Here is a 144179-nt window from a genome sequence, read left to right as displayed (position 1 = left end):
ATAAGTGGCTCCCACCACCAGCATGACGATTTACATCAACATAGGAAAAGAGTGAAATTAATATACCAAAGCATATGTTTTTATCTGATTTTTGTGTCCCATTTTATTCTTTCTCAATTGCTGTTCTTTCACATTCTGTTTCTTTTAAAAATATATGTATGAAACTAAAATACACACAAAAAATTACACAGTACCAAATAAAAAGTTAAAGTGTCCCACCCAATCCCACAAACCCCAATCTCTTTCACTGGAGAAAATAATTTTTACTAATTCTGCTTTTAATTGTCTGGTAGTTATTGCCACAATTCTAAATGATAAGCTTAATCCGTGGCTTGGAGAACTGTCTTCATGTTGATTACTCCAAATTTTTTAACTCTAATCATGACTTCTTGACTGAGGTATGGTCTCATAAAGCCAGCTTCCAGCTTGCATGTGTAAAAAGCATTACGAACTTAACACCTCTAAAATAGAATTCTAGATTCCACTCTATTTCCTACCCTAAACTAAGTCATAAAAAATTCAACACCCATTTATGATAAAAACCCTCCAGAAAGTAGGCATACAGGGAAATTACCTCAACATAATAAAGGCCATATATGACAAACCCACAGCCAACATCCTCCTCAATCGTGAAAAACTGAAACCATTTCCACTAAGATCAGGAACAAGACAAGGTTGCCCACTCTCACCACTATTAGTCAACATAGTTTTGGAAATTTTAGCCACAGCAATCAGAGAAGAAAAAGAAATAAAAGGAATCCAAATCGGGAAAGAAGAAGTAAAGCTGTCACTGTTTTCAGATGACATGATATTATACATAGAGAATCCTAAAGATGCTACCAGAAAACTACTAGAACTAATCAAAGAATTTGGTAAAGTAGCAAGGTACTAAATTAATGCAGAGAAATCTCTTGCATTCCTATACATTAATGATGAAAAATCTAAAAGAGAAATTAAGGAAACACTCCCATTTACCACTGCAAAAAAAAGAAGAAAATATCTAGGAATAAACCTACATAAGGAGACAAAAGACCTGTAGGCAGAAAACTATAAGACACTGATGAAAGAGATTAAAAACAATACAAACAGATGGAGAGATATACCATGTTCTTGGATTGGAAGAATCAACATTGTGAAAATGACTATACTACACAAAGCAATCTACAGATTCAATGCAATCCCTATCAAACTACCAATGGCATTTTTTACAGCACTAGAACGAAAAATTTCACAATTTGTATGGAAACACAAAAGAACCCAAATAGCCAAAGCAATCTTGAGAAAGTAAAACAGAGCTGGAGGAATCATGCTCCTGGACTTCAGACTATACTACAAAGCTACAATAATCAGACAGTATGGTACTGGCACAAAAACAGAAATATACATCAATGGAACAGGATAGAAAGTCCAGAGATAAACCCACACACATATGGTCACCTTATTTTTGATAAAGGAGGCAAGAATATACAATGGAGAAAAGACAGCCTCTTCAATAAGTGGTGCTGGGAAAACAGGACAGCTACATGTAATGGATGAAATTAGAACACTCCTAACACCATACACAAAAATAAACTCAAAATGGGTTAAAGACCTAAATGTAAGGCCAGACACTATAAAACTCTTAGAGGAAAACAAAGGCAGAACACTCTATGACATAAAGCACAGCAAGATCCTTTTTGACCCAGCTCCTAGAGAAATGGAAATAAAAACAAAAATAAACAAATGGGACCTAATGAAACTTCAAAGCTTTTGCACAGCAAAGGAAACCATAAACAAGACAAAAAGACAACCCCTAAAATGGGAGAAAATATTTGCTAATGAAGCAACAGACAAAGGGTTAATCTCCAAAATTTACAAGCAGCTCATGCAGCTCAATAACAAAAAAACAAACAACCCAATCCAAAAATGGGCAGAAGACCTGAATAGACATTTCTCCAAAGAAAATCCACAGATTGCCAACAAACACATGAAAGAAGGCTCAACATCACTAATCATTAGAGAAATGCAAATCAAAATGACAATGAGGTATCACTTCACACCAGTCAGAATGGCCATCATCAAAAAATCTACAAACAATAAATGCTAGAGAGCGTGTGGAGAAAAGGGAACCCTCTTGCACTGTCGGTGGGAATGTAAATTGATACAGCCACTATGGAGAACAGTATGGAAGTTCCTTCAAAAACTAAAAATAGAACTACCATACGACCTGGCAATCCCACTAGTGGGCATATACCCTGAGAAAACCATAATTCAAAAAGAGTCATGTACCACAATGTTCACTGCAGCTCTATTTACAATAGCCAAGACATGGAAGCAACCTAAGTGTCCATCAATAGATAAATGGATAAAGAAGATGTGGCACATATATACAATGGAATATTACTCAGCCATAAAAAGAAACAAAATTGAGTTTTTTGTAGTGAGGTGTAAGGACCTAGATTCTGTCCTACAGAGTGAAGTAAGTCAGAAAAACAAATACTGTATGCTAACACATATATGTGGAAACTAAAAAAAAAAAGGTTATGAAGAACCTAGGGGCAGGACAGGAATAAAGACGCAGATGTAGAGAATGGACTTGAGGACACGGGGAGAGGGAAGGGTAAGCTGGGACAAAGTGAGAGAGTGTCATGGACTTATATATACTATCAAATGTAAAATAGATAGCTAGTGGGAAGCAGCCACATAGCACAGGGAAATCAGCTCAATGCTTTGTGACCACCTAGAGGGGTGGGAGGGAGACGCAAGAGGGAGGAGATATGGGGATATATGTATATGTATAGCTGATTCACTTTGTTATAAAGCAGAAGCTAACACCATTGTAAAGCAATTATACTCCGATAAATATGTTTAAATAAATAAATAAATAAATATATAAATAAATAAAAATAAACTACGTCATACCACTTAGTCTCCCCAACTTCTGTAAATGGCACTGTGATCTACTTGGGTGCTCATATTAAAAACCATTCCTAATTCTTCCTTTTTCTTCTTCCTTTCTATTCTGTTCATTGGTGTTGGTGAGGTGTTAATATCCCCCACTATTATTGTGCTACTGTCGATTTCCTTTTTTTCCCTCTTTTATACCTGTTAGCAGTTGCCTTATGTATTGAGGTGCTCCTATGTTGGGTGCATAAATATTTATAATTGTTATATCTTCTTCTTGGATTGATCCCTCGATTATTATGTAGTGTCCTTCCTTGTCTCTTGTAATATTCTTTATTTTAAAGTTTATTTTATCTGATATGAGTATTGCTACTCCAGTTTTCTTTTGATTTTCATTTGCATGGAATATCTTTTTCCATCCCCTCACTTTCAGTCTGTATGTGTCCCTAGGTCTGAAGTGGGTCTCTTGTAGACAGCATATATATGGGTCTTGTTTCTGTATCCATTCAGCCAGTCTACGTCTTTTGGTTGGAGCATTTAATCCATTTACATTTAAGGTAATTATCGATACGTATGTTCCTATTACCATTTTCTTAATTGTTTTGGGTTTGTTTTTGTAGATCTTTTCCTTCTCTTGCATTTCCTGCTGAGAGAAGTTCCTTTAGCATTTGTTGTAAAGCTGGTTTGGTGGTGCTGAATTCTCTTAGCCTTTGCTTGTCTGTAAAGGTTTTAATTTCTCCGTCAAATCTGAATGAGATCCTTGCTGGGTAGAGTAATCTTGGTTGTAGTTTTTTCCCTTTCATCACTTTAAATATATCACGCCACTCCCTTCTGGCTTGTAGAGTTTGTGCTGAGAAATTATCTGTTAACCTTACGGGAGTTCTCTTGTTTATTATTTGCCATTTTTCCCTTGTTGCTTTCAATAATTTTTCTTTGTCTTTAATTTTTGTCAGTTTGATTACTATGTGTCTTGGCCTCTTTCTCCTTGGGTTTATCCTGCCTGGGACTCTCTGTGCTTCCTGGACTTGGGTGGCTATTTCCTTTCCCATGTTAGGGAATTTTCTACTATAATCTTTTCAAATATTTTCTCGGGTCCTTTCTCTCTGTCTCTTCTCCTTCTGGGACCCATATAATGCGAATGTTGTTGCATTTAATGTTGTCCCAGAAGTCTCTTAGGCTGTCTTCATTTCTTTTCATTTCGTTTTCTTTATTCTGTTCTGTGGCAGTGAATTCCACCATTCTGTCTTCCAGGTCACTTATCCATTCTTCTGCCTCAGTTATTCTGCTATTGATTCCTTCTAGTGTATTTTTCATTTCAGATATTGTATTGTTCATCTCTGTTTGTTTGTTCTTTAATTCTTCTAGGTGTTTGTTCTTTAATTCTTCTAGGTCTTTGTTAAACATTTCTTGCATCTTCTTGATCTTTGTCTCCATTCTTTTTCTGAGGTCCTGGATCATCTTCACATCATCATTCTGAATTCTTTTTCTGGAAGGTTGCCTATCTCCACTTCATTTATTTGTTTTTCTGGGATTTTATCTTGTTCCTTCATCTGGTACATCGTCCTCTGTCTTTTCATTTTGTTTATCTTTCTGTGAGTGTGGTTTTCCTTCCACAGGCTGCAGAACTGTAGTCCTTCTTGCTTCCGCTGTCTGCCCTTTGGTGGATGAGGCTATCTAAGACGTTTGTGCAAGCTTCCTGATGGGAGGGACTGGTGGTGGGGGTACAGCTGGGTGTTGCTCTGGTGGGCAGAGATCAGTAAAACTTTAATCCGCTTGTCTGCTGATGGGTGGGGCTGGGTTCTCTCCCTGTTGGTTGTTTGGCCTGAGGCAGTGGAGCCTACCCGGCTCTTTGGTGGGGCTAATGGCTGACGCTGGCAGGGCTCACACCAAGGAGTACTTCCCAGAACTTCTGCTGCCAGTGTCCTTGTCCCCACGGTGAGCCACATCCACCCCTCACCTCTGCAGGAGACCCTCCAGCACTAGCAGGTAGGTCTGGTTCAGTTTCCCATAGGGTCACTGCTCCTTCCCCTGGGTCCTGATGTGCACACTACTTTGTGTGTGCCCTCCAAGAGTGGAGTCTCTGTTTCCCCCAGTCCTGTCAAAGTCCTGCAGTCAAATCCTGCTAGACTTCAAAGTCTGATTCTCTAGGAATTCCTCCTCCCATTGCCAGACCCCCAGGTTGGGAAGCCTGATGTGGGGCTCAGAACCTTCACTCCAGTGGGTGGACTTCTGTGGTATGAGTGTTCTCCAGTTTGTGAGTCACCCACCCAGCAGTTATGGGATATGATTTCATTGTGATTGCGTCCCTCCTACTGTCTCATTGCAGCTTCTCCTTTGTCTTTGGATGTGGAGTATCTTTTTTGGTGAGTTCCAGTGTCTTCCTGTCGATGCTTGTTCAGCAGTTAGTTGTGATTCCAGTGCTCTTGCAAGAGGGAGTGAACGCACGTCCTTCTACTCCACCATCTTGAACCAATCTCCTCTACATACTTAATCATTTTTTAACTATAATACATGCTTTTTGAAAATGCAAAGAACATAGAAATCTATAGAAAATAGTGAAAATGTGCATACTCTTTTTATAGAGTTTTAATTATTTACTAGAAATAGTACTTCATTATATATATTGTTCCATGGCATTTTTCTTCTTGAGGTGTTATGGCCATCTTTCCATCTCTCTGTATATATATGTATTTTATTTTCTTTAACTGATGATTAGCATTCCATTTGTGTTTGAAACAACATTTATTTAACCCGATTGAAAGATCATTGCGATTGTTTCCTATCATTTGCCATAACATTAGTAAAATAAATACCCAGTATGTTATATTTGTAAAGGTACATAAGTTTTTCTGTAGGATAAAAATTCTCTAGTCAAAATATAAATGCATTATACATGTTAAAAGATATAGTAGAAACTCTCCCAGCTAAAATTCTGTTTCTTGCTATCCAAAAAAATATAATGAAATCTAAATATATAATTTTAAAATCTCTAGTAGCCACATCAAAATATTAAAAGAAACAGATAAAAGGGACTTCCCTGGTGGTCCAGTGGTTAAGAATCTGCCTTCCAATGCAGAGGACACAGGTTCAATCCCTGGTCGGGGAGCTAAGATCCCACAGGCCACAGGGCAACTAAGCCCACATGCCACAACTAGAGAGAAGCCTGCATGCTACAGCTAGAGAGCCCACATGCCACAGCTACTGAGCCCTCATGCTCTAGAGCCTGCATGCCACAACTAGAGAGAAGCCCACACACCGCAATGAAGAGCCCGCACACTGCAACGAAAGATACCACATGTCCCAACGAAGATCCCACATGCCACAACTAAGACCCAATGCAGCCAAATAAATAAATTAATAAAAAAAAGAAACACATAAAATTAATTTTCAGCATCTGTTTTATTGAACCCATTGTGCCCCAAATATTATTTCAGCATGTAACCAACATAAAAATTATTAATGAGGTATTTTTATATTTATCCTTTTATCATACTAAGTCTTCAAATTTTATTATGTATTTTACATTTATAGTACATCTTAGTTCAGATGCTGATTTTTTTTATACAATTTTTAAAGGTTACACTCCATTTACAGTTATTACAAAATATTGGCTTGGGCTTCCCTGGTGGCGCAGTGGTTGAGAGTCTGCCTGCCAATGCAGGGGACATGGGTTCGAGCCCTGGTCTGGGAGGATCCCACATGCCGCGGAGCAACTGGGCCCGTGAGCTACAATTACTGAGCCTGCGCGTCTGGAGCCTGTGCTCCGCAACGGGAGAGGCCGCGACAGTGAGAGGCCCGCGCACCGCGATGAAGAGTGGCCCCCACTCGCCGCAACTAGAGAAAGCCCTCGCACAGAAACGAAGACCCAACACAGCCAAAAATAAATAAATAAATTAATTAATTAAAAAAAAAAAATATTGGCTATACCATGTTGTACAACACATCCTTATAGCCTATCTTACATCCAATAGTTTGTACCTCCCACTCCTCCACCTCTATATTGCCCCTCCTTCCCCTCTCCTTACTGGTAACCACTAGTTTGTTCTCTATAACTGTGAGTCTGCTTCTTTTTTGTTATATTCACTAGTTTGTTGTACTTTTTAGATTCCACATATAGGTGATCTCTGTCTGATTTATTTCACTTAGCATAATACCCTCCAAGTCCATTCATCTTGCTGCAAATGGCAAATTTCCATTCTTTTTTATGGCTAAGTACTATTCCATTGTCTATATATATAACATATCTTCTTTATCCATTCATCTGTTGATGGACACTTAGGTTGCTTCCATATCTTGGCAATTGCAAATAATGCTGCTATGAACATTGGGGTGTGTGTATCTTTTTTAATGAGTGTTTTGGGGTTTTCTTGGATATCTACCCAGGAGCAGAATTGCTGGGTCAAATGGTAGTTCTGTTTTTATTTTTTTGAGAAGCCTCTATACTGTTTTCCACAGTGGCTGCACCAATTTACATTCACATCAACAGTGTATGAGGGTTCTCTTTTCTCCTCATCCTTGCTGCCATTTATTATTTGTGTTCTTTTTGATGATAGCCATTCTGACAGTTGTGAGGTGGTATCTCATTGTGTTTTTGACTTGCATTTCCCTAATGATTAGCAGGGTTGAGCATCTTTCCTTATGCCTGTTGGCCATCTGCATTTCCTCTTTGTAAAAATGTCTATTCAGTTTTTCTGCCCATTTTTTAATTGGGTTGTTTGTTTTTTTGATGTTGAGTTGTATGAGCTGTTTATATATGTTGGATATTAATCCCTTATTGGTCCTATCATTTGCAAATGACAATCCAAAACCTACAGGATGCAGCAAAAGCATTTCTAAGAGGGAGGTTTATAGCAATACAAGCTTACCTCAGGAAAGGAAAATCTCAAATAAACAATCTAACGTTATACCTAAAGGAACTAGAGAAAGAAGAACAAACAAAACTGAAAGTTAGTAGAAGGAAAGAAATAATAAAAGATCAGAGTAGAAATAAATAAAATAGAGACTAAAAAAAAAAAATAGAAAAGATCAATGAAACTAAAAGCTGGTTCTTTGAGAAGATAAGCAAGATTAATATACCTTTAGCCAGACTCATCAAAAAATGGGAGAGGGCCCAAATCAATAAAATCAGAAATGAAAAGGGAGAAGTTACAACTGATGCCACAGAAATACAAAGGATTATAAGATACTACTACAAACAAGTATAAGCCAATAAAATGGACAACCTAGAAGAAATGGACAAATTCTTAGAAAGAAACAATCTCCCAAGACTGAACCAGGAAGAAATAGAAAATATGAACAGACCAATTACCAGGAATGAATTTGAATCAGTACTTTAAAAACTCCCAACAAACAAAAGTCTGGGACCAGATCACTTCAAAGGTTAATTCTACCAAACATTTAGAGAAGAGTTAACACCTATTCTTCTGAAACTATTCCAGAAAACTGCAGAGAAAGGAACACTTCTGAACTCATTTGTAAGGCCAACATCACCCAGATATCAAAACCAGACAAGGATACCACACACACAAAAGAAAAATTACAGGCAATATCACTGATGAACACAGATACAAAAATCCTCAACAAAACATTAGCAAATCTGACAATACATTAAAAGGATCATATACCATGATCAAGTGGGGATCACGGGATGCAAGGATTTTTCAATATCCACAAATCAATCAAAGTGATAAACCACATTAAAAAATTGAAGAATAATATCTCAATAGATGCAGAAAAAGCTTTTGATAAAATTCAACATCCATTTATGATAAAAAATACTCTCCAGAAAGTGGGAATAGAGGGAACATTCTTCAACATAATAAAGGCCATATATGATAAACCCACAGCTAACATCATACTCAATGGTGACAAGCTGAATGCATTTTCTCTTAGATCAGGAAGAAGACAAGGATGCCCACTCTTCCCACTTTTATTCAACGTAGTTTTGGAAGTCCTAGCCACAGCAATCAGAGAAGAAAAACAAATAAAAAGAACTCAAATTGGAAAGGAAGAAGTAAAACTGTCACTGTTGGCAGATAACAAGATACTACAGATAGAAAATCCTAAAGATGCTGCTAGAAAACTACTAGAGCTCATCAGTGAATTTGGTAGATTGCAGGATACAAAATCAACATACAGAAATCTGTTGCATTTCTATACACTAACAACAAAGTATCAGAAAGAGAAATTAAGAAATCAATCCCATTTACCACCATATCAAAAAGAATAAAATACCTAGGAATAAACTTACCTAAGGAGGCAAAAGACCTGTACGCCAAAAAACTATAAGACATGGATGAAAGAAATGGAAGATGACACAAACAGATAGAAAGATAAACCATATTCCTGGATTGGAAGAATCAATATTGTCAAAATGACTATACTACCCAAGGCAATCTACAGATTCAATGCAATCCCTATCAAAATACCAATGGCATTTTTTACAGAACTAGAACAAATCATTTTAAAATTTGTATGGAAACTCAAAAGACCCTGAATAGACATTAAATTTTTGTTGAAAATACTTGATCTATATTTAAAGTTCATATATTTGTAGTTGTAAAAGTAGATTCAAATACCCAACTTGTTCCAAATATACTTAAAAGTTTTTCAGTGATTGAATCGGGTATTACTTTTTGAATATAACTTTAAATTTATTTATATTAAATTACATACGAAATTCAGTTCCTTTCTTACACTAACCTCATTTCAAATGCTCTATAGCCACATGTGGCTAATGGCTATGGTTTTGGACAGCATAGATATAAATTAATGTGATTAACCAAAGCTTTCTATTTTCTCTATTCACCATACTGACTGACAAGAAGTTGAATATAGCTAAAAATCTACCTTTTGGTAGCAGTAGCAGCATTTTCCCCACCAGTTGAGTCTTATATTTACAAAGATGAAGTTGTATTGTTACAAAATCTGTTTGATCTCTTTGTTTTTATTATTGTAATTGTGCAATTCAATCAACATTACAAAATAACGATGAAAAATAAACATGAAAATGTTCATTGTTTTGGAAAATTTTATAAAGCAAAACCACTTTAAAAAACCTATTGATTTACAGGTGGGCAAGATGACTGTAAATGTTTGGAAAAATACTATAAAATTATAGAAGAATTCTGTACTCCTTTGCCTGGTAAATTTCCTTAAATTCTTGCTACACTTTAAAACAACAGAAAATGTAAGTAATAGACATCTATTTTTGGCATCTATTAAGATAATCATATAATTTTCCCCTGTTTAACTGTTAACCTAGTTAATTGCATTGAGAATTTTACTAATATTTTACTTTTATTCCTTTATGTTATTCATTAATGGACTTCTGAGTTTAATTCACTAATATTTTACCAGTATTTTTGCACTTATTTATATTTTTATTTTTTTGTGTCACACATGCTTGGTTTTCAGCATCTGATGCCTGTCCTGACACCATTTGCAGACTTTTAAGAATTGCATGGCCTGAGGCCCCATGCTAGGTGGAAGTATGATGACAGACTGTGTTCTAGGGTGGTTGCTTCCATTTCCCTCAGGCATATATGGCACAGCTATTTTCAGTCTCTAGTGGACATAAATAAATTAGAATCAACTAGTTCACCCTTTTTTTTTTGGTGAACAGGAAGATCCTAAATTGCTTTCTTCATGTCTCCCAGCATGAACTAGAGATAAAAGACACATTTCCAGGGACTTCCCTGGTGGCACAATGGTTAAGAATCTGCCTGCCAATGCAGGGGACACGGGTTTGATCCCTGGTCCGGGAAGATCCCACATGCCACGGAGCAACGAAGCCCATGTGCCACAACTACTGAAGCCCACATGCCTAGAGACCATGCTCCACAACAAGAGAAGTCACTGTAATAAGAAGCCCATGCACTGCAACAATGAGTAGCCCCTGCTCGCCGCAACTAGAGAAAGCCCGTGAGCAAAAATGAAGACCCAACGCAGCCAAAAATAAACTAATTAATTAATTAATTTTAACAAAAAAGACACCTTTCCTTCTGGTCTTTCTATTGTTTGGAGTGTAGAGCAAAAGAATAGTATCATTTCAAACACTGTCTAAACATTGCTTCTTAATAAATTTCCTGCTTTGATTTCTTATTGGTCTTTTTAGCAGTTAGAATAATTTTGGCTGCAAGTAACACATTATCTGACTAACATTCCTGAAATATAAAGACCTTTATTTCAGTGAAGAAGGTTGAATAAAAAAAAAAGGTTTGAGTGTCAGTATTTAGTAACCAGAGCCAACTGTACAGCTCTTCTATTGTTATCCTTTTCAAATATAACAGCCATTACAACAAAATATTAAAATAATATGACTTTACAATCTGACCATTAAATTTTTGTATCATAAAATGTTTAAAAAAGAATTTCAAAAAAAGTTGCATGTTCAACTTTTATTTCTTAAAATGTTTTGTGTTAATAACATTTTAACATATTAGTGAAAATGTTTCTGTATCACTAATAAACAAAATAAAAGTATTGTTTATATAAAAATATAAAAAGAAGTCCCTAGGTAGGTGACTACAAGGTTGGTTTGTGGTTTGATTATGCCAAGAAGGATCCAGGACTTTTTAGTTTTCTACTCTTCTACCCTTGATGCTTCAACTATGTCTCTTCTTATGGATGCAAGATGGCTATTGATGTTCTAAGCATCATGCAAACCTGTAACAGCATACCAGTGAGAAAAGATAAAGATGGGGGTAAATAGAGCTTTCCTCCTAGACCTCTCTCCTTTCAGCAGTGAGGATTATCTTTTGCAGAACCCCCAACATATTTCTCTTTTTATCCCATTACTCAGAACTGGGTTATATGCCACCTTTGGCTGCAAGAAAGGTGAAGAAAGTATCTCTTTTTCGGCCTCTATAGCTGGAGGTGGGCAATGGAAAAGGGGATTGGGAATGGCTAATAGATTGTAAACTAACACTTCCCTGGCTCACTGCTCTATTTTTATTTTAATTGATTAATGTATTTGCTTTTTTCCATCTTTCCTTTGTGCTCCCCAAGATGATATCAGTTCTTCCTTAATAGGACTTAATATTTCTATCCAAACACACTTTTAATGTTTTTCCTGATTCACTGAGTGCATCCTAGCCATTCTCTTTTAACTTGCTTGGCTTTGTTTTGTGCCATCACTTTGAGGACAAGTCAGTCTCTGTTTCTAATATAAATACTAGGTGGTCACCACATTCCAAATGGTTTATCACACTTGAGATGTTTTCAGTCACTTGTTTCAAAACAGACTCTCATGAGATCAGACTCTCCATTCTCCTATTATTTCCAAAAACACACTTCAGTCCTATGTTTCCATGGCATACTTTTCCCTTTGGCAATATCAGTTTAGTCATATTCCTTCTGACCATTAGCCTGCCAGAGTAGAAAGAGTCAAGAACTGAATCTTCTTCCCAGGCTCTGCCTGTAGTAGAATTGACATTTGGAGAGTGTCATATTAGCACACTTGTGCTTAGATAAGAGATTCAGATAAATATGAGTGTATCTAATAAATTGGGAGCATCGTCAACCTGAAGGTATGGGTTGATTTGAGTATGAAGAAGGCAAAGGCTACTTCATTACAAAATCACTCTCAAAATGAACAATCGTAACATCATCTGTATGTCTCAAGGACCAGCTCTTCTCTGAATTAAGTTCAATGTAGAATACAATTTTTTTAAGGAAAAGTAATAAGACATGCCAGTTTGAAGTCTATACACACAAAATTAATCTCAACAGTATTTTCAACAATTGTTTAGAACTCAGACCAACAAAAGATTTTTTTCAGAGAAGAATATTTATTGATAATGGTACCACATTGTTTACTGTTGCTATGTATAGTGATGATAATAAAAATAAGACTTATAGTTGGTTTTATTCCCATTTCTAAATCCTCTACAGATAATACTCCCCCACCCCTTATTGTCTGTACCTGGAGCACATCGCTGCCCCATCCTTGGTATGCCACTGGGGAAAACTAAGATTTTTGTATGTTCACATTGTGCCAAGAATTATCTCAGTGTTTTTTATGTGACATATCAGAGGAGATATTTTTATTCCTGATTTATTGATGAAAAAACTAAGGCTGAGAAAAGTTAAAGTTAGTGAGGTGATCAGAAAAATCTAGAATTAAACTCAGATCCTTCAGGTTCCCAACCCATGCTCTCTGATGAATACCAACTAGCTTGTAGGGAGTCATAAGGTGGATTCTAGTCCCAAACCTCATTTTCCTCATCTGAAAAAAGGCAGGCTTAGGTGAACTGATAACTAAGATCCATTTTAACTAAAACATTGAACTTTCTTTTTGGGGGGCTCTTTATGTGCCAGGCATTGAGCTAAAGCATTTTACATATGTTATTTGTTTAACAACAACAAAACCTGATGAAGTAGGGGAGAAAACAGATGCAGAGAGGTTAAATAACATGCTGAAGGAACTCTAGAGTTCCAGCAAAATTGTGGAGCTGGGATTTTAATTCAGACCTATTTGAACCTAAAATGCCTATGTGCTTTAAAGAAATTGTTCTCAGTTAGAGATATATGTCAGAATATGCAGAATGAAAGGATGGGAATTTTTAAAAGCATATTCAACAATATAAAATTATTTTATATTCACATTTCACAAATATACTTTTTTTATAGGACAAGTTACTGAAAATGATTCTCAAATATTATACCCACAGATAAGGAGAATGTCAGTATATGTAGGGTCAGAAGCTGCAGGAAATAATAAGTGTAGTTCTCTCCAGAATGTTAAAAATCACAATGAACAAATCAAAAGTCCTAGACCCAAGCATGGAGAAGTGAGGGTACAGAAGCAGGGTGAGGGTGACATGGGGAAGTCTCCTCATTACATCTCCTTAACGAAGAAACCACACTTGCCTCAGCCAAGTAAGTCAAATCTCTGTCTTTCTAAAGACACTGGCAGTCTTGATATTTTTGTCTTCCTTGTAATTCCATCTAGTTATCCTATAATATGATTAGGCTACAGTGGTTAAAAAAAAAAAAGCTATATAGTCTTTCTTCATGGAGCATATGGTCTTGGAGGGAAGCTTATAGACAAATCTTAGATTCTTGCCTTATTTCTGCAGTTGAGTAGGAAGTCATTAGCTAGCATTGAATTCATGGAGAATTTCCTTGCTGATGTGCAGTACTGGCCAGAAGCCACCTCAGCTTTCTTCACCTCTGGGGAAAGGCTGGCAAAGAGTGAGGTGTCAAAGCCAAACCTTACCTACTTCACATTTTGCCAGGGTACAGCCCTGTTTGCTCCCAACTCAGCACAAGCTTATAAAACCTATTTCTGTCCTGTGGCACTTGAGCATATGCAGCTTAATGGGAATTTTTCTGGACTAGTTGGACAAATAAAGGTGAGAATGGAGAGGAAAGGACAGATTCAAGGATCATTATGAAGGAAAATTTGAGAGTGTATGGGGACTGACTGGGTGGATACCAAGGAAGAAAAAGGACTTAACGCCAAGATCCAAATCTTTTAGCCTGAGTGGTTTGGGAATGGTTATCATTACTTGATGTAAATATCAGCCAACAAGACAATTTGAGGAGAAGTACTTTAGAAGAACTGATAAAGACACCTATATGGAAATATGAAAACATATGTTCAACTTCACCAAATTAGGGTAAAAAGTGGCATTCATCCTCCTTTTAATATTTGAATCAAATAACTACAGAGTCTTCTCTCCCCTCACAATCTTGAATCCATAATAAACCATTCAGTCTCAGGTGTGACTCTAGATACTTATGGAGAAAAAGTGGAAAATTTAGTCAATTCCCTATAGAGTTTCTGTTCTTTGCTTCTCCTACCTAACATTACTGAGCACTGCTTTATTATAGGTACCACTGTGAGTCTTTCACGTGCATTAATGTATCTAATCTTCACAACAAACCTATGAGAAGGAGTTATCATCATACCCATTTTGCTTATGAAGACACCAAAGTCGAGAGTCATAAATTACACACAAGTCACCTAGATTTAGAGACCTTTTCCTTCTTTGTCTCTGGCACCCTGATGCCTCTGTCCTTATGGACAGCTCTGGCATCTGGTGATGCTGCTGGGAACAAGCAGTGAAGCAACCCACTGCAACCCTTGTTCTCTGCTGGAAGTCCAGTGGTGACATAAGGCGTGCCTGACCCCCGACACAACACAGTCCTGGTTTGCTTTCCAAACTCATAATTCATTGCCACCAAAATCTAGGGGCTCAGATCATAGAGGAGTCCCAACTCACTGAACATAGTGCCTAATAAAAGATTCCCCTCTCCACTCTCACTGGAAAAACACAAATTTCTCAGAGTATGTCTCTGCATCAAGCCTGGGCATCCAATGTTACAGCTCTTTAGTAACATGGATCTTTCAGACACACAGACACATGTACACACACACACACACACACACACACACACACACACACACACGCACACACTCTCAGACATTTTACTCAAGAAGCATTTGTAGAGCCAGGGTTTCCAGCTTTCTCCCAGAACAAACGAGTCCCTGGAGTTATGCCCAGACCACCTGTTAAAGACAGAGCCATGAATTCCTTTTGAAGACCCTGGTGTCTAATTCTTGACAGTTTCTCTAAGTTAGAGTTCCTGAACCCATCAGAGTTTCTAATTATGTTGAACTTCAAGGAAAAAGCAATCCAATGTCTCTACACCTTTCCTCTTGAGGCCTATTTGACTCCTATGTAAATTTACTAACTTTTCTGAATTTCTCCCCAACTTATTCTGAGCTTAGCATATTAAGTCATTTGAGAAAAATGACATTTGTTGCTTCCTGAAAGTGCTTAACTGTTTCACATCCACATATGTAAAAGAAAGAATTTAAGTGATCCTTCCCAAAACAAAGAATGTATACCCATAGGTGAAAGAAGCCATTGGCAAATTTGACATGGTCATATCTTTAATTAACAAATCTTAAAATTTTCCCCTATTGTACATATCCTACCTAGGAATGGGACTTAAATTAGAGGTGAGAATATGTCAGAAAGTTTATTAGGACATCCTTCCTTAGAGTTAACCCAGGACATCCTTCCTTAGAGTTAACCTAAATCCATGAATAATATAGTTTCTTATTATAATGAATATCAGCTATAATCATCTAATAATAATTTGATAAATAATTATTTAATACCTATATGAGTCAGGCACATGAGCCAAATGGTGGGAGTATGAAGATGAAGACATTATTCCAGCCATCAAAAATCATTTTATCACACCCCTTAAAATGGCTATTATTTTAAAAAGAAGAAGAAAACAAGTGCTGCAAGGATGTGAGAAAATTGAATTCTTGTACATTGCTGGTAGAAATGTGTAATGGTGTAACCACTGGTGGAAAATGGTATGGCAGTTCCTCAAAAAATTAAAAATGACTTACCAGCAATTTCACTCCTGGGTATATACCCAAACAAATTGAAACAGAGACTTAAACAGATACTTACATACCTATGTTCATAGCAGCATTATTTACAATAGCCAAAGGTGGAAGGAACGCAAGTGTTCATCAAGAGATGAACGAATAAACAAAGTGTGGTTTATACATACAATGGAATATTATTCTACCTTAAAAAGCAAGGAAATTGACATGTGACAACATGGATGAAACTTAAAGACATTATGCTAAGTGAAATAAGTCAGTCACAAAAGGACAAATATTGTATGATCTCACCTATAAAAAATGACTAAGACTAGTCAAATTTATAGAGATAAAAAGTAGAATGATGGTAGTCAGGGGCTGCTGCGAGGGAGGAATGAGGAGTTACGGTTCAATTGGTATGGAGTTTCAGTTTAGGAAGATGAAAGAGTTCTGGAGATAGATGGTAGTGATGGTAGCACAATAATGTGAATCTACTTAATGCCACTGAAATGCAACTTAAAAATGGTTAAAATGGTGAATTTTCTGTTATGTATATTTTACCACAACTTTAAAAATTTTAGCTTTAAAGAAAGAAACATTTAGTCTGTTGTGGGAGGAAGAATGACAAGCAAACAATTAAATATAGTAGTCTCTTTATTTAAAGTCAGAAAATAAAGAAGAAGGTGTTACCATTTTGAAATGTTAACTGTTGAGCACCATTCAGCCTGCTATGATGCAATCACTTGTACCCCTAGCCCTTGCAGTTCGGAATCAGAGAAGAAAGGTAACAAATTCTTGGCTTTCAATTTCCACAGTCAAAGTACAAAAGGGGGGCAGAAAATAGTTAAAAGATTCAAGTTTCCTCTCCAACACACACAGATTCTCAAACCAGGTAAAGATTCCACGGGTGGAGGATAGAGAGACGGGAAGTGATGGGAGTACAGGAGTTGAAGTGTAGACATTGAACTATTGGCCTGGGCAATGCTTTGCAGGGAATCGATTGTCACATGGACTGGCAGAACAGGAAGCAGCTAGAAGCAGAGTCAGTGGCCAGATCAGGCGTTAAGTGCTTGAAAACAATATAGTCTGCATGTTCTCAGAACGGCACAACACCTGCCCTGAAGCACTGCTTTAGTTGCTCTTCTGATTGATGGTAGAGAGCAGGTTACCCACTGGAAATCCAGCAAGAATGATACCTATATACTTTCAAAACTTGCTCAATCCCCATCCAACCCATAATCTATATTCTATAATAGATTATTCTGTAGAGACTATTCTATATAGAATAATCTCCCTTTCAGCAGCTCAGGATCTTTGTATCTCCCTAGAAAAAAGGGCAGAGCTCTGCACAACTGATAGTAATATGGGAAGGAAAGAAAGCCCCTGTCTGACGTAGGACATTATAGGTGGAGCTAGCTCAGGATCTCCCATCAATCTGAGACAGTGTAGGAACAGAGATCAGCTTAGTTCTATAGTTACTACTACATATTTAGAAACTTGGAGTGCTAAAAGCAAAAATGCTGAGTATCACACATTAGAAATTCTAGCAGAAATTCTGTGGTAATTTTTTTTAGAAAAAATATAACAATACTAATGTTGAATAATAAAATCCATGCTAGGAATCCAAGGCTCTTATGGACAGTAGGACAAAAAGAGACCCCCCCCCCAACAAAGTAATATCACCAGGACAATGCTCATGGTTCCTATGAGACTCTCACTTAGTTAGATATGTCTATAGACACAAAGTACAAAGTCCCAGGGCACAGAGTATTAGGGGTCACAGTCAGTATCATGAAGGGGATGGAAGAAATCAGGACAAATAACTGGGGCCCAGAGGTCTGGAAAGGGATCCAGCCCTGAACACACTGCATTATCAAAACAAATTCTCTGAAAAGATTTTCAATTAGTCTGCCCAAATTTACTTCTAGTAGCTCTAGTTACAGACTTGCCTATTCTGGGATGAGGAGGGAAAACAAAAAGAAATCAAGCTGGTATGTCTAGTCCTAAGAACTCTAAAAAAGGATCAGTCATGCATCCTTGATTAGGCCTATGTCAATACTTAGCTCTTCATTAAAAGAGGTCAGCTGAATGTAAAATAATGGAACGCCCATGACCTATTGACTTTGTTGCATCATTAACTGAAATTATCCCTGAGCCAATATATGACCAATTTCTTTCTTATTATTCACACATTACCCAGTAGACTCCAGCTTCTTGGAATTCTAAATCTCTTAGCAATAATTTAGCAGTAACACCACAATGTCTCATTGTTTTCTAGTTAAAGTCATCTTCATGTGATTCTTCTCAAATCCATTATTCATTATTTTCCTTTCCTTCTGGCTGTTCTTCCCCTTCTCAATGGCTACTCCAAATTGTTAAGTTTCTTATGGTACCAAATACAGGCAAATGACTAGAAACAGGAAACTGGCTTGAGTAGATCTTGTTTCATGTGTGAATACTAACCAGAGAGCAGCCCTTATCACCACCCAATTCTCGAAATATTTGAGATTAGTTTACTTTGCTTTTTAATTTAATTTAATTTTTTTTAATTTTTAAATTTTTTGTACAGTTTTTAAATGTTACACTCCATTTACAGTTATTACAAAATATTGGCTCTATTCCCCGTGTTGTACAATACATCCTTGAGCCTATCTTACACCCAATAATTTGTATCTCCCACTCTTCCACCCCTATATTGTCCCTCCCCCACCACCACCACCACTGGTAATGGCTAGTTTGTTCTTCATATCTGAGTCTGCTTCTTTTTTGTTTTATTCACTAGTTTGTTGTATTTTTTAGATTTCACATATAAGTGATACCATACAGTATTTGTCTTTCTCTGTCTGACTTATTTCACTTAGCATAATGCCCTCCAAGTCCATCCACCTTGCTGCAAATGGCAAATTTCACTCTTTTTTATGGCTGAGTAGTATTCCATTGCATATATTTATACCACATCTTCTTTATCCAGTCATCTGTTGATGGACACTTAGCTTGCTTCCATATCTTGGCAACTATAAATAATGCTGCTATGAACATTGGGGTGCATGTGTCTTTTTAAATTAGTGTTTTTGGTTTTTTCAGATATATACCCAGGAGTAGAATTGCTGGGTCATAATGTAGCTCTATTTTTAGTCTCTTGTGAAACCTCCATACTGTTTTCCACAGTGGCTGCATCAATTTAAATTCCCATCAGCAGTGTATGAGGGCTCTCTTTTCTCCACATCCTTGCCAACATTTGTTATTTGTATTCTTCTGATGATAGCCATTCTCACAGGTATGAGATGATCTCTCATTGTGGTTTGGACTTGCATTTCCCTGATGATTAGCGATGTTGAGCATCTTTTCTTGTGCCTGTTGGCCATCTGCATTTCCTCTTTGGAAAAAATGTCTATTCAGTTCTTCTGCCCATTTAATTGGGTTGTTTTTTTTTTTGATGTTGAGTTGTATGAACTGTTTATATATGTTGGATATTAATCCCTTATCAGTCATATCATTTGCAAATATTTTCTCCCATTCAGTATGTTGTCTTTTCATTTTATCAATGGTTTCCTTTTCTGTGCAAAAGCTTTTAAGTGTAACTGGGTCCTGTTTGTTTATTTTTGCTTCTATTTCCTTTACTTTAAAAAATGGATCCAAAAAAGTACTGCTGTGATTTATGTCAAAGAGTGTTCTGCCTATGATTTCTTCTAGGATTTTTATAGCATCTAGTCTTACATTTAGGTCTTTAATCCATTTTGAGTTTATTTTTGTATATAGTATTAGAGAGTGTTCTAATTTCAACAAATCCAAAACAATTGACAAAATGGCAATAAGAACATACATATTGATAATTACCTTAATATAAATGGATTAAATACTCCAACCAAAAACACAGAGTGACTGAATGGATACAGAAATGAGACTCATATATATGCTGCCTATAAGAGACTCACTTCAGATCAGGAGATATATACAGACTGAAAGTGAGGGGATGGAAAAAGATATTCCATGCAAATGTAAATCAAAAGAAAGCTGGAGGGGCTTCCCTGGTGGCACAGTGGTTAAGAATCCACCTGCCAGTGCAGGGAACACAGGTTTGAGCCCTGGTCCAGGAAGATCCCACATGCCGCAGAGCAACTAAGCCTGTGCACCACAACTACTGAGCCTGCGCTCTAGCCACAACTATTGAGCCCATGTGCCACAACTACTGAAGCTCGTGCGCCTAGAGCCCATGCTCTGCAACAAGAGTAGCCACCACAATGAGAAGTCTGCGTGCCGTAACGAAGAGTAGCCCCCACTCACTGCAACTAGAGAAAGCCCGCACACAGCAACGAAGACCCAACAAAGCCAAAAATAAAAATAAATAAAATAAATTAAAAAAAAAAGAAAGCTGGAGTAGCAATACTTACATCAGACAAAGTAGACTTTAAAATAAAGACTGTTACAAGAGACAAAAAAGGACACTACATAATGATCAAGGGATCAATCCAAGAAGATACAACAATTGTAAATATATATGTACCCAACTAAATATATAAGGCAGATATTAACAGCCATAAAAGGACAAATCAACAGTGACACAATAATAGTAGGGGAGTTTAACACCACCACTCATATCAATGCACAGATCATCCAGAAACAAAATCAAAAAGGAAACACAGGCCTTAAGTAACACATTAGATCAAATGGACTTAATTGATATATATAGAGCATTCTAGCCAAAAGAAGCAGAATACACATTCTTTTTAAGTGCACATGGAACATTCTCCAGGATAGATCACATGCTAGGTTACATAACACGCCTCAGTAAATTCAAGAAAATTGGAATCATATTGAGCATCTTTTCCGAGCACAAAGCTATGAGGCTAGAAATCAACTACAAGAAAAAAACTGCAAAAAACACAAACATGTGGAGGCTAAACAATACGCTACTAAACAACCAAAGGATCACTGAATAAATTAAAGAGGAAATTAAAAAGTACATACAGACAAATGAAAACAAAAACATGATGATCCAAAACCTACCAGACACAGCAAAAGCAGTTCTAAGAGAGAAGTTTATAACAACACACACTTAACTCAGGAAATAAGAAAAAATCTTAAACAAACAACCTAACCTTGCACCTAAAGGAACTGGAGAAAGAAGAACATAGAAAACCCAAAATAAGTAGAAGGAAAGAAATCATAAAGATCAGAGCAGAAATAAATGAAATAGAGACTAAAAAAAAAAAAAAAAAGAAAAGATCAATGAAACTAAAAGCTGGTTCTTTGAAAAGACAAACAAAATTGAAAAACCTTTAGCCAGACCCATCAAGAAGAAAAGAAAGAGGGCTCAAGTCAATAAAGTCAGAAATGAAAAAGAAGTTACAACCAACACCACAGAAACACAAAGGGTCATAAGAGACTACTATGAACAAGTATATGCCAATAAATGGACCACCTAGAAGAAAGTCTACTATGTATTGATTCCACTCAACCAGTGGAATGGATTTGCTATTTAAGTTTGAAAAGATACAATATTATATAATTTCACAATAACATTTAAGTATTGGGCTCGCCAAAAAGTTCATTCAGGTTTTTCTGTAAGATGTTATGGAAAAACCCGAACAAACTTTTTGGCCAATCCAATATATTATAAGTAAGACTATTAATGCCTAATGAGTTAGACTACCTAAGAATCATGTTCATTAGCTCTAGGTGAAAATGAATGTTGCATTAAAACTATTTGTATTGCCCACCTGTGAAAGATAAGTAGATAAAGAAAGTGATTGGGGATTCAATCTAGGCATATTTACAATATAAAAATTTCCTCTCAGATGTAACACTTATCCATGGATTATATTCAGTTAGTAAATAGTTACTGAATGTTTCATATGATGAATAGAAAGAATAATATAGATTTCCACTCCTGAGGAGTTTGCAAATTTATAATCTTAGGGAGTGGATAATAGTTTTAAAATAATTTTAACATAAGTCAGTTGCGGCTCTTTACAACTCACATGATGCTTAGAATTTAAAGTCAATTCCTAGATTGTGAAAATAAAAATGTAGTCAAAATATATCTTGAAAAGCTCTTAAATTATCCAAAAGGTACAGCATACACAGTTTAATTGCAGTGTTTTTAAATGCACAATGTAACATTAATATATGAAATGTAATAAAGAGCAAACAAGCAAAAGATCCTTTTACAGTGATCTTCTGTTGAATTTTTACTGTGAAACTGTTGCTAAACTATGCCCATTAATTTGTGTAAAGTAAATGACTTGTGTAAAGTGTAATGCAACACTACTCTAGGAAATTCGTATCATAAAATAGGTACAAGCTATAAAAATTCAGAGGAAGAAGGACTTACCCCTCAAACCATCTCTCTAATAAACATTTTCCTGATAGAATACCTGCTTTTTTTTTTTTTTTTTAGTGACTAAACGTATTAGTAAAGGTTCTCCAGAGAAACAAAACCAATAGGATATGTGTGTGTGTGTGTGTGTGTGTGTGTGTGTACATATATATCAAGAGAAAGAAAGATTTATGTTAAGGAATTGGCTCACATGACTGTGTAGGTTGGCAAGTCCAAAATCTTCAGGGTAGGCTAGCGGGCCAGAGACCCAAGGGAGAGTTAGAGTTCAAGTCTGAAGGCAGCCTGCTGACAGAATTTCTCTTCTTGGGGAGGGGTGGGTGAGGCTCAGTATTTTTTTTGTTTCAGGCCTTCAGCTGATTGGATGAGGCCCAATCACAGTATGGAGAACAATCTGCTTCACTAAAAGTCTACTGATTTAAAAGCTAATCTCATCTAAAAAATATCTTCACAGAAACAGCTAGAATGATGTCTGACCAAATATCAGGGTACCAAGGCCTAGTCAAGTTGACACATAAAATTTACCACCAAACTTCACAGATGGTTTTTATAGGAAACATAGTCAAACTATAGCCCACAGGCAAAATTCAGCCTGCCATCTGTTTTTGTATAACTCACAAGTTAAAAATTGATTATTTTTATATTTTTAAATGAATAGGGGAAAAATCATAAGAACGCATGAAAATTGTATGAAATTCAACTTTCAGAGTCCATAAACAAAGTTTTATTGGAACACAGCCAGGCTCATTGATTTATGTATTATCTATGGTTGCTTTCATGCTACAGTGGCAGAACTGAGTAGTTGCAATGGAGACCTTATGGCCACAGAGCCTAAAATATTATTATCTTACCCTTTAGGGAAAAAGTTTACCAATCTCTATTCCAGAAAATATTTGTATTTTCTATTCATTCATATTTACATCCTCAAAACTCCAAATGACATTTTTAACAAAAGGATGTGCAGGAAAAAAATCTCAAGTTACATTCAAATACAATAACTAGGGCCTCAGAATCACATCTACATATAATGCCTGAGAGACACAACAGTGTCATATTTGATATGACAAGATGATAAGAAGTTTTTTGTTTTAAACTAGCTTTCAGTCTCTTAGGGCACTGTACTGGTTTGCTAGGGCTGCTGTAAAAATGTAACACAAACTAGGTGGCTTAAGCAACAGAAACTTACTGTCTTACATTTATGGAGGCTAGAAGTCCAAAATTAAGATTGGCAGGGTTTTTTCCTTCTAGGGACTGTGAGGGAGGGGCCTCTCTCCTTGGTTTGTAGATGGCCATCTTTCCCCTGTGTCTCACCACATCATTTTGCCTTTATGCATATCTCTTTATGCATGTCCAAATTCCTCCTTTTTATAAGGACACCAGTCGTATTGGATTAGGACCCACCCAAATGGCCTCATTTTAACTTGATTACCTCTGTAAAGACCTATCTCCAAATGTCACACTCTGAGGTACTGAGGGTTTAGATTTCAACATATGAATTGCAAGGGAAACAATTCAACCCATAACAAGCTACAAACAAAATAAACAAACAAACAAACAAATAGAAAAAAAACTTTATCAACATGAACTTTAGGAGTGTAAGCAAAGCTCCATTTTGCAAATGTTTAACCTTAAAGCCTTGACCAACCTCTTATGAAGATTTACCAAAGCATTGCTTTGTGTTTCTTCAGCAAAACCAATATAAGTGGGATTCAGTTAATTTCTCTGACATTGATGGCTTGTCTGAAATTTCTCCATCACTACCCAATTTGTCAGCACTATCACTTTGTACAACCGGTGCTGAACAATGGCTATTACAATCCTTCTTCTTTGCTTCCTTCTCAACTTTCTTTAAATGCTATATTTATATATCACTTGGTAAATATCAACTCACACAGGAAGTTGACTGGTTTTCTGTGTAATTTTTGTCTGTGCTTTTATAACAAATTTATTTATTGCTGTGTGTTATTTGCCCCTCCATATTGTAAAGGTGTTTGGATCACAGTATATTACACATGTTATTTCATATAAAGTAACTACTATTTAGTTTAAGTGTTTCAAATATTAATATAGTTTCTTGCTTATACATAGGCATTTATATTATAGCAACATTTTAGAAAATTGATTGGGGGATTTGGGTGTGATATAAAACACATTACAATTTTTCTCCTTTAACATAATGGGAAATAAACTCTGGATTAGCATTTTCATGCAGAGCTTCTGACTTAGAAATTGTTTATGACATTAAGTACAGATGCCAGTACTTCTCAGTGGAGAGATGATAGAAAAGTACCAGTTGAACTGTGATTTCATGACTCAATTTCATGAAAACTCAGGGCAGTGCTTCAGGCCAAGGTAAAAGACACTGAAGTGCAGAAATACAAAAAGTGCCAAACATTTGGAACACTCGTTACATGACAGCACTTGATAAGCATGGAAGAGTAGAGAAGCAGGGCTTCACCAGGAAATGTTAGATCACAGAGGGTCCTCAGTTCCAAGCTAAGGGGTTGAGAATTTACTGATAGGAAACAGAGGGTCATATTTATATATATATATATATTTTATATGTTGATTTTTTTTGAATGAGGAATCCAAAGGGGTTAAAACTAGATACAACTTGGCCAATGACTTTTTGGAACAGAAATGGATTAAAAGGTTTGGTTCAAATCCTCAGGTGTCCCCTATTGGTGAGGAAGAGATGACAGCACAGAAAGAATATTTGATCAATTTCTCTGCAGCTGGAATGACTGTGGAGGAAATACTCTTCCTTAAGATGCAATAATAAAAATATCCTAAAGCAAAATTCTCCAACAGTTGAGAGAACTATTCTCTGAAAAGTAGCCAGTACTCAATAAAAAGTTCAGATGGAGGGCTGAGAACAAGAGGAGAGATTTCTTCTCCAGTGGTTAGAGAACATTAGCTCAGTGATTCAGTAACTTGTGGAGAAAAGAAAAGTATAAATCTTCATTTCAAACAGTTTCAAAAATCTGAAAATGTTTTGGAAATATATTTATAGTTTTTCACTCCAATAGGCTTCCAAGATAAGCCAAGATAAGGAAGCATTATATGAGAATACAGCTCAAAGTATCTCCTAAGAGCTATTTATCAAGCACCATCAGAAAGTATACTTATGAGGCAAATAAAGCTTACAGTTTGAATCTTGACCAAGGGGCACAAGGTAAGACTATTCTAATTCCTTGGAAAGAGCTTCATTGTTTTATCACATCAGGGGATGAGCCCTTTCCAGCATCCCTCACATTCTCCTGCTGTGTCTTTTCTCCTTAGGTTGCCCTCCTCCTCCTTTTTACATGATCCCTTTTCTCTACAAGTGGTGAGACATAAATGGTTGAACGTTTGGGGCAGAAGAGGTGAGAGAGAAGCATTTTATTCTTCCCCTTTGTATCAAGTTTTCATCAATTGTTTTTGGCAATTTGCTAGCCAGTTTTAAAAATAACCAGCTACATACTCACTTAGATAAGTCAATTAATGCCTCTGTGCCTCAGTTTCCACATTTGTAAGATGAAGAGGATAAAACACATGGTCTTTAACATCCTTTCCAACTGTAAATTCAAAAGCACTACTTAGAATTGCAGAGTTCCAGGAGAGCCGACTCTACACAACCCCATCCATTCAAAGCCCAGAAAACTTCTGTGGTTTTGCCAAGAGGGAGAAATTGAACTGGAATCAAGATTTTTGGCTGCTTATGGTTATTTCTGCTCTATTCTAATTTCTTCTTATTTGAAGTAGTAAAAAGCCAGCCTACATTTCAGAGATTCAGATGGAGCTTTGAATCTATATGTGACCAATTTTCTAAAACTAAATAATTTTTTCCAGTCCTAATGATTTTTTAAAAATTTTATTGAAGTATAGTTGATTTACAATGTTTTGTTAATTTCTGTTGTACAGCAAAGTGATTCAGTTATATGTTCTTTTTCATATTCTTTTCCATTATGTTTTATCACAGGATATTGTATATAATTCCCTATGCTATACAGTAGGACCTCGTTGTTTATCCATCCTATATATAATAGATTGCATCTGTTAATCCCAAACTTCCAATCTTTCCCTCCACCATACCCCCTTCTGCTTAGCAACCACAAGTCTGCTCTCTATGTCTATGAGTCTCTTTCTGTTTCGTAGATATGTTCATTTGTGTCATATTTTAGACTCCACATATAAGTAATATCATATGGTATTTGTCTTTCTGTCTGACTTTACTTAGTATAATAATCTCTAGGTCCATCCATGTTGCTGTAAATGGCATTATTTCTTTTTTTAAATATTTATTTATTTATTTGTATAAGCTGTGCTGGGTCTTAGTTGCAGCATGCAGGATCTTTGCTGGCGCATGCGGGCTCTTTAGTTGCGGCATGTGAACTGTTAATTGCGACATGCATGTGGGATATAGTTCCCTGACCAGGGATCAAACCCTGGTCCCCTGTATTGGGAGTACGCAGTCTTAGCCACTGGACCTCCAGGGAAGTGCTGGCATTATTTCTTTTTAATGGCTGAGTAATATTCCATTGTGTACATATACCACATCTTTATCCATGCATCTGTCAATGGACATTTAGCTTGTTTCCATGTCTTGGATATTGTAACAGTGCTGCTATGAACATATGGATGCATGTATCTTTTCAAATTACAGTTTTGTCTGGGTATATGCCCAAAAGTGAGATTGCTGGATCATATAGCAACTCTATTTTTATTTTTTTGAGGAACCTCCATACTGTCTTCCATAGCAGCTGCACCATCTTACATTCCCACCAACAGTGTAAGAGGGTTCCCTTTTCTCCACACACTCTCCAGCATTTATTATTATAAAGTCTATCTTTTTTAAAATAATTAATTAATTAATTTATTTATTTATTTATTTATATATTACTGCATTGGGTCTTCATTGCTGTGCACGGGCTTTCTCTAGTTGTGGTGAGCAGGGGCTATTCATTGTGGTGCGTGGGCTTCTCATTGTCATGGCTTCTCCTGTTGCGGAGCACTGGCTCTAGGCACACAGGCTTCAGCAGTTGTGTTTCACGGCCTCTAGAGCACAGGCTCAGTAGTTGTGGAGCATGGGCTTAGTTGCTCCGTGGCATGTGGGACCTTCCCAAACCAGGGCTCGAACCTGTGTCCCCTGCATTGGCAGGTGGATTCTTAACCACTGAGCCACCAGCGAAGTCCAAAAAGTCTACCTTTTTAATAACGGCCATTCTGACTGATGTGAAGTGATACCTCACTGTAGTTTTGATTTGCATTTCTCTAATAATTAGCAAGGATGAGCATCTTTTTATGTGCCTATTGGCCATCTGTATGTCTTCTTTGAAGAAATGTCTATTTAGGTCTTCTGCCCATTTTTTGATTGGGTTGTTTTTTTGTTACTGAATAGTATGAGCTGTTTGTATATTTTGGAAATTAAGCCCTTGTCAGTTGCATCATTTGCAAATATTTTCTCCCAGTCCATAGGTTGTCTTTTCGTTTTGTTTATGGTTTCCTTTGTTGTGCAAAAGCTTATAAGTTTGATTAGGTCCCACTTGTTTATTTTTGCTTTTATTTCTATTGCCTTGGGAAACTGACCTAAGAAAACATTGGTACGATTTATGTCAGAGAATATTTTGCTTATGCTCTCTTCTAGGAGTTTTATGGTATCTTGCCTTATATTTAAGTCCTTAAGCCATTTTGAGTTTATTTCTGTGCATGGTGTGAGGGAGTGTTCTAACTTCATTGATTTACATGCAGCTGTCCAGCTTCCCCAACACCACTTGCTGAAGAGACTGTCTTTTCCCCATTGTGTATTCTTGTCTCCTTTGTCAAAGATTAATTATGTGTGGGTTTATTTCTGGGCTCTCTATTCTGTTCCATTGATCAGTATGTCTGTTTTTGTGCCAATACCATGCTCGTTGGATTACTGTAGCTTTTAATATTGTCTGAAATCTGGGAGGGTTTTGCTTCCTGCTTTGTTCTTTTTCCTCAGGATTGCTTTGGCAATTCTGGGTCTTTTATGGTTCCATATAATTTTAGGATTATTTGTTCCAGTTCTGTGAAAAGTGTCATGGGTAATTTGATAGGGATCACATTAAATTTGTAGATTGCTTTGGGTAATATGGCCATTTTAACAATATTAATTCTTCCAATCCAAGAGCATGGGATATCTTTCCATTTCTTTGAATCATCTTCAATTTCCTTTATTAATGTTTTGTAGTTCTCAGGATATGTCTTTCACCTCCTTGGTGAGGTTTATTCCTAAGTTCTTTTTTTTTTTTTTTGATGTGGTTTTAAAAGGGATTGTTTGTTTACAGTCCCTTTCTGATATTTCATTGTTAGTGTAAAGAAATGCAACCAATTTCTGTCTGTTAATCTTGTATCCTGCTACCTTGCTGAATTCATTTATCAGTTCTACTAGTTTTTGTGTGGAGTCTTTAGGGTTTTCTCTATATAGTGTCATATCATCTGCATATAATGACAATTTTACCTCTTTCCTACCAATTTGAATACATTTTATTTCTTTTTTCTTGTCTGATTGCTGTGGCTATCACTTCCAAAACTGTGTTGAAGAGAAATGGAGAGAGTGGGCATACTTGTCTTGTACCAGATTTTAGTGGGAAGGCTTTTGACTTTTCACTGTTGACTATTATATTGGCTGTGGGTTTGTCATAAATAGCTTTTATTATGTTGAGATATATTCCCTCTATACCCACTTTCATAAGGGTTTTTATCATGAATGTATGTTGAATTTTATTGAATGCTTTTTCTGCATCTATTGAGATGATCATGTGGTTTTTGTCTTTCCTTTTGTGGATGTGGTGTATCACATTGATTGATTTGCATATGTTGAACCATCCTTGTGACCCTAGGATGAATCCAACTTGGTCATGGTGTATGACCTTTTTTATGTGTTATTATTTGCTAATATTTTGTTAAGAATTTTTGCATCTATATTCATCAAAGATATTGGCCTATAATTTTCTTTTCTGGTAGTGTCTATCTGGTTTTGGTATAAGGGTGATGGTGGCTTCATAGAATGTCTTTGGGAGTTTCCTTCTTCTCCAATCTTTTGGAAGAGTTTGAGAAGGATCAGTATAAGTTCTTCTTTGTATGTTTGGTAGAATTCACCTGTGAAGCCATCTGGTCATGGACTTTTGTTTATAGGGATTTTTTTAAATTACAGGTTCTGTTTCACTTCTAGTGATCAGTCCGTTAAAGTTATGTATTTCTTCTTGATTCAGTTTTGGTGAGCTGTATGTTTCTAGAAAGTTGTCCATTTCTTCTAGGTTGTCAAATTTGTTGGCATATAAATGTTCATAGCATTCTTTTATGGTTTTTTGTATTTCTGCAGTATCAGTTGTGATTTCTCCTCTTTCATTTCTTATTTTGTTTATTTGGGTCTTCTCTCTTTTCTTCTAGGTGAGCCTGGCCAAAGGTTTGTCAGTTTTGTTTACCCTTTCGAAGAACCAGCTCTTGGTTTTATTGATTTTTTCTATGATTTTTAATCTCTATTTTATTTATTTCCTCTCTGATCTTTATTACCTCCTTTTTTCTGCTGACTTTGCGTTTTGTTTATTTTTCTTTTTTAAATTCTTTTAGGTGGTGGGTTAGGTTGTTTATTTCAGATTTTTCTTGTTTCTTAAAGAAGGCCTGTATCACTATGAACTTCCCTCTAAGAACTGCTTTTGCTGTATCCCATAGATTTTTATATGGTTGTGTTTTCATTGGCATTTGCGTCAGGGTATTTTTTAATTTCATTGTTGACCCACTGGTTTTTTTAGTAGCATATTGTTTAGTCTCCATGTAATTATTTTTTTTCTCATTTCTTTTTCTGTGGTTGATTTCTAGTTTCATGCTGTTGTGGTCAGAAAAGATGCTTGAGATAATTTCTATACTCTTAAATTTGTTGAGGTTTGTTTTGTGCTGTAGTATGTGGTCAATTCTAGAGAATGTTCCATGTACACTTGAAAAGAATGTGTATTCTGTTTTTTTTTGGATGTGATGTCCTGAAAATATAAATTAAGTGTAACTGTTCTATTGTATCATTTAGGATCTCTGTTTCACTATTGATTCTCTGTCTAGAAGATCTGTCCACTGATGTGAGTGGGGTGATAAAGTCTCCTACTATTATTGAATTCCTGTAAATTTCTCCCATTATGTCTGTTAGTATTTGTTTTATGTATTTGGGTGCTCCTACATTAGAGGCATATATGTTGATAAGTGTAAAATCCTCTTCTTGTATTGATACTTTTATCATTATATAGTGTCCTTCTTTATCTTTCTTTATGGCCTTTGTTTTAAAGTCTATTTTGTCTGATATGAGTGTTGCTACCCCTGCTTTCTTGTCATTTCCATTGCATTAAATATCTCTTTCAATCTATGTGTGTCCTTTACCCTAAAGTGGGTCTCCTGTAGGCAGCATATTGTAGGCTCTTGTTTTTTTTTTTTTAACGTCTTTATTGGAGTATAATTGCTTTAAGATGGTGTGTTAGTTTCTGCTTTATAACAAAGTGAATCAGTTATACATATACATATGTTCCCATATCTCTTCCCTCTTGCATCTCCCTCCCTCCCACCCTCCCTATCACACCCCTCTAGGTGATCACAAAGCACCGAGCTGATCTCCCTGTGCTATGCGGCTGCTTCCCACTAGCTATCTATTTTACATTTGGTAGTGTATATATGTCCATGCCACTCTCTCACCCTGTCAAATCTTACCCCTCCCCCTCCCCATATCCTCAAGTCCATTCTCTAGTAGGTCTGTGTCTTATTCCCGTCTTGCCACTAGGTGCTTCATGACATTTTTTTTTCCCTTAGATTCCATATATATTTGTTAGCATACTGTATTTGTTTTTCTCTTTCTGACTTACTTCACTCTGTATGACAGACTCTAACTCCGTCCACCTCACTACATATACCTCCATTTCATTTCTTTTTATGGCTGAGTAATATTCCATTGTATATATGTGCCACATCTTCTTTATCCATTCATCCAATGATGGACACTTAGGTTGCTTCCATATCCTGGCTATTGTAAATAGAGCTGCAATGAACATTTTGGAACATGACCCTTTTTGAATTATGGTTTTCTCAGGGTATATGCCCAGTAGTGGGATTGCTGGGTCATATGGTAGTTCTATTTTTAGTTTTTTAAGGAACCTCCATACTGTTCTCCATAGTGGCTGTATCAATTTACATTCCCACCAACAGTGCAAGAGGGTTCCCTTTTCTCCACACCCTCTCCAGCATTTACTGTTTCTAGATTTTTTCATGACGGCCATTCTGACCGGTGTGAGATGATATCTCTTGTAGTTTTGATTTGCATTTCTCTAATGATTAGTGATGTTGAGCATCCTTTCATGTGTCTGTTGGCAATCTGTATATCTTCTTTGGAGAAATGTCTATTCAGGTCTTCTGTCCATTTTTGGATTGGGTTGTTTCTTTTTTTGTTATTGAGCTGCATGAGCTGCTTGTAAATCTTGGAGATTAATCCTTTGTCAGTTGCTTCATTTGCAAATATTTTCTCCCATTCTGAGGGTTGTCTTTTGGTCTTGTTTATGGTTTCCTTTGCTGTGCAAAAGCATTTAAGTTTCATTAGGTCCCATTTGTTTATTTGTGTTTTTATTTCCATTTCTCTAGGAGCTGGGTCAAAAAGGATCTTGCTGTGATTGATATCATAGAGTGTTCTGTCTATGTTTTCCTCTAAGAGTTTGATAGTGTCTGGCCTTACATTTAGGTCTTTAATCCATTTTGAGTTTATTTTTGTGTATGGTGTTAGGGAGTGTTCTAATTTCATACTTTTACAGGTACCTGTCCAGTTTTCCCAGCACCACTTATTGAAGAGGCTGTCTTTTCTCCACTGTATATGCTTGCCTCCTTTATCAAAGATAAGGTGACCATATGTGCATGGGTTTATCTCTGGGCTTTCTACCCTGTTCCATTGATCTATGTTTCTGTTTTTGTGCCAGTACCAAACTGTCTTGATTATTGTAGCTTTCTAATATAGTCTGAAGACAGGTAGCCTGATTCCTACAGCTCCATTTTTTGTTCTCAAGATTGCTTTGGCTATTCGGGGTCTTTTGTGTTTCCATACAAATTGTGAACGTTTTTGTTCTAGTTCTGTGAAAAATGCCCGTGGTAGTTTGATAGGGATTGCATTGAATCTGTAGATTGCTTTGGGTAGTATAGTCATTTTCACAATGTTGATTCTTCCAATCCAAGAACATTGTACATCTCTCCATCTGTTTGTATCAGCCTTAATTTCTTTCATCAGTGTCTTATAATTTTCTGCCTACAGGTCTTTTGTCTCCTTATGTAGGTTTATTCCTAGGTATTTTTTTCTTTTTGTTGCAATGGTAAACGGAAGTGTTTTCTTAATTTCACTTTCAGATTTTTCATCATTAGTGTATGGGAATGCAAGAGATTTCTGTGCATTAATTTTGTATCCTGCTACTTTACCAAATTCATTGATTAGCTATAGTAGTTTTCTGGTAGCATCTTTAGGATTCTCTATGTATAGTATCATGTCATCTGCAAACAGTGACAGCTTTACTTCTTCTTTTCCAAATTGGATTCCTTTTATTTCTTTTTCTTCTCCGATTGCTGGGGCTAACAATTCCAAAACTATGTTGAATAATAGTGGTGAGATTGGGCAACTTTGTCTTGTTCCTGATCTTAGTGGAAATGGTTTCAGTTTTTCACCATTGAGGACAATGTTGGCTGTGGGTTTGTCATATATGGCCTTTATTATGTTGAGGAAAGTTCCCTCTATGCCTACTTTCTGCAGGGCTTTTATCATAAATGGGTGTTGAATTTTTTCAAAAGCTTTCTCTGCATCTATTGAGATGATCATATGGTTTTTCTCCTTCAATTTGTTAATATGATGTATCACGTTGATTGATTTGTATATACTGAAGAATCCTTGCATTCCTGGAATAAACCCCACTTGATCATGGTGTATGATCCTTTTAATGTGCTGTTGGATTCTGTTTGCTAGTATTTTGTTGAGGATTTTTGCATCTATGTTCATCAGTGATATTGGCCTGTAGTTTTCTTTCTTTGTGACATCTTTGTCTGATTTTGGTGTCAGAGTGATGGTGGACTCAGAATGATTTGGGGAGTGTTACTCCCTCTGCTATATTTTGGAAGAGTTTGAAAAGGATAGGTGTTAGCTCTTCTCTAAATGTTTGGTAGAATTCGCCTGTGAAGCCATCTGGTCCTGAGCTTTTGTTTGTTGGAAGATTTTTAATCACAGTTTCAATTTCAGTGCTTGTGATTGGTCTGGTCATATTTTCTATTTCTTCCTGGTTCAGTCTCGGCAGGTTGTGCATTTCTAAGAATTTGTCCATTTCTTCCAGGTTGTCCATTTTTTTGGCATAGAGTTGCTTGTAGTAATCTCTCATGATCTTTTGTATTTCTGCAGTGTCAGTGGTTCCTTCTCCTTTTTCATTTCTAATTCTATTGATTTGAATCTTCTCCCTTTTTCTCTTGATGAGTCTGGCTAATAGTTTATCAATTTTGTTTATCTTCTCAAAGAACCAGCTTTTAGTTTTATTGATCTTTGCTATTGTCTCCTTCATCTCTTTTTCATTTATTTCTGATCTGATCTTTATGATTTCTTTCCTTCTGCTAGCTTTGGGGTTTTTTGTTCTTCTTTCTCTAACTGCTTTAGGTGCAAGGTTAGGTTGTTTATTCGAGATGTTTCCTGTTTCTTGATGTAGGCTTGTATTGCTATAAACTTCCCTCTTAGAACTGCTTTTGCTTCATCCCATAGGTTTTGGGTCGTCGTGTCTCCATTGTCATTTGTTTCTAGGTATTTTTTGATTTCCCCTTTGATTTCTTCAGTGATCACTTCGTTATTAAGTAGTGTATTGTGTAGCCTCCATGCGTTTGTATTTTTTACAGATCTTTTCCTGTAATTGATATCTAGTCTCATAGCGTTGTGGTCGGAAAAGATACTTGATACGATTTCAATTTTCTTAAATTTACCAAGGCTTGATTTGTGACCCAAGATATGATCTATCCTGGAGAATGTTCCATGAGCACTTGAGAAAAATGAGTATTCTGTTGTTTTTTGGTGGAATGTCCTATAAATATCAATTAAGTCCATCTTGTTTAATGTATCATTTAAAGCTTGTGTTTCCTTATTTATTTTCATTTTGGATGATCTGTCCATTGGTGAAAGTGGGGTGTTAAAGTCCCCTACTATGATTGTGTTACTGTCAATTTCCCCTTTTATAGCTGTTAGTATTTGCCTTATGTATTGAGGTGCTCCTATGTTGGGTGCATAAATATTTACAATTGTTATACCTTCTTCTTGGACTGATCCCTTGATTATTATATAGTGTCCTTCTTTGTCTCTTGTAATAGTCTTTATTTTAAAATCTATTTTGTCTGATATGAGAATTGCTACTCCAGCTTTCTTTTGATTTCCATTTGCATGGAATATCTTTTTCCATCCCCTCACTTTCAGTCTGTATATGTCCCTAGGTCTGAAGTGGGTCTCTTGTAGACAGCATATATATGGGTCTTGTTTTCGTATCCATTCAGCCAGTCTGTGTCTTTTAGTGGGAGCATTTAGGCTCTTGTTTTTTATCCAATGTTACTCTGTGTCTTTTGATGGGAGCATTTGGTCCATTGACATTTAAGGTAATTATTGATAGATATGTATTTATTGCCATTTTAAACCTTGTTTTCCTCTGGATTTTATATTTCTTCTTTGTCCCTTTCTTTTTTGTTTTTCCTTTTGTGGTTTGATGATTTTCTTTTGTATTATGCTTATATTCTCATCTTTTTGGTTTCTGTGAATCTAATGTATGTTTTTGATTTGTGGTTGCCCTGTTTTTCAAGTATGTTAAACCCTTTCAATACCTACTTGCTTTAGACTGGTAGTCATATAGGCTCAAACACATTCTAGAAAAAAAAATTTACATTTTCTTACTCTTCTTCCCCACATTTTATGATTTTGATGCCCTCGTTTATACCTTCATGTTCATCCTTTTGCTGTTCATTGTGGTTATCATTGCTGTCACACACACACAAAATTTGTTTTTAATCTGCACACTGGCTTATTTAAGTGATCTACTTTTCAATTGTGATTTTCTCTGTCCTATAGAGTTTTACTTCTTTTCTATTTAGAGAAAACTTTTCAATATTTCCTTTTTTATAGGTTTAGTATTGCTGTATTCTTTTTGTTTTTGCTTGTCTGAAAATTCTTTATCTCTCCTTCTTTTCTAAATGTTAATCTTGCTGAGTAGAGTATCCTAGGTTGCAGATTTTTCCCTTTCAGGACTTTGTATCAATATATACCTTGTCACTCCCTTCTGGCCTGCAACGTTCTGTAGAGAAATCAGCTGATAGCCTTATGGGGGTTCCCTTGTAACTAACGCTTTATTTTTCTCTTGCTGCCTTTAGAATCCTCTATTTATCTTTAACGTTTGCCATTTACATTATAATATGTCTTGGTGTAGGTCTGTTTGTATTTATCTTATTTGGGACCCTCTATGCTTCCTGTAAATGGATATCTGTTTCCTTCTTTAGGTTTGGGAAGTTTTCAGTCATAATATCTTAGAATATATTTTCAATCTCCTTTCCCTTCTGGGAACACTATTATGCATAGATTGGCATGCTTTATATTACCTCATTGGTCTCTTATATTGTTTTCTTTTTCTTTTTTTTTTCATTTGGGTTTCTGTCTGCTGTTCTAATTGGGTGATTTCCATTATTCTATCTTCCTGATCACTTATTTGTTCTTCTGAATTATTCATTCTGCTATTCATTGCTTTTAGTTCAGCTTTCATCTCTGTAAATGAATTTTCTACTTTTTCTTTGTTCTTCCTTATAGCTTCTAGTTTCTTTTTACAGTAATCTGCACTTCTGTTGATAGCCTTTCATAATTCCTTCTGTATTTTCATTGTCTCCTTTTTGAACTCAGTGTCTATTATACTGAAGAAGTCTGTTTCATTGTTTGTTTTTTCAGGGGAATTCTCTTGATCTTTTCATTGGAAGTGGTTCCTCTGTTTCTTCATTTTACCTTTATTTCTCTCACTCTATGAGTTTAGGAGAAACAATTATCTACTGTGGTCTTGGAGGGTTACTTTTATGTCGGAGCATCTGTCCCTGTGTAGCCTGCATGGGTTTAGTATTTTTGGTGCAAGGGCTGTTTTTAGTATGGATGCCTGCTGTCTCTTTCCTCAGTATATGCTCGCCATTATCCCCTTGATAGGGGGTGTGACTGGTGTTGTGGTGACCACAGCCTGCACTGGATATCGAGCAGGGCCTCCCCTTTTTTTTTTTTAAATACAACTTTTTTTTTTTAATTAATTAATTAATTTATTTATATTTTTGGCTGTGTTGGGTCTTTGTTTCTGTGCGAGGGCTTTCTCCAGTTGCGGTAAACGGGGGTCACTCTTCATCACGGTGCGCGGGCCTCTCACTATCGCGGCCTCTCTTGTTGCAGAGCACAGGCTCCAGACACGCAGGCTCAGTAGTTGTGGCTCACGGGCCCAGTTGCTCCATGGCATGTGGGATCTTCCCAGACCAGGGCTTGAACCCGTGTCCCCTGCATTGGCAGGCAGATTCTCAACCACTGCACCACCAGGGAAGCCCAGGGCATCCTCTTTGCTCTGTGGTTGTCACTGCCCTGTTAGGGGCAGAGTCTGCTCCCTAGTTGTTGGAGTAGAAGCCCCCAGATCCATTTCTTAGCTGCAATGTGAAGTAGGTGGAAATGGAACAGTCCCACTGGGAGAAGAGCCACTAAATATTCCTCTGCCAGAGCCATTCACTGGTGAGTGTGCTCTGTTGTATGACCTTTCACCCTTTGTGCTGGCTCACAAAGTACACTGCTGTTGGCACTGCCCTCGGCCCCACCTCAATTGTGGGAATGCCAACAATTAGCCCTGGTGTCCCTCAGGCATTGTTTTCACAAGGCCACCAGTGCAGATCCACTGAAGTCAGGTCCCAGGACCACAGTGGTCATGCACCTGGACCTGCTGTGAGAGCTATGGAGGCAGCTCAGATCCTGGCCTGGCCCCCACATGCACACACCCACAAAACCCCCAGCTGCTAAGACCAATCTGTCTCAGCTGCAGGAGCATCCGTTGGCTGTTCGTGCGGGTGCTGTATTTACAAAGTTGGCAGTGGAGGTATAAATCTGTGGCTCATGCAGGTGTGGGGAGAGATTTCAGCCCTGCTTCCTAAGTCACTCGACCCCTGGGGCTCAGCTGTGGTTTCATCCCTGCCTCTGCAAGTGGGCAACTTGTGGGCATTTGCTCCTGGGGCCCACCAAGGCAGCGGTTGGCACAGGAGCGTGCAGAGACAGCAGCTGGGTTGCAAGAGCCAGTCAAGCTGGCGGTTGCGGCACACAAGCACACCCAGGTGGGAGCCCGCCCAGGCAGCCAGTCCTAATGATTTTTAAACATATATGTGAGTTTTATGATCTTATGTAGTGAAGTATTTCTGCTATTTTTGTTGCTCATTCAATCCAGTATAACACGTACTATTTGAGAATTTTTTAGCTCTCTTAAACAGACTTGGGATTCTCTTTACGTCTCAAAGATCCCAGCCATTGTACTTCTACTCTATTCACCATTTTAAAAAATTACCCACTTGCTCTCACACGTTATTTTGTTTGTTTGTTAATTGAAAAACAACAAATTTACTGGTTGCAAAATTTAAATTTGCTGAAGATATTAAAATAAATTTTTTAAGTTAAAAACGTCTTCATATTTTAGATTCCACATATAACTGATATCATATGGTATTTGTCTTTCTCTTTCTGGCTTACTTCACTTAGTATAATAATCTCTAGTTCCATCAATATCCATGTTGCTGCAAATGGCATTATTTCATTCTTAAAACATTGTAAATCAACTATACTTCATTTTTTTAAAAAAAGGTTTCAGCAAGCATGACTGCTCCAAATCTATGAGAATGTTTTACATAGTCAGGATATGGTCCATCAGGGACATTAGAGGAAAGGAATGGGTGATAAAACAACTTGGAACTGACCTTTCACTAACAAGCATTTATAGAATATAGAAAGCTAAATCACAGGCAACTGTGGTAAAAAGCTGGATAGATGTCACAACATTCAGCTATTGTTTTTGCCAACCCAGCCTCCAATCCCTCTTCTGAAAACAGAACCACATTTTCAATTGAAGAATTCTCCCTCCTTCTCTCTTAGTCTATGTAGTTCAGAAGTTCCACAGAGAGCCTAAGTGCCAGGTCTGGACAATTAAAACATTATCTCCTTTAGGCCACGGAGGTTGGTACCAGAATGGGTATATAAACCAAGTCAAAGTGAAGCATTAAGTCTCCATTCTTGTCTTAACTCCACAACTTGTCTAATTCTTTTATTAAGTTCCTTAAAGTTGTGCAGTAATTTTTTTCTCCTTTGAAAAGAAAGTCTGTGTTACCTGTCCAATCTAGCTCATAAAATTTTTCTGAGGATGAAATGAGTTAATACACAACTTGTGGAAATGTTTCTAAGCAAGATGCATTACAAAAGCATATTCAATTATAATATGTATAATTGGAATCACAAAATACATATTTACGTGTATTATGCTATTGTCAAAATAAGATATAAATGTGCTTTGGAAAGAAAAATGCAATATATAAACACAAGGTGATGGTGATAACATCACAGCTAGTTTGCTGCTAAGCACCAGGGCATGACCTCAGTGAAACTGAAGGTAATTTCATATTATATGAACCCATTCATCCACTTAGTTTTTCAAGGATTTATTGAACACTACTGTGTGCCAGGCACATTCATTTGGGTACACACAAAGTCTACACTGGAGATTTTATACATATAATATGTATTATGTATCAAAAAGGAAAATATGGTTATTTAACACATACAAACATTCTCCCATCACACATACACAAAAGTAAACAACTAAAGGACTATAGCTGTTTCTTCCTTCTATAGGAAACATTGGATCAGAGAAAGATATCCTTGAATAAAAATCTGAGTAAACATAAAAGAAAATCTGAGCGAACATAAGAGGAAACATGAAAGGAAAAGGAAATCAGAGCAAACATAAAAGGAAATGTTTTCATTTCAAATTGTCTATCCATGTTTTCTACTACAAAATGATGGAGTCCTCAAGGGAGAGCTCTTTATTTACCAGAACACCTTAATGAGTTTGAGGATACGACAAGTAGGGCCACAGTTTAGATTAAGATCATCATAGTAAGAGCTGCTCTTAAATGATACCCATTATTTGGCAGGCAGTGCTCTAAGGACTGTACTATATTAACTCATTTAATGCACACCACATCCCTATGGAAGAGTTACTCCTATCATCCTCACTACAGAGAGAGTAACCAGAACATCATCATTACACAGTTTTAAGTGACAAAGCTAGGGTTTGAACCCAGGCTCCAACACCCTTGCTTTTAACCAGTACATTGGATTGCCTTCTCAGGGGCTAAAGGAAGCAGAATCCTTTTGTTTTATCAAGTCAGAGGGTCTGATTTTTTGAAAGACAGCAAAAGGGAAGGCTAAGAATGGAAACCCATTATTATGACCAGATAGTTGAGCTCCACATGAAAAGATGTCCAGCTAAAATTCTTCAGTGGCAGGTATACTGATGGGCTTTTTTTAAAAAAACAGCTTTATTGAGAATTAATTAATATACCACTCAGTTCTCCATTTAAAGGGTACAACTCAGTGATTTTTATTATATTCACAGAGCTGCACAATGATCACCACAATCAATTTTAAAACATTTATTAAAAACTCCATTTCAATGTAGAGTGACATATATTTGCAAACCAAGGATCCAATCTCCATCATACTCAGGTCATGCAAAATTACAGTAAATCAGCTTCCATAAGGACAGTAATATCTTATAATTTGTATCATACTCTAAAGTATGCATTCACATCAATGAGTTCATTAGGTAATCCCAATACAACCCTATGCTATAATAAGGAGAAAACTGTCCATATTTTATAAATGAGAAAACTAAAACTCAGAAATATTAAATGATGGCATTAATTCACTGCAGAGAGGAACCTAAAATTCAGGTCTCGCGATTCTAAATCCTATAAATCCTGTGCCATTTTTATTATAGAATGTTTTATCGATTGTAGATATGTCAAATATATCTGCAATCCAGTGATTCAAAAAATCTCCCATGGCTCAAAAAGTAGTCAAAATTGCATATTTTTATCTGAATATCTACATGATTTCCTTTTCTATCACTGCTAATGATACTATACAAATGAAAAGCTTTTTCAGCCCTTTCGTCAGTTATTAAGTGTCATTTTAAAAGACTGGTGTTTGTGAGATTATGATTGTTACCATGGTAATGAACTGTAATATCAAACTCTATTCATAAATCATTCCTAGGTAAAGAAACAAAAGAATGAGACTAAACACTGTGAGTTTCTTTCATTTAAAGCAGAACCAATATTTAATAATAAGAATGCAGGTTAAATTCAACACTTACTGAATGCCTATTGTATACCAGGCCTTGTGCCAGTTTCTAGTGATACAGAAACAAATACTATCAGTTTAAAGCCATTGACACAAATTACTTTTTTAGCAGTTTGCTCTTTCAACTAAGGTTATGGTTGGGTTTGCTACTATCTTGTGGAGATGTGTAACTAAAAATACAGGAGATATATAGGATATATAGGATGTAAACAGTCCTTCATCTGACAGGTAGTCAAGAAAGAAAGAGTGCTTGCTTTAATTAAGAAAGAAATAGAAAAATAATTTTAAGTGATAACAACCAGCGGTAAGAGTTTGGGAAGACCTAGCTCTTCTACACAGAAATTGGCAATTAATAATTGCCATCAATTAATAATTTCATTTTGAAGAACGTAGCTTGATGACACAATCATGACCTGCATAAAGCTATAACAAAAGGATGTTCAATTAAACATGATTTATAATTTATAATAACAAAAAAGAAGAATCTAATAGACCAAAAAAGTGATGATTAAGACAGTTATAATACATCTGTATAAAGAAATACCATGTGAGCTTCACGAAGATGAGAAGTTTTATTCTCCCGTTCACTGCCTTATCCTCATCACCTGACACACAGTAGATATTCAAAAAATATTTTTGAATAAATTTATGAAGCAAAAGTATTAATGTGGCCATTAAAAATAATGCTGTTAAATAAAACTTAAATCTATTAAAAAGTTTTCACAATATGTATTTACATTTGAAAAAGTAAGTTAGGGAGATCTTCAAGATGGTGGAGCAGTAAGACATGGAGATCACCTTCCTGTCCACAAATACATCAAAAATACATCTACACGTGGAACAACTCCTACAGAACACCTTCTGAATGCTGGCAGAAGAACTCAGACTTCCCAAAAGGCAAGAAATTCCCCACATACCTGGGTAGGGCAGAAGAGAAAAGAAAAAAAAAGACAAAAGAATAGGGATGGGACCTGGACCTCTGGGAGGGAGCTGTCAAGGAGGAAAAGTTTCCACACACTAGGAAGCCCCTTCACTGGCGGAGACGGGGGGTGGGCAGAGGGGAAGCTTTAGAGCCACGGAGGAGAGCGCAGCAACAGGGTTGCAGAGAGCAAAGCAGAGAGATTCCCACACAGATGATCGGTGCTGACCAGCACTCACCAGCCTGAGAGGCTTGTCTGCTCACCTGCCACGGCGGGTGGGGGCTGGGACCTGAGACTCGGGATTCAGAGGTCAGATCCCAGGGAGAAGACTGGGGTTGGCTGCGTGAACACAGCCTAAAGGGGGCTAGTGCACCACAGCTATCCAGGAGGGAGTCTGGGAAAAACTCTGGACCTGCGTAAGAGGCAAGAGACCATTGTTTTGGTGTGCACGAGAAGAGGAGATTCAGAAAACTGCCTAAACGAACTTCAGAGACAGGTGCAAGCTGCGGCTATCAGCGCAGACATCAGAGACAGGCATGAAACACTAAGGCTGCTACTGCAGCCACCAAGAAGCCTGTGTGCAAGCACAGGTCACTATCCACACCTCCCCTCCTGGGAGCCTGTGCAGCCCGCCACAGCCAGGGTCCCGTGAACCAGGGACAACTTCCCCGGGAGAACACATGACATGCCTCAGGCTGTTGCAGCATCATGCCAGCCTCTGCCACTGCAGGCTTGCCCTGCATTCCGTACCCCGCCCTCCCCTTGGCCTGAGTGAGCCAGAGCCCCCTAATCAGCCACTCCTTTAACCCCCTCCTGTCTGGGTGCAGAACAGATGTCCTCAGGCGACCTGCACGCAGAGGTGGGGCCAAATCCAAAGCTGAACCCTGGGAGCTGTGCGAACAAAGAAGAGAAAGGGAAATTTCTCTGTGCAGCCTCAGGAGCAGTGGATTAAATCTCTACAATCATCTTGATGTACCCTGTGTCTGTGGAATACCTGAATAGACAACATATCATCACAAAATTGAGGCGGTGGACTTTGGGAGGAACTGTAGACTTGGGGTTTGCTGTATGTGACTGACTAGTTACTGACTTTTATGTTTATTTTAGTATAGTTTTTAGTGCTTGTTATCAATGGTGGATTTGTTTATTGGTTTGATTGCTCTCTTCTTTTTTTAATTACTTTTTTAATTTCTTTATTTTAATAATATTTCTTTTTATTTTAATTATTTTATTTTATTTTATTTTTTCTTTCTTTTTTATTCTCCCTTTTCTTCTGAAACATGTGGCTGACAGGATCATGATGCTCCTGCTGGGTGGGAGGCCTGAGCTTCTGAGGTGGGAGAGCCGAGTTCAGGACATTGGACCACTAGAGACCTCCCAGGCCCACATAATATCAATCAGTGAGAGCTCTCCTGGAGATCTCCATCTCAACGCTAAGGCCCTGCTCCTCTCAACGACCGGCAATGTCCAGTGCTGGACATCCCATGCCAAACAATGAGCAAGGCAGGAACACAACCCCATCCGTTAGCACAGAGGCTGCCTAAAATCATAATAAACTCACAGACACTGCAAGTCACACCACTGGACACAGTCCTGCACACAAGAAACATAAGATCCAGCCTCATCCACCAGAACAGAGGCAACAGTCCCCTCCACCAGGAAACCTACACAACCCACTGAACCAAACTTACCCACTGGGGGCAGACACCAAAAACAACAGGAACTATGAACCTGCAGCCTGCGAAAAGGAGATCCCAAACAGAGTAAGTAAAACAAAATGAGAAGACAGAGAAATACACAGAAGATGAAGGAGCAAAGTAAAAACCCACCACACCAAACAAATGAAGAGGAAATAGGCAGTTTACTTGAAAAAGAATTCAGAATAATGATAGTAAAGATGATCCAAAATCTTGGAAATAAAATGGAGAAAATACAAGAAACATTTAACAAGGACATAGAAGAACTAAAGAGCAAACAAACAGTAATGAACAACACAATAAATGAAATTAAAAATTCTCTAGAAGGAATCAATAGCAGAATAACGGAGGAAGAAGAACGGATAAGTGACCTGGAAGATAAAATAGTGGAAATAAATACCACAGAGCAGAATAAAGAAAAAAGAATGAAAAGAATTGAGGACAGTTTCAGAGACCTCTGGGACAACATTAAACACACCAACATTCAAATCATAGGGGTCTCAGAAGAAGAAGAGAAAAAGAAAGGGACTGAGAAAACATTTGAAAAGATTATAGTTGAAAATTTCGCTAATATGGGAAAGGAAATAGTCAATGAAGTCCAGGAAGCACAGAGAGTCCTATACAGGATAAATCCAAGGAGAAATACGCCAAGACACATATTAATCAAACTATCAAAAATTAAATACAAAGAAAAAATATTAAAAGCAGCAAGGGAAAAGTAACAAATAACATACAAGGGAATCTCAATAAGGTTAACAGCTGATTTTTGAGCAGAAACTCTGTAAGCCAGAAGGGAGTGGAAGGAAACATTTAAAGTGATGAAAGGGAAATACCTACAACCAAGGTTACACTATCCAGCAAGGATCTCATGCAGATTGAATGCAGAAATTAAAACATTTACAGACAAACAAGAGCTAAGAGAATTCAACATCACCACAGCAGCTATACAACAAATGCTAAAGGAACTTCTCTAGGCAGGAAACACAAGAGAAGGAAAAGACCTACAATAAGAAACCCAAAACAATTAAGAAAATGGTGATAGGAACATACATATTAAGAATTACCTTAAGTGTAAGTGGATTAAACACTCCAACCAAAAGACATAGACTGGCTGAATGGATACAAAAACAAGACCTGTATATATGCTGTCTACAAGAGACCCAGTTCAGACCTAGGGACACATACAGACTGAAAGTGAGGGAATGGAAAAAGATATTCCATGCAAAGGGAAATCAAAAGAAAGCTGGAGTAGCAATTCTCATATCAGAAAAAATAGACTTTAAAATAAAGACTATTACAAGAGACAAAGAAGGACACTACATAATGATCAAGGGATCAATCCAAAAAGAAGATAGAACAATTATAATATTTACGCACCCAACATAGGGGCACTTCAATACATAAGGCAAATGCTAACAGCCAATGCTAACAGCCATAAAAGGCGAAATTGACAGTAACATAATCATAGTAGGGGACTTTAACACCACACTTTCACCAATGGACAGATCAACAAAAATGAAAATAAATAAGGAAACACAAGTTTTAAATGACACATTAAACAAGATGGACTTAATTGATATTTATAGGACACTGCATCCAAAAACAACAGAATACACTTTCTCCTCCAGTGCTCATGGAACATTCTCCAGGATAGATCATATCTTGCATCACAAATCAAGCCATGGTAAATTTACAAAAATTGAAATCGTATCAAGTATCTTTTCCGACCACAACGCTATGAGACTATATATCAATTACAGGAAAAAAACTGTAAAAAATAGAAACATATGGAGGCTAAACAATACACTACTAAATAACCAAGAGATCACTGAAGAAATCAAAGAGGAAATCAAAAAATACATAGAAATAAATGACAATGAAAACACGACAACACAAAACCTATAGGATGGAGCAAAAGCAGTTCTAAGAGGGAAGTTTATAGCAGTACAATCCTACCTCAAGAAGCAAGAAACATCTCAAATAAACAACCTAACCTTACACCTAAAGCAATTAGAGAAAGAAGGACAAAAAAATCCCAAAGTTAGCAGAAGGAAAGAAATCATCCATATCATATCAGAAATAAATGAAAAAGAAATGAAGGAAACGATCACAAAGATCAATAAAACTAAAAGCTGGTACTTTGAGAAAATAAACAAAATTGATAAACAATTAGCCAGACTCATCAAGAAAAAAAGGGAGAAGACTCAAACTAATAGAAGTAGAAATTAAAAAGGAGAAGTAACAACTGACACTGCAGAAATACAAAAGACCATGAGAGATTACTACAAGCAACTATATGCCAATATAATGGACAACCGGGAAGAAATGGACAAATTCTTAGAAAATCACAACCTTCCAAGACTGAACCAGGAAGAAATAGAAAATATAAACAAACCTATCACAAGCACTGAAATTGAAATTGTGATTGAAAACTTCCAACAGAGAAGCTTCAAGATGGCAGAAGAGTAAGATGCAGAGATCACCTTCCTCCCCACAAACACATCAGAAATACATCTACATGTGGAACAATTCCTACAGAACACCTACTGAATGCTGGCAGAAGACCACAGACCTCCCAAAAGGCAAGAAACTCCCCACGTACCTGGGTAGGGCAAAAAAAAGTAAAGAAAAAAAAGAAACAAAAGAATAGGGACAGGACCTGCACCAGTGGGAGGGAGCTGTGAAGGAGGAAAGGTTTCTACACACTAGGAAGCCCCTTCGAGGGCGGAGACTGTGGGTGGCAGAGGGGGGAAGCTTCGGAGCCATGGAGGAGAGCACAGCAACAGGGGTGCAGAGGGCAAAGCAGAGAGAATCCCGAAAAGAGAACCAGTGCCGACCAGCACTCACCAGCCCGAGAGGTTTGTCTGCTCACCGGCTGGGGCGCGTGGGGGCTGGGAGCTGAGGCATGGACTTCGGTCAGATCCCAGGGAGAGGACTGGAGTTGGCTGTGTGAACACAGCCTGAAGGGGGCTAGTGCACCACAGCTAGCTGGGAGGGAGTCCAGGAAAAAGTCTGGAGCTGCCGAAGAGACAAGAGACTTTTTCTTGCCTCTTTGTTTCCTGGTGCGCGAGGAGAGGGGATTCAGAGAGCCGCTTAAATGAGCTCCAGAGACGGGCGCGAGCCATGGCTATCAGCGCGGACCCCAGAGACAGGCATGAGATGCTAAGGCTGCTGCTGCAGCCACCAAGAAGCCTGTGTGCGAGCACAGGTCACTATCCACACCTCCCCTCCCGGGAGCCTGTGCAGCCCACCACTGCCAGGGTCCCATGATCCAGGGACAACTTCCCTGGGAGGACGCACGGCACTCCTCAGGCTGGTGCAACGTCACACCGGCCTCTGCCGCTGCAGGCTGGCCCCGCATCCATACCCCTCCCTCCACCCACCCCCGCCTGAGTGAGCCAGAGCTCCCCAATCAGCTGCTCCTTTAACCCCATCCTGTCTGAGGGAAGAACAGATGCCCTCAGGTGACCTGCACGCAGAGGTGGGGCCAAATCCAAAGCTTAACCCCGGGGGCTGTGCGAACAAAGAAGAGAAAGGGAAATGTCTCCCAGCAGCCTCAGGAGCAGCGGATTAAATCTCCAAAATCAACTTGATGTACCCTGCATCTGTGGAATACCTGAATAGACAATGAATCATCCCAAATTGAGGAGGTGGACTTTGGGAGGAACGATATATACATTTTCTTCCCTTTTTCTCTTTTTGTGCGGGTGTATGTGTATGCTTCTGTGTGTGATTTTGCCTGTATAGGTTTGCTTTTACCATTTGTCCTAGGGTTCTGTCTGTCCGTTTTTGGGGTTTTTTTTAATACTTAAAAATATTTTTTTCTTAATAATGATTTTTTATTTTAATACCTTTATTTTATTTTATCTTCTCCTTTCTTTCTTTCTTTTTTCTCTCCCTTTTATTCTGAGCCATGTGGAGGACAGGCTCTTGGTCGACCAGCCAGGCGTCAGGGCTGTGCCACTGAGGTAGGAGAGCCAAGTTCAGGACACTGGTCCACAAGAGACCTCCCAGCTCCACATAACATCAAATGTCGAATGTTCTCCCAGAGATCTCCATCTCAACGCCAAGACCCAGCTCCACTCAACGACCAGCAAGCTACAGTGCAGGACACCCTATGCCAAACAACTAGCAAGACAGGAACACAGCCCCATCCATTAGCACAGAGGCTGCCTAAAATCATAATAAGGCCACAGATACCCCAAAACACACCACCAGACGTGGACCTGCCTACCAGAAAGACAAGATCCAGCTTCATCCACCAGAACACAGGCACTAGTCCCCTCCAGCAGAAAGCCTACAAAACCCACTAAACCAACCTTAGCCACTGGGGACAGAAACCAAAAAAAACAGAAACTATGGCCCTGCAGCCTGCAAAAAGGAGACCCCAAACACAGTAAGTTAAGCAACATGAGAAGACAGAGAAATACACAGCAGATGAAGGGGCAAGGCAAAAACCCACCAGACCTAACAAATGAAGAGGAAATAGGCAGTCTACCTGAAAAAGAATTCAGAATAATGATAGTAAAGATGATCCAAAATCTTGGAAATAGAATGGAGAAAATACAAGAAACATTTAACAAGGACCTAGAAGAATTAAGAGCAAACAAGCAGTGATGAAAAACACAATAAATGAAATTTAAAATTCTCTAGAAGGGATCAATAGCAGAATAACTTAGGCAGAAGAACGGATAAGTGACCTGGAAGATAAAATAGTGGAAATAACTACTGCAGAGCAGAATAAAGAAAAAAGAATGAAAAGAAATGAGGACAGTCTCAGAGGCCTCTGGGACAACATTAAACGTACCAACATTCGAATTATAGGGATCCCAGAAGAAGAAGAGAAAAAGAAAGGGACTGAGAAAATCTTTGAAGAGATTATAGTTGAAAACTTCCCTAATATGGGAAAGGAAATAGTTAATCAAGTCCAGGAAGGACAGAGAGTCCCATACAGGATAAATCCAAGGAGAAACACACCGAGACACATATTAATCAAACTATCAAAAATTAAATACAAGAACAAATATTAAAAGCATCAAGGGAAAAACAACAAATAACACATAAGGGAATCCCCATGAGGATAACAGCTGATCTTTCAGCAGAAACTCTGCAGGCCAGAAGGGAGTGGAATGACATATTTAAAGTGATGAAGGAAAAAACCTACAACCAAGCTTACTCTACCCAGCAAGGATATCATTCAGGTATGACAGAGAAATTAAAAGCTTTACAGACAAGAAAAAGCTAAGAGAATTCAGCACCAGCAAACCAGCCTTACAACAAATGCTAAAGGAACTTCTCTAGGCAGGAAACACAAGAGAAGGAAAAGACCTACAAAAATAAACACAAAACAATTAAGAAAATGGTAATAGGAACATATATATCAATAATTACCTTAAATGTAAATGGATTAAATGCTCCAACCAAAAGACATAGACTGGCTGAATGGAAACAAGACCCGTATATATGCTGTCTATGAGAGACCCACTTCAGACCTAGGGACATATACAGACTGAAAGTGAGGGGATGGAAAAAGATATTCCATGCAAAGGGAAATCAAAAGAAAGCTGGAGTAGCAATTCTCATATCAGACAAAATAGATTTTAAAATAAAGACTATTACAAGAGACAAAGAAGGACACTACATAATGATCAATGGATCAATCCAAGAAGAAGATATAACAATTGTAAATATTTATGCACCCAACATAGCAGCACTTCAATACATAAGGCAAATACTAACAGCCATAAAAGGGAAAATCGACAGTAACACAATTATAGTAGGGGACTTGAACACCCCACTTTCACCAATGGACAGATCATCCAAAATGAAAATAAATAAGGAAACACAAGCTTTAAATGATACATTAAACAAGATGGACTTAATTGATATTTATAGGACATTGCATCCAAAAACAACAGAATACACATTCTTCTCAAGTGCTCATGGAACATTCTCCAGGATAGATCATATCTTGGGTCACATATCAAGCCTTGGTAAATTTAAGAAAATTGAAAACGTATCAAGTATCTTTTCCGACCACAATGCTATGAGAGTAGATATCAATTACAGGAAAAAATCTGTAAGAAATATAAACACATGGAGGTAGACAACACACTACTTAAAAACCAACAGATCAGTGAAGAAATCAAAGAGGAAATCAAAAAATACCTAGAAACAAATGACAGTGAATACACAACAATGCAAAACCTATAGGACGCAGCAAAAGCAGTTCTAAGAGGGAAGTTTATAGCAATACAATCCTACCTTAAGCAACAAGAAACATCTCAAATAAACAACCTAACCTTACATCAAAAGCAATTAGAGAGGGCTTCCCTGGTGGCACAGTGGTTGAGAATCTGCCTGCCAGTGCAGGGCACATGGGTTCGAGCCCTGTTCTGGGAAGATCCCACATGCCGCGAAGCAACTAGGCCAGTGAGCCACAATTGCTGAGCCTGTGCGTCTGGAGCCTGTGCTCCGCAATGAGAAGCCGCGATAGTGAGAGGCCCGCGCACCGCGATGAAGAGTGGCCCCCACTTGCCGCAACTAGAGAAAGCCCTCGTGCAGAAACGAAGACCCAACACAGCCATAAAAAAAAAAAAAAAGCAATTAGAGAAAGAAGAACAAAAAAACCCCAGTTAGCAGAAGGAAAGAAATCAAAAAGATCAGATCAGAAGTAAATGAAAAAGAAATGAAGGAAATGATCACAAAGATCAATAAAACTAAAAGCTGGTTCTTTGAGAAGATAAACAAAATTGATAAACCATTAGCCAGACACAGGAAGAAAAAAAGGGAGAAGACTCAAATCAATAGAAGTAGAAATAAAAAGGAGAAGTAACAACTGACACTGCAGAAATACAAAGGATCATGAGAGATTACTATAAGCAACTATATGCCAATAAAATGGAGAACCTGGAAGAAATGGACAAATTCTTAGAAATGCACAACCTTCCAAGATTGAACCAGGAAGAAATAGAAAATATAAACAGACCAATCACAAGCACTGAAATTGAAACTGTGATTAAAAATCTTCCAACAAACAAAAGCTCAGGACCAGATGGCTTCACAGGCGAATTCTACCAAACACTTAGAGAAGAGCTAACACCTATCCTTTTCAAACTCTTCCAAAATATAGCAGAGGGAGGAACACTCCGAAACTCATTCTATGAGTCCACCATCACTCTGACACCAAAACCAGACAAAGATGTCACAAAGAAAGAAAACTACAGGCCAATATCACTAATGAACATAGATGCAAAAATCCTCAACAAAATACTAGCAAATAGAATCCAACAGCACATTAAAAGGATCATACACTATGATCAAGTGGGGTTTATCCCAGGAATGCAAGGATTCTTCAATATATGCAAATCAATCAAAGTGATACACCATATTAACAAATTGAAGGAGAAAAACCATATGATCATCTCAATAGATGCAGAGAAAGCTTTTGACAAAATTCAACACCATTTATGATAAAAACCCTCCAGAAAGTAGGCATAGAGGGAACTTTCCTCAACATAATAAAGGCCATATATGACAAACCCACAGCCAACATCATCCTCAATGTTGAAAAGCTGAAACCATTTCCACTAAGATAAGGAACAAGACAAGGTTGCCCACTATCACCACTATTATTCAACATAGTTTTGGAAGTTTTAGCCACAACAATTAGAGAAGAAAAGAAATAAAAGGAATCCAAATCGGAAAAGAAGTAAAGCTGTCACTGTTTGCAGATGACATGATACTATACATAGAGAATCCTAAAGATCCTATCAGAAAACTACTAGAGCTAATCAATGAATTTGGTAAAGTAGCAGGATACAAAATTAATGCACAGGAATCTCTTGCATTCCTATACATTAATGATGAAAAATCTGAAAGAGAAATTAAGGAAACCCTCCCATTTACCATTGCAACAAAAAGAATAAAATACCTAGGAATAAACCTACCTAAGGAAACAAAAGACCTGTATGTAGAAAACTAGAAGACACTGATGAAAGAAATTAAAGATGATACAAATAGATGGAGAGATATACCATGTTCTTGGATTGGAGGAATCAACATTGTGAAAATGACTATACTACCCAAAGCAATCTACAGATTCAATGCAATCCCTATCAAACTACCAATGACATTTTTCACAGAACTAGAACAAGAAATTTCACAATTTGTATGGAAACACAAAAGACCCCGAATAGCCAAAGCAATCTTGAGGAAAAAAAACGGAACTGGAGGAATCAGGCTCCCGGACTTCAGACTATACTACAAAGCTACAGTAATCAAGACAGCATGGTACTGGCACAAAAAATAGAAATATAGCTCAATGGAACAGGATAGAAAGCCCGGAGATAAACCTACGCACATATGGTCACCCTATCTTTGAGAAAGGAAGCAAGAATATACAGTGGAGAAAAGACAGCCTCTTCAATAAGTGGTGCCAGGAAAACTGGAGAGCTACATGTAAAAGAATGAAATTAGAACACTCCCTAACACCGTACACAAAAATAAACTCAAAATGGACTAAAGACCTAAATGTAAGGCCAGACACTATCAAACTCTTAGAGGAAAACATAGGCAGAACACTCTGTGACATAAATCACAGCAAGATCCTTTTTGACCCAGCTCCTAGAGAAATGGAAATAAAAACACAAATAAACAAATGGGACCTAATGAAACTTAAAAGCTTTTGCACAGCAATGGAAACCATAAACAAGACAAAAAGGCAACACTTAGAATGGGAGAAAATATTTGTAACTGAAGCAACTGACAAAGGATTAATCTCCAAAATATACAATCAGCTCACGCAGCTCAATATCAATAAAACAAACAACCCAATCCAAAAATGGGCAGAAAACCTGAGTAGACATTTCTCCAAAGAAGATATACAGATTGCCAACAAACACATGAAAGGATGCTCAACATCTCTAATCATTAGAGAAATGCAAATCAAAACTACAATGAGGTATCACCTCACACCCGTCAGAATGGCCATCATCAAAAAAAATCTACATGAAGAGGAAATAGGTAGTCTACCTGAAAAAGAATTCAGAATAATGATAGTAAGGATGATCCAAAATCTTGGAAATAGAATAGACAAAATGCAAGAAACATTTAACAAGGATGTAGAAGAACTAAAGAGGAACCAAGCAATGATGAAGAACACAATAAATGAAATTAAAAATACTCTAGATGGGATCAATAGTAGAATAACTGAGGCAGAAGAAAGGATAAGTGACCTGGAAGATAAAATGGTGGAAATAACTACTACAGAGCAGGATAAAGCAAAAAGAATGAAAAGAACTGAGGACAGTCTCAGGGACCTCTGGGACAACATTAAACGCTCCAACATTCGAATTATAGGGGTACCAGAAGAAGAAGAGAAAAAGAAAGGGACTGAGAAAATTTTTGAAGAGATTATAGTTGAGAACTTCCCTAATATGGGAAAGGAAATAGTTAATCAAGTCCTAGAAGCACAGAGAGTCCCATACAGGATAAACCCAAGGAGGAACACGCCAAGACACATATTAATCAAACTGTCAAAAATTAAATATAAGGAAAACATATTAAAGGCAGCAAGGGAAAAAAAACAAATAACACACAAGGGAATCCCCATAAGGTTAACATCTGATCTATCAGCAGAAACTCTGCAAGCCAGAAGGGAGTGGCAGGATATACTTAAAGTGATGAAGGAGAAAAACCTACAACCAAGATTACTCTACCCAGCAAGGATCTCATTCAGATTTGATGGAGAAATTAAAACCTTTACAGACAAGCAAAAGCTGAGAGAGTTCAGCACCACCAAACCAGCTTTACAACAAATGCTAAAGGAACTTCTCTAGGCAAGAAACACAAGAGAAGGAAAACACCTACAATAACAAACCCAATACATTTAAGAAAATGGGAATAGGAACATACATATCGATAATTACCTTGAATGTAAATGGATTAAATGCTCCCACCAAAAGACACAGGCTGGCTGAATGGATACAAAAACAAGACCCATATATATGCTGTCTACAAGAGACCCACTTCAGACCTAGAGACACATACAGATTGAAAGTGAGGGGATGGAAAAAGATATTCCATGCAAATGGAAATCTAAAGAAAGCTGGAGTAGCAATTCTCATATCAGACAAAATAGACTTTAAAATAAAGACTATTACAAGAGACAAAGAAGGACACTATATAATGATCAAGGGATCGATCCAAGAGGAAGGTATAACAATTGTAAATATTTATGCACCCAACATAGGAGCACCTCAATACATAAGGCAAATACTAACAGCCATAAAAGGGGAAATTGACAGCAACACAATCATAGTAGGGGACTTTAACACCCCACTTTCACCAATGGACAGATCATCCAAAATGAAAATAAATAAGGAAACACAAGCTTTAAATGATACATTAAACAAGATGGACTTAATTGATATTTATAGGACATTCCACCCAAAAACAACAGAATACTCATTTTTCTCAAGTGCTCATGGAACATTCTCCAGGATAGATCATATCTTGGGTCACAAATCAAGCCTTGGTAAATTTAAGAAAATTGAAATCGTATCAAGTATCTTTTCCGACCACAACGCTATGAGACTAGATATCAATTACAGGACAAGACCTGTAAAAAATACAAACACATGGAGGCTACACAATACATTACTTAATAACGAAGTGATTACTGAAGAAATCAAAGGGAAAATCAAAAAATACCTAGAAACAAATGACAACGGAGACACGACGACCCAAAACCTATGGGACGCAGCAAAAGCAGTGCTAAGAGGGAAGTTTATAGCAATACAAGCCTACCTCAAGAAACAGGAAACATCTCGAATAAACAACCTAACCTTGCACCTAAAGCAATTAGAGAAAGAAGAACAAAAAAACCCCAAAGCCAGCAGAAGGAAAGAAATTATAAAGATCAGGTCAGAAATAAATGAAAAAGAAATGAAGGAAACAATAGCAAAAATCAATGAAACTAAAAGCTGGTTCTTTGAAAAGATAAACAAAATTGATAAACCATTAGCCAGACTCATCAAGAAAAAAAGGGAGAAGACCCAGATCAATAGAATTAGAAATGAAAAAGGAGAAGTAACCACTGACACTGCAGAAATACAAAAGATCATGAGAGATTACTACAAGCAACTCTATGCCAATAAAATGGACAACCTGGAAGAAATGGACAGATTCTTAGAAATGCACAAACTGCCAAGACTGAACCAGTAAGAAATAGAAAATATGAACAGACCAATCACAAGCACTGAAATTGAAACTGTGATTAAAAACCTTCCAACAAACAAAAGCCCAGGACCAGATGGCTTCACAGGTGAATTCTATCAAACATTTAGAGAAGAGCTAACACCTATCCTTCTCAAACTCTTCCAAAATATTGCAGAGGGAGGAACACTCCCAAACTCATTCTACGAGGCCACCATCACCCTGATACCAAAACCAGACAAAGATGTCACAAAGAAAGAAAACTACAGGCCAATATCACTGATGAACATAGATGCAAAAATCCTCAACAAAATACTAGCAAACAGAATCCAACAGCACATTAAAAAGATCATACACCATGATCAAGTGGGGTTTATTCCAGGAATGCAAGGATTCTTCAATATATGCAAATCAATCAATGTGATACACCATATTAACAAATGAAGGAGAAAAACCATATGATCATCTCAATAGATGCAGAGAAAGCTTTCGACAAAATTCAACACCCATTTATGATAAAAGCCCTGCAGAAAGTAGGCATAGAGGGAACTTTCCTCAACATAATAAAGGCCATATATGACAAACCCACAGCCAACATTGTCCTCAATGGTGAAAAACTGAAACCATTTCCACTAAGATCAGGAACAAGACAAGGTTGCCCACTCTCACCACTATTATTCAACATAGTTCTGGAAGTCCTAGCCACAGCAATCAGAGAAGACAAAGAAATAAAAGGAATACAAATCGGAAAAGAAGAAGTAAAGCTGTCACTATTTGCAGATGACATGATACTATACATAGAGAATCCTAAAGATGCTACCAGAAAACTCCTAGAGCTAATCAATGAATTTGGTAAAGTAGCAGGATACAAAATTAATGCACAGAAATCTCTTGCATTTCTATACACTAATGACGAAAAATCTGAAAGTGAAATTAAGAAAACACTCCCATTTACCATTGCAACAAAAAGAATAAAATATCTAGGAATAAACCTACCTAAGGAGACAAAAGACCTGTATGCAGAAAATTATAAGACACTGATGAAAGAAATTAAAGATGATACAAATAGATGGAGAGATATACCATGTTCCTGGATTGGAAGAATCAACATTGTGAAAATGACTCTACTACCCAAAGCAATCTACAGATTCAATGCAATCCCTATCAAACTACCACTGGCATTTTTCACAGAACTAGAACAAAAAATTTCACAATTTGTATGGAAACACAAAAGACCCCGAATAGCCAAAGCCATCTTGAGAACGAAAAATGGAGCTGGGGGAATCAGGCTCCCTGACTTCAGACTATATTACAAAGCTTCAGTAATCAAGACAGTTTGGTACTGGCACAAAAACAGAAATATAGATCAATGGAACAGGATAGAAAGCCCAGAGATAAACCCACACACACATATGGTCAACTTATCTTTGATAAAGGAGGCAAGCATATACAGTGGAGAAAAGACAGCCTCTTCAATAAGTGGTGCTGGGAAAATTGGACAGGAACATGTAAAAGTATGAAATTAGAACACTCCCTGACACCATGCTCAAAAATAAACTCAAAATGGATTAAAGACCTAAGTGTAAGGGCAGACACTATCAAACTCTTAGAGGAAAACATAGGCAGAACACTCTATGACATACATCACAGCAAGATTCTTTTTGACCCAGCTCCCAGAGAAATGGAAATAAGAACACAAATAAACAAATGGGACCTAATGAAACTTAAAAGCTTTTGCACAGCAAAGGAAACCATAAACAAGACGAAAAGACAACCCTCAGAATGGGAGAAAATATTTGTAAATGAAGCAACTGACAAAGGATTAATCTCCAAGATTTACAAGCAGCTCATGCAGCTCAATAACAAAAAAACGAACAACCCAATCCAAAAATGGGCAGAAGATCTAAATAGACATTTCTCCAAAGAAGATATACAGATGGCCTACAGACACATGAAAGAATGCTCAACATCATTAATCATTAGAGAAATGCAAATCAAAACTACAATGAGATATCATCTCACACCGGTCAGAATGGCCATCATCAAAAAATCTAGAAACAATAAATGCTGGAGAGGGTGTGGAGGAAAGGGAACACTCTTGCACTGTTGGTGGGAATGTAAATTGATACAGCCACTATGGAGAACAGTATGGAGGTTCCTTAAAAAACTACAAATAGAACTACCATATGACCCAGCAATCCCACTACTGGGCATATACCCTGAGAAAACCATAGGTCAAAAAGAGTCATGTACCAAAATGTTCATTGCAGCTCTATTTACAATAGCCAGGACATGGAAGCAACCTAAATGTCCATCAACAGATGAATGGATGAAGAAGATGTGGCACATATATACAATGGAATATTACTCAGCCATAAAAAGAAATGAAATGGAGGTATTTGTAATGAGGTGGATGGAGTTAGAGTCTGTCATACAGAGTGAAGTAAGTCAGAAAGAAAAACAAATACAGTATGCTAACACATATATACGGAATCTAAGGGAAAAAAAAAAAAAAAGGCCATGAAGAACCTAGTGGCAAGACGGGAATAAAGACACAGACCTACTAGAGAATGGACTTGAGGATATGGGGAGGGGGTGGGGTGAGATGTGACAGGGTAAGAGAGTGTCATGGACATATATACACTACCAAATGTAAAATAGATAACTAGTGGGAAGCAGCCGCACAGCACAGGGAGATCAGCTCGGTGCTTTGTGACCACCTAGAGGGGTGGGATGGGGAGGGTGGGAGGGAGGGAGATGCAAGAGGGAAGAGAAATGGGAACATATTGTATATGTATAACTGATTCACTTTGTTATAAAGCAGAAGCTAACACACTATTGTAAGGCAATTATACTTCAATAAAGATGTTTAAAAAAAAATCTACAAACAATAAATGCTGGAGATGGTGTGGAGAAAAGGGAACACTCTTGCACTGTTGGTGGGGATATAAATTGATGCAGCCACTATGGAGAACAGTATGGAGATTCCTTAAAAACTAAAAATAGAACTACCATATGACCCAGCAATCCCACGACTGGTCATATACCCTGAGAAAACCACAATTCAAAAAGAGTCATGTACCGCAATGTTCATTGCAGCACTATTTACAATAGCCAAGACATGGAAGCAACCTAAGTGCCCATCATCGGATGAATGGATAAAGAAAATGTGGCACATATATACAATGAAATATTACTCAGCCATAAAAAGAAACGAAATTGAGTTATTTGTAGTGAGGTGTATGGACCTAGAGACTGTCATACAGAGTGAAGTAAGTCAGAAAGAGAAAAACAAATACGGTATGCTAACGCATATATTTTGAATCTAAAAAATATATATATAGTTCTGAAGAACCCAGGTGCACGACAGGAATAAAGATGCAGACAAAGAGAATGCACTTGAGGACATGGGGACAGATAATGGTAAGCTGGGACGAAGTGAGAGAGTGGCATCGACATATATACACTACCAAATGTAAAACAGATAGCTAGTGGGAAGCAGCCGCGTAGCACAGGGAGATCAGCACAGCGCTTTGTGACTACCTAGAGGGGTGGGATAGGGAGGGTGGGAGGGAGACGCAAGAGGGAGGGGATATGGGGATATATGTATACCTCTAGCTTATTTACTTTGTTATACAGCAGAAACTAACACAAGATTGTACAGCAATTATACTCCAATAAAGATGTTAAAAATAAAAAAATTAAAAATCAAGTTACGAAGTAGTGTTTATAGTGTGACACAATTTTCTTCTCTCAATTTTCTTGTTTTCTTCACTTAAAAGGACACAATTCACAGCTGAAGAATGCATTTGTTTTTTTAAAATAAGCATAGTAAAAATTTAGTAGCTAGTAGAATTATATAACTGGAAGTCTTCAAATCTTGCAGTAGAAAGAGTGGGGCACCTTACTTCTTGAAAAGACTTTATCTTGAGCAGTTTTCCATTCCAGAAACCACTTATTTTATGAAGGCTCTTCAAAAGTTCCACTAAATTAAAAACAAACAGAAAAGAAAGAAGAAACAACTCCAGAACACTTTCAGTTCAAATCTGAAAACATTCCCCCAATTAATCAACCTGCCATTGTAATGAATTTCTTCATGTAAACTTTTTATTTTGTTTTGTTATAGAAAAATCTTTATTTTTACTTTTGGAAAGGGACAGATGGTATTAACAACATATTGTAATTTTTGTTCTAAGAAAGTACAATATCACTTTTTATAGCAACTTTAACACGAACCTTGTCTTTAAAATAACGAGATCTTTGATGATTTCCAAAACCATTAGCTGGTTCTATTAATCAATTATGGTGCCACCTCTCTGATAGCTTGACCTACAAAATAGTTGTTGGGTTCATGTCAATGATAATATCAGCCTTGGTCATCATTAACATGGATTCATGTAAACTTTTGATTGGCTATCCTATCAAGAGTTTTCACAGAGACCGAGGCTGGCTCCTAACAGCTCCACCAATGCCTCCTTTTCATAATAATAGAGCTGAGAAATGTTTGCTCCAGGATCACAGTATTGAGTAGGAGACCCCACTCTGCCTCTTCTGCCCTCCTCAAGTTTCCTCTTCAATGGTGGAAGGTAAGGGCAAAAGACAGTATAGTTTCATCAGGAATCCAAAAGAGCCACAGCAGAACCTTGACTTTAGCTCCTAAGTTCTCAGACCCACTAAAAGTTTGTAAATCATCATTACTCATGTGCCCCAAATAAACAAAGAGTATACTTTCATTTCACAGGTAGTGATTGAATTGACTGCTAAACCTAATATTAGTTTAAATAAAACAACTCTTTACTAAGTTCCAACAATACATAAAGAGCTAAAGAAAAATCTAAATAGAACAGTGTGTGTATTTATTATATAAGAGGAGGGAGGGACTTTCCTGGTGGCACAGTGGTTGGCAGCCTGCCTGCCAATGCAGGGGACACGGGTTCGATCCCTGGTCCAGGAAGATCCCACATGCCACGGAGCAACTAAGCCCGTGCGCCACAACTACTGAGCCTGCGCTCTGGAGCCCGGGAGCCACAACTACTGAAGCCTGCGCGCCTAGAGCCCATGCTCCGCAGCAAGAGAAGCCACCACAGTGAGAAGCCCGTGCACCACAACAAAGAGCAGCCCCTGTGCACCCCAGTGAAGAATGGCCTCCACTCGCCACAACTAGAGAAAGCCCGCACACAGTGACAGAGACCCAACGTGGCCAAAAATAAATAAATAATAAATAAATAAATTTATAAAAAAAAAAAGAGAAGGGATATTTCTTTTTAAAAGGAAATGGAAAATGAAGGTATGTAGTATATTTTTTTAATTGAGAAAGATAAAACAATGTATATTCTTAAATACGCTACGAATTAGGAGACAGTTACCTGCTGAGAGTGAGAAGGCAGGGCTGAAGTTGAGGTTAAGGATTTCAGGAGAGAGCAAAAAGGTTTAGAATAACTAGAGGTCTAGAATAACTAGAAATATACCAGAGTCCAAAGGGAATTAATATAGGAACTGTCAAGTAGCAATGAAGATCCATTTGAGTTTGAATAGCAGAAATCTGAAGAGACCAATCAGCATGGTTTACTACTTTTTCAACCAGTGTTCAGGAACCCAGAAGAGCAAACAATTACATATTTGGGGTAAGTGAATAAGGTCTAAGCTTTTGCAAGGAGCTCTCAAAATACTGTCAAGCAGGGAAAAGACTAGGAAGTTCTGGAGGGATAACATCAACCTAATCCTAGGCTAGGAGTAGACTAAAGTAATTAGTAATTAGGAGAACATAAAGGGATAGTAACTAAACTGCCACTTCTGTAGGAGTAAGGGAGTTCGTGGACACTAAGTAGGTTGTGGTCAAAGTTACAAAGTTTATAGTTTAAGACACTGCAAGAGAGTTTCAGTGATGTTGTTAAGTTCCAGGGTGTCATCTTGGGAGGCTTATGTAGAACCGAACGTCAGGGGTTTAACAGGGGCAGAGAAACTCTAAAGGTCAGATATCAGAAGGGACATTAACATGAATGTTGACTCATCCAGGATGGTGATGAGGCAGAGAGCTACACTCTGAGAAACCTATTTAATTCATCTAAAATTGGGGTTTTGTGCTGGAGATGTGGTAGGATAGAGTTCATGACAACGGAAATGAGAAAAGACAATATAAATGTAGACTTCAAAAGGGAAGAATATCCAGTGGGGGCAGAAAATATGTGCTCCTTGGTGGCTGATCCCTACTCCTTCCATAAAAGGTTAAAGAAATTTGCCTGGCCTGATATTAAAACTAATGGGTCCAAAAGCCAGGAGAATGAAGAGTATCCATTCATACGTTTTCTTTATTTTCCCCCTGTGCTTCTCTTTCCATGGTTCAATAAAAATACTATTAAAATAATGTTATTTCTCAACTAAGAATAATCATAGAAAGAGAAAACATTGTAAAATGCATGTTCAAAATAATGATAACTAAAACTGCAACCATCAGAGTATTAAGTAATTGGTACTATTCCTGGAGAATTAGTCAGATATTGAGGGGGTTCCCTGGTTAGCGCCTACTTTTCAGATCTAGCTCAAACATTATTTTCTCAGAGTAGGCTTTTCTGAACCTCCCACGACCAAGACTTCTTCATAATAGTCATCATATTGCTCTTTCACATTTGTTTGAACTTTGATGAATGTCCCCACCCCTGCACTGCACTGTAAGTGCCATAAAGCAGTGGATTTGAAATCTCTATTCTATATATTCCCTATGTCTGTCAGATTGCCTATCACACTGAAAACTTCTTTGAGTGAATTAATGAATGGTATGTGTCAAAATTCCCTTAGGACAGTATTCCAGGTTTTAACATTCCAAACCAGGTGTTAACCTTCAAAACCAGGCAGCATGCCAAAGGGATAGATTTGGTACCTCGGACATACAGAATCTGAAAAATGCAATCACAGAAGGAGTGGGAAGGTCAAGGGAGGATCACTGAAATTAGCCACTTAACTGTATAATATTTAAAATTATTTAGTAATATCTTAAAATTTTAAGTACACTTTTATGATGATGGTACTGCTGCACCAAGTAAAGGAAGGAATCACAATGCTAGCCCAGATCTAAATCCCACTTCAGACATAACTACTGTAACCTAGTAGGTCCCTTTGGAGCAGGTGTGCACCTGCCAGTCAAACACATTCTGTCCCTACCATATTTCCTCTCCCCTAGTGTTGAAGAAATTGATGCTAAAGCCTAGATTGCCAAGACTGAGGAGTCACAAAGCTAATAAATAAGCTTCCTGGGTATGTGCATTTTCATAGTAATTTTTAGTCTGAATCAAAGGTGGAATGTTTAAGCTAGGATGAATGAAGAGCAGGTGCTGACAAAGGAGGTAATGGGAAGGTATTTTGGAGAGATGCTTCTAGAATTAGTAAATCATCACCGAGTAGATATCTCTGACTTGAGCAATTCAAGAAATACAATAAAGAAATAACACAGGGCACACAAAGCACCTGACTCCTGCTGTTATTTTAATTGGTTGTGATCTTCAAATTGTTTAATTGGGTCAGGTTACAATAAGCCCCCAAGGTAAATATAGTTTTATGTATGCAAAGAGCGCTTTAAAGAAAATTATCTAAATTATAGTAATCACCTAGCAACCTAATGTCCTCCCATTTGTCTCTACAGCAGCTTACTAAGTAAGGTCTTAAGGGAATTTAGAATGCTGGGTTCTGAGCTAAATTTTGAATTAATAGTTATTTTGGCTTTAAAATACCACTCCAAATTTAATTACACTAATCATATCTAACATGTTTATTTACACAAAAATCAGTCAGCCTCTTAAGCTATTTCTTCACTGCTGACATTTGAATCTACTTTTTCATAAGCACTTCTTATTAAGGATAGCCAATGATAATATCTATCTAAGTCACAAGCCCTGATAATGCAAACTGAAAATTCTTTGGCATGAAGGAGATTCAACAGGTTCACTAGTATTGTGCTCAATGCTGGCATCGTAGTGGCTTCATTGTTTACTTTCTTAAATCATTTAACTTAATTCCACTGTGGTCAGGGAATACAATGAAAGATTTAAATGCTTTGAAATTTGTTCAACTTACTTTATGATGCATCACATGGTCTATTTTGTTAAACATTCATGTACATTAGATGGAAGATAAATTCTGTCATTGGTGGCTCAGTGTTCTACATAGCTCTGTTAAGTAGTTAAGATCTGTTCAGATCTCCTGTATCTTTTTTTTTTGTCTGTTGGAAAAATATGTTTTAAAACTAGAACCAATTGATTTCTAAGAAATCAGTAGTGGGGGTGAGATAAAGAGAGTACTCAAGGTTGTTTCCAAGATTTTTGGCGTGAGCAATAGGACAAGTGGTAATTAAATGAGGAGGAGAAAGGAAAAAAAGTTATCGCACATGACTTACATCCTCCCACACATCAGTTGTCACTGTCTCTTCCTCAATCCCCACCCCTCCTCCCCACACCCTGAAGGACTTGATGCCAAATGAACATGCAGAGACAGTAATATAGCTATGTTATATGATAAGCTAACACACAAGAAGTTCCCTAATTTCCCTTTTGCCCCTCTCACAGTGCTTTCCCGTGATGTGGCCTATCAAAGAAGCTAATTTTCTATCAGACCCAGGAGAAGTGAGAGGGAGTTGCACGATGACTCATGAAAATCTTCTGACAGAAACATGGTTCATTTTTTTATATGGAGATGGTAAAGTTGCACATAAGCAAATATTTCATTAGTTTATCTGAATGTTGCATGTACCATACTTTTCAATCCACAGATGCTGCAAAAGACATTATGATGAAATGTCACTCAGGCTTGTATAAATGTCAAAAAGGTTCAAGGTCATTTCTCCACAAAAATAGCCCTTACAAGGAACTTATTCACACACATGTATAGTTTTTCATTTCTATAGTGTTTCAGTGCCTAAACTGGACTCAGAAATATGAGGACCCTCCAACAACAAGAAAAATGAATATACGTAAGCATACATAGACAGATATTTGGTAAAATCCTTTGAAAAAGTTACTCGACACCCCAGGTCAGGAGAGGTCAGGATATCATTGGTAATTCAAGGAATCTGTGACGTGCCGCAAACAAAGTGAGGCTGGGAGAAGTAATGGTTGCTTTGTTTTGAGATGGAGCTGATATTTATGATTTCCATTTTATTTCTAAAAAAGCTTTCTAAACTAACATGATGTACTAATCTCTAATAAAAAACAGCCTAATTGCTTCCCTTTTAGATTGCAGTCAAAAAGGTCTGGTTTTTCTATAAAAACACTGCTCATTCTTAGATTACAGTGTATTCATAAACAGACTCCTGTGTGTTGTTTCATTTATTTTTAGTTAGAGAGAATATAGCATTTACTTGCATGAAACTAAACTCAGGAATTAAAGCTAAATGGATTTAAACTGGGAGACTTTTTCCCCTATAAACAGCAGGAAGACTGTAGCTTCTCCATATTAAGGCAAAGAGCAATGAAAAAAATAAATCAAAACAATTTACATAAATATTAGAATTTTATTATTTTGTCCACCCAAAAGCTATATTATTTTCTTGCTTGAGAAAATCAATAACAGAAGTACTTAAGAACTCAAAAACCTCCACCTTGTATTTAGAACATTTGCATTTTTGTGGTGTTATGCCTTCTGAGAGTTAATAATAACATCGAGTCTGGGTACTATCTTGCCTAGGGTTACTTGAGTAAAAGAGTAGAGTTCAAAAAGTTCACACAAACATCCCAAACAAACACAGTTCTGAGAAAGGGATCATTCCATTGTAGAACCCTATGAATTTAATACATCATTACAAGTGGTAGCATCACATTTTGTTCCCTGGACCTAAGCTCATCAAAGTTCAATTTTATTACAGAATGATGGAAGAAAATGAATAGTAGGCTACATTTGTGCTTAAAATAACTCAAGTAAACTCCCTGAAAATGACTGTCCTTCCTTCTTTTTATATCTTCCTTTTTCTCTCCCCCACTCCACACACACATCCCCCTAAATGAAAGCAATCTTACAGCCAACAGCTTTTTTTTTTTTAACATCTTTATTGGAGTATAATTGCTTTACAATGTCGTGTTGGTTTCTGCCAATAGCTTTTTTATGCTCTTAGTCAAAAAGGGTAAACCTTGCTTTGGGTGGTTATGCTAAACAATGGAGCCAAGAGGTAAAAGAAATTGATGCTAGGACAAGAAAATCATTTCAAGTTAAATTAGGGCTTTTATATCACAGCTTAACCTGAACATGTTCTAAAATTTTCTCTAAATTTTCTCAGGATTGGGGACTGCTCTCATACAACCTTGGGCAATGCTTTCTAAATTTAACCCAAAAAAGTTATAATTTCAAGGATTATTACTACCATAACTGAATGCTGAGTTGGAAATATATGTTATGAATCAAATGTGTAGCCTTTTACTCTTAAAGAAAGAGTCAGAAATTTTAAATAGAACATTTGAAATAATTGAGTAGGGGATGGAGGAAACGAAAAGTTCCACTAAGAATCAGGTGGCAACATATTTATTTTTCCTATTCGTTTTTTTAATAGTTGGAGCTTTCCTGTAAACTACAGAGCAGCCGATGGTTTATGTCATCTAACTCTCTTATACCTAGTTAGCAAAAGGCTCTATTTTCTCTTTTTAGATAAATATGGTTAACAATAATAATAACAATGATAGCTAAGTTTCATTAAAAGCTTACTTTGTCGAGCTCTTTACTTAAATCAACTAAGTTCTCTCAACAAGCTTATAAGGAATACACTACTATTATCCATTTGGCCAAAGAAACCAAATTACAAAGAAGTCAGGTAATTCTCCCAAGTTCGTAAGTAGAAAAGCCAAAATTATAATGCAGGCTGACTTTCTCAAGAGCACTCCAAACCTCTCTCCTGTATAGCTCATAACATTACGCCTATTTCCTTCCTTTGCAATACCCATTAAGCCTAGAATTTTTCTCTTGTCATCCTTTAAACTTTACTTTAAATATGTATCATCCTTTAGTAACTGTAGAAACTCCAGTAAATAAATTGAAGGATAGTTTTTGATGTTGCTGCTTTTTTATTACTAGCTTTGCTTGCCTTTGCCTCCCAGGATTATTTCTTTCAATGTTGCACCCATCATCATCATTGGCAACATCCGCAAAGATTTATTCCTACTATATGAAAACTTTCATGTATCAAATATAATCTTGTAAGCTCTGTTGAATAAATTAATAAATAAATACAGAGATGTGTTAGTACTAGATTGTGAAGGAAATTACATGTCTTGCCAAACTATCTTTTTGCAGGCAATGGGAGGCATTTGGAATATTTAGTAGGGTAATGACATACTGATTTGATGATAAAAAAATCACAAAGTGGAAGTTTGGGAAAGAGTTTAGGAAAGAGTGAGACTGGATGCATGGAAATCAGTTAGGAGAATTTTGTTGTTCAATCCAGGCAGGAAATTATGAAGATTGGTCTATAATCATGGTAGGAGGAATTGAGAAGAAGGGTGGATAGAGAATCTATTGAAGAGAACACAACTTGGAGAAAACTAGACTGAAGTCACACATTGATAGTGAAGAGGAAAGATGCAAAATACCTCTTTAGGACAGAAGTTTTTCCATACAGCTTAGGAACATTTCCCACTTGGGGTTTTCATGCCCAGAAGAAAGCTGGACAAGAAAGAGGAAGTGAGTGCAATCATCCAGAGCTAATTTTTCCTACCATGAACCAAAATTTAGCAGATTAGAAGATAAAAGATAAAATGTTTGGATTTTGAAATTATAGAAAAGGGAACTCTATTGATGGAATACTTGAAACATCATTGCATTATGAAGCTTTACATTATGAAGCATCCAATATGATTCAGCAAATGGAAATTATAGAGTCAAAATATTTTATAGGATAGGAAAAGGCTCTCATATATTCTTGGTGGAAATGTTAGTATTTGAAACTGTATATATAGTATAATTCCAATTTTTTAAAATATGTGCATAAAAATATGTAGATGAAATTCTGTGAATATTGACAGGTTCTCTCTGAGTGTTGGGTTTATGGTTGATTTTTCTGTTTTATTTATAAGTATTATCTACATTTTCCAATTTTTAAAATAATGAGTTTGTATTCCTTTTATCTTAGAAAAAACACATGATTTAAAAGAAACCACACAAAAAAACCCGTGGATGTAGCTATAGTGTAACAAAATGGTTCTCATATATTTAAAGTGTTATTATTAGGATAAATCTAAGTAAATACTCTTTAATTCATAGAAAAAGAAACACATACATTTGGGGGGAAATCTGAATTTCTCGGCTATAAAGGTGATTAATAGCAATTGCAGTTCACTAAGTAATGTTTTGGAATCACTATCCCAAAGGAAATTTAAATGATTTACAACTCCTGCCTATATGCTTTTATTTATCATAAAGATGTGTTTTATATTCCAATTTCCTCCTTTAGAAGAATGTTGATTTATTGGTGATGGTGTGTTATGCAGAAATTAAAGAAAAGGGAGTTGAGAAATTAGATTCAAGATTCTTTCAACCCTTTTTTTACTATTTTCATCCTGGAATGTGGAGAAACGATAACACAAGAAAGTATTAACCTATGTGTTTGTGCAGTAAAATTCACAATTATTCAAAATGTTTTCCTGAATATATACTGTAGTCTCTTTATGACACTTCCCAGTCTCCTAGCATTGAGTTTCAGTCAAAAGTGTTGAGCTTCTGTAATTTTTCTATTCAACATATACCCACCTCCTCCCCCAAAATCTTTATTTTAACATTATCATGAGTGGCTCAGATTCTGCCTTCTATAAAGACATTGGAATTGAAATACTCTTAAGACTGTCTCATAGCAGACTCTCCCAGGAGGTTCAAAATGTTCAACATTTGTTCCATTTCCCCAATTCTATTGTAAATAAGATCTCATCTTGTTAGGCCATAGTCACCACTTGACTTCCACTGGGAGAGTCAGTAGCTGGTTATGAGTGAGCACCAAGGCAGCTATTTTTAGGTCTTCAAAACACGGACCTTCGGGCTAACCTATATCAATCCAATGATTCACAATCTTTTGGTAAGAAAACATGCAAACCTGCTCTCTAACCCTCCCAGATCCTTTCCCCAAATTAAGTCTGCTGTAAGCCCCAACACTAGGGCAGCCAGCTCCTGAGTAGCTGGCACAAACAGAATGGCCTGATGCATCTCCTTGTTTTGTCTTGTCTTTAGATTGATTTCAGACATAGTTAATACAAATAGGTATATGGGAGCCACTGGTGAGTATTTTTGAAGGTAGAAAGAAATTCTATGAAGGGGATATGATCATATTTAATGAACCTGAACTCTTTAGTAATACGAGAAGATAAACTTACAAGAGGATGAAATGTAGTTACAGACTCCTTGGATATTGGAATTTAAACTTGTAGGTCTGAGAATTTAAAGTTTTAGGCCCTAGAAATATAAATAGTAACCAAGAACCAAGGACATGTCTTAGCAACACCAGGGGACCTTATGGGCTCAGAAGTGTGTACTGGAGCCAGCTTGCACTGGCTCAGTGCAAAAATTGTCTCATTTCTTCCTAATTCCACATTCAGTGATGTCACAATAATAGCTAGAAATAGGCCATGGTTGGAGAGGTTAAGTCACAGAGATTATCAAACACTACAGATTAGGACTTTTTTTTTCCTGATAGGCAGTTGTTGAGCATTTGCTAGACATAAACAAAGGAGTATAGATTTCAGAATTTTTAATAATGTAATTAGTTGTAAGCATGATCATACACTCTTTCAAAGTCAGTGCTGTATAATGAAATAAACAAAATCTACACATGAAGAAGAATATTATATAAGGCAGACTGATTAACTGAAGATATACATCATACACCCTAGGGCAACTACTAAAAAAATTTTTAAGAAGTATCAATAATAAGTTAATAGTGAAGATAAAATAGAATCATAAGAAAAATGTTCAGTTAACCAAAAAGAAGGCAGAAAAAGAGGATGAAAGAAATGAAGAACAGATGGAACAATAGAAAGCAAGATTGTAGAATTTAATTCAACCATATCAACATTGACAAAATGTGAATGATCTAAATGTGCCAATTAAAAACAGAGATTGTCAGACTGGAGTTTTAAAAAGTATATGTTATTTATAAGAAATCTCCTTAATATAAAAGCATAGATAGGTTAAAAGTAAAATGATGAAAAAAGATATACCATGCAAACACCAAGAAAAGAAAACTTGGGTGGCTTTAATAATATCACACAAAGTTACTTCAGAACAAGGAATATTATCAATGTTTAAAAGAAAAATTAGATAATAATAAATGGGTCAATTCTCCAAGAAGACCTAAGAATTCTAAATGTGTACATCCCTAATAACAAAACCTCAAAATACACAAAACAAAAACTGATAGTCCTAAAAAGAGAAATAGATAAATCCACAATTACAGTTTGACACTTCAACATTCCTCTCTCAGTAATTGCTAGACCAAAGACAGGAAATCAGTAAAGATACAGGAGACATAAGCAACATTATCAACCAATATGTCACTATAATATCATATTATTTACATTTATGGAACACTCCATACAACATGTGAGTAAGCATTTCTTTCAAGTGCATGTGGAACATTCAACAAGATAGACAGTATTCTTGGCCATAAAACAAACTTTGCCAAATTTTAAAGAATAGAAATTATTAAAAGTATGTCTTTAGATCATAATAGAATTAAACTAGAAATCAATTTTTTTAAAATATATCTGGAAAATTCCCAAATATTTGGAAGCTAAAGCTGCAACGAATATTCTCATATATTCATCATTGCAACTGAGTTCTATTATTTTCTTAAATACATAATCTTTAAAATATGATTACCCCTTATGATGCAGATGAATTACTATTGTCATATGCAAGGTTTTTTTGTTGTTATTTTATAGGACTAAATATACCACTTCTCAAAATGACCCTTGGCAGAATTACAAACCTCAATCTGAAACTGAAATTCAAGACTTTTCTAACACTATCCCCCATATACCTATATCCACATGACAACCTCCTAGTCATCCTTTTAGACATAGCTCAAACATCCCGGAGAAGCCTTCTTTGACAGTTGTCTATGCATGCCCACTCCTAATCGTCCCCCCAAATTAGACTTTCCTTCTTGCATGTTCCCATAGCTCTCTTCACATACCCCTGGTGACACATCTGGTGTCCTCTGCCTGGTTACCTCTACTTGTCCTTCAAACTTCAGCTTCAGGCTCCATAAAAGCATTCCATATCCTTCTCCCCTACTTACCTTCACTGGTTAGACAATTCTCTTACATAAGCCAAAAACACTCAATAATTAGTGTAGGGTTTCTCAAGAGCAGCACTATTGACGTTTTTGACCTAATAACTCTGTTGTGCAGGGCTGTCCTGTGCATTGTAGGATGATTAGTAGTATCCTTGGCCTCTACCTACCAGGTGCCAGTAGCACACACACCCCAGACATGACAATCAAAGATGTCTTCAGACATTGCCAAGTGTCCTCTGCGGGGCAAAATACTCCCTTATTTGAGAACCACTGATTAAGTGCTACTAATCATACTGATTGTGATCAGTCTGTTTATCTGTTTATTAGTCTATCTTAGACTATTGGCAATTCAAAGGAAGAAACTGTATATTTTCTTTCTGAAGCCCAGTTTCTAGCACAGAACCTGGAACCTAATAAATACTTATATTTTGCTGAAGAAAATAAGTGAAATTCTATTGCTTTGGAAATTATTTTGTTTATAGATCTATATAGCACCTTTTTTCTTCTTCTCCCTTCTGGATTGGGTTCTCCTTGCGGACAAAAAACCTTATTTATTCACTTTTATGAATAAAAAGTGAATAATGCACTAAAGTTGTCTGATCATTGTTTTATGATTATATCAATCAACAAAAGAATTTCTCATGTAGATAAGAATGTACTAAAACTGACAGATTATAATCCAGGCTTTCAGGAGTAAGTGGGAGAAAGAAGAGGTGCATTTTTTAAAACATATATATGTAAAATGAAGTAAATGGGAGCATAAAACTCTATTCATAATTATAGACAGCTATCTGCAAACTCTTCATAAGTTATTTTAATCAATTTATTTCTGCTTTAATAAACTAAATATAATATAACAGGGATGAAAATGATGGAACCAAAACTATAAATTGCTAGAAGGATAGAGAAAGACATGTTCTACCTATTTTAAAATCATTAAAATGCACATAATCAAGAGGGAAGACACTAGATGACTTATGAGCCTATAGAGTGGTCTTTTTAATAATAATCAAGGTAATCATTATTTCCAAGAAGATTATCTAGCATGTAAGATGCTAGTCATGCACGGAATTATTATTAGACAGAAAATACTTATCTTTTATGTCTTAATTTTTACCAGGAAATACACTCCATTAAAATTAATCAGTTAAAAAAAACTGATCTATTACATTGAGTAACTTTTTATTATCTAGCTTGTGTTTTTCAAAAATTATTATTACATGTGTAGTGATGGATGGTAACTGGACTTATTGGGGTGATTATTTCATAATGTATAAAAATATTGAATCACTATGCTGTACACCTGAAACTAATATAACACTGTAAGTTAAGTATAACTTAGTTAAAAATTATTATTAGAAAAGCAGCACATGTGCATTGTAGAAAATTAGAAAAGCATTATTAAATCAATCCTTCACCACCAGAGACCATCACTACTAATTCACGCCTATATTTCCAGGTCTTTACACACACACACACACACACACACACAACCCTTTGTAGTTACATATCAATATAAAATCATATTGTACATACTCTTCCTCAACCTACTTTTTTCAGTAAGTAATCTCTGCTTTCTCTTTCAGTACCTTTTATCTCTTCTAATACTTATACTATATTCAAAATTCCCCATTTGATCCAAAAATATCACATACAGATGGTTTGTCCATTCAAATATCAAATGTAGGATCAAACTTTCATCTGGTTTTTATGTCCCTTAAGTTTCTTGTAATAGATTATAATCTCTTTTTCACAATCATGACTTTTTAAAGAACCAGGTCAATTACCTATTGCAGAATATCCCTGGATTTTTCTGGTTTCTTTGCTATGCTACCATTTAACTTGTCAGTCTCTATCCTGCATTTCTTATAAATTGTACATTATATTAGAGGCTTAATAAACCCAATTTAAATATTTTTGCCTAGAATAATTCATAGGCCTTGGTGTGTACTTCATGTGGCTTTATATCTGGCACACAATATCTGATTAACAAACATTAATGACACTATGATTGATTGATTCCTACACTGTTATTTTGTTTTCCCCTCCACTGTACAGATAAAAATTTCCCCTTGTGATTAAAAAATAATGTGTGAGGTTTTCTTTTAACTATTAACCAATGGCCAGTTTTGCATAAACCATTTACTTAATGATCTTGACACCGATTAATAATCCTTCTCTCAATCTATTAATGTAATTTCTGTGAAATTATTTTTTTCTAATTCTACAGTCCTTTCTATGTCTTATAATGCATTTTTCTGTAAAACAGCATGCTTCCTCAAAAATTGGGATATTTGGTTACCCTGTTGGTGAGGATGTAAGCAACAGAAGTACCATAGACACCTGGTGGGAATAGTCACACTTCACTTTTGGAAAACAATTTGGCATTATCCAGCCAAGTTGAAGATACACACAATCTATTACCCAGCATTTCCATTTTAGGTATAGCATTTCCCACTTTAGGCATTCTTCACTTAAGATCAGAAATTTATTTTTGTAAATTAGACATTTTAAAAATAAATGCTAATTGAGAGTCTATTTCTTAATATTTCAAATAAGGAAAATTATAGTGTTTTTATATCAACCTAAAACCTGAACCAATTTCCTAAAACATAACTAATTCAGAGTAAAATGCATATAAAGTATTCATTAAATGACTAATATGGTTACTTCAAATAGTTTCTTTGTATGCAGAACATGCTGTATTAGTCTAGGTTCTCCAGAGAAGTAAAACTTGGATATAAAATATCCAATTGATGTAATATATCATACATGATTTATTATAAGGAATTGGCTCACGTGATTATGGAGACTCAGAAGTTCCAAGATCTGCAGTTGAACCCAGAAATCTGGTGAAGACCCAGTAAAGCCAATGGTGTAGTTCCTGTCCAAGTCCAATTGTGAAGGCAGGAGAAGACCAATGTTCCAGCTAGAAGACAGGCAGAGAGAGCAAATTCTCCTTTATTCAGCCTTTTGTTCTATTCAGGCCTTCAATGAAATGGATGAGGCTCACCCACATTGGAAAGGGCCACCTGTTTAACTTTGTCTATTCAAATGTTAATCTCATCCAGAAACTCCCTCACAGATACATTCATAATAATGTTTAACCAAATATCTGGGCAACGCCTCCAGTCAAGTTGACACATAAAATTAACCATCACATATGCCCTTCAGTGATTCTAGCTACACCTTTCAAAACATTAATACTTAACAATTCTACCTGGAATATAACCCAGACTTCCCCTCCCACACACACATTGTTTTGTTTAAAATGTAGTATTGAGCTTGCGAGACATAAATACAATTTTTTCATATAAATCAGCTAACAAGGATATTGCAAGGACACTTACATTCTAAAGTTTGGATATCAAAGTCCAAGAGGTGTTTCACGAGGGAAATGTTAAAGTATGCCAGTACTACCCTAAAAACATGTAAACATACGCACTAGCATACATGTGTAAGAATATTTGTAGCAGTGTTATTTACGGTAACCAAAAACTGCAAACACCTGAATGTCCACTTACAATAGTATGAATGAGTTATGAAATATGCATACAATGGAAGAGTGTATCACTAAGAAAATGGTATGCAAAACGCTATAGTATGGATGACCTTGCAAACACAATATTGAACAAAAGAAGAAAGATAAAAATAATTCCAACAGTATGGAGTCCACTCATATTAAGTTCAAAGCAGGCTAAACCAGGCCATTGTTTAGAGATGCACACATAGGTTGTAAAAGCATAAAGGAAAAGAAAGGTATGATTATCACAAAGCCAGAATAGTGGATACTTCCAGAGTGGAGGGATAGAATTATAATTAGGAAGGAAGCCACAAACAAGGTGGGTGTTCTTGGATGTTGCAAAATTTCTATTTTTTGACTTGGGTTATACCAGAGTTTGTTTTATAGGTATTCATTAGACAGTACAGATATATTTTATAAATTCTTCTGTAAGTACATATATTTCATAATAAGAAAAGAATAAGAGATGAATGGAAAAAGTTAGATTAGGCATTTATATAGGAGGTACAACTGCAAGATGCTGCTGGCAGGCACCAACCTCTGCTTGCTGTATCTGACCAAGTGTCAACACATGTATAATTGAACTGCAGAAGATAAAAGTAAGGACAACTAAAATAAGCCAGAGACAGAAGCATTTGCAAAGGAGCTTGCACTTAGAAAATGCTCAAAAACAACACATTTGTTGGATTGGAACTTGATGAATGGAAAAAGAAAACTTCCATATATGTAAAAGGCTTAAAGAAACAGTCTAGGGTCTTCCCTGGTGGCTCAGTGGTTGACAATCCGACTGCCAATGCAGGGGACATGGGTTCGAGCCCTGGTCCAGGAAGATCCCACATGCCGCAGAGCAACTAAGCCCATGTGCCACAACCACTGAGCTTGCGCCCTAGAGCCTGAGAACCACAACTACTGAGCCTGCGTGCTGCAACTACTGAAGACCGCGCACCTAGAACCCATGCTCCACAACAAGAGAAGCCACCGCAATGAGAAGCCCGCACACTGCAACGAAGAGTAGCCCCTGCTCACCGCAACTAGAGAAAGCCTGCACACAGCAACAAAGACCCAACGCAGCCAAAAAAAAAAAAAAAAAAAAAACCCAACAGTCTACAAGATTTAAAAATAAAACAAACACTAAACACCTTCATGGGAACATAATAGGCATTCATAAAATCATAAAATGTAAGAATACTGTGAACATGGCTTTGGGCAATAAATCCTGCAATTTTCAAGACATGAGGATGCCAACGAAATTCAAAAGAAATCATTTTCAATAATTAAAAGAAATTGTATCTTACACAGAAAGCAGTAAATATACAATAAGTCATAATTATTATATGTCCTTAAATTTTGGTATTGACAGAAAAAAATACCAAATAAATAAGCACCTAGCCAGAATATTCAGCCTCAGAAGAAAGCGTTCAATCATTTTATGACTGTTTAAAATTCAGTTAAAATAAATGTTTCTCAATGCTTTGACCAGGCTCTGGTACATGAGGCAAAAGTTCAGAAGCATTCTCCTATGACTTCCGATTTCCCATAGAGTGCTGCCCTCTGCAGGGAGAGCTGTGTCACATCTGATCCCACTTTTCCGTGGTAATTTTTGTAAAAATTTCCACTTTCGTTTTCATGAATGGAATGTGTCTATCTTCCTCCTGAAACACTTCATTTGAAATTACAGTCAGTTGTAAACAAGGTAAAGATGGCTATGACATGTTTTCAATTAAACTAAGAAAAAAATCTATTTTTGTATTTACAAAGAAAATCATAAAATGGAGAAAATATATATTATAAATTGTATTGCATTATTCAGTATAAGGAGAAATCAAATCTGAAATATTTTAAAGTAATTTTAAAAACAGGTATTCGGGCTTCCCTGGTGGCGCAGTGGTTGAGAGTCTGCCTGCCAATGCAGGGGACACGGGTTCGAGCCCTGGTCTGGGAAGATCCCACATGCCGCGGAGCAACTGAGCCCGTGAGCCACGAGTACTGAGCCTGCGCGTCTGGAGCCTGTGCCCCGCAGCGGGAGGGGCCACGATAGTGAAAGGCCCGCGCACCGCGATGAAGAGCGGTCCCCGCGCCGCGATGAAGAGTGGCCCCCACTTGCCGCAGCTGGAGAAAGCCCTCGCACGAACCGAAGACCCAGCACAGCCAAAAATAAAATAAATAAATAAATAAATAAATAAATAAATAAAAATTAAAAAAAAAAAAAAAAAAAGTAGAAAAAAAAAAAAACAGGTATTCAAGGCTAGATATATGAGCAATGAAAATGGATTTTTTTTTATATTGGAGTATAATTGATTAACAATGCTGTGTTAGTTTCAGGTGTACAGCAGAGTGATTCAGTTATACATATACATGTATCTATTCTTTTTCAAATTCTTTTCCCATTTAGGTTATTACAGAGTATAGAGCAGATTTCACTGTGCTATAGATTAGGTCCTTGTTGGTTATCTATTTTAAATATAGCAGTGTGTATATGTCAATCCCAAACTCCCAATCTATCCCTCCCCCCCACCCTTCCCCCTGGTAACCATAAATTCAATCTCTAAGTCTGTGTGTCTGTTTCTATTTTGTAAATAAGTTCATTTGTATCATTTTTTTTAGATTCTGCATATATGTGATATCATATGATATTTGTCTTTGTCTGACTTACTTCACTTACTATGATAATATCCAGGTACATCCATGTTGCTGCAAATGGCATTATTTCATTCTTCTTAATGGCTGAGTAATATTCCATTGTATAGATGTACCACATCTTCTTTATCCATTCATCTGTTGATGGACATTTAGGTTGCTTCCATGTCTTGGCTATTGTAAACAGTGCTGCAATGAACACTGGGGTGCATGTATCCTTTTGAACCATGTTTTTCTCTGGATATATATATGCCCAGGAGTGGGATTGCTGGATGATATGGTAACTCTATTTTTAGTTTCTTAAGGAACCTCCATACTGTTCTCCAGAGTGACTATACCAGTTTACATTCCCACCAACAGTGGGAAAACACCCTTTTCTCCATACCCTCTCCAGCATTTATTGTTTGTAGACTTTCTGATAATGGCCATTCCGACTGGTGTGAGGTGGTATCTCATGAGCAATGAAAATGGATTTTAAGATTACATCTTCTTAAATATTTGGCTTAGGGACTTCCCTGGTGGTCCAGTGGGTAAGACTCCACACTCCCAGTGCAGGGGGCCCAGGTTCAATCCCTGGCCGGGGAACTAGATCCCACATGCATGCTAAAACTAAGAGTCCACATGCCACAATTAAGAAGTCTGCATGCCACAGCCAAGAAGTCCACATACCTCAAGTAAGATCCCGCGTGCTGCAACTAAGACCTGGAGCAGCCAAAATAAATAATTAAATAAACAAATATTTTTAAAAAATATTTGGCTTAAATTGCTATTCTATAATTAAACAGCCATCATAAGAAAGAGGTTTCTTATTTCAATGATGCTGCCATCACTCAAAACCAGTTTTGAACTGTTTACATAAAACTGCCTTCAAAATTGTTTAAAAGAAATAAGAAAATCAGACTATTTTATAATTTTTTTTGTTTTTGCTAATAACATTACCAAATTTCATCATCAGCGTTACTTAGAAACTCAATTTTGAATGTCATTCTTACTTTAGAGCAGATAAGATTTTTGGAACTAAAGATTTTCCACCACCAAGGGTATTTGAAAGAATATGATGAATGATTCTAAGAAATTTTGAAAAAGGAATTCCAAGATATATATATATTGGAAGGGAAAACAATCATTTATATGTAAACTGTTGGGTGTCAGCTTCTGCCTAGAATGTAGAAAGTTGCAAAAGAATGTCATTCCTACCCTAGCAATAATAACAATCCAGATAACCCATAAAATCATAATTTATTAAAAAGTCATCAGAGAGCTAAGGATGGAGAAAAAATATCTAATGAATTAAAATCCAGAAAGTTACATACCTCTCTTGGGAGCAAAGCAACACAATAGCTTCTTTCATCCTTGGTGAAGCAGTAGAAAAGGAGAAAGCTGTCAGAGCAAGAAGAAAGGTAAGAAGAAAACTGGGATAACTCAAGAATTAAACTTCTGAAATTTTAACAAATTTTTGTAGACTAAGTGTGAGCTGGCATGATGGTTTAAAATCCTTAGAACACAGAATACAGCCGCCTACAACACTTCATAGCCTTCGCAGAGTAGTCATGAGAAATATTGGGGCTAGAGTAGGAATGCTTAAAAAACTTTCAAGCACTCAGGCTTTACATTGATACAAGGCAGCAGGCACCTAACTTTGGTGAAGAGGGGCAAGAATACTGAGAGAGACCTGCTCTACCAAGGTACAGTGTGCAGCACCTCATGAACTCCGAGGGCAGGAAAGGAGAACTGAGACAAGCTCTATAAGTTCTCCAGGCTGTACACTGAGTAAGAGCAATGATCATTTATGACTGAGAGAGGGGCAGGGAAGCTGATAGAGATTCTCCCCCGAGGTGTAAGCATAGGGGGTTTCTTGAAGTCTGAAGGCAGCATAGGAAAAACTGAACTGAACTCTTTAGGTACATGAGGTCTTCAATGGGTACAAAGCAATGACTGATTTTGGCTGGCGCAGAGGCAAGAAAGCTGCGAGATACCTCTCTGAGATGTAGACAAGCAGGGCCTGGGGAAGGCTGTGGGAAAAGCAGCAGAATGGAAACAAATCCTCCAGGTACTCAGGTCCCACATCTGGCTAAAAACAAAATTCTGATCCCTTGCACAAACTATTTGAAGTCTGTGGTGAAATAAATCTAACTAAAATAAAGAACTAAGCCTAGATCCAATTCAGTCATGGACTAGATTAACTCATCTCCTCACATTACTGGACTGACAGAAGGAACGTGCAATGGGTGTAAATATTATTGCTTCAGTTTCTATTGTTCTATTATCAATATCCAACTATCAATCAAAAATATGTGACATGAAAAAAGGGGGAAAAAATGTGACTCATTCTTAAGAGAGAAAAATCTGATCCAACATGGTCCAAGTGTTAGAATCATCAGAGGGAATTTAAAATAACAATGATAAATATATTAAGCAATCTCATGGAAAAGATGGATAGCATGTATAAACAGATGGGGAATTTGTTCCTGATACAAATGAAAACTATAAAAAGGAGCCAGATGGTAATCCTAAAAATGACAAATAAAATATAAGATGAAGAATTATTTTGATGGGCTCATTAGCGTTCTGAACACATCAGATAAAAGAATCAGTGAATTTGAGGACAATAGAAATTATCTAAATTAAAACACAAAGAGAAAAATTTAAAGAGGAGGGGGATCAAAACATCCAATAACTGTGAAACAAAATCAAATAGGCTATCATTTGTGTAGCTGGAGACCCAAAACAAGAAAAAAGAATAGAGCAGAAGAAATATTGGAAGAGATGACTGACAATTTCCCAAAACTGAGGAAAGATCAACCCACAGACCTAAGAAGTTCAGCGAAACCCAAGAACAGTAAATACAAAGAAAATTACACCTAGGCATATTATGGTTGTATGGTTGAAATCTAAAGCATAAAGATAAAATCTTAAAATGAGAAAAGATATATTACATACAATGAACAATGATGAGAATGATGGTTGACTTATCAGAAAAAACAATAAAGGGGATAAGCAATTAAACGACATCTTTAAAGTACTTAAAGAAAAACTGTTAATCTATAATTTTATATCCGGTAAAAATATCCTTTTAACATGAAGTCAAAATAAAGCCATTTGGAAGCTGGCAAAAACTGAAAGGATCCATCTCATCTCTGGCAGACCTGCACTGTAAGAAATATTAAATACTCACTAATGCTCTGTGGGTTTTTTTCAGTCATTTTAATGTGCTTCGTTTGTACAGTTTCAATTACTATGTCTTCAACTTCAATAATCATTTCTTCTCCAATGTCTACTCTACCATTAATCCCACCCGGTATGTTTTTCATTTCACACATTGCAGTTTTAATCCATAGAAGTCCAATTTGAGTCTTTTTAACATTTTCTGTCTTTACTTAACCTGTGCAGTATTTACTCCAGCTTCTTAAACTTAGGGAATATAGTTATAATAATTGTTTACTGTTCTCGTTTACTATCTTGTGTCCCATCTGGATTGGTTTTGATTATTTTTCTCCTTCTTATGGATCATAGTATCTTGCTTCTTTGCATGATAACTTTTTACTGGACATTACTAATTTTATCTTGTTGAATGCTGTATATTTTTGAATTCCTATAAATATTATTGAGCTTTATTCTGTGATATTGTTGTTATTTAGGAACAGTTTGAGCCATTCAGCTCTTCCTTATAAGCATTGTTAGGAGGAACCAGAGCAGCATTTAGTTTAGGAATGATTTTGCTGCTGCTGAGGCAAAACACTTCTGAGTACTCTACCTAACATTCCACAAATTATGAGGTTTTCCATTTTGGCTGGTGCCCTCTGTAAACACTGGGTATTATTCCCTCTAATCCTTTCTGCATTGAGCAGTTTCCTCACCCTCATGCAGTGATCAGTACTCAGCTGAAGACTCATGGAGGACTCTGTAGATCTCCAGAGATCTCTCTCCCTGTCTCTGAACAGCTCTTTCCTCTGTTACGCTCTTTCCTCCGAGCTCTTGGTTCCTTGGTCTCCCCAGACTTCCAGCTTCAACTTTGCAACTTAGGGAGACCTCCATGCTTTGGGATCTCTCTCCCTTTGGCCTGGGAAATCTGCAGGCAATAAGCTGGGACAATTATAGGTCTCATCTCATTTGTTCATATAGCGAAGGGAATCACTACCCTTTACTGCCCAATGTCTAATGTCTTAAAAACTGTTCTTTCATGTATTTTATCCAGTTTTTTGTTGTTTAGGCAGGAAAATAACTTGTGTTCCTCTGAATTTACTCTCCATCTTGATTAGAAACAGAAATCTTTGTATCATGCTTTTTAAAAATATTTTAAACCTATGTAGTCTGCACATATGACTGAAATGCTGATTTTTCCTTTCAGACTCACTCAAGTAGGAATACTCTAGGTCCTGTATGATATCAAATTTAGAATATAACATAAATAGTAAGTATGGACTTTGAAGTGGGCAAAGCAATCCATAAGCAGGAACACGCACACACAAAAAAGAAAGGCATACAAAAGGGCATTGACCCTATGATATTTACCCCTATTTACAGACTTTCTCCTCCTTTTTAAAATTCTTCTCTGACACTACTTACCTTTAGGACCAGATGTTCCTGTATTCCCTATGATTACTTTCTGCTCTGGAGAGGAAGTAACATAGGATGTCTAAAAACTCTTTTAGTTGTCAAAAAATTGCGCAAATTTGCGCACTCTGTTTTGTCTAGGTAATGTAGCTTTGCCCATTTTCTCTAGAATTTCTCTAGAAGTGAAGAAACATAAACATATGCAACTCACACCACACATTTATCAATTTTATACTAAGTTAGTTTCTGTGTTTTAGCTTTCATCCAGAAATGTAATTTAAGAATTTAAGTAATTGAGATTAATCTCTGATGTCTCTCTTTTGGATATCACTCAGATTTCAGAGAAACATATTTGTCACAATCAAAGATATGAAGTGATTAAAATAAAAAGTAATATCCTGTCTTCCGAAGTACACTGAAAAAAAGTAACATAGGGACTTCCCTGGCAGTTCAGTGGTTAAGACTCTGCGCTTCCACTGCAGGGGGCACAGGATTGATCCCTGGTTGGGGAACTAAGATCCTGCATGCCGTGTGGTGCAGCCAAAAAAAAAAGGCAACATGAGTGGTTTATAAATGCTTCTATTATTTGCAGTATTGAGAACAGGCCAACAGCTGGTGTTCAAATAACTAAAGCCTTTTACTAAAAATTCAGAATAGAGGGATTGGCTAGATGTGGATGGTGCATCATGATTATATGATTCAGTGCTTTGCTCAGGGATTGATGCTTTAAGGAGAGTGGTTATACAGCCCCAATTACTAAGCATCTTAATTTGAAATTCATATATGAGAGAGAAAAGAGAGAGGGAGAGAGAGAGGTGGATAGAGCAGAAGGAGGGAGAAGAAGAGGGGAGAAGGAAAAGGAGAGTGAGGGGGAGAGGGATAGGAAGAGAACTTATGAACATGTGTAACAGGATTTAGGTAGCATAGTACCTTTATCCTGCTTGAACCCTATCCTAGGTATATTAACCTACCTCACTTCTTTCCCCTTGCTTCTTGCTGTATATTTTCGATTGATTCAACTAACTGCATGATTAAATTATCTTGATTTGGTCTGTGAGCCCTTCTGTTCTATTACGTCTGGGAGAGCCTGCCTAGTAGAGTACTTGGAGACTACCATACATCAAGTTATTTCTTACCATGATGATGATTTACTTTGAAACAAATCTGATAAGATTCAAGTTTAATCCCATAATAAAGTCACTTTATTTCACTTGCCTCCCAATATTTCCAAAGAGAAAGAGAAGTAGAATTACAGAGGGCAAGTCTAAATAACGCAAATGCCTTGTGTTATGCAGAGGAACATCATCCTTCATGTGTCAAAGCTGAACAAAAGTTGAACACCTCTGAACTAGAAAATTAGCACTCCAAGTGCAAAGCTCCCATATCCTCTAGACTTAAATTGATATTTCTTTCTGTATCCAAATCTTCAGGTTTATTTCTTTGCTCTTTAATAAAGATACTAGATCACATTGGAAGTTGAGGTAGGGAAGTCACATAGGGAACATGCATCATTTAGCTTCATTCAGTTCCATTTTCGGTTTCAACAATAGCCACTCCCAAAGCTGGTATGAAAATCCTACATTCACTTTACCTTCTCAACTCCCACTGCCCCACCCAATTTCCCCACATTCTCCTATCATCTTCCTATTTGAACACTCTAAGTATACTGTGCTCTGTGTTGAAAATTTTTAGCAACCTAGGATGTGCTAGCATCATTACATAAAAAGCATAGCTGCCAGTGCTACATAAATTGAGAACAAGCAAAGCAGTGCTCTTTTACTTCATTAGCATTCAGTTTGCAACACTAGACTCCTAATTAAGAGATTCATAAGTATTCATATTCATTCAGGCTATTCTACTTTTTATTTGCTAATTTGGTTAGAAACATTTAGACACATTAACTGTTCTTCCAGTCAAAATGAATACTTGCTGTGTTTGTGGATAAGCCAACTGATGACTGTCTTTTCTTGAAAGCAAAATATAAAACATGTTTTTTTCCCATTTTCAATTTTCCTTTATTGCTTTATGTAAATCATTACATTTGGATGAAGGAAAGTAATTCTTCTAAGAGTGAACTTTTGAATTGTTATTGTTAGCTTCTTCCAATAGTAATAATGTCCTCAAGTTATGCTGGTAAATACAGTATAGGAAACAATGAACCTGAGAAGTTAGTTTCTTTGATAAAGAGAGTGATCAGATGCAGGGAGGGGTGACTTGAAGTTTTACCACTTGAGTAGTGGTTGAAGGATCAATGGATGATTATTCCAGAGAAAAGGTTTTACAGGCTGTGAAACAGTTTTTGTTTGAACATTAGAGAGAAATTTGATTTATTCTATGTTGCCTCAGAAGACACAACTAGAATTGATATAAGAAAATTATACGGAGGAAATTGCAGCTCAAGAAAAGAAGACCTGCTTAACAATTACATTTTAAACTGATCTGATTTTAGAATCCCACAGGATAATAGGGTCATTTAAATTAGAATCTCCATACACCTTCTGAATATCATACAAATCAGAGAGAATAAATAAAGCCATAATAACCCATGTTTACAGCATGACTAAAACAGAATAATACTTCAATTTACAAGTAACTAGGGAAATAAACATTCAGAAGCAAGCAGAGCCACCTCTGGAGCCCATTGTAGAGCAGCAAGTGGGCACTTGAGGTGTGGAATACAGATATAATTGTTTTCCAAAAGATAGAGTCCCACCCTTAGAGCATAAATGCTGAGAATAAGTCTGACACCTGGATATTCAGAGTACTGGCTGTGTGGAATTGAGAGGGAGAGCCTTGAAATTGTTTGCAATCAGAGGTGGGAGTTGTACCCCTTCTTGAAAAGAGTAGGAAAGACTTGGAAAGGGAATAGCTTTAAGGGGAAGAATTCATGTGGATTTGAGGGTGAAAGAGAAGAAGGAAATAAGCGGTAAAAATTAAAAGTTCTACACTAACATAAAATAGAAACATCAGAAGACTTCATTATCCTCTCTCCTTTGCCACCCTAACAATGTAGACATTCATGAAATAAGCTGCACTTCATCATGCCAACAGAAGAGGGCTCTCTTGAGCTAAGAAATCTAATTTGCCACCAAACTCATCCTTTTCTACACACAACGGTTAATGCTGGCCTAGAAAAATGTAAGATATTCCTAAAACTAACAGAATATAGAAGACAACATCTATATTAAAAGTATTGTAATAGAAAACAAAAAAAATGAAAATCAAAACATTTCAGATGATGAAAATTATTCCCAAAAAACAACCACAAAGCACAGAAAAACTATAACAAAATATGCCACACAAAATTAATTATCTTTAAACAAGCATTTGCAGGTGTGAAAAAAAACTCAAAGAATATATTTAAAAGTTCAAAATAGAAATGAACATAAAGTTAGGAAGATGTAAAATGAGAGTTAACAACACAGGGGAAAAAAATGAAGAAAAAAATCATCCTTCCTTGCATGATAACCAAGGAAGAACAGCTTAGACTGAGAATATAATGAGTGACATAAGCAAAAATTAAAACAGATAAAATAGTGAAAATGAAATAAAGAGAGAGGTAAAAATGGTCAGTAAAAAAGTGACAGAGAAGATAGGGGGAAAAAATCTAAGTAAGGAAATGGGCATTAACAAACGTATTAGTACAAAGATAACCCATTAGAACAAAAATAAAAATATAGAACATATAAAATACATAATATTTTATATATGACATGTAATATTAAAAATATCTAGAGAACATATCAAAATTAAAAAAAAGAAATACACAAAGAGATTACAAAAAAAGGAAACTACAGTTTCAAATTTTCAATATCTGCAAATCAATCATTGTGATACACCATATTACCAAATTGAAGATTAAAAATCATATGATCATCTCAACAGATGCAGAAAAAGCATTGACAAAATTCAACATTCATTTATGATAAAAACTCTCCAGAAGGTGGGAATAGAGGGAACATACCTCAACATAATAAAGGCCATAGATGACAAACCCACAGCTAACATCATACTCAACGGGGAAAGCTGAAAGTATTCCCTCTAAGATCAGGCACAAGAGAAGAATGCCCAGTCTTGCAACTTTTATTCAGTACAGTATTGGAAGTCCTAGACACAGCAATCAGACAAGAAAAAGAAATAAAAGGAATCCAAATTGGAAAGGAAGAAGTAAAACTGTCATTGTTTGCAGATGACATGCTACAACAGATAGAAAATCCTAAAGACGCTACCAAAAAACTACTAGAGCTCATCAATGAATTCGGTAAATTGCAGGATGCAAAATTAACACACAGAAATCTGTTATATATCTATACACTAACAACAAACTATCAGAAAGAGAAATTAAGGAAACAATCCCATTCATCATCACATCAAAAAGAATAAAACACTTAGGAATAAACCTACCTAAGGAGGTAAAAGACCTATACTCAAAAACCTATAAGATGCTGATAAAAGAAATCAAAGATGACACAAACAGATGGAAAGATATACTGTGTTCTTGGATTGGAAGAATTAATATTGTTAAAATGACCATACTACCCAAGGCAATATACAGATTCACTGTAATTCCTATCAAAATACCAATGGCATTTTTCACAGAACGAGAACAAATAATCTTTAAATTTGTATTGAAACACAAAAGACCCCAAATAGCCAAAACAATCTTGAGAAAGAAGAATGGAGCTGGAGGAATCACACTCCCTGACTTCAGACTATATTATAAAGCTACAGTAATCAAGACAGCATGGTACAGGCACAAAAACAGACACATAGGTCAATGGAACAGAATAGCCAGCCCAGAAATAAACCCACACACCTATGGTCAATTAATCTATGACAAAGGAGGCAAGAATATACAATGGAGAAAAGACAGTCACTTCAATAAGCAGTGCTGGGAAAACTGGACAGCTACATGTAAAAGAATGAAATTAGAATGTTCTCTAATGCCATATACAAAAATAAACTTGGGACTTCCCTGGTGGCGCAGTGGTTAAGAATCCACCTGCCAGTGCAGGGGACATGGGTTCAATTCCCAGTCCAGGAAGATCCCACATGCCGCGGAGCAACTAAGCCCGTGCGCCACAACTACTGAGCCTGCGCTCTACAGCCTGCAAGCCACAACCACTGAGCCTGCGTGCCACAACTACTGAAGTCTGCGCACTTAGAGACCATGCTCCACAACAAGAGAAGCCACCACAATGAGAAGCCCGCACACTGCAATCAAGAGTGGTCCCCACTCGCCACAACTAGAGAAAGCCCGCACGCAGCAACAAAGACCCAACGCAGCCAAAAATAAATTTAAAAGTAATGATAATAAAATAAAATAAACTCAACATGGATCAAAGACCTAAATGTAAGACCAGAAACCATAAAACTTCCAGAGGAAAACACAGGTGAACACTCTTTGATATACACTGTAGCAATATTTTTGGATCTGACTCCTAAAGCAAAGGATAAAAGCAAAAATAAACACATGGGGCTAAGTTAAACTTAAAAGCTTTTGCACAGAAAAGGAAACCATAAACAAAATGAAAAGACAAGCTACTAAATGGGAGAAAATATTTGCAAATGATATGACTGATAAGGCATTGATATCCAACATATATAAACAGCTCATATAACTCAACATCCAAAAAAACAAACAATCCAATTAAAAAATGGGCAGAAAAACTGAATAGACATTTTTCCAGAGAGGAAATGCAGATGGCCAACAGGCACATGGAAAGAAGCTCAACGTTGCTAATCCTTAGGGAAATGCAAATCAAAACCACAGTGAGATATCATCTCTCACCTGTGAAAATGGCTATCATCAAAAAGAACACAAATAACAAATGTTGGCAAGGATGTGGAGAAAAGTGAAGCCTCATACAATGTTGGTAGGAATGTAAATTGGTGCAGCCACTGTGGAAAACAGTATGAAGGTTTCTCAAAAGACTAAAAATAGAACTACCATATGACCCAGCAATTCCACTCCTGAGTGTGTATCAAAAAAACCCTCAAAAACACTTATTTGAAAAGATACATACACCCCAATGTTCATGGCAGCATTATTTACAATTGCCAAGATATGGAAGCAACCTAAGCATCCATCAACAGATGAATGGATAAAGAAGATGTGGTATATATATACAATGGAATACTACTCAGTCATAAAAAAAAGAATGAAATTTTGCCATTTGCAGCAATGTGGATGGACTTGGAGGGTATTATGCTAAGTGAAATAAGACAGAGAAAGACAAATACTGTATGTTATCACTTATATGTGGAATCTAAAAAGACAACACACTAGTGAATATAACAAAAAAGAAGCAGACTGGCAGATAAAGAGAACAAACTACTGGTTACCATTGGGGAGAGGGAAGGGAGGGGGCAAAATAGGGGTAGGGGGATTAAGAGGTACAAACTACTATGTATAAAATAAGCCACAAGGACATGTTGAACACAACAAGGAATACAGTCAATATTTTATAATAACTATAAATGGAGTATGACCTTTAAAAATTGTGAAGCACTGTATTGTACACCTATAACATATAATATTGTACATCAACTATACTACAATAAATAAATCAATTTTTAAAAAGAAATATATAATACATAGTAAATATTACTTGAAATAATATGTAATAATCATATCAATAAAAATGGACTTAACTGACCTATTAAATAAAAAAACATTTTCTAATTGGCTCATGTAGCAAAACCCAACTGCTAAACAAACCCAACTGTTAAATAAACAGACTCACTTAAAACAAAGTGACTCAGAAAAGCTGGACCAGGTAAATACAAGTAAATAAAAAATCCTGATATTCCATAAGGGAGACTTTAGGGTTAAAAGTATTAATTAAGACAAAGAGTTTACTAGATAATACTGAAGGATCCAATTCACAGTAAAGAAAAAATGGCTATGAATATATATTCACCAAATAATGCAGTAACTTCCTTAATAAAGCAAGCAGAAATAGACAGAATACAGTAATAACAGGTAACGTCAATACTTCACTCTCTCTCAAAAAAGATCAAAAGAACAAAAAAATTTAAGTTTTATACAACCCAAATAACGTAATCAATAAAGTAGCTCTTACTGACACCTATCAAAAAGAACATACCTTCTCAAATGTACATGACACATTCAGTAAATCTGACCATCTATGAGGTCATCACAAAACCTCTGTAAGTTTCACAAAGTAAAATTAATACCACATTCTCTGATTATAAAACAACAATTAGAAATTAATTAAAACAGAAAACAAAAAGACTCTTCAATGAAAAATTTTAAACTTTCTATTAAACAGTTCTTTGGAAAAGAAAATAAAAATTAAAATTTCAGAATTTCTAAAGAATCATGATATAAAAACATCACATTAAAGAATCTATGGAATACAATAAAAGCAGTGATAAAAATAATCAAATTCCTAAGAAAGAAAGTAGAAGAGAGAAGGGAAAAATAACTGCAGACATTAATGAGGTATAAAAGAGAAGAGCAAAGCACAAAATAAATCAAAACTCTAGTTCTTGAAAAATAAGTAATAATATAGACAAAGGAGACAGCACACAAATACAAAATAAGAAATGATCAAGAGGAATTAATCACTGAAACAGGATCTATTTAAAAATCATAAGTAGTTTCCAAATATCTATGCAAATAAACTGGAAAACCTAGATGCAATAAATAATTTCTCAGGAAAAATTGGTCCCTAGAGAGACAGATTAAGCAATTTCCATAGAATAGAGAAAGTCATCAAAGAACTATCCTGTAATAAAGGAATCAGAACCAGATGTTTTCAGAGAATAAATTCTACCAAAATTTTAAAAACCACATGTTCCCAGTATTACCTAAACTGTTTCAGAGAATGGAAAAAAGAAAAACTTTATAATCATTTTTATGAAGCAAGTGTAACACTAATACATCAACCTGATAAAGATATCACACTTTCAAAAATTCTTATGAATTCACATACATTCATACTAAAATTTTTAAAGCAAATATTAGCAAAAGATTTTAACACTACACAAAAATAATACAATATGAGGCAAGAGAGATTTATCCCAGAAGTGTCAGAATGGTTCAGTATTAATCTAACATATTTCACCCTATTAAAAATTTAAGGAGAAATACCATGATTATCACCATAGGTGCTAAAAAGACCTCTGATGCAATTTGTCACCCATCCCTCATTTTAAAAAAGCACTTAGTAAGATAGTATTTAATGCATACTTCCTTAACATGATTACTAAACCATCACTCCTAAAGCCAATATGTTACATAGTGGGAAACCTCTGACTAGAGGCATTTCCACCAGGATGAGGAACAAGTCAAGAAAGGAGGTTCACTGTCTCACTACTCTTTAACATACTACAGGTATTAGCAAAGCAAAATCACATAGAAGATTAAACACTGTAAAATAAGAAGTAAAATCTCCCTATTTGCAGATGATGCCTTTATATCTAGAAAATCAAAGGAATCAAAAAAACTAAATCAAACCATAAAGTAGGATATAAATTTAATACACAAAAATCAATAACTTTCACATATACAAATAATAACTAGAATATAGAAGGTTAAGGGAAAACTCCATTTATAATAGGAAAAATAAAGATAAAATTCTTAAAAATAAACTTAACAAAAAGTGTGCAAAATATATGTATATAAGGAAAACTTGAAAACACTTCTGTTTTGAATAAACGGAAGCACATCCATTGTCTTGGGTGGGACGACTCAACATCCTAACTACGTAATTTCTCTCCAAGTTATTATACATATGTGTAATATATTTATGCATGGGTATACATAGCATTTCCAATAAAAAATACAAATTTTTAAATAAGTTGATATTATAGGTCATATTGAAAAATAAATATTTAAGAATATGTTAGAAAACCTTTCAAAAGAGGAATGATGGAGGACAAGCTCTATCAGATATTCAAAAATGTTAAAACCCCTCTATAAGTGTAACAGTGTAGCATTAGAGCAGGAACACAGAAACAGACAGAAAAGCAAGGCTAAACTCGATTACATGAACAAATTTAGTGTCTAATAAGATGGTATCTCAAAACACTGGGGGGAATATGGTCACTTTTAATAAATTACAGTTGATCCTTGAACAACACAGATTGGAACTGTATGGATGCACTTATATGCAGATTTTTTTTTCAAAAGTATTTACTCCTACTACATGGAAGTGGAATCGTGGATACCGGAGGAATAGTGTATACAGAGAGCTGACTATAAGTAATACACGGATTTTTGACTGCATGGATGGTCAGCACCCCATCCCCCATGTTGTTCAAGGGTCAACTGTATGATGAAACAATCAAATATTCATTTGGAGAAAGACAAAATTGAATTCACACTTCACAATATACCTGAACACACTCCAAATGGATCCAAGATTTATGTGTAATATATGAAACCACACAAGTATATACAAGTAGAAACATGGGTAAATTCCCTTATAACCCGGGTGTTGGTAAAGAATTTCTAACTATTACCAAAATATATATATAAAACAAAAGAAAATGTTAATAAATTAGACTACATTTTTTAAAAGCTTTGCACATCCAAAATACAATAAGTAAAGTCAGAAGACAAATGATAAACAGGGGAAAAAAATACTTCCAACATACATCATAGACATAGATTTGTCTCCCTGATACACCCAGCCCTTTAAATTTTGAGGGGAAAAAAGAACAATTTGATATAAAACTGGGCAAAGGCATGAACAGAAAGCTCAAAGGAGAAAAAATTCAAATGGTTCTAATAATGTTCATAAAAATAACCTCGAAAAATCAGGCTGAAGTAATACTAGTCCATACAATGTAGCAAACGATTTATTACCAGTTACTACTTTCTATTTCATTTAGTAAATTATTAGTCTAGATTTCTAACTTAACAGTATATTATTTTAAAAGGAAGCAGACTCACAGATATAGAGAACAAACTAGGGTTACCAATGGGGAGAGGAAAGGGGGTAGGAGCATAATAGGGGTAGCAGCTTAAGAAGGGCTTAAGAGATACAAACTATTAGGTTTAAAATAGAAATTTTAGTTAAAATAGAAATTTGGCAAAGGAATATTTAATTTATTTAAAACTTTTAAGAACCCTATGAGGTAGGTACTACTATTATTTATCTTCATTTTAAATTAGGGAAACTCAGGCACATAGAAGATAAGAATCTTGCCCAAGATCATAAAATAATAAAGATTTGAACCCAGACCAATCTGGTTTTAGGGTCTTTGCACATAATAACTTAGCTATGCTACTTCTAACAACTTCTTATACAGATGTGTAGAAAGAATAAGCAGCTAGAAATTTTTAAATACAGGAAATTTAATTTGATGAGACTGGTAGCAAGAATCAGATCTCATATGTTATGCAAATTTGCTTAGGACTTATTCCAAGGATCAAAGAATATGAAGGTAAACACAACCCCATCAAAAAAAAAAAAAACAGTAAAAAGTCATCATACTATATAGTAAAAATGAAATAATGATGAAAATCATGAGGAAAATGAGACTTTGTGAGACTTTTCACAATATATAATAATAATTAAGTAAGTAAAGTTCAGATAATGGGTGTAGACATAATGTTAAAAATGTTTTAACAAATGAACATTGTAATATAGGAGATCATAGATGATAAGGTGTTTAAAAGACAATGTAAAAACCACTAAAAGTTTTGTTTTCAGATAGAATGTAGGTCACAAAAGATTGTTATTGCAGCAAGAAAACACAGGATAAAATTAAAATTATACTTTAAGCCAGCAAAGAGTAGAAGATACGAAGAAATCTAAATAAACTAAATTCCAAAGAGAATCAGGCTATTTTAGTGATCAAAGAGCTACACTGCTTTTATGGGACCAATTGCCTATTCTGGGTATCTGTGGATGGAATAGCAGCTCTGTCATAGGAAGAGAGATTTTGCTGGGATGAGAAAAATACCACTGAAGCTTTTAATTACAAAATGACTGGCACAACATATTGTAAATGAAAGAACTCCAAACGTGAAAACAAGCTGTTGAGCCCACCAATTCTCCCCCACAGGAATTTTGGCAAGAGACAAAGAGGGCAGAAAAATGTCTCACATTTTTGTTCAGTGCTTAGGTTTCAGGACCCTGCTGGAATTACATCTAGAGATGAACTGAAACTGACTATATAGGCAACCCAACCCCTTTCCAGATGATAATAAGATCAGCTCCTTGGTGGTAGCATAACATATTGGGGATTGGCACAAAAGGAAACAAGAGATACGATCTGATTTGTAAAAGAGATAAGTTAAATAAAGATATGGTCCAGCTCCAAGTCAACCTAGCTGACTGCTGAAAAAAGGAAGGATGGCTGAACTTGCCTGAAAAACAAAAGACAAAATAAAAAGTATTATCTACTTCACAATCTACCATTCTCTTAAGGAAAAATTCCCTGCATATAATTTTTAAAAACAGGAGACATACAGAGACTTCCCTGGTGGTCCAGTGGGTAAGACTCCGTGCTCCCAATGCAGGGGGTCTAGGTTCAATCCCTGGTTGGGGAACTAGATCCCACATGCATGTCGCAGCTAAAAGTTCACACGCCACAACTAAGATGTCTGCATGCTGCAACTAAAGGTCTCACATGCCACAACTAAGACCCGGTGCAGCCAAAATAAATAAAAGAATAATTATAATAAATAAATATTTTTTAAAAATAGGAGACATATAAAGAAATAGGAAAAATATGGCCCCAAATCAAGAGAAAATATAGTCAATAGAGGTATGGTATGCTCACAAATGACCTAAGTTGAAATTAGTTAAAAATGATTTTTAAAAAGTATTTAAATATGTTAAAGAATGTAGTGGAAAAGACAGAATGAATGAAGAGACAGAGTTTTAGCAGAAAAAGGGAAGCTCTAAAAAAGTGAAAATTTTAGAACTAAAAAATATGATTAAATTTTTAAAAAATGGATATAACAAAAAACTAGACAGAATAGAAAAAAAACACAAGCTGCATGGTGTGGCCAAAAAATAAATAATATTTTGTGGGACAAAATATCAAATGATCTAATATATGTGTAACTGGGAGTTCCAGAAGCTGTGGAGAGAAAGAACTGGACAGCGTAAATATTTACATATATTTAAATATATTGGCTAAAGATTTTCCAAAACTGATGGCATATGGTCAGCCAGAGATCCAAGAGTTTCAGTTCTTTAGTTTAGTTCAAAACTAAGAAATCATTCCCAGACACATCAAACTGTTGAAAATTAAAAATAAAGAAAAAAAAGTAAAGCAGCCAGGGAAGCATAACACATTCAATTCAGGGAACAAAAATAGCAATGATAGCTGACTCTTGTCAAAAACAGTGGAAGCCAAAGGTAATGGAATTATATCTTTAAAGTGCTGAAAGAAAAAAGTCAACCCAAGATTCTATTTCCAGATGGATATTATAATTCCTAAAGCAACTACTAAAAAATAATATAAAGTGATATAGCTAAAATGTCAAAATGCTTTTTGGCCCAACAACTTCCTACTGGAATAATTCTTCTGCAGAGAACATAATATTAATACAAAAAAGGCAGCTACCTGATACCACTGAATAGTGAAGAGAAGCAGGCAAATTTTGGCAGAGAGTATACACTCTGGGAAGTTCAACAGAGTAATTTCCCACTTTTTTTTTTTAACTTGTAGATTGTGGGTAGGCATTGGTATACCCATTGTAGCATGGGGAACTGGTAGAATAATCACAGCCTTTCTGGCATGGGGAATGAGAGTACTGACACGGGGCAACTGCAGCCATTAGAGAGAAAAGCCAGAGTCTTAGAAAAGAAAAATCTAGGAGGGGAATCCCCAAATTCTGTCTGTATCTTTGCATCTTGAGCGCAAAACCAACTCAAGTTGCTCACTTAAAAAAAAAAGACATGAACTGAGAGTGGAGCTATTGCCCACGGGACAGAGTTTGTAACTTATGTCTAAACATGTTAACTGATTAAATGAAAGAAACATCATCCATTGGAGAAAAATAGCAGAATCCAGAGTCTCCACAACTTAGCATTTATATTTTTCAGGATACAATACAAAATTCTGCAACATAACAAAGAAAAGTGAGAATGACACGCATTCCCTTCATAAAAGAAAATCAACTGAAATCAACTCTTTCAGATTTTGGAATCAGCAGACAAGGATTTTAAAGCAGCCATTACAACCATTCTCAGTGATATAAAGGAACATATGCTCTCAATGAAACAAAGGAAATCTGAGAAGAAAAATAAAATTTGGGGAAAAAAACAGAAATTGTAGAACACAAGATCTAACTGAAAAATTCACGGGATTTATTTAACAAGAGAATTGAGATGAAAGAGGAAAGAGTTTGAGAACTTGAACATTAATCAGTTGAAACTACCCAAACTGAAGAACAGAGAAAAAAAGACTGAAAAAAATGAGCAAAGCCTCAGAAACAGGTTAAATAACAACACATTTAATGGTGTTACACAATGGAGACCTAAGAGGGAAGAAAAGAGGAAAGAATGGGGAAGAAAATATATTTGAAGAAATAATGACCCCAAATTTCCCAAACTTGGTGGATGACATGAATTTATATATTCAATATGCTCATTAACCCCCAAGTTGGATAAATATAAAGACAACCATACCTAGGCACACTATGGTGAAAGTGTTGAACACCAAGACAAAAAGTAAACTTGAAAGCAGAAAGAAAATTACATTCAAGGGAATGAAGATGCAATTAGTGAATGACTTCTTATCAGAAATTAGAGGCTAGAAGAGAACAAAAGAACATCTTGAAATGGCTGAGAGAATAAAATTGTCAACCCATGATTTTATATACAGGCATACCTCAGAAATACTGCGGGTTTTGTTACAGACCACTACGATAAAGCAAATACTGCAATAAAGTGAGTCACACAAATTTTTTGGTTTCCAAGTACATAGAAAAGTTATATTTACAGTATACTGTAGTCCATTAAGTGTGCAACAGCATTATGTCTAAAAATACAATGTAAATATCTTAATTAAAAAATACCTAACTGCTAAAAAATGCTAATCATCTGAGCCTTCAGCAAGTCATAGTAGTAACATCAAAGATCACTGATCACAGATCACCATAACAATTATAATAATAATTTAAAAGCTTGAAATATTATAAGACTTATCAAAATCTGACACAGAGACATGAAGTGAGCAAATGTTGCTGGAAAAATGGCACTGATAGAGATGCTCAGTGCAGGGATGCCACAAACCTTCAATTTGTAAAATACATGTGTCTGTGGAACACAATAAAGCAAAGTACAATAAAATGAGGTATGCTTACATCTTGAAAAAAATAAAAGAAAACTTTCACTATTTAAAAAATTTTTTTCTTCTTTTAATTTCTTTATAATATATATGACTGTTTCATCAAAAACTGTAACACTGTCTTCTGGGATTTATAACATATGTAAGTGTAATACATTCAATAGGTGTTAGCAAAAAAAGAGTGGTGAGGAGAATAATAGGGCATAAACAGTTACATTTTGACATATTACACATATTGGTACAATATTAACTATAAGAAAACTTTGGACGGTATATATGTTGTAATCACTAGAGCAACCTCTAAAAAATGCAAAGAGAAAAGCTACTAGAAAAATTTTAATCAATTTCTAAAAAAATATAATTCAAAATAGAACAGAAGGAGGAGAGAAACAACATTGGTAAAGAAGGGATAAATGAAAAAGCAAATAATAGAACAGTAGATCTGAACCCAATCATATCAATAATCACATTAAATGTAAATAATCTAAACATTCTAATTAAAATGTAGGTATTGCCAGAATGGAAAAGGAAAAGGCAAGACTTACTATATTCTATCTATAGGAGATACTTAAAATATAAAAACAAATTTAGGGGCTTCCCTGGTGGCGCAGTGGTTGAGAGTCTGCCTGCCGATGCAGGGGACACGGGTTCGGGCCCTGGTCTGGGAAGATCCCACATGCCGCGGAGCAACTGGGCCCGTGAGCCACAACTGCTGAGCCTGCATGTCTGGAGCCTGTGCTCTGCGACAGGAGAGGCCACGACAGTGAGAGGCCCGCACACCGCGATGAAGAGTGGTCCCCGCTCGCCACAACTAGAGAGAGCCCTCGCACAGAAATGAAGACCCAACACAGCCAAAAATAAATAAATTAATAAAAAAAAACAAATTTAGGTTGTATGTAAATGGATGGAAAAGATATACCATGAGAACAATATTTTTTAAAAGCTGAATTGATTAATACTAGAAAATGGATTTCAAGACAATAAGTATTATCAGCAAAAAGGACATTTCATAATGATAAAAAGGCCAAATCATCAGGAAGATAAAGTCATATATGTGTGTGCATTTAAAAACAGCATCAAAATACATGAAGCAAAAATTGGCAGAATTAAAAGGATAAATAGGCAATCACAGTTGAAGATTTTAATGCCTTTCTATTAGTAATTGATAAAACAACTATACAGAAATCAATATAGCCATATAAAAATATCTGGACATCGTCAACTACCTTGACCTAATAGATAGATACCAAATATTACACCAAAAAACTATAAAATATAAACTCTTTTCAAGTGCATGTGGTACACTCGCCAGAATAGACCATAAGCTGGGCCATAAAGCAAGTCTCAATAAATTTAAAAAGACTGAAATTTTACAGAGTATGTTCTCTGGTAAAAAGATAATTGAATTAGGTGTCAATAAATTATCTAGGAAATAGAGATTAAACAACACTAAAACAATATTACTAAATAATCACTGGATTGAAAAAGTAATCACACGGGATTAGAAAATATTTTAACTGAATGATAATAAATATACAATATAAAAAAAGTGTGGATGCAGCTAAAGAGGGCTTGAGGAAAATCTATAGCTTTTTCTTTTTTTTTTTTTAAGAAATAGAATCAATGACCTAAGTTTGTACCTTAATAATCTAAAAAAGGGAAGATGAAATTAAAATTTTTTTTTACATTTAAAAAGCAGAAAAATAGAGATTAGAGCATAAATCAATGAAACAGAATATAGAATAAATCAATAAAACCTAAAGCTGGTTCTTGAGAATAATAAAATCAGTAAAACTCTAGCCAGACTGATCATGAAGAAAAAAGACATAAATTACCAACATCAGGAATGAATGAGGTAACATAACTACATATAATTAAAAAAAGGGGGGAGTAGATCTACTTTTGGCATAACAGTATGAAGAGTTCCATGTAATGGCTCCCTAGAGAAACTAGAGAAAATTAATTTTTAAAAATCATTAAAATCTCTGTAAATGGTCCTAAGAGCATACAGCAAATGAAGAAACATTTATTCAAAAATATATATATACTAAAACTCAGTAAGAACAGTAAGAGTCTGTGGGATTTGAACCAAGACCCACTCCCCTCCTTCCCTCCTCCAGCTCAGAAAGAAGAAACTCCATTCTAGACTGGGGCAGCTGAGGAAACAGCACTCTCTCTCCAAGTCAGAGGGCGACCTTCCTAGGAGGAGCAGGATGTCAGCATTTCTCATTCTGCCCCCAACTATACAAGTGCTGAAGCTAAGTTCTGGATAAGTGCACCCAAGATGTGAGAGCGCCTTTCTTTGAAACGGCACCTGCTCGAAGGATGGAGGCTGTATCTTGGGTGCAGCACCACTAAGAATATTATGCTTTTTTTTATTATAACTTAAAAATTCTTCAATTCCAATGAGATAGGAGGACTGTAATGTTTCCTCTGCAAAGTGCAAGCAATTAGTGAATAGGCGGTCATATGATCATGAGCATCTCTGGAATATTTTCTCTATGAGTAAGGAATAAAATTTGGCTTTAGCACCTCATGAGCTTTCAAAGTTATTTGAAAATAGCAAGAATTTCCAGTTATTTTCACTGAATTAGTATTGAATATGACATAAAGTTAATTCCTACTGTTTCAGAAAAGAAACAGAAGTTGTATGGCCAAAATAGTAAATGAAATTCCAGTGAATATTCAGTTTTAAATAGAACATTTATTAAAAACAGATAGAAACTTATTTTCTGATAACCATTTAAGGACCTTTGAAAAGAATCTATTGAAAGCTTAGTAAATTTGCTATTCCCCACTATGGCAATCTTTGAAACGAAAAGAAGAGAAACCACAAAGAATGAGAGAGGCACAAACTTGTTTTTCCAGAATTTAATATTAAAAAAAATATATATATATATAAGTTATTTTAAAATATTAAAAGGTTCATTTTGGGGCCAAATGCTAGCACTGAAACTTTTTTCTTGTAATTGATTTAAGGTAAAAAGTAAAAATTATATTAAAAAATAGAGTAGCTACAGCTGTCCAATATAAACCCTACCTGCAAAAAGGCAGGGCAGAATGAGCTGACTTGAGCAAATATCCACATCACGACCTTAGTAACAAGTTTCAAATGCTTTCAGTTCCCAAGGTCTAAAAGGAGGATCATCTTGCATGCTTAGATTCTACTTCTTCAAGAATCCACTGAATGCCATTCAAAAAACCAGTTAAAGTTTCAGCCTCTGTATCCTGGACCTATGAGCAAATAAAAGAGATTACTGTCAATAAGAAACTGAGTGAAAAATCTTATAATTAAGTGGGACATTTTCCTGGACACTCAAAAAAGAACAGGACTAAAAAAATCCCAATAAACTTTGGGTGAGTCACTCAAGTTTGGTCTTCTAGAGAGCTTAGATTAAAAAATATCATCTTCTCTTCTGTCTTATAATTACTACCAATATGAGGTTTATTACTTATCTCAGAGGTCAGCTTTGATACCAAATATCTCCCACCAATTAAGCTACTAAAACTGACTTTTAGAATGTTATTTTATTAAAGAGAATGAGTAGAAAAGAATTTTAAAAATAAAAATCAATTAGAAAGTAGAGTGAAAACTAAAATGAGATTTTTCTCACCAGAGAAAATAGGACCTTACCATCCATGGGTGGCTTAGATGATTCAGACGCAGCTCATGGGCCAAATAAAAACAGGGCATTCTTTTTACATTAGCTTGAGAAATACAAGATAAAACCAGCATTGGTCTTCCTGAAGATCCAAAAGCTGGATCTGTCATTGCCATAATACGAGAAAATTCATCTTGCCATTCATGACCTAAGGAATGTAGTCAAAACCCTTAATTTGCATTACTTGTAATGACTTAAAAAATAATAAAACAAAATTAAGAACTAACAAAACAAGGGAAGCAAAAAATTACCAGGATCCAAACATAACAAACTGCCTCTATTGCTGTGTTCATTTACTGTTCTTTCGTAAAACTACATTAATCAGCCTTGCAAGGATAGGAATTTAGGTGAAATCAGAGAGAACAAAAACAGTACCACTCAGATGTCTCTATGGTTTAAAAGCAAAAATACTTTGATATAGATATTTTCCTCTCACAAATTCTGTAGCTGTCACTACCCTTTCTTTCAAAGGCCGTAGTTTCCAAAACTTAAACATATAATTGAGTCTAGCTTTTTTATCCAAACTGAAAATCTCTGCCTTTCACTGGAGTGTAAATCACTGACATTTTGTGGTAGGCAGAATTCTAAAATGACCCCAATGACTCATACCCCGTATAATCCCTTCTCCTCTGAGTGTGAGAGGAATCTGTAAATACAGTGGGATTATCACTGACATGATTAGGCTATACTGTAAGACACAGCTGACTTCAAGAAAGGGAGATTATACTCAGTGAGCCTAACCTAATCAGGTGATCCCTTAAAACAGATGAGATTCTTCCTAGTGAGAGAGACTCTCCATTGCTGGATTTGAAGACAGAGGGAGTCACATGACAAGGAATGACGATGGCCTGTGAAGCTGAGAGCTGCCCCAAGCTGACAGCCAGCAAGGAAACAGGGACCTCAGCCGTACAACAGTAAGGAGCTGAATTCAGCCAATAACTGAGTGAGCTAGAAAGCAGATTTTTCCCTAGAGCCTCCAGAAAGGGATGTAACCCATCTGACACCCTAATTTCAGCCTCTGAGACCTAGGCTGAGAACCCAGCCATGCCGTGCTCAAGACTTCAGACATAGAGAACTCTGAGCTAATAAACAGATGTTGTTTTAAGCCACTAGGTTGGCAGTAATTTGTTATATATTAATAGAAAACAAATAAACATTTAATGTAATTATCAACACAGTACATTTAAATCATATACCTCTTGAATTTTGACTTGTTCCATCTATTCTTTGTTCCTTTCCCTGCCTTCTTTTGAACTGAGTTTTTTAATGATTCCATTTTATCTTCACTACTGGCTTATTTAATTATACCTCTGTTACACTTTTTTTTAGTGGTTGCTCAAGGATTTACAATGTATATTTTAAACTTATAACAGTCTACTTTTTTTTTTTAGTTTTTATTTTATTTATTTGACTGCATTGGGTCTTCGTTGCTGCGCGCAGGCTTTCCCTAGTTGCAGCGAGTGGGGGCTACTCTTCGCTGCGGTGTGCAGGCTTCTCATTGCGGTGGCTTCTCTTGTTGCAGAGCACGGGCTCTAGGCACGTGGGCTTCAGTAGTTGTGGCGCATGGGCTCAGTAGTTGTGGCTCGTGGGCTCTAGAGTGCAGCCTCAGTAGTTGTGGCACATGGGCTCAGTTGCTCCATGGCATGTGGGATCTTCCCGGACCAGGGCTTGAACCCGTGTCCCCTACATTGACAGGTGGATTCTTAACCACTGTGCCACCAGGAAAGTCCCTAACAATCTACTTTTAAAAAGTATTATATAACTTCACATATAGAACCTTATAATACTATGTTTCCATTTCTGCCTTTCCATGTTGTGTAATATTGTTACAATATAGTTTATTTTAAAAATATCATAAACCCATAATACATTGTTACTGTTTTTCCTTTACATAATGATAAATTAAAATTAGAAAAAAATATTTTATGTATAGCTATATTGTTTATATCCCAAGGCTCTTCATTTCTTTTTGTAGATGCAGTTTTCTACCTGGTATCATATTCTTCTACCTGAAGAGTTTCCTTTAATATTTCTTGTTATACAAATGTGCTGACTGAACTTTCTCAGATTTTGTCTGAAAAAAGTCTTGATTTTGCCTTCATTTTTGAAAGATGTCTTTGCTGGATATTAGATTTTCCCCCCTTTGAATACTATAAAGATTTCCCTTCATTACCTTCTGGCTTGCAGCAAAATTCTGTCAGAAAGTCTCTGTCCTTATCTTTGGCCCTCTATATGTATGTTTTGTTTTGCTCTGGTTGCCTTCAAGATATTCTCTTTACCTTTGGTTTTCATCAGTTTGGCTTTGATGTATCTGTATTTTTTATTTATCAGGTTTGGAGTTCTTTGAGAATCTTGGATCTGTGGTTTATTCTCTTTCAGTAATTTTGAAATAGTTTTGGTCATTATCTGTTCAGAAATTTCTTTTTCCCTGTTCTTACTCCTTTCATGTGTTGGGGCTCCAATCACATATAAATTGAATCAGGGGTCAGCATACCAAACTCTGAAGATCTGTTTTTATAAATAAATTTCTTTGAGAAACAGCCATGCCCATTCATTTGCAAACTGTCTATGGCTACTTTTGCACTATAATAGCAGGGTTGAGTAACTGTGAGAGATTGTATGGCTCACGTGCCTAAAATATTTACTATCTGGACCTTTAAGAAAATGCCAACCCCTGAGTTAGATCACTTAATAGGTTCCCCCAGCTCTTGAATGTTTTGTCCTCCACTCCTACTCTTTTTTCTCTTTGTGTTTTAATTTGGGTAATTTCAATTGATCTATCTTCACATTCACAAAAGGTTTCCTTTGTTAATATGTCCACTGAAGGAACTGTTCACCTCTTATCATATTTTTCATATTTAGCATTCCCATTTTATTTTTTCATAGCTTCCTTCTCTCTGCTGAAAATCCCTATTTGTTCACATATATTGTCCATCTTTTCCACTAGATTCTTTAACATATTAATCATAGTTCTTTTAATGTCTCTTTCTGAGAGGGCTAACATCCAGGCCATCTCTGTGTCTAATTCCATTGAATGCTTTATCACTTGACAATGGGTCATTTCATTTTGATATTTTTTTGTATCTTATAATTTTTAATTTAATGTTAGATGTTTTATGTGGAAGAACAGAAGAGACCAAGGTAAAGGGGATTTACTTCTAGAAATGGACACAATTCTTCTGTTAGGCCATTAATGCAGTGCGATGAGTCCAGCTAGTCAGTAGTTGAGCTGGATTTGGCTTTTGTTGCTATAGTTAATTTCAGTGCACCATAAACTGTAAATTCTTTCACCAGTGGGATGCTGCTACCTTGTTCCTAGTGAGAATAATATACTGTATATTTATGCCCTACCTTATTCACAGAGGATTTGGGAAAGAAATTACAATACTGGCTTGTGGTCCAATAATATTCTATTTTCACGCTATTTATCACACTGTGAATGGCAATTATTCAGAATATATGGACAGTGTTCTTAACTAATCTACTTAACCAAAGTAAACATTCCACCCCACACATCTCTCTACTATCTGGAAAATTAAAATAAAGGTAAAATTTTTCAGTTACCTGCATAAATTATTTGAATAGGGCCAAAAGCAGACAAAACACTAATAACAAAAAGTGCAGAAGCATACAACAACAAAAAAACACTATGTAGTTATAGTATCAAACTTCGGTGTGCATCAGAATTCTGTAAAGCTTGTTAAAAAAACAGATGCCCAAGACACAACCCAAATCTATGAGTCATAATCCACCAGGGTAGGAATCAGGCAGCTGCGTTTTTAACAAGATCCCTCAGTGATCCTAATGCACATCAAGTTTTGGGAATCCAATATTAACAGTAATAACAGAATCACATTGATAAAATTAGCCATGATATTCTTAACAAGCCACAGTAAAGCCTAAAAACATACTTTCTTATTTGCTTTGCAAAGAAAGTGCTTTTAAAAAGAAAATAAGATAATACTTACTTTTATGAGCTTCAGCATTTGCAACATAGATGAACCCATCAACAACTTCACACACCTTCTGAATTTGTGGAATTACACTGTACCGGCTTCCTTGTTGATCATCCCCTTCATTCTGTATACTGAACATCTTGTTAACTGCACTTGTATGTTCTTCTCTTGCTCTATCTCTTTCCTTTCTATAAGAAAAATGTAAATATAGAACATAAACAGACACTAAACAGACTTCACCCCCCTAAAATATTCCATTACTGATGTCTCAGATTGGTTGCCAAGTAGGCAGCCTTACCTTGTAGTTGAATATAATATTAGGATGTTGAATTTATGTTGGTTGCTCAACTGAAAACTGACTCCTGATCCAATACCTAAAGGAGAAAATTACAGTTATCAAAACAAGTCATTAATAAAGACAGCAAAAGATGAGAATGAAAAAAATTACTTGGTATAAATAAAAAGTAAATGAAAAACTATGACAAGTTATATATATAGCTTTGGAATAAAATGAAATGTTTGTGTTGAAGAAAAGATGCCGTATGCAATTTTCATTCACATGGTAATAAACTATGGATATAGAAGAAAAAACTGCTAGGCTTTAACATTCCTTTTTATACCATCATCACCATCATCATTAACTTTATCATCATCCTCTCAGTAGCAGCTGCATCGTAACAGCTACTACTATTTATCCTCAAGACTAAGGCTTAGTTTCACTTCTTTTATGTTTCTCATTAATCTTATACTCCACGTACACATTCAGCCAAATGGCTTTTTTTCCCCACTCTGAGAAGCTGTTTTTAAATTCATGGCACCTTAGAAAACTGAGGAAATATGGCAGACACTGAAATTTGGAATTAGACTTGGGCTAGAATCCTGAATTTGCCACATATGCCCATGTTTCTCTGAGCCTGTTTTGACATCAAAATATAGAAATAATACACACTTTTTAGGGTTATTGTAAGCATTAAATGAGATCACATATGTAAAACACCTATGGAGTGACTGGTAAGTAACAGGTGCTAAACACTAGCTTCTTACTATTTTATATCTAAATCATTCAACATTGTCATTCGTCCTTCTTTCTTAACTCCTTCCCTCCTTTGGCTGTGTTAACACTACGGGGCTGATTCTCCTCTTCCCTCCTGGAAAGATCCTTCTCCTCTTCCTTGGCTTTACCTCTTTTTGCTATATAAATGTCCTCTTAGATCTGTCTACTTCTCTCCATCCTCACCCCCACCTTTTAGTCTAAATTATTATCATCTCTCACCTGGGCTTCTGTAATCATTTCTAACTAGCCTCCTAAATCCACTTCTGCCCCCTACTATCCATTCTTCTGACAGCAGCTGGAGAGATTGCTTTAAAATGCTTTTAATTACATCTCTTCCCTTCAAAGCCCCTGCTCTTCAGATAAACAAAATTTTAATATAATCTGGCCTCTACTTACCTCATTAGGACAACTCCATCTTTCATATCCTTAATCCCTGCATTATAACCACTCTAGGTATTTAAAGCAGCTATGCCGTGCCATCTTATGTCACCATTCTGGGCAACACATATATAGAGATCTTGGTGGCTAGGACTGCAAGCATCCCAGGCAAAGTGGCCCTAGTCCTCCCACCACCAGGGGCCTCCCCAGAGAGATCACAGAAACAAATTCTACCATGTGTCTGATCTTTGTTTTCATCAGTTTAACTTCCAGAAATTACCCTCTCAACACATCTAACCTCGGCCCAGTATGATTCTCATGTTGTTTTGCCCCACCTTGCCAATGATTCATCCCTCCACTCTTCCCTGACCTTGCAGGGTCTGAGGCACAATTAGATGGGCAATTTCAAACAATCACTCCAGCTGCTGTCTGGAGAATGAAATTGCCATTTCACAATCCGCGAATTTCCCCATATCCCGAACCTCTTCTTGAAGGGTTCCTTCCACCTCATGGCCCTACCTGAAAATAGCCTGTCCCTAGGTGCTGCTTCTCTTAACAGTGGGCTCTCAAGTAACAAAGTTACCTATTCTCTCACATCTCAGGGTAAAGAGATGAGGTGAATGGTCTCTTTACTCCTCAATGCCATGTCTTAACCGTTACTCACCAACCCTCTTGAAAAAACTCCATCTCTCAGAGACACGCACACCATTTAGCTGTAATACCATCTCCCCGTCCTTAACCTTGTAACTCATGAATCTCCTTTTGATAATCCCTTCCTCCAGACATTCACTGACGATTTCAGCACCTGGCTCACAATATTCCTCTCTATCCTCAGAAACTTCCAAGTCCATGTGGACTTCATATGATTCCCAAATCTTCATTTCTAGCCCAGATCTTTCTCTTGAGATATGGATGCATAAAGTAATCCATAAAGTCATTCATTCATTCACTCATCAAATATATATTGAATGCCTACTATGTGCCTGGCACCACAGCTAAGAATAAAGCTGACAAGATTGCTGCCCTAACGGAGCTTCCATTCAAGCGGCTAGCTTATAGCAGGCATCTCTACTTGTATCTAAAGTTTCTCTTCCTCCTGTGTTTCCTTAACCTAGTGAATGGCACCATCATCCAATATGAAAATCAGACCAAAAACCAGGAATTATCCTTATTACTGCTAACACACATTGAGTCAATTCTATATCCTTCATATTTTTATCACAATATTGTAGTGGTTTCTTATCCCTTCTAATCAATTCTCCACTCAGGAGCCAGAGTGATCTATCCAAAATGCCATCTTGATCATCTTACTTCTCTGCTTAAAATCCTTCAACAAATGCTTGACATACAAGCGTCTTCTCACCTGGCCCCACTCTGGACACACAGAGCTACTTCAAGTGTGTCATGCACACTCAGAACTTTGGGATTTTAGAAATGTAGTTCTCACTGCTTAGAATATTTTACCCTTTTTTTGATGGCCTACCCCTACTTATCCTATTGACTCATGTAAGGCATCATGTTCAGTGCAGAGCCTTCTCTGACCCTTACCTTTCTACACAGGAGCTAATTACACCACATTCTAATCACCTGTATACATGTCTCTGCCCTCGTCTAGACCAAGTACCTTTCAGGGCAAACAGGAGATTTTTTATGTTGTTTGTTTTAAATCTCTGCATCTTTAGTATCTAATAGGTACTCTCAATAAATGAATAAGTAAAGCACAAGCTAGTTTACACTGTTATGCATGTTTGTTATATATCCTGCTTACCAAACTAACTACATAGCTGTTGTTGCTATTGTTTTTCATAGAAATAAAGGTAAGGTGATAATTTAGCTCTTTTTTGAAATTCCAATATATATCAAAGTACTTTGCATATAGTAGGTTCTGAATGGTTTTTGCTGTTAACATTCTTTTAAAATATGGTAAATGTACAAATATAACTTTTTTTTAATAACATCTTTATTGGAGTATAATTGCTTTACAGTAGTGTGTTAGTTTCTGCTTTATAGCAAACAAATATAACATTTTGACAACATACAATTTGCTTTCACATAATCTCATATTCTGGATTGAGAAAGTAAGAGAAAGCTTACCTCTTATAAAAAGTAAATTAATTCTTTCAGTCCATAGAGACCTGAGGGCTCCCATGCACCAAATTAGTATATTTCATTACAACAAAGAGTTAATTAATTTAAAAACTAATTTCTTTCTATTTAACATTAGAGTCAAGCTCAAAGTGTTTGAATTATTATGTACTGTAGATTAACATGAAAATTACCATCAATCTGCCTCTGAGGCAAACCAGCTGTTGGGCAAAGCTCCTCGGAAGACATCAAGCTCAACACCAAAGATGTATTTAGTTCTTCCAAACCTGGTCCAAACATGGCAAATCGTGGTTCATTCTGAATGATCAATGAGTGTAAAAATGAGGTGACAGCTCCATACATAGGACGGCTAGATTTTGAGGATCTTCTTGTATATGGACAGCACATTTTATAGCTGTATAAAATTGGCACAATTAGAAAATTAACACAAACACTTACTTAGCCAGTTATTCATTCAACAATATATAATGTATTGAGAACTTGCTAGACAAAAGGGATATAATGATTATACAGTCCCAATCCTCATGGAGGGCAGTGGAGGACAGGCACCATTATAATATGTATGCCGAGTTCCATGACAGAAAGAAGCACAAGATGCTATGGGAGTAGTAGTGGTCTAGTAGCTGAGGAGGTCTTCCCTGGGAATCGGTTACTTACTTTCTAATTTTTCATTTAGATTCTCTCATGAAACACTTGGTCTAACACGTGTTTCAATGCTTAAAATTCACTACATAAAGCACTGATTCTTAACCTGGGGAGATTTTGCACCCCCAGGGAACATTTCTTAATGTCTAGAGTCCAGGGATGCTGTTAAACATCCTACAATGCACACACAAGACAGTTCCCATAACATCTGCTCCAAAATGTCAATAGTGCCAAGACTGAGAAACACTGTACTAAACATAAACTACATAGATAGTATAAATGTCCCTAGAGATAAAAAAAGAAAAAAAAATTACTAAAGCTACCAATATAACCAAATTTCTTAGGGTACTTCTATTAACAGTAACAGTTCAATAAGTATTAATTACAGGGCAGCTCAAATGTTCCATATAGGTAACCTGGCAAACTAAGAATCATGTGAAAGAAACAACTCAACTTTTTCAATAGCTATAAATTTCTAAACTAGCAATTCAACATGTTATCAAAAATTAAAACAAAGTTACTCAAATCAAAATAAAACCTAAAGCCCTTTAAATCGAGCTGGTTAAGACAATAACTAACGTTACAAGACAATCACCTTTACTTAGGAACCTTGTAATTCAAGAAGGAAAAAAAAAAATCAACTTTGCAGCTAGGTAGATCTGGCCAAGCCTCACCACTTTAATTAGTCATATAAGCCACTTATAGTCTAAACTTCAGTTTTTTCATCTGCATTATTTGAGCAATAACAATCAATCCAGGGTTGTAAGGATAAGAAATAATTAATATGATCACAAATGGTCGTTATTACGATTATTACTATCCCTAGGAAAACGTGGTTCCACAGCGCACAGAAACACTTGATGTTATGGTTGGCTGTGGGACAACGAAGAGGTAACACTAGCAAGTGAGAGTACAGTAGCACTTGTTAAAATTACATACATGCGTATTTTAATCAAGTAGTCTCACAAGACTTGATGTAATGGCATCTGTATTGGAATAAGGAAAGAGTCTGAATAACTTAAAATATGAAAAAAAGTCCCACATGTAGCTATTAAATCTACCACAGGAAAACAATTCTTACCTAACGCACAAATATTCTTTAAATTTTACTTACAATGCCTTAAATTTGGGGCTCTTAATAAAGCAGGTTATATCCAGAACTAACGACATTACAGTCCCTTACAAATTATACGACCTTAGACAAATCCATAACCATGCAGAACCTTCATTCCACATCCATAACACAAGGAAAATACCTTCTTATTGTGTGAGAATTAAATAAGTAAACATACATAAAACATCCATCCTAGAATCCAATACACTATAGTTGCTCAATAAAATTAATTCTCTCAAATACATGATATTCGAAAATGTCAATGCGTTTGGGTGATAACAAAATCTTATTTCCCAGAAACTTAAGAATGGTTTTCTTCCATGCAAAAGAACTCCTGTCTGAACTCTGGCCTTTCCTTCTCTGGATATGGAAAAGTATTTATTTTAACAAAATGACAAGTGTTCTAAAGATAATGAAAATTTTAAGAAGTGTTTTACTTCTTGCCATATAAACTATCTATAATTATTCAAATACTCTACTTAGGTACAACAGGGAAATAACAAAATGTGAAAGCTGAAACGGTTCTATGAAGGAAGTTATTTTACCTAACCCCCAATTTTACAAAAGGACAACTCAGACTCAAAATTCATGCAACAAATTAGTAGGAGGGCCAAGACTAATTTAGACTACTGACTTGTAATATAGTTAAATTTAATATCTTCTTTTTAATTCGTAAAACTAGATACTTACACTGCCATGTAGTCAAAAAATGCACCATCAGTGACCTCAGATATAGGCTTTTTTAAGATTTCTAGATCTGGAAGAGACTTCCAGTCAACAGAAGACCAAGAAGGAAGATCCCGCAACAGAAAATATCTCCACAGAATTGCATCTCGTACAGTTTCATTCCAATAATGACTTGTACTTCCCAACTGACATAGATCATGAGGTGAAAGAAATGACAAAATATATAGCTGTACATCAATCTGAAACAGAGGGAAGCAGCAAGTACGTTAAAGGGATGAATAATTTATCTTGGTAAAAAATTTTTTTTAAATAATACATTACAGGGACTTTTTAAAATAATAAATTACAGGGACTTCCTGGTGGCGCAGTGGTTAAGAATCCACCTGCCAATGCAGGGGACACAGGTTCGAGCCCTGGTCTGGGAAGATCCCACATGCCGCGGAGCAATTAAGCCCGAGCGCCGCAACTACTAAGCCTGCGCTCTAGAGCCTGCGAGCCACAACTACTGAAGCCGGCACTCCTAGAGCCCGTGCTCCGCAACAAGAGAAGCCACCGCAATGAGAAGCCCGCGCACCTCAACGAAGAGTAGCCCCTGCTCTCGGCAAATAGAGAAAGCCCACGCGCAGCAACGAAGACCCAACGCAGCCAAAAATAAATAAATTTATAAAAAATAAATAAATAATAAATTACAAAATAACAAATAATTATACTAGGAAACCAAAGGTCAACTGAACAGTGTATCATTTTAATAATTAAATCTATCATGACAAATTACAAAATTAACAGTTTTTGTACTAAATAACAAAAAATCAACTTAACAGTCTTTTTTTTTTGCAGCAGCAGCAGCAGCATGTGGAACTTCCCTGACCACGGATGGAACCCGTGCCCCCTGCAGTGGAAGCGAAGAGTCTTAACCACTGGACCACCAGGGAATTCAACAGTCATTATTTTTAATGATGAAATCTATCATGCTGAAGTTAATTTCCTGTCTCAGGATAGAATCATAATGAACATTTCATTTTTGACACATTGAAACATTCCTGAAATACCTCCCATTGTTCTGGTATTTTTCAAGTAAAATAACCACTTCATTTAATTTTTCCTTATGGATATTCTGCCACACCATTTATTTGAATGACCTGCTTAATGAAATAATTTATTCTTCAAAATAAAATCTTTATCAAGCGGACAAACTTCTGATTTTATCATTACATCAAATCAAAGAGTAAATGTCACCTGCGTTCTTTTGTAAAATCTGTTATTTCAGAGAACCTCTGCAAGGAGAACCATGGAGGCAACCTAAGCCTGCAGTTTTTAATTTCTGATGGACCTCAAGAGTGTCAATAGTCCAGCTGAGATATAGCATTTTAATAATTTCTAAGAAATTCTCCTCTCTCTGTTTTCCTATCTACCTGAAAAGTTTAACAATGAAAAATGTGTGTAATTCTCGTGGCCTGCCGTAACTTGAGGCCCTTGTAATTTAGTCATTTACTTTCCCGCATTTTTTTTTAAGATTTTTTTTTTTTGATGTGGACCATATTTAAAGTCTTTATTGAATTTGTTACCATATTGCTTCTGTTTTATGTTTTGGTTTTTTGGCCAGAGGCATGTGGGATCCTAGCTCCCCACCAGGGATCCACCTGCACCCCCTGCAGTGGAAAGTGAAGTCTTAACCACTGGACCGCCAGGGAAATCCCTAGTCATTTACTTTCAATTGTCAGTTTTGTCACTTGAAATACAGGTAAGATAACAGTCGCAAAATCCTAGGAGAGTGTGTGTTCTGCAGGACCGCCAGGTGTTTCGGTACATGGAGCCTGGGATGAAAGATGCTGAGAACACAAGACACTGGACGCTTTCCATGATTTCCAGAACGTCTGGAATGGTCTCCGCATTTCCTTAACCTGACGTTCAGGGTGACCCAGTCCCTAGGCCTGTTTTGGGGGTAGAAAACCAGAGGGTGACCTGGCTGGTTGACAGGGCACAACCTGCAGGTGAGTTTCGGGGCGACCTTCGGCCCAGCTGCGGGGCACCAGGGGTCACCGCCACGGCGTTTCTGCTCAACTTCTGCCCCCAGGTGACGACACTGCCCGGAATGGCTGCAGGGACGGGGCCAGACACAGGCCGGGCCCAGGGAGGCTTCCCCCCGCCCCGGCCGCCAGAGGCCGCCCCGGCGAGCGCCCCTCCCGGCCCGGCCCGCGGTCCTCCGCGGGTGGCGGCCGACGCTCACCGGCAGCCGCGTTAGCGAGCTGGCCTCCTCGTCCGCCTCCTCCGGGGAGGCCCTCAGAGCCGCCCTCTCCTTGCCCACCGACTGCCAGAAGTTCCTCCAGCCGCTGAGGATAGCAGCCTCCAGGCGGCCCCAGTCGCTGTGGTGAGGCTGAGGGGAGCCGCCTCCAGTGCGCGGCTCGCTTCCCGCCATGGCTGCCGACGCAGCACGTGACGCGCCGCAGGGTGACGCAGACGCGTCCTTCCCCTGCTCCCCGCCCCCCCCGCCTCCGCCCCCTCCCTTCCCCCGCCCCTCGTTGCCGCCCCCATCTCCCCCTCCGCACTCCCAGTGGAGAAGCCTCCAGAGCCGGGGACGGAACGGAGAGATGGACCGATTGAGCGTGGTTCCCAGTTGAGCTTGAGGTTCCCGCCGACAATCACTGCTCCCCTCACTCCACGCCTCAACCTTGGGCGCGCTGACCTCACCCGTTGGTATAAAATCTCTCGCCCTTTGACCCTTTATAACTTCGTTACTTCACCCAAGGTTGGTCCCTCTGTCTGGGACCCATTTCCACTTTGCCTGGGTCTGGGCGACTCTTACTTATGCAAAAGACGGTGGCCCTCTTCCACTATCTGGGGCTTAATATCTCTACGTAATCTGGTTTAAACTGTCAACCAGCAATTGCGTGCAATTTCCAGGGCATGCAGCTATCCGTTCTCTTCGTGAGAATATTCAAAAATGGAAATTTCTAAATTTCGGAATCAGCCTCTGTCCACCATTGTCTTACATCAATTGTCAAAACCTTCTCTCACATATTACCCAAATCACCCATTTAAAAAAATTAATCTATTTTTTGTTGTTGCAACTTTTTCTTTTATTTTAGTTGATTTACAGTGTTGTTAATTTCTGCTAGACAGCAAAGTGATTCAGTTATACATATATACATTCTTTTTTATATTCATTTCTATTATGCTTTATCACAGGCTATTGAATATAGTTCCTGGTGCTGTTCAGTAGGACCTTGTTGTTTATCCATTCTATATATAATAGTTTGCATGTGCTAACCCAGAACTCCCACTCCATCCCTCCCCCGCGCCTTGGCAACCACAAGTCTGTTCTCTATGTCTGTGAGTCTGTTTCTGTTTTGTACATATGTTCATTTGTGTCATATTTTAGATTCCACATATAAGTGGTATCTTTATGGTATTTGTCTTTCCCTGTCTGACTTACTTCACTTAGTATGGTAATCTATAGGTCCATCCATGTTGCTGCAAATGGCATTATTCTTTTTTACAGTTGAGTAATATTTCATTGTATATATGTACCACATCTTATTTATCCATTCATCTGCCAATGGACATTTAGGTTGTTTCCATGTCTTGGCTATTGTGAATAGTGCTACTATGAACATAGGAGTGCAGTATTTTTTGAATTTTAGTTTTGTTCAGATATATATCTAAGAGTGGGAAATTAATCCCATTTTTTAATAGTCTTCAAAATAGAAGACAGGATCAGCAACTTCGTAAAACCATTCAAGTCTTTAAGGATCATGATAGGCTACAGGGAACATATACATAACGTGTGTGTATGTACAAATACTTAAAGACATACATATATTTAACATAATATATATTCACCTCTCTGTCTCTCTCTCCCTATCTGTATCTATATCCATATTTTATCTATATTCCACATAGCAGAGCGCCATAATGCTTAATGGACACAGTGCTTATCGGTTTGTATTTGCACTTCAAAAATAAATCTCTGGGGATCTACATGTCAAATAACAGAAACTCAATAAAGCCCAATAACTGAGGTTCTGTGAGATCTGAATTTAGTTTCATTATTTATCTTGCATGCATGCCATTGCCAGGGGCCAATAAGCAACCCAATTGAAGGCTTAGTTCTGTGAGACTGTCCAGACAAGAAAAAGAGCCATGAATTAATTGGCATTTCTCCTACCTCTCTAGGAACAAGAAAGAACTAACACAAGAAAAAAAAATCAGTTTAAGTATGAAGTACTGAAATGGTTCTAAGCTTTCTTAGAATGACATTTATAAAAGAATGTGTTCAAATATTTTTTTATTATGGAAAAATTTGAATACATATATATATAGGAATATGAGAGTGAATAATAAAATGAAATAAAATGTATTTAGTAGCTAAGATTCTACAGTTACCATTGTTTTTTGTTTACAAGTTGCAAAATGTTGCTTTTCGAATTTTGTAATTCCTTTTATTAGATGAATTAAAGAAAAATTGTCCCTCATCAACCATTTGACTGCCCTCCCCAAGATCTGAATCGGCCTTATCTCTAAGGAGCCCTAGTTCGTTTTAATGGGAAATGGTATTTAGACATTATTTAATGGTCTTCATACTGTTATTTCCCATTCAAATTTAGAATTACAGAATTTTTACTTACCTTATTTAGTTTCATGTCTCTTTTCTCTTACACTGAAAATCCTCATTTCTAATTACATACATTTCTGATTTTCATAGTTATTAACAATATAATTACGGAGGAGTTTGATTTCTTTCCAGTTCCTTTTGCCCTTGGGGATATCCCACTAGGGGTGTGCAAATTTTGTGCTTTAAAGATAACTGACACATTCCTTTGTATTGAAGCCACCAACTGGCTACATAATTACAGCTCATTTGTTTCATTTTGCTTTGGATTTTTAGGGGTTTTCTTTAATTCTGATATAAAAAATACAAAATTCAGCATATATTCAGAGAAGTCTAGTTTCCACCCTGATCCCCTCCAACTGGTTCCTCTGCCCCCATCTCCCACTTCCACCATAGGTAACCATTTTTTTTAAGTTTTTTTTTTTTTTTAATATAAGCAAACGAGATTATACACACACATTTATATTCTTTCTTAAATAAATAGTACTATACACCTTCACCTTGTTTTTCACTTAATATGGCCACTCCATAGCATTTTACAGAAATATTCCTCTTTGGTTTTTAAAGCTACATGCTGCTCAATCATGTGGATTTACCAGTTTAATCTATTTTTAAATAGGGTATCCATAATATTTAGATGACTAATATTAATTAAATGCATCTGACTTGTGAGATAAGAGACCAAAGGTAAGAGGGAGACCAGAAGCCAAGTCAATCAATCAAGCTGATTGGTAAATGTGGAAGTTCATATACAGCAGGTATATATACATTTGGAGTCTGAGGCTGAGAAACTTCTGAAAATTAATTGTAGGTTTTCTGCCAGCCACACTTATTACAAACATTTAAGATGCCTATACAGCCAGTGATTTCTTCTCTCAAAACTGCTTCCCACTTAGAATGGCCACCACCACTTGTACTGAGCAAAGGGCAGTGAGTGCTCACTGGCCAGAACAAGAGTTTGTCACTCAATTATTCTGGTTCATGTAGCATTATGGTATTTTTCAGCATGATGAATGAGGTATCCCAATACATAGAACTGGCCATTAAGGAAAATAATAATAACTCTTTTGAGCTCTTACCATGTGCTAGGCATTGAACTAAGCACTTTGAACATTAACTCATTTATTCAATAACCTGTGAAGTAGATATTATTATTATTCCTGTGTTAAACAATAAAATGCTAAGGCACAGAAAGGTTAAATAATTTATATGGAATCACACAGCTAGCAAACAACAGAGCTGGGATTTAATCAGGCCTCTACCCATATTCCTAACCACTAAACCACCCTGTCTGAAAGTTATCAGGACCAGAAGAAATAATACTGTCAGTATGTTACCAAACCAAACTTGGGTCCATTTGCCCTTATGCAGTAAAGCCAATCTATAGACACTAGGTTGTGGTGAAGCAAAGTGCAGCATCTACCTCAGGCGCCAAACAAGGAGCATGCGCAGCTAATGCTCAAAAGACCCAAATTCTCTGATGGCTTTCAGAGAAAGGTTTTTAAAGACAGGGCGAGGGAGAGGGTTGCAGGGTGCATGGTCAGCTCGTGGACACTCTTGACTGGTTGGTGGTGAGGTAATCGGGAGTCAGCATCATGAACCTTCTGGTTCCAACCAGTCTGGGGTCTATGTGCTTGTGGGCAGCATATAGTTAACTTCTTCCACCTGGTGGGATTTTCAGTATTTGCAAAACAGCTCTAAGGATATGGCTCAGAATATTATCTATAACCCTTGAGGAGGAGCGAAAGGTCCTTGACTTTGTTAATGGTTAAACCATTATTACTTTGTCCTGTTTGACGGTTTTCCTTTGTTTCTGCATTTTCTCACTTCTCTGATTAAATTTATTTTTGGAACCTGGGGAAAGCCTAGAAGGCTAAAGTTTTTCTATAAACAAGAGGCAGGTGGAGGACATGGGGGGAGCAGGGGAATCTGTCCCAGAAAGGCCCCATAGGGTCCTGCTTCATTACAAATCGTAAACTAACATGATAAAAGTTTTCATTCTGACACAACACTCAGATATAAAAGAAAACAAAGATACAAATATGGGACTATGGTTTTATTTTTTTAAAAAAATTTTATATGCTCCAAAACATTTTAGTTGGAAATTTTCACTAGAAGTAGGAAAACAAAAAACAGTAAGCAACAGCAGCACGAATACATAATGCATATTTTAACTGTGGATACATTAAATGTATGTTAATGTAATACTTCCATAACATGATAGCTCATATTGTGTTAAAAAAAAATAATACAAGGAGGTGATACTAGAGAACTATGGAATCCTGTATTCTGTGGCAGAAGGGGTATCCTTATGGGAGTCAGAAAAGGAGCCCTGGAAGGTGGAGAGAGAAGAGTGACAAGCAATCTAAAACTAGCATATAAGCCAGCTGTGGGTTTTTAAAAAATGGCATTAAAATGAATCTCCCACTTTAATGAACATCAGAGAATTCCCAGTGGGATTGATTGTAAAGGCAGGAATGTAAATTTTATTGTGGGGTTTTAGCCAATGACTCTCACCTCACTCTACTGTATGCAAACAAATAAGGGAAAGTCTTCACTCATGATCTGGACCTTAATCAGCATCAAACAATTCACAGTAGCCAGAAACCCTATAAATGCAGCAAAGCAGACAAGCCTTTAACTAAGTCTCAAGGCCTAGATAACATGAGAAAATTCATAGTGGAAAAGAACCATACAAATTTAAGGATTATGAAAAATCCTTTAACAGAGTTTAAGTTTTAGTAACCATCAAAGAGTTCAAAATGGAGAGAAACTCCAAGTGTAATAAATGCTACAAGGTCTTTAGGTTATCACTTACCCATTAGTAAGGCCCACACTGGAGAGAAACCCTTTAAATGGGATCAAAATGAGAATTTCTTAGGTAGTGATTCATTGTTTAATTCAGCATCAAAACTTCCATAAGAAAGAGAAACTTCATGAATATACTGAATGTGCAATGGCACATTGAATAGTATTCAACCAGAGGGGTAGACCCAAATGCTGAAGTAGACAGGTGCTTAGAGGTGCCTTCCCAACCACCCTAAATAAAACAGCACCCCTCTCGAGTCACACTAGCCCCATGCCCTGCTTTATTCTTCCTAGCACTCATCACTCACCAAGCTACACATTTATTTCTTAAAATGCGTTAACTTCCTCCACTAGAAAACAAACTCCAGTGTTTTACAAAGCTATATACTCAGTGCCTAGGATAAAACCTAGCATGTAATAGGCACATAATAGTTGTTGATGAATGAATTATAGTAATTATAGTACTTTCCTTATGTGGAGTATTTGGTATCTTGAAGTTAATCCATTCTAAATGGAACAGAACTTAAATAGCAGGCTTTAACACATACAAAAATGTACTGCCCATTGTTTTGTTAATACATCACAGTAAAAAGCATTGTAACTGTTATGGTCTACAAATTATTCTCCAATTGTGTGGGGGATGAAAAAGTTGTATGAAAAGCACCCAACAGTACCGCCATTAGTGTACCAACCAGTGAGAGACCCAAGTGGTTCACAAGGTCATGAAGACAAAATGGAGTTCCCAGCTTCTGAAGAGAAAGCTCTCTACTTTTCTCTGGTTCTAGATCTAAATAATACTTTACTCCTCTGAGGAGTAATTCCCTCTTGGCCTTGTCAACCACTGGTACAGAGGTCACGGCAGTTTGGAATCCAAGAGCAGTAACCCTTTTGGGGCAGACTTCGGCACTTAAGAATCATGCCTCTTATTAATTCAAAAAACATTACCAAGGGCTTACCATTCATTAAGCACTATGCATAAAGATAAATTTTTAAAATATGGAGTTTGCCAACTCATAAGAAAAATGACTATGAAGCAATGTGATCAGTGTGATAACATGGGTTGGGGAAGTTTCAGGGAGCAGAAGCAGAGTAACATGTGACGTTGACTGAAAAGGGCTGGAAAAAGCCTTATGGATCCAATATCACTGGAGCTGAGTCCTGAAGGATAAATAGGTATTCACTTGACTACAAAGAAGGGCAAAGCGTTCCAGCCAGAAGTAACGAGGATATTCAGGGAAAAAAACACACAGAACGTTGGGGAAGGAACTAGTACACTTGTGATTGATCATGATTCTCCAAAAAGGGTGGGGTGAGGGTGGGCAGTCTGTGATTTAAACCTTTATACTTAGAAAGCACAAAGGTATTTTCATAGCAAAACTTGTAAAAGCTAAGTTAAATAAAAATCTTCTTAGCTGTGTAAGGATAAACAAGGAGACAAAGGCAGAAATAGGGAGAGACTCTCCTTGTCCCAAGCAGCTCCATCAGAATGTTGATCAAAAATGAGACTAAGGAACACTGGACTAGAATATGATCACACAGGAAGAGCTGCAGAGATGAGGCTGGCAAGGTAGGCAGAAGAAAGTAGGTTACAGCATTCTGTGTTGCCCTGCTTTGTGGAAGATCGAAAAAAGAGAAAACATGAACCGGAAAAGATTTTAGATGAAAACTAAGGATTAGTTGTTTGAACATATCAAATTTAAAATTACTACGGGATGTCTATGTGAAGATATTTAATAGGCAGTTAGAAAGAAGGTTTAGAGAGCAGAAGCTGGGATTCAAGCTACAGGTTTGGGAGTCAGCCTAACATTACAGGTGATAGAAGCCATGGCTATCAATGACATCACATAAAAGTACAGCTGACCCTTGAACAATGAGGGGGTTAGGGGTGCAATCCTCCTGGCAGTCAAAAATCTGAGTATAACTTTTAGTCAGCCCTCCATATCCGCGATTCCTCTGTATCCGGAGATGCAACCAACCGCTGATCGTGTAGTACTGTAGTATTTACTACTGAAAAAATCCCACGTATAAGTAGACCCACGTAGTTCAAACCTGTGTTGTTCAAGGGTCAACTGTATTTAGAGTAAGTAAGAAAGAAAAAAGGGAGAAAGAAAGTAAGGAAGGAAGGAAAAAGGGGAGAAGAGGCAGGAAAAAAAAAAAGTATTCTGGAAAAGAGCAATAAGTACAGGATATTGGCAGAAAAAAGAGAAGCCCCAGGGGAAATGAGGGAGCCGGCAGAGAGGAAAGGTGGAGACTAGTCTTCAACATGAAGCAGGATACCTCTTCTCCTCTAAAAAGGGGGAAAATGAGTAGGGCAAAGCGGGTAAGCAGACACTGACCTCCTCATAGTCTCTATTTTCTGTAAGACAGGACCAAGAGCCATGTGCTAGGGGAGGGGACAAAGGGCCAGAGGAAAGTGATGAGGCAAGTCAGAGGTTTGGATTAGCCACAGTGGGAAAGGGACAGGGGCCACACTAGTAACAGATAAAAGGCTCACGCTGAGGGCTCTTCTAAAGCTGAAGGCAAGATACTTAGAGTGATTCCACTTTAAAGGAGCTGCAGGAACTTCACATGGAACTCAGCATCCCAAAAAAGAAGGTAGAACGATAGGATTAATTCAATGTTGAGGGACTGCAGAATGATTAGGTTGAAAGACCAGGGGAAGATGGATTTGAAGGGACTGTAGAGAGCACGTCATATGGTGCCCCATAAGGCCAAGGCTGGACAGGGAAGGAAGAAAATCTGAAAGAGGCTGATGGTGAGGAGAAAAGGGGGCAGCAAGAGGAGGAGGCTATGAGGAAGCTAAAGAGATAGAAAAGAAATGAAAGAGAGAAGAATCAATCAAAATGAGGAAGTAAAAAACTGGAAAGATAAGAATGTCACTAGCTATTGAAATTTAAGATTTCAGAAAGAGAAACTCAGGATGGTGATATTCATGTCGAGGCCGTGGGAGTTAAGTTCCTGGAATGTGATGAAGTCAATGGCCCAGAGGTGAAGGATATTGGCAAGGTATCAGACAGATCATCCCAAGACGACAACAGGAACTGAGGTAGACAGAAAGACTGTCAGCAAGATACCAGGTTGGGCTCTTGGCCTTTAACACTCACTCCTACAATTAAAGACAAAAACTATTAAAATTTCAAAACATGAAAAGATGTGCTCTAAAGACATAAGACTAATGGCGGACTAACCTAACTTGGTTTCATCTTCATTACTCATTTAATAAACCATGCATATTCTTTTAAACAAAATAGGAAAATCATTTGAAATTTTTATAAAATGCCTAATAGACTAAAAATTTTAAATGCCATTAGTACGTGGTGAAACAAACAAAAATTCTTTTGTGGAGTCTTCCATTATTTATCTTATTCTGGAAATGGTACATGGATATTAGTCACAATTTTTCATTTTGCCAATTTTTATATCTATAGCATATATACAAAGCAAAGAGGGGACTTGATTTTAATCTCTGAAGTGCAGCAAACTTCAAGACAGGGAGATTAAAAAATAATCTAAAAACAGGTAAAATGTTCAATTTTATGTTATGTATATTGTACCACAATAAAAAAAAATCTAAAGTAATAGAAAAAAAATCTTTATAGAGATAAATTGGATTTCTCCTTAGTATTAGTTACAGGATATCTGTAGTTCAGAGTGAGTTAGAATAACATAAATGCCATTTTAGAAATTAAAGAATCATTCCTTCACAGGTTTAAGACTATATAGTGAGGGATTTCCCTGGCGGTCCAGCGGTTAAGACTTTGCCTTCCAATGAAGGGGGTGCAGGTTCGATCCCTGGTCGGGAAGCCAAGATCCCACATGGCTCGCGGCCAAAAAACCAAAACATAGAAGCAATAATGTAATAAATTCAGTAAAGACTTTAAAAATGGTCCCATCAAAAAAAATCTTAAAAAAAAAAAAAAAAAGAATATATAGTGAAAGATGGTGATGGCATTTAAAAAAGGGTAACCATGCTGGCTATTTTTATGTAGTGTAATGTTCCTAAATTCAGTATCAATATATCTTCTTTTCTGGAACTTCCATTTCCTGAGCCTTTTTGTTTTTCTGTTTGAAAAGGACTAGATGAACTTACTAGTTAGTGTGATGCTGAAAGAAGTTTAAAATTTGTTTTGCATTTGTTGTATTCCATTCTTGTTCTTTCAGGGGTCCTTCGCACACAGATACATACTTTTTCAAAATTTTTTCTCCTACTTCTCGGAAATCCAAAGGTTCTTTGTGTGTAGTGTAGCTTGCTCCAGAAACACCAGTATCCACTTCATGATTTTCTGGCTGTTGATCTGCACAATGCTTCAATCCCCAGTAACACATTTCTCCACTGTACATCATAGCCAGCAAATGAATGTCACTAAATATTCCTGGGAAAGTCATTTAAGTTGAGAGATTAGAATATAAAAAGAAACCCCTGTGATTAACACTCTAATAAAATCCTTTCACATCATTAAGCATTTTCCCTTCTCATTTAACAGCTATACTTAGAAAAGCCAAATATCACTAATACAATCCTCATTCCATCGGCACTTCTATCTCTATTTTATCTATAAAAGAGGCCCAATCCCACCCTCCCCAAAAAAAGAATTATTTTTAAAGAATCATATAGGTCAGTTTGTTAATCTTTCTGGTGTTCTCTTTAGGATCTCTTTGAGAATCTAATCTAAATCGATGGAACCTCTCCCAGAACGTACATCCCATATTCCGCATACAATTTCAGAGTACTCAGAGATTCCCTCAATCCCATGCATGAACACAACTTTTATTTAGGGGTATACTCAGGATCAGTAATACAGTTCCTATATTTCTACAGCAGGGTACAGAGATGATCCTGCATAATCATGTCCCTTAGATTCTAAGTTACCAAAGATGTTAAATTGTATCCAAGATGCTTTATGTTCCCAGGAAAAAGGAATACATTGCAGGATTTCCATCAAAAGTTGAAAGCGTGCTTATTATGGAAGAAGGTGATTATATAATTAAACATTTATGACACACAAAGTATATTAATTTGATATAAAAACAAACAGACCTAGAATTGTAAAGATCTGGGGATAAATTATCGACTTTGTACAACTCACCAAAGCTCTTTAAACCTCAGTTTGTAAAAATCAGGATTCCACATGCCCTACTTATTTCATGGAATTTTCTTAAGGAACACATAAAATAAAAATGCATAAACCATAAAGTGCTATTAAATTATATGACTATTTAACTTCTTCAAGTCATAAAATACAAATAAATGATCTATTCTACTAGACAGGTACTTGTGTGACTAGAAAAGTTTACCTCAAATAAATGAGCATCATAATCTCAGTTGCTCACCTAATATGGCTCATCAGAAATGACTATGATAATACTAGAGATATAAAAATAGAAGAAAAATTTAGTTTCCAAAACTGTTATAGTTTGTATTAACTTGAATCTATTGCAAGTTTTTGGTAGTCTCAGAGTTTGTCCCTACAGGTAACCCTTCACCTCACCTCCAATTCAGCTTATAAATAGTAGCAAGAGAAGGAATTAGCTTAGCAGACGAACTGATTCATTATACTGTTATATCAACAAAAGAAATAAGAGCAGAATCTGAGGCTTGCATTCATGAAAATACGATGGGCTATACTCTATTAATTATGCTTTCTATGTATAAAACAACTCAGTAAGTACAATGCATATTACCCATAATCACTTGTCACTTCATTTCTTCACAGTTAAAAGATCATAAACCTCAGAGAAAAAGCTGGAATAGCATTAGATGTTATTTAAAATATAAAAAGAAACAGACCTAGAATCAAGAGGATCTGGGTGTAAATTATTGACTTTGTGCAACTCACCAAAGCTCTTTAAGCCCCAGTTTGCAAAAATCAAGATTCCACATGCCCTCCTTAATTTCATGGAGTTTTCTTAAGGAATAGTTTGCTATTTTTTCCAAATTAACGATTTTCACTGCAGAATTATATTTCATATTAGATAGGACATTTCACTGAATTCATATCCTTTTTCATTTTTGTGATCCTACACCATAATTATTCCTCAAAAGACTGGTAGAGGGGAGTAAGGAGATAGAAGCAAAAATGAAGAGAAGGTTGAACTTTTAAGCAGACTAGAGCCTTAGGAGGAGGAGCTGAAGTAAGTCCCAGAAAATGAAGCCACTTGGGAAAGATGAGAAGTGTTTGCTTAAGGGAGAGCTGGCAACCAATTTGTGCCCAACTCTAAGTTAGCCTCATCCTTTATATTAACAAGGAGTGATGGTTAAACAAGGTACACAGATATCCTTTGGAAAGGTGTTTCTGAGGAGAGAATGAATAGCTATATGCTAAAGAGTGGTTCTCAAACTTTAGCCTGCATTAGAATTACCTGGAGGACAGGCTGAAATGCTGATTGCTGGGCCCCCACCTCCAAAACTTTCAGATTCAGGTATGGGATTGGGTCTATGAATCTGCATTTTTAACAAAGTCCTAGGACCTAGGGTGAGGCTGCTGGTCCATAGACTATGCTAAACTACTGTACTGCATTAAAATACCAAAGGAAGAAATGAACAACGTAAAAATTACACATTCTCCCTCTGTACTCCCCCAAGGAATCCATTACTCTGTAGCTATAGTCTTTTTGCTGCTACAAATTTTCCTTGGTATTTTTTCTGCTAATGCTCAGCATTGTTTTCAATAAAATACTTCACTTTGCACTGCTCATATCCTTGGTGAACACATCAAGAGAGTGCGGGGTGCAGGGAGGAAGAGGGTGAATAACCCATGAAGTAAAAGTGATGGCAGAAAGATGACTTTCACAGGAAAAAAAAAGGTGGCCAGACTGGCATTCTCTAGAAGCAGTGATGTCTAAATCTGACTACAACATAATTACGGTAGGTTATAAAAATAGATTCCTGAACTCCACATATTAAATCAGAACCTGCATGTGATACACAGAAATCTGTATTTTGGGGCACTTCCCTGGTGGCGCAGTGGTTAAGAATCTGCCTGCCAATGCAGGGGACAAGGGTTTGAGCCCTGGTCCAGGAAGATCCCACATACCGCAGAGCAACTAAGCCCGTGCGCCACAACTACTGAGCCTGCGCTCTAGAGCCCACAAGCCACAACTACTGAAGCCTGTGCACCTAGAGCCTGTGCTCCGCAACAAGAGAAGCCACCGCAATGAGAAGCTTGCGCACCGCAACGAAGAGTAGCCCCTGCTCGCTGCAACTAGAGAAAGCCTGCGTACACCAACAAAGACCCAACACAGCCAAAAATAAATAAATAAATAAATAAATTCAATTAAAAAAAAAAAAGAAGAAAAGAAAAGAAATCTGTATTTTTAAACAAGCTACCCAGGCAATTAGTGATGTCAATTCAGAGCTGCTCCTTTAAGCCACCTGAAATCCAGATTCTGGGCTAAGCTATGAGCCAAAGGCTGTTGGGAAGGGGGCTCTTTAGTGGCATAAAAAGGACATAACCCAAGGATGTGCACAGCTGAACAATCTTTTAACCTAGTTAACCCCAGTTATCCTGACAAGGCTATTTTTATAAGGGCCCACAGAAGAATGAACCATAGAAATGAGATAAGAAGATTTACTGAATACATTACCTGGTAATTTTTAAAAGCTGAAAATTTAATGGCATACAGGTAATGATCAAAGGACAAAATGATTATCTCACCTTGGAAAATGAAATAAAAATCATACTAAGTATACACTGTTTTGAGTTTTACGTAAAATCAGGTAAATTATCATTAAGATCTGGCCACAAAAATATTTTGATGATTCATAGAACTTTTCTAATTGGTACTAAGAATTATTCTGAATTATGTTTTTTATATTGGCTAACAAAAAATTTAAAAAAAAATTAGAACCACTCCACCAGGGCCTTAAGAGTAATTTAGCCTGGCCTCTAATCTACATCTTGAGGAATGAAGTAGGGAGGAACAAACTGCTTTAGATGAGAGCAAGAAGTCAGCACCAAAAGAGGACGGACTCCTGTGGCAAAACTGCTAGGGAGTCGATATTGTTTTGTTGTTTCCTGGAAAAAAGAGACCCTTTCTGTGCCTTTGATTCCCCTGTTGAAGAAGCAATGGAAGATAGAGGTGAGTGTAATCAATTATAATCCAAGAGAAGACACCAGTATCACAAGCATCGTGATAAAAAAATTCTAGGCCCTGAGAATATATGACTTTATGACTAGAAAAGGGAGAATAAGGGAAATTGGTGACTTGTACCCTTTTCTTTGGTTCTAAATAAGTTTTAATACCCATCTCTGCTTTTTCTTTTAAATCAATCCATGTGGGTGAGGAAATTTTAGAAAGATCATTTTTAATGCAGCTAATCGGTTCACTAGTTACCTGGAATAAATACTCCCCACAAATAAATCAAAACACCCCATGTTTGTTAAAACATCATGCCCACTGAAGGAGCACCTTATATTCACGACAAGTTTTTTCAGGACAAGCTACTTGCCTGAGTAAACTGAAGGTAACAACTTTTGGACAACAGTAGCCAGTCATATGTTAATGGCTCTTAAATCATGGTGGTTTTTTTTCTGTGTGATGTTTTCTAATAGAAAGGAAAAGCCTACAGAAGCTAACAAAGGAAGAATTAAAATACACTTATATAATTAAAACACAGAATTTTCCCTAAGAAGTTTTCTTCTTCTTCCCCATGTTTGAATTTTCCCCATCAAAATTTTCCCAAAATTTCAGATGAAGCATAAAAGAAAGTTTACACAAAGAATATAACATCACTTGCCAGCTATGTGACCTTATCAGGCTTATCAGGACCTCAGTTCTTCCATTTGTAAAAAGAGACGCTAAAAGTAAGTGGTTCTTCCCTCTCAAACCTCAGTCTAAAACCTAAATGATGCTCCATATCCAGTTCCTAACATTTCTAAGTGCATATAAGTTTATGACAGAAACTAGCAGTTACCACTCAACATTCATTCTTCCTTTCTTTCTTAGTAAAGAGACATTATTTGGGATGGCAATGTATCATGTAAAGGTCTATACATCCCAGATTCCCTTGTAGCTATATGAAGCCATTATTTGGGATGGCAATGTATCATGTAAAGGGCTATACATCCCAGATTCCCTTGTAGCTATATGAAGCCATTATTTGGGATGGCAATGTATCATGTAAAGGGCTATACATCCCAGATTCCCTTGTAGCTATATGATTAAATTCTGGCCAGTGAAATGTAGGTAGAAGTGTTCTAAGTGTTGTAACAAACTTGAGACGGATGAAAGAAAGACTTGGCTGAAAGAAACATCCTTTTGCCATTCCTATGGACTGAAACACAGGTGAGACGGAAGGAGCTCCAGCAGCATCTTGAGATACTGAGAATGGAAGCAATGTCCTCAACAGGGATGCATGTTGCACAACTCTGGCAAGTACTGTTTACATGCATTCTATATAACCTGCCTCCTTCTGAAGCTGTAGGGCTCCACTTTGAAAGACGATGGAGGAAAAAGATAGGAACCTGATGATGCCATAAAGCTACCATAACCAGCTCTAGACCTTTTTGAAGTGAAAAAGCAGTTAATTTCTCCTTGTTTAAAAGTTACTTCCAGTCTCAGGACTTCCCTGGTGGCGCAGTGGTTTAGACTCTGCGCTCACAGTACAGAGGGCCTGGGTTCGATCCTTGGTCAGGTAACTAGATCCCACATGCATGCTGCAACTAAGAGTTTGCATGCCGCAACAAAGGAGCTCGCCAGCCACAACTAAGGAGCCCGCCTGCCGCAACTAAGACCCAGTGCAACCAAATAAATAAATAAAATAAATATTTGAAAAATAAAAATAAAAGTTATTTCCAGTCTCTGTTACAAGTAGCTGAACCTAGAGCAGGATCAGGGCTTTGTGGGGATGCAAAGTAAGTAAAAGCAACATGATATATTACTGTCCCTAAATTACTAAGCAGAGATTAGCAGTATTTTTCTATATTACGTGAGAAGATTTTTTAATTGTTTAAAAAGTCCTTTTATTATTTTTTTGTCTATAATGTAACCTGAAATTTATTTCAATCAAAGTTAAATCTAATAAACTTCTTAAAATTTTAAAATGCTTTAAAACACTTAGAAAACTACAAAAAGAGATCACATTACCTTCACTCAGTAATTTAGCTGTGTCTAGGTCTTGGAAAGAAACTCCTTCATTTAACTGGATGGGACACCGAAAATTCAGCATCTGTAGCAAGTAACTGATTCCATCAACAAGGTACTAAATGAAAGTCAAAGACAAAGAATCCAAGTATCAGATGCAGAGCTGTAGAAACTTCAAATGTTAATATTTTTACTCAAGAGAGTATTGGCTAATATACAGATATATCATATGATTATTATATTACAATATAAGGACCTACTACCCCAAAACTTTTATAAGTATAACCCTCCAATTAGTAAAAGAGCATGGGAAAAAAAGAGAAATCATTAACCAAGAACACATGATTCAGTAATGTACTTGTCAAAAATGTCATCAGAGGGCTTCCCTGGTGGCGCAGTGGTTGAGAATCTGCCTGCCAATGCAGGGGACACGGGTTCGAGCCCTGGTCTGGGAAGATCCCACATGCCGCGGAGCAACTAGGCCCGTGAGCCACAACTACTGAGCCTGCGCGTCTGGAGCCTGTGCTCCGCAACAAAAGAGGCCACGATAGTGAGAGGCCTGCACACCGCGATGAAGAGTGGCCCCCGCTTGCCGCAATTAGAGAAAGCCCTCGCACAGAAGCAGAGACCCAACACAGCCAAAAATTAATATAAAAATAAATAAATTAATAAGAAATTGATTGACATTAAAAAAAAAATGTCATCAGAGCAAGAAAAGGTTAAAGATAATAAAGATGTGTTAAAAAACTCGTTAAAAATATGGATGTACTTTATTACAATTTAGAAATATTACGATCAAACTTTTACATCTGTAAGTGTGACCTCTCATTTGCAGACCCACATAAACCATGTGTACCTAATCAACCTAAGTTAGGAAGGATCCTTAGTGATACAAATATTAAGACAGGATCTTTGGATTTACTGATTTGGCCAGAAGAGTCAAGAAGAATCAGAGGGCCACAATTTCCTAGGAGCAGGGTCATGTGGGATCTTTAGGAGTGACCTGCTGATAGAGAGGCTCACAACCAAGTTTGTTTTCTTCAGGCCAAAAATATGCTTAGAAATTAATATAGATTATCTATCTTGCACGATAAAAAATAAAAATCCAGAACTTAAAAAAAAACATATAAAACTTCCCAGTTTACAAAGGGCTTTCACATGTTATCTTATTTAATCTTCACAGTAATTCCAATTTGTTTAAGATTACATAGCTGGTAAGTACAGGCCTGGAATGCCAACCCAGGCCCTTTGATTCCTCTACTCTTAATCCTGTACTAAACAGCTTTTGGAAACCTACAAATGTCAACAATCAAAAATGTATGAGGAATGCTTTTTCACCTTTTTAAGCAAGCTAGATTTTCTTGTGAGCCATTCTCTCCTTTTGGTCAGAGAATGACAATACATGTAGAGTAGGGCTCCTCGTCTCCAAGAGAGACATTCCAGGAGTTCATCCCCAAGCAAATCGCAGTGCTGAAATACAACAAAGACATAGCTAAACAGAGAAACTTCGTGTCTATAAAAACCAAAATTAAATTTCAAAATATTGAGCAATTAAAAATACTCATTTCACAAAATTTGCTCTTTACTTAGCAACCTACACAGGAATGCCTTACTCTGAATCAATTAGAAATATAGAAATCTATTGCTACATGAAAATTAAAATAACTACTCCAATTTACAAATATTTCTAGAAAATTGATATTCAAGTATTTTAGTAGCCAATTCGCTAATATATTTGAAATATAAGTATTCCATAATCTGACGGAAAAAATAAGTTTTCAGAAATATACATTACTTGAAACAATTTCTACTATTGCTAAAATAAAACAATGAAAAGATATACACAAAAACAATTTTAATAAATCAAACTTTTACTATGTGGTATCATTTAAAACTTGGGATTATTTGTTTCTACAGTTAGCATTCCCTGATAAACACAAAGAGCAACAAAGATATCTACATAGAGAAAGCCAGCGGACAGTTCAAGATGAGAAATTATTTGCTTGAAAGCTAGAGACAAAAATCTTGGAATCATCTAAATAGAGACAGCAGTAAAAACAAGTTGTCAAGCAAAGACAAACTACAGACTATCAGAGGATTAAGGAGGTATCTTTGGGGAGTGCCTATGTTTCCAGAATGGAAGAGAGGGGAGATGCTTGAAATGAGCAAGAGCAAGGCTTCTTAGAGATGAAGAGGAGCATGCAGGGTCTCCAAAGGATGGGGTGATCATTGGAAAGAAAGGCAACAAATGTCCAGGCAGAAGAAGACTGAAAGGATGAGAGACGTGGTATTAGGTTACTAGGGACCTTCAAGAAAACATAGCATCTGCAAAAGTAAAGGGAGCAGAAACAGCAAATGTGTATGTTTAGAAAATTACTAGGCACTGTAGTTACAATATAATTCCATCAAACAAACATTCTGAAACATATTTACAAAAATATGATACTTGAGTTGTGACATCAGTCTGAAATGTTCAACTCTCTTATGTCCCTCCTTCAATCTTAATTTAAAACAAAGATACATTTAAGAAAAAAAAAATACAGATTCTAAAGGGTAATACAGCAGGAATCAGCCGCATTCCACCGTAATTCATAGTTGTGCAAAACTTACTTTTGGATGCATATTATTTTCTTTAACCAAAATTTCTGGTTCTGAAAGAAAACTGATCAACTCTTTTACTTTTTGTGAAGAATCTTCAGGAAAATCTTCATCTACTAGCTTGTTCTCCTCAAAATACGTCATGTCCAAAATAGCCTGAAGTAAAAGAGAAAAAAAACTATAAATGATTTCAACTCAAATGAATAATTCTTATAGTTTAATCTTACATATATAGATACTTTATTTTGACATTTAAATCTTCTAGCACAGTATTTAAATTTAAGAAGTAGTCAAAATATCTAGCTATAAATATAATCTAAGATGAACTTTATAGTAAATTTCATAGGATTTTTCTAAAATACTGAATTAAGATAATTTAGCTTCCCTCAAAAAGTAAAATGGGTATTTATGTTTTAATTCAGATAAGCTAACTATATACAATATAATTATGAAAAGTTTAATTATTATAGTTTTTGCTATTTGTACATATATACTTCCTGAACATTTTCTAAATGCCTGCCATATCAAGACAAGGTCACTACCTCTAGTTTTGTATACTGAATCTTCAAAGGATTACCTGTTTCTCAAATGAAGCGCCAGCACTTTAAAACTACCCGATCCTTTTTCTTTGTTTAATCTACTGGAATAAGACTAAGGAAACTGAGTTCTGGTATCATTTCTACCTAACTAACAAAAGACAAGTCATATTTTATCTTATTTTTGGAGCCTCAGTTTCTTCATTGACAAAATGAAGAAACTGATCCAAATGCCTTTCAAAGTCCCTTGCTTTGAGGGTAAAATGAATTAACATATGTAAACACTTCGAACATTACCTAGCACACAGCACTACTTAAGTGTTAAGTGCTCTTGTGCAGAAGGCCTAAGCCAGGAAGGGAGAGATCATCATCCTAAGGAAAATGACCTGTTGATTCAGAACCATAAGTAAGATCCAAAGGGGTTTGGGGAATTTTAATCTATATTTCTAATTCTTTTGCCTTATTCTTAGAAATAAGTTAAAATGTTTAGAACTCTCCCATGTGAAAGAAACGAGACAAGCAAGGAACCTTCTGAAAGATAAGAGAGTCAGGCAAATTTCTCCCAAATTGTAACAGCTCTCAGGGGTTTGTGGGTAGTTGTTACGGGCTCATTCAACCACATCAGAAGGCAGAAACCATCTCCATGTACCTCGTAACAGAAAGCAGAGTGTCAGGCACCTAAGTGCTATGAATGTGCATTTTGGAAACTTGACTAAGTTTACTCTATTTCCTATAAACCACTTCATCTTTATTATCCCTTGGCAATCAAGTAAGGGCATATGAAGCACTCTGTCAACTATAAAGTGCTATACAAATGTTAGTTACTATAATAAAATTATGTTTCTTTTTTTTTTTTTTTTTTTTTTTTTTTTTGCTGCACTGCACGGCCTGCGGGATCTTAGTTCCCTGACCAGGGATCGAACCCATGCCCCTTGCAGTGGAAGCATGGAGCCTTAACCGCTGGACCGCCAGGGAAGTCCCTCAAAATTATGTTTCTTAGTGTCCACTTGCCTCAGCAGTGTTTGAGAAAACTGAGAAAACAGATCTTATCTGTAGAAAGGTCTGAATTTGAAAGGAAAGTAAAAAAAGAAGAGGGGAACAGAAAAATCTTATGGACTTGCATAACAAAAGCACAGGTAGTCAAGTTGAGAATCCAAAGGAAAGGTGAATTTCAGGGAAAAAAAAAATAATCAGAGCCCTTATAGAAACCTCCATTCCCTCTGACTAACCTTTCACACCTTGGAAATTGCACATTTGAGTGTTTTGCTTTATTATCTATAAAGGGAAGCAATACTGTTATCTGCAAGATTTTTTTCCTTTTTTATCAACACATCCAATAAACTTTTCTTCTTTGTAAGGATACTTACTGCCTTACAGCTTCAAGTCTATATGCTTTATACATACAGTTTTTTTAACACAAACACTTTAAATAGGGAATAAACTGCTTTCATTACACCTAAATTTTGGAGTCAACCCTCTTAAATAAGCAAACTGCCTCAACAACGTCAGAAGCCTCATCTGTTTCAGTACCTGTGTGTAAAGTTCAAGAAGATTTGATGCATTTGAACATTCTTTGTCTTCTCCACACAGAAGTTTCAATTTTTCTAGAGCTGCAGAGGCCCGAATTAAAAAGTGATCTATAAGAGATAAAAACATGATTACTGGAGCAGCGCGGGGTCATCATGGCGCAGCTGCAGCAGCTCCGGGCGCAGGAGGCGGTGGACTCTATGGTGAAGAGTCTGGAGAGACAGAACATCCGGAAGATGCAGGGCCTCATGTTCCGGTGCAGCGCCGGCTGCTGTGAGGACAGCCAGGCGCCCACGCAGCAAGTGCACCAGTGCATTGCGCGCTGCCGTGCACCTCTGGCTCAAGCCCAGGCCCTGGTGACCAGCGAGCTGGAGAAGTTCCAGGACCGCCTGGAATGGTGCACCATGCATTGCAACGACAAAGCCAAAGATTCAATAGATGCGGGGAGTAAAGAGCTTCAGGTGAAGCGGCAGCAGGAGAGTTACGTCACCAAGTGCGTGGATGACCACATGAACCTCATCCCAACCATGACCAAGATGAAGGAGTCTCTCTCATCCATTGGGAAACAGATGTCTGCTATTGGCTATCGGGGCTGAAGCCAGGAATCTATTTAAAAAGAGGAATGGGGATTTGGGTTTTCTAAAGTTTATGAATGAGGAAATTAAGGATGGCAGCAAGTTTAAGGCCTATGTCACTTGCCTCTGGACACTGGTTCCTTTGTGTTTGAATCCTAGAAAGTGAAAAAACCTGGTGCTAAAATTTGGGTCAGAGATAGCACAGGAGAGTTTTTGTGAGCCTGAATTTCATGTGGCAAGTGCTTATCCTGGCAACAGGGAGTCTCCCTTGTACCAAACCACAGCACTCCAAGGTACCAGATTCTCTTAGTACACAGATATCAACAGGCTGGCAGGTTCATCTGATCTGCTTATGATCGGGTGGAGTGTGAGGAGAGGTGTTTCTATTTGTTGCCAACCTCCTGTTAACCAGAAGGATCACTACAACATTCTCCACAAACTGGAAATAAAACAAAATCCATGAGGTCACTAATTTAGAAGGGGAAAGGGGGGCTTCTGGGGATTTGTTTTGCTTGGTTTTGTTTTATATACAAGGGCATGAAGTTACTTTAAGATGTAGAGTTGGGAGAGGTAGTTTGGATAAAAACTTTGAAAGGGTCCTTGCGGATATTCATTTCTGGCCATCAAGATGTGGATGCACAGTTCTTAAAATTCTCACATATTACATCTTTCAGCCTGGAGACCCTGCAAAAATATAAGAAGCGCTATCACACTGGTAGGGGAAGCAAACCTTCCCTCTAACTGGCAGCCATGATGGGCCCTGAGGGTGTCTGCAGCAGAGTCAGCTGAGTGACAAGACAATCTTGCAGTGATACTCACCCTTGAAGGGAAAGGGCATTTTGATTGTGCTATATGCTAGCAATGAGGAATGAACAGCAAAAGAGGAATTGTTAGGTGCGTAATTAAGAGAGTTATGAAGTACTGGCCTTGGAAAAATCTTGTTTTCATAAAACAAAATAGAATGAAAGCCTAAACCCAGTATTGCTTACTTTGCCCCCTATAATAACAGAGTTCTGTTGAGATAATCCCCTGGCAACACGAAGGTCAAAGGAGAAAAAGTAAGCAACTCAGGGGCGAGCTGTGACTCCTTTAGGGCAAAAAAAGGGACAGCCCTCCGTTACCAGATACCACTTTTGTGACCTGCGTTGTTCTTGCCCCAGTTCTGGCACCTTATCATTTTATTAAGGACCTTGTGTTTTTACCAACTTATTACTTGAAATGATAATATAGCATGTCTGTTTGCTGTTTCAAGACTGTGTTATATTTTCCTAGTGGTTTGGTTTTAAAAATAAGTAAGACTTAATTTTTCTTCAAAAAAAAAAAAAACAAAAAAAAATGATTACTTCACATAGTTTCAGAGTGTCATTTAAATGAAAAAAGTTACATATCTAAAATGATGAAATGAAATTATTACAACATGGTAATAATATCTTTTGTAAAACATGAAGTACATCATAATGCCTAATCATACTTAAATTTATCATGGAAATTTATTCTTGAAAGCTGGACTGAAAACTTTCTAGCTTCAGTTGCCACTTCTTAAGTGCAATCTGTATTTTCATAATGCTTCTTCTATGATGCTGACATACTCAAAATGTTTAAGCAATAAATTTAAAACCTGTATTGGAATAGTACAAATAATATACATAAATCTACAGAAAGGACTTCCACTAAAAACTTATAACTTCATAAATATAGTCTCCAAAAAACTAACATGATTGATTAAATCAAATGTCTCATAAAATGTAAGCACTCTGAGCAATTATAACTTTATAATTGTGTTTATGTATTTATGTATGCAAATAGCTGTTACAATTAAAATTACACAAATTTCCTGAATATTTTACTCCTTTAAAAACCTAGAAATGGGACAAATTACTTAATGCCTTCAAAACCCAGACAAAATTAAACTAAATACTTCTGATATACCCTTTAAAAACAACTCCCCCTCACTCCCCCTCTACATTGTCTAATTTCTTCCTTTTCTCTTATGTCATATTCCCTTTGCTTCGATGTTTTCACTTTTTCTTATGGATTTTTCCTCCCTAACCTACAAAGCGTCCATACCAAGGTGCCATCCACACTTCTGCATCATCTCACGTAGCCAAATTTCAATATGCCCACCATCAAGACGCTTAAGTTCCTAAGTGTGCCCCTCTGTGGCTTCCTCCTGAAATATATATCCTTTTCCCCTCACTGGCAAATGGACAGAAAATGTAGCACTTGGTGAGGGTCCATCTGATCCAGCCTCAGCACCTACACAGGTGCGTAAGCTGCTCAGCGTTGGAACGAAAGCACCACCAGCTTAAGTTGCGTCTGTTGGCAATAATACGATGACTTTAAGTTTTCCCTGGTAAAGCCTAACCTGTATCTAAACCAGATTCTGACCGCTTTAAGGTCCACTATTCACCTAAATTGAAAACTAGTTCTTTAGCACTGCCCTCCTATCTCTCCTCAGCCCAGAAGGATCATCCACACAGCTCAGAAAAAAAAATTCTATTGTGAACTAAATTGTATGAAACATGGTCCTCCTTAGGTACTTCTTAAAACACTGAGTTGATACTTTCTTCTTAATTTGCAGGATTGTTTTAAATGTAAAGACTTGCACTGAATTCACTGAACCACTGCTGAAGGAGTATCTCATATGAATTCATGACATAATTACAGAGGTGGAGGGATAATGGCTCACAATTTTAGAAAACTTTTATGAAATGTAGTATTTTTCCTAACCATTCAAAGCAGTGACTGACAAGGCAAAGACAAGTGATTCTTACATAGTCCCTGAAAAAGTCCCTCTCATGGTATATTTCCATAAAGTAAACATACTATGCTTGTACCATGAGAAATAAATGAACAAAAATTGACCAGAGGTAAAAAGGAGAGTATTCTTAGATGGACTAGTGTCTGGTTGTATCTGATCTAATTTAAAGACAACAGGAACTATCAATCCCTATAACCTAATATAAATATCATTAAAGGACAAATTTTGGGCGCATATTATTTTTGTGCTATGGGAAAACACAAGTTCAATTCAAATACATGCAACCATATTTTAATTCAACATCATAAATATAAGAAAATCTTGCTAGTAATACTGATGAATAGCTCATAATGTGGACCACTACTATTTTAATTCCAGTACACTTCAGAACTTTAAAGCCTCCAAACAAGAATATATACCACTTTACTTTTATTTTCAGCCCTCATTCTAGACTGGATTAAAGAACTCTTCCATTAGAAAATGAGAATGGCTTTTGGGTTCAATGGTAAGTGAATAACATACATTCTTTGATCTCTTTAGACTGATTCTAATGGAGTTGGAGTGGGGTGGAGATCACTGAATAGCTTACTTAGAAGTAACCTAGATACACTTCCAGGTACAGCTACTACTGTCCATGAACTAACTATTCATGTGATTCACTTACCACAAACCAAAAAAGAAAACAGCTTCAGGGTAGTCTGTGGGTTTTTAAAAACATACCCCTAAGAAAAGAAAATCCAGCAAATAATCTTCACTGGAACTAGAGCCATTTTATCATGGACCCTATTCAATAAATTCACCAACTACTCAATCGCTTGGGAAAACGTTCCACTACTATTTTCCTATGGGTTCGATGACAATGAGACAGTCCACAAGAATTTTTAAAACTGTCTATCTGTAGTAAAAGTGCAAAACTCAAAAAGAAATAATGTAGAAACGTACAGGCAGCTGATAAGTATTGAAAGAGAACAAAAGTCGAAGTAATTCTCCGTCAGTTTTTCAAAGGAAACCGCTTAGACATTTCCAAAAAAGTATTCTAGTACTGACAGGGCCCTTGTGAGACCTGAGGTGATGAATGTGAGAGAATCGTCTAAATTATACCAATGTAAACCTCTTCTATATTGTTTACAGCTGAGTTTAGAACCCAAAACATAACACAGAAATTTACAACGAAGCAATGAAAAAGTCGAACTGTTATACACGCCTAGCTATCTCTACTACACGCAAAACCATTACTTATTTGCGTACCATCATCCAACTTTAACCACTCATTTAAACTTCCATGTGTACTTCCATCCAGATCTTGCCCTTTTCCCAGTTGCTACCGAGACAGTTAAAGACAAGCAGCACTGATATGACTGAGATTTCAGCGCTTTTCATGGGTTATGAAAAATGGGGTCTCGAAGCAAACGCCTTGCCTTAAGGCGCTGTGAGTTCTTGGAGGTGGACCAGCGACCCCGCAGCGGGGGCCAGAAGGGCAACACCTTCGGCAGTCCTGGCCTGGGATCCACACGGACAACAGGCCGCAGCCTCAGCCCCTACGGCCGTCGACCGCCAGCTCTGAACAACCGTCCGCCCGCCCGCCTCCCTCCCTCTCCTCGGCTCCCTCACCATCTTCGCCGGCGGCTTCGCTAAGTTGTTGTATGTGGGCCTGAGCCAGGTCCCCGAGCTCCTCCACTCGCCTCACCACACTGGAGCCTGAGGCCGCCATGGCCACAACGGGCGGGCGCGCCTAGCCACGTGACTGCGCCGGCCTGCGGTCACCTGATACCCCGGCGTCGGCGGGGAGTGGGGGGGTGGAGCTCTCCTGATAGGTGGGAGGGGGCCCCAGCTCCAAAAGGGAGCAGGCTCAGGCCCGCACAGGTTGTTCCGGGTTATTTTCTTCCTTCTCGGAATTCTCTCTCCAGAGCCCTGAGCAGCAGGCCGACTTTTGGGGGCGGGCGTGACGTCAGGACGCACCTCCCCTCCTCTAAACCAATCGGAAGCCGCTCATGTCCCCACGCTGACCCAATGAGAAGCCAGATCTCTGGTGGGGGTTGGGGGTTGGGAGTGGGTGGCGTGGGCTCTGACTAGAGAGTTCCGCAGTGGCTGGCTGGTCTCTGCCCTGTGTCCAGCGCTGCAGCCGCAGTCAATAGAGCAGACAGGAAAGTCTGAAAATAGGACTGTCTGGTTTTGGTTGCCTAAAATATGGAAAGCCTGGGAGACACTGCTTTGGGAAAGATCCCTGGTGTTCTCCCTCCTTGCTGCAAGTAGTAAATCATTCCTTCTCTGGTTAAAAAAAAAAAAAAAAAAAGACTGGCTCTCCTGGAGAACATCCAAGTCTCTAAGAGGTTACTGTGCGTCTAGGTGGGGACCTCCAAACACTGGTGGAAATTCCCAGTCTAAGCGGTTGAGTGTCGCTTTTTTAAAGTTTAATTTTAGCAGCTGGGTTTGTTTTATTTCTGGTCTGCTCTGTCTAGCTCACATTTAACATATTCATCATCATCTCATGTCCAATAGTACAAAAATTTTGCATTTACAAAAATTTCTATTGCCATACATCTGAAGACCCTGCCTTAAAGCCCTTCGTGTGAAAAGTTCATCCTCTCAACTGTGAGTTTCAAAGCACTCAGGAGTCTAACTTCCACTTTGCAGTCCCTATTTTCTTGCCTCTGGTCAAACAAATCTTTAACTCGTTTTTTTCGTTTTTCAATTTGACACAGTATATCTTGAATAATCTCCATCCTATCTTCTTTCTTACAGAAAATAGTTTTTTATTTAATAGAAAATACTAAAAATAGGTGCCAACTAAAAGTTGTCGCTTGTCATCTGTTGCCATTCTACAAGAATGAAGTCACTAGCCACTGTAGTCGCTGACCTTCAACACACTCTGAAAGAAGTTCAGGGTAGAGATCAGAAACGAGGCACACTGTACTCTGGGAAAAACTGCAGAACAGACCTTCAGATAGTTATATATTTTCAGGAGAAGATTTTGTGAGCCCCATTTCTTGTGTCTTCTCATTTCTAGAAAACCAGTAAAATCATTAATGGAGACATCTGCTCCTGGTGACTAGCAGCAACCTTCTGCCAAAATGTGTGCTTGACTGCACATATCCCCCTTCACTAAAATCATATATACACTGACAGTTCCTCAGAGCTATCTACAGTCCAGGCTATAGTCCTCATGAGGCCCCAAATAAAACTTAACTCACAACTCTCACGTTGTGCACTTTTTTGGCAGTTGACATAAGGAAATAGTGTAATTGACCACAGTGGCTTTCTAGCTGACCTTTGTAACACCAGTTTCTTCCTCCTTCAATTCTCCCTAAACATAGGGAGCAGGAATCAGGTATTAATTTTGTATCCTCAGGGATTCCTACAGTGCCTGATATGTAATAAATACTCAGGAAAAGTTTATTAATTAAACAAAAACTTCATGTTATCTTGTCAATATATTACTCTCTAATCAGGAAGCTGAAGGCCAGGAAGGTTGCATTATGTGATCAATGTGGGCTAAAGAATCAAAATTCTTATAAGCATTTGACATCTCAAAATGCCAAACCTCACTAAGTATATATATTAAATAAAATTTACAGTTCCAGAGATTCATTAAACAACCATGGACTTTCAGCGGGAAACATACCTGACACTGGGAATTATTGCTCAACTGATAGTAAGTGTGTGCATGTCTTCAGAGAGAATTGGAAGGGACCTGAGAACATATAGTACAGCCCCTCATCTCTGGGTGAAGAAACTGGACAGAGTTTAACTATTAACTGCTCCAAATCCTAGAATACGTGATACTGTGATTTGTCCAAAATCATACCAAAGTAAGCATGTGTAGAAGACCCTCACCATAGATATAAACATCTAACAGCCGGCCCTCACCAATGCACACTGAAGAAAGGGCTTAAAGCCAGAGACCCAGTCCCAGAAAAGAGAAAATGTGAGTAATTTCTCCAATTTTATAGTTAATTATTTCTACTTTAGGAAACCTACAATGCATAGAACAAATACAAATATAATGCTAGATTTTAAAAACTCATTGAAATTAATAACTCATTATGAACCTACCAAAAAGTATCTTCTAAAATAAATAATTGATCTCATTTGGACCATTTTCCTCCCAATTGATATATAACAGATAAAATCCAATTAGCTAAGAAGAAATTAATTTCTAGGGATTTTATAAAAAATACAGTCTTTTTTAAAAATTAATTAGTTTGTTTGTTTTTTGGCTGTGTTGGGTCTCCGTTGCGGTGCATGGGCTTCTCACTGTCGTGTCTTCTCCTGTTGCAGAGCACGGGCTCTAGGCGCACGTGCTTCAGTAGTTGTGGCACGCAGGCTCAGCAGCTGTGGCTCGTGGGCTCCAGAGCCCAGGCTCAGCTGTTGTGGCGCACGGGCCCAGCTACTCTGCGGCATGTGGGATCCTCCCAGGCCAGAGATTGAGTCAGCGTCCCCTGCATTGGCAGGTGGATTCTCAACCACTGCGCCACCAGGGAAGCCCCCCAAAAATACAAAGTCTTTCTAAAAATAAATTCTTGATTGCCTCTGAATTACTAGTACTTACAACTTGTACCATTCTTTTGAAACCTTCCCTTTACTGCTTTACATTTTTTGTGTGGGTCTTATTCTTTCATATAACTTTGTCAACCCCCTGTGAACAGGGATTAAGTTCTATTTTTTTTTTTTTTTTTTAGTTCCCACCAGTGACTTGAATATAACAGGACCTCAATAAATGAGGTCTTTTTTCATTTAATGACCCATTATTGGGTTAGGCACTATAATAGGCACTGGATTTATGGCAGTAAACAAAATAAACATGATCACTGCCCTCCTGGAGCCTGTTACCTAGTGGGAGAAGACAGAGACATAATAATTACACTAATGAATGCATAATTTTAAAACTGTGGAAGATGTTATGAAGGAAAAGAAAAGGGATGATTTGGTTTGAGATATCAGAGAAGTCTTCTCAGAGGAAATGATATTATCACCTAAAGGATAAATAAAATTAGGTGAAGAGAAGGGGTGCATACCAGTCTGTGTCCAATCAAGAGAAAGAAGCTACATGGTCATTTGAACAGGGAAAGTTTGATATAAAGAATTATTAACAGGGACTTCCCTGGTGGTCCAGTGGTTAAGAATCCGCACTTCCACTGCAGGGGGCGTGGGTTCTATCTTGGTTGAGGAACTAAGATCCTGCACACCGCGAGGCACGGCCAAAAAAAAAAAAAAGAATTATTAACGGGATTGAAGTCACAATGGATTAGCTAGTAAGAAGTAAGAATAGAGGAATAGCAGAGATAAGGGGCAGTCATTACTCTTGGGATAGAGACCTAGACCTTGTTGGAGAATTCCTGGCTGTGGGTAGCTGGCTAGTAGAGTAGTTCACACCAGTGGAACTTGCTGGAACTCTACCCTCTGGGACTTGGTAGAAATCTGCCCTCCAAGGTGCTGGGAAAGCTGCTCACAGTGAGGTATCTCACAGGAGGCACTCTGCTACAAAACTGCCCAAGATGGGCACCAGGAGAAGCTGCTGGCCTTGCTGCAGAAGCCTGCCAAGCACAGAACCTGAAAGGAAAACCTTTTGTCTCCTGTAATGTCTCTCTAGCTCCCTCTACTGACAAAGTTTAATATATCAGCTGACAAAAATTATTTAAAGGGCTCATATATTTTTTCACAAAACAGGCAAAAAGGACAAATTTGGAGCTGAGAGGCAATAAATATATAACCAGCACAGTGGAGAAGAACATATCTGGCACAGGGAATAGCATTATGCAAAGACTCTGAGTTTGGAAAGAGCTTGGCAGTTTCGAGGGATGAAAGAAGGCCAAAGGCTCCTGGTGCGAGGGGAAAGTAGAGCAAGGAGAGGCTGAAGAAAGAAGGCCAAAGGCTCCTGGTACGAGGGGAAAGTAGAGCAAGGAGAGGCTGAAGAGCACATGTAGAGCTTATCTCCTTAGGAGGATGCCTCACCCTCAACCATGGGAATGGACTCCACACCCCAGTGTGAGCCCCCATCAGCTGTGTCTGTATCAACTGTCTCTCTCTTCTGACCATGGCCAATTCCTTTATTCGATTAGGTGGACATAAATTAGTTCAATATTTAATGAGCCCCTACTCTATGCCAGGCACATGTAATATGGTAATAAACAAGAGAGACCTGCCTTTGTGGAGATAGATTCAGGGATAGATAGATCCAGGGGTAAAAGTCTGACAGAAGCCAATCCAATCAGATTCTTTCTCCTGGTCATTTGGGGCATTTAAGAGAGAAAACTAATCACATCAATGTCAGCACTCCAGTGAGACAAATCCACCTGCTGCTGCAGAGGTTCCTGCGGGAGGACTTGGTTTCTTTACCTCCCTGAGTCTTGTTTGCTCAGTTTTTCCTTGATAGTCTCCTGTGTCTGTATCTAGAAACTAATTAGAGTCAGTTTCTGTTGCATGCAATAAAAAAAAAAAGAAAACAAAAACATAATAGAGCTTAACGTATAGAACAGTAGAGGCAGATCAGGCAGGGCTTCTGATGCCACGTTAAAGATTGTAGACTTTATCATAAACGGGAAAAAAGCTATTGAAGTATTTTAGGCAAGGGATTGATATGATCAGATTGTATTTTAATGACTCACTCTGGCTGCTGAGGAGAATGGAATAACAGAAGTGTGAGAGAGAATTGGGTAGCTTAGTTGGGAGACTAGTTCTTTGGAAGAAAATAAAGTAATTCCTATCAGAATGAGCACAGCGAAAATAGAGAGGATTACGTTTGACACACTATAGAAGTAGAATTGACAGGACTTGGTGACAGGATTGGAAGTGAGAGGGAAGGAGAAACAGGTGTCAAAGATGTCTTCCAGGTTTCTGCAGAGAGCTACTTGGCCAAAGGCAGTGACACTTGCTGGCTCAGATGAATCTAGAGGAGAAGATTGGTGAGGGAAAGCAAGAATCAATTCAGTCTTATTGATTTCTAGAGTTCTTTATGCAAATCCAAGCTGAATAAAACTTTCATCTAATATAAGTTTTTACATCCATCTAAAAAAGCTATCGACAATTAATTTTTGAAGTTTACCTTGGGGAGAGAGAAAGAGGGAGAGAGAGAAAGAGAGCAACATCCCCTATAGGCATACTGGTAATTAAGAGCTGCTGTGTGAAAGGGCTTGAAATATAGATGTATTTTTTGGCTGCGTTGGGTCCTCGTTGCGGTGAGCGGGGGCTACTCTTCATTGCCGTGTGCAGGTTTCTCATGGCGGTGGCTTCTCTTGTTGCGGAGCATGGGCTCTAGATGCTCAAGCTTCAGTATTTGCGGTGCATGGGTTCAGTAGTTGTGGCGCACGGGCTTAGTTGCTCCCACGCATGTGGGATCTTCCAAGACCAGGGATCGAACCCGTGTCCCCTGCATTGGCAGGCGGATTCTTAACTACTGCGCCACCAGGGAAGTCCATGACTGGGAATGTTAAAGGCATGATAATTAAAGGGATCTTGAATAATAAGAACTTAAATATATAATTTAAGCTCTAGAATAAATTCATTCTGGAACAGGGCAGAAAGACTGCTGTGCCATTTAGGTTTTCTAGGTCTCATTTTATGTTATAGGAAACCGTTTCTTCTCCTCCACTCTCCAAGATAATTAATCATTCTCCCTATTCTGGGGGCAGCCCTAATTTGCTGTTTCCTTTAGCATTTTGAATGATATCCACATTACCTGCAAGATATATCTGCCAGATAAACTAATTCTAATAAGTGTGCACTATTGCTACAGTATCAAATAATTTCCAAGTTCTGTGTTTTGTCGGTGACATGACATTTAAAGACTGGGTACATTATTATAAGTCCACTGGAATCTTAAGAATCTTTTTAAAAAATATTTATTTATTTATTTGGCTGCCCTGGGTCTTCGTTGCGGCATGCAGGATCTTTAGTTGCAGCATGCGGGCTCTTAGTTGCGGCATGTGGGATCTAGTTCCCTGGCCAGGGATCGAACCCGGGCCCCCTGCATTGGGAGCGCTGAGTCTTAACCACTGGACCACCAGGGAAGTCCTTAAGAGTCTTGATACTTCTAAAACAAATTAACAGAACACATTGAAACCTTACAAATAACTGTTATTTAACTTGCAAAAATTCCATTAAAAGCTACACTTTGATTTAGATTACCAGTTTTTTAATCCCTAATAAGCAAATATTGTAAAAACATATCCACACAGGACATGAATATCAACTGACAGACCAGACACACTAGCTTCTTAATATCCTAAAGAACTTACCTTAAGGAAAAGCGTTGTATTAAGTAGAATAATTTTGGCTGCAGATCTCAGAAAACCCAGCTACAACGTAAACAGTGAGGAAATACATGGTTTGGAAAATGAATCCCAGAGGCAAAACTGGCTTCAGGGCTGATTTAAGCCAGCAGCCCCAGCTCCATGTCTCTGCAAGTGTTTTGGCTCTCTCTGCCTTCTTTGTCTGTTGGCTTCACGCTCAACCTGACAGTGAAGGGGCTGCCGCCATTCCAAGCCTCATACTGTCAGAGGAAGAAAGAAGCAGGTACTACTGGAAACTTTCACAGAATTATAACGAAGAACTTCTCCAGAATTCCAGATCAAACATTTCCTCACACTTTATTCGTTCAGTCTGGGTCACATGATGGTAAATTACTGACACAAGGTTAAAATGATAGGGAAGATAGATAGACAGATAGACATTACAAGGATAATCACAAGAAGTGATTATATATCTAGAGAGAAATATAGACATAGATATATACACATATATCACAAAGATAATCCCCTTAAGGTCAAGGCATAGTGCTAACCTCATCTACAAAATACTACACAGCAGCACCTAGATTAGTACTTGATTAGATAACTGAATATTATACTATAGCCTACCAAAGTTGGCACATAAAACTCACCATCACAGGTTCCATTTCCAAACCTGTGAGGCGTGTGTTGAAGAGGGTGAAAATGGAAATCTGTACAAAATCAGGATTCTGACCAAGAATTGGTCATTAACTTAGCACAAAGTTAAAGCCCAAGAGCATTAATTTGTGCCTGTTAATAAGAAAACTCCATTATTTAATTTCTATTTAATCTACTGAAGTAAAAGTTCTCCCTATCCCACTGTATAATATTGTTTATATTAACTTCAGAGATTTAAAAAAAATGATTTTAATGTACTTTGTTCAGGCACAAGGTGTTTTAGTTTTTCTTCTCAATTTATCAACAAAAATTAACAGACAAAATATAATATAAAAGAGAACTTAATACTTTTTTAATCTAAAAAATTCAACTTCGTACATCACCAAAATTTAATACACTTTCATTTCTTGTACTTGATCCAGAAACTTCCCTTTGACTTTACCCGCTATAATAATTAATTGCCTCTGGCAAATGCAGTTTACTTTTCCTGGCTCAAGACAACTTGTCCCAAGTTAAGTCATTTGAGGTCAGTCACTTTCAACCACATTTCTAAGCTCTATGGCCCTCAGGAAAGGGAAGTTCCACAAGCTCCAACCTGCCTTTATGCCCTCATCTCCCTACTATCCTGAACATCTGCTCCCAAGATTCTTCCTAACAATCACCTTCCTCCCATCTTTTTCACTGTGCACCCTGGTACTCTTGCTCCAATGTTAATAGAGGCCCCCATCTCCTCCAAATTTTCATCTATTTATTTCAGTGGACACAACAATTTATACTTCATCTGCTTGAGTTCAAGCTCCCTGATCATTCCCCTCTTCCCCTCTACTGACCTCTGGCTCCCTCTCTCACACTCAGTAAAGACACTGAATCTTCGTTTACATCATTTATTTATTTACCCTAAACCCTGCCATAATCCTAAAATAGCCCAACATCCTGGTAGACCAATGAACCAGGCTATAGACCTCAGAAGCCTTAAACTCCAAAACTCAGTCTCTGACTACATCTCATATATCATTTACAATTCTCTCATGATCTCACAACAATGCAGATTTTTGATCTAGAAAAACCCTTTGGTGAAATTTTCTCTCAATCCTTTTAGCTCCTTTC

The 144179-nt window shown here is 37.0% G+C and overlaps 3 protein-coding genes across 9 annotated transcripts; 1 reads left to right on the top strand and 2 right to left on the bottom strand.

Moving 5' to 3' along the window:
• Nucleotides 1-72897: 72897 nt before the first annotated feature.
• FBXO4 (F-box protein 4) lies at nt 72898-111113 on the bottom strand. 5 transcript variants are annotated; one of them, XR_009007319.1, is made up of 9 exons: nt 110918-111113; nt 108694-108929; nt 106418-106638; nt 103005-103080; nt 102719-102894; nt 98723-98898; nt 98129-98322; nt 77565-77631; nt 72949-73020 (listed from the first exon to the last, which is right to left on the bottom strand). XR_009007319.1 is itself a non-coding variant. In XM_057541859.1 (7 exons), exons 1-7 carry the CDS (start codon nt 111104-111106, stop codon nt 98233-98235), a joined length of 1164 nt encoding a protein of 387 aa, XP_057397842.1. In that variant the 5' UTR covers nt 111107-111113; the 3' UTR covers nt 97960-98232. The 5 variants fall into 5 exon arrangements, 3 of the variants coding, with proteins under 3 accessions (XP_057397843.1, XP_057397844.1, XP_057397842.1); XR_009007320.1 differs by lacking the exon at nt 77565-77631 and having other exon boundaries at nt 72918-73020; XM_057541859.1 differs by lacking the exons at nt 72949-73020; nt 77565-77631 and having other exon boundaries at nt 97960-98322.
• Nucleotides 111114-115340: 4227 nt separating this feature from the next.
• Nucleotides 115341-136112, bottom strand: RIMOC1 (RAB7A interacting MON1-CCZ1 complex subunit 1). 3 transcript variants are annotated; one of them, XM_007195527.2, is made up of 7 exons: nt 135799-136112; nt 130855-130961; nt 128801-128944; nt 127529-127660; nt 126194-126308; nt 120198-120480; nt 115341-119213 (listed from the first exon to the last, which is right to left on the bottom strand). In XM_007195527.2, coding segments are annotated over exons 1-7 (882 nt in total). In that variant the 5' UTR covers nt 135899-136112; the 3' UTR covers nt 115341-119212. The 3 variants fall into 3 exon arrangements, with proteins under 3 accessions (XP_007195589.1, XP_057396825.1, XP_028017984.1); XM_057540842.1 differs by having other exon boundaries at nt 120294-120480; XM_028162183.2 differs by having other exon boundaries at nt 115341-120480.
• LOC103003284 (protein FAM136A-like) lies at nt 131001-131460 on the top strand. Its single transcript, XM_057540843.1, has one exon. The coding sequence runs from the start codon at nt 131007-131009 to the stop codon at nt 131445-131447; it is 441 nt and encodes a 146-aa protein (XP_057396826.1). The 5' UTR covers nt 131001-131006; the 3' UTR covers nt 131448-131460.
• Nucleotides 136113-144179: the final 8067 nt, after the last annotated feature.

The sequence above is a fragment of the Balaenoptera acutorostrata genome, chromosome 2, assembly GCF_949987535.1.
Source record: "Balaenoptera acutorostrata chromosome 2, mBalAcu1.1, whole genome shotgun sequence".
In the NCBI taxonomy this organism is placed as follows: domain Eukaryota; kingdom Metazoa; phylum Chordata; class Mammalia; order Artiodactyla; family Balaenopteridae; genus Balaenoptera; species Balaenoptera acutorostrata.
Note: the sequence above shows the minus strand (reverse complement) of the source record. Positions and strands in the feature narration are given on the sequence as shown.

Bases quoted from the DNA above. Each gene is read 5' to 3' on its own strand.
- FBXO4 (XM_057541859.1), bottom strand. From the start codon at position 111,106: ATGGCGGGAAGCGAGCCGCGCACTGGAGGCGGCTCCCCTCAGCCTCAC. The intron at 108,930-110,917 runs GTGAGCGTCGGC...CCTCTGTTTCAG, and splicing joins GCTCGCTAACGCGGCTGCCG to ATTGATGTACAGCTATATAT. The intron at 103,081-106,417 runs GTAATTTTCATG...TTTCTCCTTTAG, and splicing joins GCCTCAGAGGCAGATTGATG to GTATTGGATCAGGAGTCAGT.
- LOC103003284 (XM_057540843.1), top strand. From the start codon at position 131,007: ATGGCGCAGCTGCAGCAGCTCCGGGCGCAGGAGGCGGTGGACTCTATG.
- RIMOC1 (XM_028162183.2), bottom strand. From the start codon at position 135,898: ATGGCGGCCTCAGGCTCCAGTGTGGTGAGGCGAGTGGAGGAGCTCGGG. The intron at 128,945-130,854 runs GTACTGAAACAG...CTTTTACTTCAG, and splicing joins TTCTTGAACTTTACACACAG to GCTATTTTGGACATGACGTA. The intron at 127,661-128,800 runs GTAAGTTTTGCA...GTTGTATTTCAG, and splicing joins AAAATAATATGCATCCAAAA to CACTGCGATTTGCTTGGGGA.